General features: G+C 38.0%; 14 protein-coding genes, 2 long non-coding RNA genes and 2 other non-coding genes across 21 annotated transcripts; 10 read left to right on the top strand and 8 right to left on the bottom strand.

Moving 5' to 3' along the window:
• Positions 1–7,589: 7,589 nt before the first annotated feature.
• LOC103868140 (hsp70-Hsp90 organizing protein 3) lies at positions 7,590–10,262 on the bottom strand. Its single transcript, XM_009146246.3, has 6 exons — positions 9,331–10,262; positions 8,742–9,030; positions 8,577–8,662; positions 8,266–8,489; positions 8,057–8,183; positions 7,590–7,968 (listed from the first exon to the last, which is right to left on the bottom strand). Exons 1-6 carry the CDS (start codon positions 10,150–10,152, stop codon positions 7,855–7,857), a joined length of 1,662 nt encoding a protein of 553 aa, XP_009144494.1. The 5' UTR covers positions 10,153–10,262; the 3' UTR covers positions 7,590–7,854.
• Positions 10,263–10,387: 125 nt separating this feature from the next.
• TRNAN-GUU lies at positions 10,388–10,461 on the bottom strand. Its single transcript has one exon. It is a non-coding gene; the product is annotated as a tRNA-Asn (tRNA).
• Positions 10,390–11,485, bottom strand: LOC103868141 (auxin-responsive protein SAUR36-like). Its single transcript, XM_018659110.2, has one exon. The coding sequence runs from the start codon at positions 11,428–11,430 to the stop codon at positions 10,990–10,992; it is 441 nt and encodes a 146-aa protein (XP_018514626.1). The 5' UTR covers positions 11,431–11,485; the 3' UTR covers positions 10,390–10,989.
• Positions 11,486–14,020: 2,535 nt separating this feature from the next.
• On the top strand, positions 14,021–20,113 carry LOC117132080. The gene is made up of 2 exons (XR_004455571.1): positions 14,021–17,705; positions 18,336–20,113. It is a non-coding gene; the product is annotated as an uncharacterized LOC117132080 (long non-coding RNA).
• A 426-nt stretch (positions 20,114–20,539) lies between these two features.
• Positions 20,540–26,307, bottom strand: LOC117132079. Of its 3 annotated transcripts, XR_004455570.1 has the most exons (4): positions 21,880–26,307; positions 21,573–21,646; positions 21,091–21,472; positions 20,540–20,865 (listed from the first exon to the last, which is right to left on the bottom strand). It is a non-coding gene; the product is annotated as an uncharacterized LOC117132079 (long non-coding RNA). The 3 variants fall into 3 exon arrangements; XR_004455568.1 differs by having other exon boundaries at positions 21,091–21,646; XR_004455569.1 differs by having other exon boundaries at positions 21,091–22,493; positions 25,298–26,307.
• Positions 26,308–29,422: 3,115 nt separating this feature from the next.
• Positions 29,423–32,750, bottom strand: LOC103868142 (monocopper oxidase-like protein SKU5). The gene is made up of 8 exons (XM_009146247.3): positions 32,407–32,750; positions 31,647–31,756; positions 31,284–31,554; positions 31,060–31,198; positions 30,607–30,973; positions 30,175–30,540; positions 29,818–30,096; positions 29,423–29,732 (listed from the first exon to the last, which is right to left on the bottom strand). The coding sequence occupies exons 1-8, from the start codon at positions 32,536–32,538 to the stop codon at positions 29,636–29,638; spliced, it is 1,761 nt and encodes a 586-aa protein (XP_009144495.1). The 5' UTR covers positions 32,539–32,750; the 3' UTR covers positions 29,423–29,635.
• A 7,905-nt stretch (positions 32,751–40,655) lies between these two features.
• LOC103868263 (actin-like) lies at positions 40,656–42,934 on the bottom strand. Its single transcript, XM_033285229.1, is given in 6 exon segments — positions 40,656–40,856; positions 40,977–41,170; positions 41,173–41,227; positions 41,229–41,270; positions 41,272–41,567; positions 42,742–42,934. Coding segments are annotated over 6 exon segments (921 nt in total). The 3' UTR covers positions 40,656–40,715.
• A 14,457-nt stretch (positions 42,935–57,391) lies between these two features.
• On the top strand, positions 57,392–60,500 carry LOC103868264 (putative lipid-binding protein AIR1). The gene is made up of 2 exons (XM_033285228.1): positions 57,392–57,404; positions 57,508–60,500. Exons 1-2 carry the CDS (start codon positions 57,392–57,394, stop codon positions 57,873–57,875), a joined length of 381 nt encoding a protein of 126 aa, XP_033141119.1. The 3' UTR covers positions 57,876–60,500.
• A 17,293-nt stretch (positions 60,501–77,793) lies between these two features.
• Positions 77,794–79,772, top strand: LOC103868143 (putative lipid-binding protein AIR1). The gene has a single exon (XM_009146248.2). The coding sequence runs from the start codon at positions 79,161–79,163 to the stop codon at positions 79,494–79,496; it is 336 nt and encodes a 111-aa protein (XP_009144496.1). The 5' UTR covers positions 77,794–79,160; the 3' UTR covers positions 79,497–79,772.
• Positions 79,773–80,639: 867 nt separating this feature from the next.
• Positions 80,640–84,718, top strand: LOC117132059 (putative lipid-binding protein AIR1). Its single transcript, XM_033285494.1, has one exon. It carries the CDS (start codon positions 84,107–84,109, stop codon positions 84,440–84,442), a length of 336 nt encoding a protein of 111 aa, XP_033141385.1. The 5' UTR covers positions 80,640–84,106; the 3' UTR covers positions 84,443–84,718.
• Positions 84,719–89,404: 4,686 nt separating this feature from the next.
• Positions 89,405–91,697, bottom strand: LOC103868394. The gene has a single exon (XM_009146498.3). The coding sequence runs from the start codon at positions 91,058–91,060 to the stop codon at positions 89,438–89,440; it is 1,623 nt and encodes a 540-aa protein (XP_009144746.3). The 5' UTR covers positions 91,061–91,697; the 3' UTR covers positions 89,405–89,437.
• Positions 91,698–91,710: 13 nt separating this feature from the next.
• LOC117132058 (putative lipid-binding protein AIR1) lies at positions 91,711–99,761 on the top strand. Its single transcript, XM_033285492.1, has one exon. The coding sequence runs from the start codon at positions 94,937–94,939 to the stop codon at positions 95,270–95,272; it is 336 nt and encodes a 111-aa protein (XP_033141383.1). The 5' UTR covers positions 91,711–94,936; the 3' UTR covers positions 95,273–99,761.
• Positions 99,762–99,874: 113 nt separating this feature from the next.
• LOC103868144 (putative lipid-binding protein AIR1) lies at positions 99,875–104,462 on the top strand. The gene has a single exon (XM_033285722.1). The coding sequence runs from the start codon at positions 102,905–102,907 to the stop codon at positions 103,238–103,240; it is 336 nt and encodes a 111-aa protein (XP_033141613.1). The 5' UTR covers positions 99,875–102,904; the 3' UTR covers positions 103,241–104,462.
• Positions 104,463–104,514: 52 nt separating this feature from the next.
• On the top strand, positions 104,515–105,030 carry LOC103868266. The gene has a single exon (XM_018658879.1). The coding sequence runs from the start codon at positions 104,515–104,517 to the stop codon at positions 105,028–105,030; it is 516 nt and encodes a 171-aa protein (XP_018514395.1).
• A 4,472-nt stretch (positions 105,031–109,502) lies between these two features.
• On the top strand, positions 109,503–109,609 carry LOC117132236. Its single transcript, XR_004455796.1, has one exon. It is a non-coding gene; the product is annotated as a small nucleolar RNA R71 (small nucleolar RNA).
• A 7,530-nt stretch (positions 109,610–117,139) lies between these two features.
• On the top strand, positions 117,140–120,103 carry LOC103868146 (F-box protein CPR1). 2 transcript variants are annotated; one of them, XR_004455288.1, is made up of 3 exons: positions 117,140–119,421; positions 119,510–119,617; positions 119,714–120,103. XR_004455288.1 is itself a non-coding variant. In XM_009146250.3 (3 exons), the coding sequence occupies exons 1-2, from the start codon at positions 118,220–118,222 to the stop codon at positions 119,547–119,549; spliced, it is 1,242 nt and encodes a 413-aa protein (XP_009144498.1). In that variant the 5' UTR covers positions 117,141–118,219; the 3' UTR covers positions 119,550–119,576; positions 119,795–120,103. The 2 variants fall into 2 exon arrangements, 1 of the variants encoding a protein (XP_009144498.1); XM_009146250.3 differs by having other exon boundaries at positions 117,141–119,421; positions 119,510–119,576; positions 119,795–120,103.
• LOC103868147 (E3 ubiquitin-protein ligase UPL5) lies at positions 119,601–122,039 on the top strand. The gene is made up of 3 exons (XM_033285227.1): positions 119,601–119,657; positions 119,795–119,885; positions 121,693–122,039. Exons 1-3 carry the CDS (start codon positions 119,601–119,603, stop codon positions 122,037–122,039), a joined length of 495 nt encoding a protein of 164 aa, XP_033141118.1.
• A 724-nt stretch (positions 122,040–122,763) lies between these two features.
• LOC103868149 lies at positions 122,764–123,729 on the bottom strand. Its single transcript, XM_009146251.3, has 2 exons — positions 123,491–123,729; positions 122,764–123,264 (listed from the first exon to the last, which is right to left on the bottom strand). The coding sequence occupies exons 1-2, from the start codon at positions 123,503–123,505 to the stop codon at positions 122,998–123,000; spliced, it is 282 nt and encodes a 93-aa protein (XP_009144499.1). The 5' UTR covers positions 123,506–123,729; the 3' UTR covers positions 122,764–122,997.
• Positions 123,730–127,507: the final 3,778 nt, after the last annotated feature.

The following is a 127,507-nucleotide window of genomic DNA, read 5'->3' as shown; positions in this document are numbered from 1 at the left end:
ATAAAGAGTTTCGTTATGTTCACACGTTGCCAATAAGCATTTTATAAATCTAAATAGTCTTATATACAACATAGTTTCCTATTTTGATAGGAGTGAAGAACAAGTAATGTATTTACAATATACTATTGACATATATCACAAACTCCAATACCCCCCTCAAGTTGGTGATACGAAATCTCGGACACCTAACTTGGACATAAGCCTCTCAAATGCTGGTCTTGTAAGGGCCTTAGTAAACATATCAGCGATTTGTTCCTTTGTTGATATATGTATTGTTGTGATGAGACCTTCTTGCACAGCATCTCGAACTCGGTGACAGTCAGCTTCTATGTGTTTCGTTCTCTCGTGGACCACTGGATTTGCTGCGATATGAATGGCAGCTTGGTTATCACAGTAGAGAGGGACTGGATGAGAGTGATCAAAACCGAACGTCTTTATAAGTGCTTGAAGCCATTTAATCTCCCGAAGTGTATATGCCATGGCACGATACTCTGCCTCAGCTGAAGAGCACGATACTGTGTTTTGCTTCTTGGTCTTCCATGATATAGGAGAATCACCCAAGTAGACAATGTACGCAGACAGAGATCGTCGAGTAATGGGGCAAACTGCCCAGTCTGAATCCCAATAGGCTGTTAGCGTGAGTTCACTATCTGAACTGAGATGAATGCCTTGAGATGGAGAGCCCTTGAGATATCTTACAACCCGCAGGGCTGCTTCCCAATGAACCACTAAAGGTGCTTTCATGAATTGAGATAATATGTGGACTGCGTAGCTCAAATCAGGACGGGTTATTGTCATGTAGATGAACTGACCAACAAGACGACGGTATCTCTCTGGATTGTCAAATGGTGGGCTCACCGCAGAATTAAGTTTGTGATTTAGCTCGATAGGAACTGCTGAAGGTCTACATCCTAGTAGGCCAGCTTCGGAGACAATTTCAAGTACATATTTGCGCTATGAAAGACAAAACCCATCAGGACCACCACATACCTTGATTCCTAAGAAGTACTTCAGTTTTCCAAGGTCCTTCATATTGAAACAATCATTTAGATGAGTTTTGAAACGATCAATCACCCGCAGATCATTTCCAGCGAGAATGAAGTCATCCACATAGACAAGAATGTGTAAGATCGTTGCTCCCTTTTTGTATGAAAACAATGATGAATCTTCCTTACTTTCTGTGAACCCGAACTGGCGAAGTGCTGCAGAGAGTTTAGCGAACCAGCAGCGAGGTGCCTGTTTCAGACCATAAAGTGATTTCCGAAGACGACATAGCTTAGTTGTTTCAGAATACTTAAATCCTGGAGGAAGTTTTATATAAACCTCTTCCTCAAGATCGCCATGCAAAAATGCATTATGGACACCCATTTGATGAACCTCCCAAATTTTTGCAGCTGCTATACTTAGGAGATACCGAACTGTTGTTATTTTTGCAACTGGAGCAAATGTCACATTAAAATCAGTACCCTCTTTTTGCCGATTTCCACATACCACCAATCGAGCCTTGTAGCGTTCTAGTGTACCGTCAGCGTTCCATTTCAATTTGTACACCCATTTGCAATTTATAGCTCGCTTGCCTGGAGGTAGATCAGTAATATCCCATGTATGATTTGCCTCGAGAGCCTCAATCTCTTTCTGCATTGCTTCACACCATTCCTTAATACGAGCAGCATCTTTGAAATGCTTCGGTTCTATACTGTCGAGCACCACATCCATGAAAGCGATGTGATTTGCTGAAAAGCTAAAGTCAATTAAACACTCGGCAATGGGATAGAGGATCTTACCAGAAACCGTAGACGAGGAATTTGATAGATAGAAACCAGGTGTGAGAGCGTGAGAAGATAAGGAATGTACAAGAGAAGTAACATAATCTTTCAACAGAACTGATGGCTTCTTAGGCCGATGTCCACAACCCAAAAGTTCTTGTGCAGGAGCTGTATCTGAAGTAGATTCAAGGTATTCATCATCAGCAGATATGTCAGGAGCTGAAACCATGGTGGGTTCAACTGAAACTGGTGATGAATCAGCAGAAGGAGTGTCGGGGACTGTCTCAGTTAAAAAATTAGGCGTAAAAGAAGTCTGTACAGGTACAAACCAGTCAGTGTCGACTATCTCCAGAGAAGATGTATGTTTCTGTTGAGTATCGTGCTTCATGTCCATGTAAGGAAACATATCTTCCTGAAACTGGACATCGCGGCTGACGAAGAACTTTCCAGTCTCGATATCATATAGATGCCAACCCATGTTCCCATATGGAAAGCCTACAAATACACATCTCTTGCTGGGAGTGCCAAATTTGTCTTTGTCGCAAGATCGAACATGAGCGTAACACAAACAGCCAAACGTACGAAGTATTTTGTACTTTGGTCGAGATCCAAAGAGTAGCTCATATGGAGTATTTTCTTACAGAACAGAGGATGGCGTGCGATTGATCAGATGTGTGGCCGTCAGAATACACTCTCCCCAGAATTTAATTGACATGTTACTGTGAAACAAACACGCACGAGCGATGTTGAGAATGTGATGATGTTTACGCTCGACTCTACCGTTTTGTTGGGGAGTGTCAACACAAGACGTCTGATGCAGGATCTCGTGTTCTTGAAAGAAAGACGTGAGACATATAAATTAAGTCCCTTTGTCACTTCTAAAAGCTCTAACCGGTTTTTCAAACTGGCGATCAGACATTGCACAAAAGTTACGAATCAAGTTTGAGACTTCAGACTTAGCCGTCATGAGATATGTCCACACCGTCCTAGAATAATCATCGACCAAAATCAGAAAATAGATCGAACCAAAAGAAGAAGGAGTTCTGTAAGGATCCCATACATCCGCATGGACAATAGAAAAGCAATCCAAAATTTTATTATTACTATCATTAAAAATCTCTCGTGTTTGTTTAGCACAAAAACAAATATTACAACTCTTGATCTCTCCCAAAGCACTAGAGAATTGATCACATTCTGGTAAAGAAAGCAAAACACTAGCAGATGTATGTCCTAATCTACAATGCCACAAGACTCCAGACGAATTGACCACTTTCGAGACCTTGTGCGCACGAGCAGCGAAGACACCCGTAAAATAGTACACTCCCTCACGCTCTTCACCCGCTCCAATCAAAGTCCTTGAAAAACGATCCTGCAAGAAGCATAAAGTGTCAGTAAAGATGGCTACACAACATGTCTGCTTCAACAACTTAGCTACAGAGATCAGAGTACAATCAAAATCGGGTACAAACAAAGCATCATTGAGAAAATAGTCAGAATCAAGTGGTAAAAACCACGTTTCGTTGCTCGAGAGGTATTCCCATTAGGGAATTTGACAGGAGACGAGGAAATGTCCACCACATTTATCAGCAGAGACAAGTCTCCCGTCATATGATGTGAGGCTCATGTATCAATAATCACATCAACTTTTCTGAAGAGGTGTATGGTCGCTGTGCTTGGAGGAGTTGAATCAACTGCGAAATTTGACCGTTGTTAGCGTCAGTGGATCCAGCACGTGCACTGTTAACTCGACCACGCCCACGTCCTGTTCCTTTTACTCCACGACCTCCTCGTTGAACTGGTTTGTTGTCTCCGTACTCCAAACGGTTCCCACGGTTTCTTGGTTGTTGGTTTTGCTCGAAATACCAGTCAGGGTAACCATGCAAGAGGAAGCATTCGGACGCCACACAGCCTTATCAACGACAGTGAGTGCAAGAGAGACTGGAACGATTCCCATATCTCTGTCCAGAAGCTGCGGCAAACTTGAGGTGACTCTGTTTTCACAGAAAAACTGATCCCCTCTGTTTTGGAATTTTCCTGTGTCTGAGATATGTTTTGATTTTTCTCCTCTCTGACCACACGTGAGTAAACCTGATTCAGAGGAGGCAGTGGATCTTCACCGGTGATCGTAGACCATATGTTACTGAACCGCGGAAGGTCGAGACCGAAGAGGAACTTGTGAACTCGATCATCTTCTTGTTCCTTCAATATGTCTGCTGCAGCTGCGCATGTGCAGACCTTAGTTGTGTTGTAGTTCTGAAGTTCTTCCCACACAGCTTTGTCAAGAGTTCGTAATGTTCCAAAACTGGCTGGCTGTTTTGTCCGCAAGACGCAATCTCATCTTTCAATACTTGTTTTCTTACTCCATTACCAATTGAGAAACGAACTCGAAGGCTTTCCCATAGGGTCGCTGCTACAGACTCGTATGAGACGGTGGAACGGATCTTGGAGTCGATGAAGGTTCGAATCCACCCAATGATCATTGAATTAGCAGCAAGTCAGAAGCTGAGATCCGGCTCCAGTGTTGGTTTCGTGAGAGTTCCATCAATGAAACCCAACTTCTGTTTTGCTTGAAGTGAGTTTCTCATCTCTGTCGCCCATTCTGGATAGTTTTGTTCTTTCAAAACAACAAAAGAGGTCAACGCTCCGGGATTATCAGAGGGGTGGAGCAGGAACAGAGGATTTGTTGAGGCAGCAGCAGCTGTGATTGCTCCTATTGGTCCCGACATCTTTATGTTCTTCGTAGAGAGTAGAAGTTAGACAGAGCACGACGCCGGCTTAAACAGCGGAGGTGGCTCTCGTTAACGGCGGCGGCTGTATTTAGATTCTAGGTCAAAGGATCTTATACTCTGGTACTATAAAATCTTGTATATTTCCTTGTGTTGTTAAGCCACATTACGGTAAAAGTATATATACAACGTAGTTTTTTATTTTGATAGGAGTGATGAACAGTAACGTATCTATAAGATACTATTGACATATATCACAAACCCAATAGTTATCTATGATGTGAAGGCATTACTTCTTTTTACATAAAGTATGTAATTTTTAGCATATCGGGAATAGATGGGAAATTTTATCAATTGAGTAAACATGGGTTGGCTGCCTAAAATCCTCTGTAAACATACAAACCCTACTTATTCCCACCCAAAGTATTTAGTTCTTGATAAACCCACCCAAACTTATAATTTCTCTTTACATTCCCCCATAATCTTTTTAATCCCCCTCTCTAATCAGATTCTGAAATCAAGATTAGAGATAATTAATTGCGTTTTGTAAATAGCGATTGCCCATCCAACATTAAAAACAGACCCGACCAACCTAGATTTTAAATCAAAACTGAATTGGGGCTAAATAAAAAATTAGGATTTCTTCTATCTTCTTTGCTCACGACACAGAGCAAAAAGATCAAAATAGAGAGACAGGGTTCGTGTCTCTTCTTCACACGAGACAAGGACGACGAAGATGACAGAGAAAGAGAGATAGAAACGGGAGAAGAGAGTGCAGAGGAGAGAGAGAGAGGGACATAGATGAAAAGAGACGACCCGAGAATCATGGGCGAATTTTGAAACATTGAAGGAGCTGTTGTTGCTAGAGGATGAGATAGATGTGCATCGATAACTCTAAATGAATGTACTTTTGTGGCTTTTGTGTAAGATCTATTTTAGTTTGGTGGAACATGAATTTGTCTTTTTGAATTTTGTGAGATGAGATTGTGAGATCATTTTACATAGCAACATAAACAAATCGTGCTTAACAACTTTTAACCAATAACAAAAGACATCAAATACATTCATTTAGAGTTTTAAAGATACAACAAAAGACAAAAAAAAGTTGAACCAGTTTTCTGCACAGCCTTCGAGTTTTAACCAACAAAAAAAAAAAGCAATCAAAATGTTTTAACTAGTCTTGAACTTGCGTAGATTGAATAGGTTGTGTATGTCTGATCTCTTCATGGGCGTGAGAAAAAATGCCTTGCCACAATAATACATTCTCATACCATAACCAAACATCAACCGACCAAAGAAAAATAACAACCAGTCTTGATGATGAAGAGACGCCATCAAGAAACGTCCGTAGAAGAAGCTCATTCAATGGGAAAGAACCTTGAAGATGATAACATGGACGATTTTCTAACTGGTTTAGGGTATAAGGTTCGATCTTCCGTGGCTGAAGTTGCACAAAATCTTGAGCAGCTTGAACTGGTTCTGTCCAACGTTGATGTTCTTGGCTTTAATGCATTAAACAACACCATTCATTACAATCCCTCTGATCTCTCCGGCAGGGCAGAGACCAGGCTCTCCGAGCTTAACTACTTCCCACCTTCTCCGCATTCCAACCTGACCGTAATGTGCAACCTGAGACCAGAGGACGACGAGTGTTGCAGCACCAGCAGCAAGAGGATCCAACGAATCCGTACCTGGTGTGAATCACACCGCAGTGAGCAGCGAGTCAACTCGTCTCCTTCCACCTCTGTTTCGTCTCTCTCCATCTCTTTTGTTTCTACTTCATCTCTTACCATTTCTGTTTCGTCTTTCTCTCTTGTGTGCATCTCTTCTTCCTATCTCTCTCTCTCTCTCTCTCTCCAATTTTCGTTTCTGTGTAGGAGTCTCTGTGTCGTGAAGAAGAAACCTTGAGAAAAACCCCAAATTGATTTTGGGTTAATTTTAAAAAATCTGGGTCGGGTCGTATTTTAGTGAATTGGGTCAGTTTTGAACGGGTTTTTAATTGGACAATCACTAATCTTAAACGCGATTTTCCACCCTTACAATTTTGATTTAAAATTCGATCAGAGAGGGGGATCCGAGAAGGATTAAAAAGATTAGGGGGAGATGCGAAGAGAAATCATATGTTCGGGTGGGTTAATCAAGAGCTGAGTACTTTAGGGAGGAATAGATAGGGTTCCTATGTTTACAGGGGGTTTAGGCAGTCAACCCACTAAACATTGAGTGCTCTTTTAGTTATTATAAACAAATTTTCAAATTACTAGCTTTCTAGAAAGGTATAATAATTTGTATAAGGTGACGATTAGGTTATCGCCACATTTGCAAAACATGCAGTTATTTAAAATAATGTTTAGCAATATTGCTTCCCTTGTTAGAAAAGCATTTTAGTTCAATTAACGAGGGATAAACACAAATATTCGTTACTTGTCTTATACATGCTACTTGACCTGTATTTATCTCAATTTTTCAATCAAATCAAATATCAAATCGTTCAATTTTGCTATTTGTACATATAAAGCAAGTAACAAGTAAAAAAAAAAATTAACGACTCGTTTTAATAATACTTATAACTGAAAAATGATAAATAAACCATAAAAATGAAAATTCTAAACAGATATTTCTTTGTTATAAGAAGTAAGCAATATTTCGTATCAAAAAAAATATATTTTTTCCTTCTTCTTTTTTATATTAAATAGAAATATTACCAAGTTTTTACTTAGTCGAGTGACAACAACAAAATTCATAACCTTCTCAATATTATCCTCCAAATAATTTTTAGAATGGAAATATATCCAAATAATTCATAAATATTAGTAAGTAAAAAATAATCGAACAAGTCAAATAACTTGCAAATAACATATTTTTGAACAAGTATTCGAAAAAATAACATGGCTTTAGACAAGTATTCGAAAATGTTACCTATATTCGACAAGTAGTCTCGAAGAATACTTAAATCTGGTAGTGTTAAAAATCAAGATTACTAAGAAAATGCATCAAAAAACTGCCGTATAATGGCTAAATAGATCGTACAGAGTTCAGATCACCATAACGTGGAAAGCAATTGAAAGCTTAAAAGTGTTGAAACAATTAGAGCGGAACATAATTAAAAGCCTCTGTGCAAAGTTCATCAGGATACAATATTATAGGAGGAACAGCCTTATGGACTTAAAAGCTTGAACACACTCTGTAGAAAAGATTCGAAGGAAGTAAACACAAATAAGATAAAGAGAAAAAATAAGAGAACACAACTCGATAATAACTCACAAAACATGACCCAAAGCAGATCAGAAACTAAGTTAACCGATACAACACCGTAGGAACTTGGATATAAATTTGACTTTGAATCCGGTTTCAGCATAACCAATCTACCGAACCTGAACAATACCAGCACTAACCAGCTTCTGTATCTTGTTCATCACCATTGGGTTCTTCATATGCTCTTGTGCAGCTTTTGGATTCTCTTGGAAATCAACCAGTACCTGCGATATTCATTCCACAGAACTCTCAAACTCAGCCTGTGAGCTATGAATCTATTTCAGATACAATTTTCACTTCTGTTTATAATACCTGTCTCATCACCGGATCAGACAATATGTTCTGAACTTCTGGATCTTGCATCGCCTTTGCTTGTCTCTCCTTCAATTCTTCTGGTGTCAGGTCACCGCGGTTCGCTTTGTTGATCTGCTCCACACATCTGAGTGATAACATAGCAAACAATTTCAATACAACTCAGATTACATGACTTTAACAGTAGCAGACAAGCAACAGTTGCAAACCTTCTAACACCATCGAGCAACTCCTGGTTCTTAGGATCATGCTTCAGCCCTTCTTGATACGTCTCCATGGCTTTGTCGTACTCCTTCATGAAAAACTGAATAGCTCCTTTCCGAGTGTATCCTTTGGTGAAGCTAGAGTCAAGCTCAATGCATTTCTCAGCATCTTTCAATCCCTCTGGTAAAGCTCCTAGCTTGGTGTAACAAGCAGCTCTGTTGCTGTAAGCCTGCAGACCAGGAAAGAAAACACCCACTCAGATTCAAGTTTCCTTATACAAGGTGCTTAGCTCAAGACGAAACTGAAATGCTCTCACCCTCACGTCCTTTGGGTTTCTTTTGATTGCTTCTGAATAGTGCCTCACTGCCTCTGGATACTTTTGCTCTTTAAAGAATCCATTACCTGCATCCACGGAGTGATGTCAAATGCTTTATCCTTAATATCAAATAGCGAGGTTGGTTGTTAATCAAAGATCAGTTACCTTTGTCACGCTCCTCCTCGGCTATCTTAGGATCAAAGTACTCCTGTTGCTCCAGCTCTTTCTTAGCTTTCTCAGCATCGTTTAGTTTCTTCAACGTATCAGGATTACGATGTTCTGTAAGCGCTTTTTGAAAAGTCTCGATCGCAGGTTCAAAGTCCTTTGAGCATTTCGCCATCTTCACCAGCGCAGACCCTTTCCTAGTCAAAGCTTTTGCTATCATCTTGAAGTCGAAACGAAGCTCTCTGCCTCTCTCAACAGCCTTGTCACAGTCTTGAATGCACTCCTCATACTGACATTCGATTCGAAGCAATTAGCCCTCAAAACGCCAAACACAAACACATAAAACACGTCTACATCCAGATGAACTATAACAGAACAACTAAACACTTCAACCCAAAACATCTTAATCTCCAGCAAGAAGCAGAGATCCAACTCATCAAAACTCATCAAAATGCACAACAACTATCTACTTCATGAAACTTAGATTCCTTTCTTCCTCTAAAGATACGAGCTTAAAGCCAAATCCTCAGCAAAGAACACTTAACAGCAAGAAACAAAACTGAAATTGTAAAAAAGTTAAAGCAAGTACCTTTCCCATCTCAAGATAAACAGCAGCACGGTTCGTGAGATATGATATGTCTTCATCGTCAAGCTCCATCGCCTTACTATAATGCTCAATAGCTTTCTCAAACTCCTTCTTCTTGTAGGCAGCGTTTCCTTGCTCTTTCTCCTTCTTCGCCTCCTCCTTCCTCTCTTTCTTCTCCCTCTCCTCCTCCGTCAACTCCATAGGCTCCGGCTCAGGCTCAGGCTCAGCCTCATTCATCTCCGTGTCTTCTCCCTTAGACCCGCCAAACTTAACATTCAACAAAACACCCAACGCCTGCATCACTCTCTTATCCTTCATGTACAGATTAAGATTGTTAGGGTTCTTCTGAATCTCCTGCATCGTCTTCACGAAATCAGGCTGCTGCAAATAAACCCTAGTCCCCGGATCCGCCGTCAGCTTGGCCCACATCTCCTCCCCTTGGAACGCCTCAACGAACGGATTCGACGATGGCCCGCGGGGTCTTGACGCGTCGGCTAGCCCCGACTTCAACGTCTCGTTGCTCGGATCAACCTCTAAGCCTTTCCTATACGCATCGGCTGCTTCTTTGTACTGAGAAAGGCCCATGTACGCCGCGCCTAATCGGCTGTACCCTTTGGCCCAGTCCGGTTTGAGCTCTACGGTTTTCTGGGCGTCGGATAGTGCTTCGGCGTAGCGGTGGAGGGATGCGTAGGCGGCGGATCGGTTCGAGTAGAGGACGTGGTTGGTTGGGGACAGGTTGATTGCTTCGGTGAAGTGTGTGATTGCGGCGGCGTAATCGCCGGAGGAGAAGGCGGCGTTTCCTTTTGATTTTGCTTCTTCCGCCATTGAATGCTATTAGAGTGTTGTGTCGCATCTTCGATGATGGCGAAAGCTTAAAAAGAGAGAGGAGAACTAACTGAGTATGGTGGTGAGCGATTGGGAGAGACAACGAGAGGGTTCTCGAAATTTCGATTTGTCGAGAACGTTCCTAGTAAATAAAGAAGCCGTGGCATTGATCAAAAAAAAAAAAAAAAAAAAAAAAAAAGCCGTGGCAAGAAAAAATAATTAAAAATAAAATAACCGCTCCAGGGAGGGGTTGAACCTCCGACCTTGTGGTTAACAGCCACACGCTCTAACCAACTGAGCTACTGAAGCTTTTGAATATTTGTACGGCTTTTATTTATATAGCGCAATAATGTGCGTTAGTGAAGTGTTGAAGCTCAACATTGTTCTGAAGCGTCTTGAGGTAGGAAAGAGCGTCATAGTAAACACACTTGTTAGTTTGATATGGCCTATAAAATTATAGTTTTGATTCGTTTAACTCGTTAGTTACCTTATATATTTTACTATTGTAATAATTATCATAGTAGCATACACGTTTATTTTATTGTATAGTTTGAATCATTTGGCTGAGAATACCACATCTATACATCTGATTTCATACCGTTTTTATGGTTGATAACTATTAATAGATAAATCTCATATCATTGTGATATTGGATTACCAATCAAACTTTTCATATGTTTCAGTAAATGAAATTGCATTCACACTGATCTTGTATTAAGTATAGCTGTACGACTAGTGATATTCACACACACACACAAATAATTTGGAAGAAATGTCAAGTTATAGAATTTTGCAAGTCCTTTTCCTGCGACAATGATCCCATGCGGCGATCCTCATTTAAACTTTCTCAAAATCAGAAACCCGACACGTAATCGTGATTCGACCCGGTTGATCGAACCCATCAACCAGCTCCGCTTGTTCCAACAACTCTCCGAACAATGGGTGATTAAAGTAGATCAACGGCACCACAACCCGCCGCGTGTCACCGTCTGATTCACCGACGTGAACCACCAGATGTCTCTTCGGAACAACATTCATCGACAGAGACGCGTTCGGATCCTTACCCAGTCGGATCTTGCTATTACCCGAAATCTTCTCGCCACCGCATAATCTCTTGGCTCCACGGCTTAGACACCGTGCTAATGAGCGGATTCCGGTGATCGGATTTGTGATTCGGGTCCTGCATTGACGTTTATTCGTTTGAGTTCTTCTGCATCGAGTCCATTTGAAGATCTTGACAAATCTGTGTCCGATTTTGAAACCTATGACTCTCTCCATGCATGTTCAGTACCGATTAAACGAATGTGAAGAAAGTAAAGGCTTTTAGATAAAAAAATGAGATGGTTTATCTTATATCGTATTTCAAGAAATGGGGTTGATTAAGTTTTTGTTCTCTCTGTTTTTTTTTTTAAGTTGGAGAAGATTGTTTGGGTACGAGAAGGAAAGGAAACCTCTTATATAGGGGTTTGAGAGCTGTGACCGATGCGACGATGGTGGTCGAATGAGTGTGCGTGCCCTTTTTGATGTACACTGTAAACAAGAGATATGGTGAAAAGATCTTATTATTCTTCTTTGTCACAATCGTGACTTTTATACACAGCTTAGCCTACATAATGTGATAGCACCAAATCACAACAGAATCTATCGATATCTATCTACCCTTATCTTTACAACAGAACTCACACAATATACATTTACGTACGTCGGTTCGATCCTCCTTAACACTCTCCCTCAAGTTGGAGCGTGCAAATCACACACTCCAAACTTGGACAACAAGTAACAAAATGATGAAGTCCCCAATGCCTTTGTCAAGATATCCGCGAGTTGCTCATTAGTCCGAACATGAACGGTAGAGATGAGCTTGGCTTTAACCACGTCTCTCACACTGTGACAGTCTGTCTCTATATGCTTCGTCTGTTCATGGAACACAGGATTCACTGCGATATAGATGGCAGATTTACCATCACAAAACAACTCCATCTGGGTCTCATGCTTAACTCCAAGATCTTCCAAAAGTCTCTTCATCCACTTCAGCTCTTTCAATGCATCTGATATAGCACGGTACTCGGCCTCTACAGACGAATGAGACACTGTGTTTTGCTTCTTAGTTTTCCATGCGACAGGTGAGTTGCCAAGCACACCATATACGCCGACAATGATCTTCTCGTAAGCGGGCTTGAGTTGTAATCAGAGTCGCAATATGCATGTATCTTCAAATCACTGTCAGACCTCAGCATAATACCTTGGTCTGGGCTCCCCTTTAAGTATCGTAGAACTCGCATTACTGCCTCACAGTGTGCCTCTCTTGGCTCATGCATCACATGAGACAACACGTGAACTGCATACGATAAATCTGGCCTTGTTAGAGTTAAGTATACCAGACGACCCACTACTCTTCGGAACTTCACAGGATTAACACACAACAAACTCTTATCCGCCAGCAACCGATGGTTCATCTCCATTGGTGTAGTTGCCGGTTTACTACCAAGCATAGCATCCCAGCCTCATCTGCGATGTCTAGCGCATACTTACGCTGTGATAGAAACATTCCTTGAGGACTTCTCGCGATCTCTATACCAAGAAAATACTTGGCCTTCTCCAGATCTTTCATATGAAAGCAGTCACTCAAGTACTTTTTGAACTTTACCATCATATCCAGATTATTACCCGTGACGATCAAGTCATCTACATATATGAGAACTCGCACACTCTTATCTCCCTTGATGTAAGTGAACAACGAGTAATCCTCATATGATTGCACAATCCCGAATCCTGTAAGAGCTTTTGTCAGCTTCTCAAACCAACACATGGGAGCTTGTTTCAACCCATACAAGGATTTCTGCAGCCTGCATACTTTGTTTGGATTATCTGAATGAAACCCTGGAGGAAGCCTCATGAACACTTCTTCTTCCAAATCTCCATGTAGAAATGCATTATAGACATCCATCTGGTGTACTTCCCAATTCTTTGTGATGAGGACATTCAACCAGAGCCGGAACCAGACTTAACTGAACCTGATATCCAGGACATGATCAGCAACATAACCAAATCAGAGACAGTCCAAGAAGTGTCAGTACCAACCGTATTCAAGGGAGCTATCACTAGACAAAGAGCTAAGATACTTCAACATAAATTTAATGAGAGCATGATACTTGCTTCTGATCTTGGACAGGTTAAACTGGCTGGTGAATCAAGCTTGAAGAAAGATGAACTAAAGGGTGAAGAACCGGTTAAGGAGAAACAAGCATCAAGTGAGGATATGTGGCCATTCATCCCGGAGCAATGCCACACCAACCTGATGATCATTACCATGGAAGATCAACTTGCCTAGCAAGTCTCTTGGACGAATCTAGCAACTAGGCTAAGCTCTTTGTGTGTGCTCTTTTTCCCTTACTCTTGGTTTTGTCCCAAATGGGTTTTCCAGGGGAGGTTTTTAACGAGGCCACAACTTGCTTCACACTTATCCCAAGTGCTAAGTTCGATCCAAGGCTAAGAAGACTCATGACCTTATTTCATGTTTTACACTATAGTTTGTTTCCTTATTTGTATTTTCGTGACCTAAGTGGAGCCTGTTCCCTTGGTCCTATTTATATGTTTTTGCAAGCCCACTTTTGGGGCAGACTTTGAATAAACATAAACTTTTCTTTTAAAGAAAACCCTAGAGCTCTCAAGCTAGAACTCGCCTCCTTCTCTTTGCCTTGTGAGACCAGTACCTCCACGGCCTAGAGGAACCTTGTGTTGCATCACGAGCCTTCCATCTCTCGTGTGGTGCACTTCATTCCATCAAACAGTTCCAGTTCAGATCCTCTTGGTTGATTAGATCAGTCCATACGGATCACCCTTGTGTTAGATCGGCTCCTCCTCTCTTGCTTGGGAACATACAGCCTTTGATAGCTTAGGCTTGTATCACTTTGCCACAGCAACCTGTAAAAGAGTTTGAACCATGTCCATCTTGGCCACCGTTGCAAATGTTTCTTCATAATCTTCACCCTCTACTTGATGATTTCCACAGCAGCAAGTCTAGCTTTGTACCTCTCTATAGTCTCATCTGCATTATATTTAATAGTGAACACCCACTTGCTACCAATGGCTTTCTTCCCTGGTGGCATGTCAACTATATCCCATGTTCTACTTATTCAAGTGCATCCACAAAGCAAGGTCAATTTCAAGATACAAGAATCATTAACTTCGAAGTTGAAGATCGAAATGATGAGGAATTAAGAGATGTTCTTAAGGTGGAGTACTGAGCCAGAAGCATAAACAGAAGTAGAGACATGTCAAGCAAGCGAACGTGCATCAGATGATTTAAACGAGTATCAATAATCAAGAGACAGATCTCAGAGGTAGATCATTCCACCACTAAAACTCAGTGATTACAAATGTGGATATATGGGACATGAAGAAGAATCTGAAGAGATTATATGTATGATCGTTGAAGATGGAGGTACATAACCAAATAGCTATCAAGAAGCCATGAGTGATCCATATAGTGAAAAATGGAATGAAGCTGCCAAGGAAGAAATTGTTTCACTAAAGAAGAGTGGCACTTGGGTATTGATTGATAAACCAAAGGACCAAAAGACTATAGGCTGCAGGTAGATCTTCAAAAGGAAATCATGTATAGTTGGAGTAGAGGATCAAAGATTCAAGGCCAAACTAATAGCAAAAGGTTACTCGCAGAAGGAAATCATCGACTATAAGGAAATATTTGCTCAAGTAGTCAAGCATGTGTCTAGTAGATACATGTTGTCTGTTGTAGCTCATTTTAACTTAGAACTGCAACAGATAGACGTCAAAACGGCATTCTTACATGGAAACATTGAAAAATACACTGTGATGGATCAGCATGAAGGTTTTGTGGACAAACATCATCCTGAGAAAGTCTATATACTGAAATGATCACTTTTATGGGCTGAAGCCGTCACCTTAGCAATGGAATAAGCGCTTTGATGACTTCACGAAGATGAATCAATATCAAAGTAGATGATATCTTGATTGCCGCTAAAAATGTCAGTCATGTTTGGAGTTTGAAGATACTTCTAAACAGTGAATTTGATATGAAAGACCTCAAAGATGCAAAGAAAATTTTTGCATGAAAATTGAAATATATAGAAGTAAGGGGTGCTTATGGATATCTCAAGAAGGTTATCTCGGAAAGATACTAAGTAATTTCAGAATGGATCAGTGTAACTCTGTTGCAACGCTTGTGGGAGCACACTTCAAGCTGAAGACTACAACAAAACATGAAATCAGAGAACATGCAGATCAAATGGAAGGTATAACTTATCAAAGCGTAGTGGGAAGCATTATGTATGTTATGATAGGCACTCGTCCTGACTTAGCATATAAGGCTGGTCTTGTAAGTCGTTTTACGTGCAATCCAATTCAAGAGCATTGGAGAGCAGTCAAGTGGGTGTTAAGATACATTCAAGGATCGCTTGATACAAAACTGTGCTACAAGCGTAAAGGAGAGTTCATTGTTAAGGGTTACTGCAAATCTCAACTTCAACAAGTTGTAATCCTTTCAACAGCAGAAGCATAATACATATCTCTATCAGAAGCCATTAGAGAAGGGGTATGGTTGAAGGGTTTAGCTGAAGAACTAGGTTTTGGTCAAGAGACGGTAGAGATATTATGCAATTCTCCAAGCACCATTGCTCTCTCCAAGAATGTTGTGCTTCATGAGAGAATAAAGCATGTCGCACAGAAGTATCATTATGGTCGAGATCTTATAAGCAAAGGGATAGTAGCAGTTTTGAAGATTGCCACATCTTACAACCCCGCATATATATTTACTAAAATTTTACTGGTTTACAAGGTGAAGGAAGCATTGAAGATGCTTCGTATTGGTAAGGAATGAGCTGAGACTATCCTGAAAAGGATGTCGAGTCTGGTAGAGGATTCGTGTGTTCGGTTTAGAGCACAAGGAGATTGGTGTAGAGGTTGATATATGCTTCAAGTGGAGATTTGAAGGTTTATAGTCATCAGATCAGCCACAAGTAGAAGACTCAAGCTGAAAGGAAGTTAGTCTTTCGTAGAGTCTTAAGTGTCTTAGATATTCTGTTTGAGTCTAAGAATTTGTAACATATTAGTCGGTTAGTACATGTGTCGTCCCTTCACATGCTGAGTACTATTAAGCACGTGCAAATAACTGAATTATAAAGCTATAAGTCTGAGTCTTGAGCTGATTAGAGTTGACTTAGGGTTTTTGTTATCAGCCAAGATTGAGAAGGAAAGACACAAAGAACGATTGTACAAGGAACTCGGTTGAGAGCAAGATTAGTATGTTGCTGGTTCAATTCCATCTCCCGTGGGTGTGAGCTATAGAGGCATTTCCTCGTTAACAGAGGGGTGTGATGAACACCGGATCAATAGTTGCTTGTGTTTGTGTCGATTGACTCGAGTTCGGTAAATCAAGATTAGGTTTCTATCTTCACACCAAAATTATAGTGTCTCTAAGATATAATACTAGGTTTGTATTTATGCCGTTGATAATTCTCCGATACTTATTTTAACTAATTGAATGTAAGAGTTGTATCATATTAATATAATAGTTTTTTTTTTTGCATAATATGTTCGTTTATCAAAACTTATTGATAATGAACGAAGGGAAATTGCCACTAATACCACTTTTCTAATACCACTTTTCAACTTTACACTTTTCAAATTTACCCTTAAAATTTTAATAGGCAAAATACTATTGTACCCCTCATTTCATTAATTTAACCTAGATCTATTTCTTCTCCAAATGTCTGTCACGAGATGAAATTGAGACGAGCTCCAACGAGATCTCCGGCGAACTTGGCGATCTCCGGCGAACTCGGCGAACTCGGCGATCTCTGACGAACTCGACCGACGAACTCGACCGACAATCTACGGCGAATTCGGCTATCTTCAAGTTTGTTTGTTTGTTGTTATTTTGTTGTTATTTTGTCAATAGAGAGAGTATTGGCGTGAGGATGAGCTCTTATCGTTCATGAGCTATGCAGTTTAGTATCCGACTCCGTTCTAGACCTCTCCCGCGGTTTGCTCAAGCTCCAATCCACACTCGAAGGGTTTTTGATTCTTATCGGTTACGAACAGAAACATGGGGATTGGAAGTTCAGTTCGACCGAGAATCATCAGTTTGTGAGGGTATGTGACACAAATAGCCGTTCCTGATCATTTTAGCTTGATTTCTCATAATCGATCAATTTCTGGGAAAGAAGACGAAGCTTTTCTCATGAGGTTTTAAAAATTTCAAATTTATAAAACCTTATAAATATTTATCGATGAGGAACATAGTGTTATGTTTTATCGTTTTTTGATATATCTTGTTGATTCTTCAAGCTTTAAGTAATTTTGTGTTGAATATATTTTGACTCCTACTAACTTATATTTCTTTCTTCTCCAGATCTTTGTCCTGCGATCAAATTGGGAGTTGCTCCAAACGAAATCACCGGTGAACTTTGCGATCTCTGGCGAACTTGGTGAGATGTAGACGCGATCCAGCGAACAGAGGAAGAAGATTGTCGAAGGTGTCAAGATAATTTGAGAAGGAAGCATCAAAGAAGGTGATTTTTGTCTTCTACTTTTGTTTTTCTGAAAATGATTTGTTTAAGTAATTTCATGTTGAAAATTTCCAAACATGATCTTTTTTATATGATGTTTGACAAAGGTGTCGATATTGAAATTGAAATTATACTCTGTGATATTTATAAGCCCTTATAAATTTTATATTATAGAAAAGACATACTATTTCTATTAGTTTTGATGTTTGAATATATATTGGGATATAATTCATTGGGATTTCACTGTTGATAAAGAAAGAAGAGGTTCAATTAGTGTTATTCCTAAAGATATATCCTACAAAGAGTTGATTATGGTAGTTCTAGAAGATTTTACAATAGATAACAATATAAAGTTTAGCTACGTTTCACCATCAAAGTCTATCTTTGGTACAGAAGATGCTCTTCCAGTTTTTATTAGGAATGATTTCCAAGTAGTATCCTTTATGAGCAAACATAAATATAGTGGAAAACTTTCTTCAGCTTTGACTAACAATTTATGAAGTAAACTCTTTGGTTATGTTTTACTTATAAATTTTATTATTTACTTTGCCACAGTTACTAGTTACTAACAATTTATGAAGTAAACTCTTTGGTTATGTTTTATTCTCTGACAATTTTTTTGCTTTTTAATAGGAATTAAGCTTGGTTAGGTTGGCGTTGAATGCCCTGCAAGGTGTTCTTCTCTTATTAGCATACAGAAGCTCTCTTATGGATTATGCTCTGAGCCAGCTGATAGGAAAACCCACAAAAGTCTGAGCTTGTGGCATCGGTTATCAAGCACTGACGCCTTAGGAGAGATTCTTTGAAACATAGGCTATTTTGGTTCTTTGGTCTTTCTTCTCCATAACTTCGTAGACCCATTTCATGAACTTCAAGTTGGAAGTTGAGGGACAGGGGGGAGCTGTAAAGTAGGTGAAAATGAAGAAGCCAATAACAAGAGCCACTATACTCTTGTTAATCAGGCTTTTGCTATTGCTGTGAGAAAGGTCCTAGAAGGCTATATATGTGGTATGTATACATTATGTGCATCTGCAGAACTGAGGCGTTCATCTAACATTGTAGTTTTGTAAACCCTTTATAAATTTTTATAAACCATTATAAATTCAGAAACCCCAAGTATCTCTCAATGCTCAATCATCTCAATGCTCAATTATTACCTTTTTATAAGGCCTTATAAAAGAAACTGTAAAAGAATGATGTTCTTTAATAAGCAAAGAAATGATGTAAAGTTGGTTAATTTGGTGATTTATAAACTCTTATAAATAGATTTATAAACCTTGTAAATTAATTTATGAACACTTATAAATAAATGTAAAAACTCTTATAAATAGCTTATAATTTCTTGTAAATAGTTTTATAAACCCTTTTAAATAGTTTTATAAATATTTATATATGTTTTAAAAACTTTATAGATGGTTGATACAAGGTTTTATAAGCTCTTATAAAATTTATAAGTGATTTTATAAAGGTAACCCACTTGAGGTATTTATTACAATTTTTATATTTATAAAGCGTTATAAAAGAAACCGTAAAACACAATATATATATATATATATATGTATTTAGCCTTATGTTTTTATGTTTTCATAGGGAAACACAATTTTCAAGAAGATTGGAGTTGCAGAAAGAGAGAGAAGACACGTGCTTTTATATGTAATATATATGTTCTTGACACATATAAAAGAAACAAGACACATGTCTTTCGGTAATATATATGTGTAACACGTGTTCTTATAAGTGATTGTAAGCTGTAAATCATTTGTACTTTACATTTACTCTAGTTTCTTTTTTCAGAAAATTAGTAACGAGCATCTTCATGTATTTATATCACCGATTTTACTTTTTAAACTTTTTAAACTTATAATAGCTTTATGAATATTTACTTCTAAATGTAAAGATTTATAAAATCTTATAAAAGATTTATAAACTCTTGCAAAAGATTTATAAACTCTTGAAAAATATTTATAAAATCTTATAAATATTTATATATGTTTTAAAAACTTTATAGATGCTTGATAAAAGGTTTTATAAGCTCTTATAAAATTTATAAGTGATTTTATAAAGGTAACCCGCTTGAGGTATTTATTACAATTTTTATATTTATAAGGCCTTATAAAAGAAATCGTACAACAATATATATATATTTAGCCTTATGTTTTATGTTTTCAGAGGGAAACACAATTTTCAAGAAGATTGGAATTGCAGAAAGAGAGAGAAGACACGTGTTTTTATATGTAATATATATGTTCTTGACACATATAAGAGAAACAAGACACATGTCTTTCTGTAATATATATGTGTAACACGTGTTCTTATAAGTGATTGTAAGCTGTAAATCATTTGTACTTTACATTTACTCTAGTTTCTTTTTTCAGAAAATTAGTAACGAGCATCTTCATGTATTTATATCACCAATTTTACTTTTTAAACTTATAATAGCTTTATGAATATTTTACTTCTAAATGTAAAGATTTATAAAATCTTATAAATGATTTTTAAGACTTTATAAATGAAATTACCTTTCTAAATATTTATAAATGATTTTATAAAACCTTATAAATATTTGGTATATTCTTAAAAGTTATTTTATAAAAGTTTATAAATCATTTGTAGGAATATATATAAACTATTGATAAAGGTTTATAAATAATTTCTGAATTTTCATAAATGATTTATAAACATTTATAAATTATTTATTATCTTTATAAAGCCTTATAAGTATTTTATTATGATGATATAATTTGATATGATTTTTCTGCCCCTTCTTTATAAAAACAATTATATCATTTCTCAGATTTTCTTAGCAAACAGAGGTACATCATTAACATCATCCACAATCAACTAAAGGATATATATATAGACTTGGTAAGATTCAATCATGATTCATGAGCAAATCTACACTCAAGAACAATTCAACATCCATAAATATTCTATAATTCACCACAAAACAGTTAAGTCAAAAAGAAAGAGAAGCAAAAGATTCTCACTGCAGGAGGCAGGCCGAGCAGGACGATGGACGTAAAGCAAGCAAATCTTCTTGCTGGAGAAGTTTCTTGCCGCCCATAACACCGTCGTTTTGCTCCTCTCCACGTCTTCCGCCACAACCACAAAGATCGTCTGATCCACATCTAAAGCCGCCTCCGGAGACTTCTCCAACACTGAACTGTTAAGAAACGCAGAACCCAAAACAAAACTTTCAGATTCTGCCAACTTTCTTATTGTGAATCGACCATTCACCAACAAGTAAAATAATCCTCTTCCAAAAACATACAACTATTGCTTCAACGAACAAAAGAATATCACACACTATAGCAAGCAAAGGCTTATCCTTTTCAATCTTAACTTTTGTAAAACGAAAATAAGTAAAGAGTGGAAAAAAAAGCATTACATTATTGAACACCAAGGACAGTTGCTGTGAGAAACCTCGAGTTAGGTCGATGCCTTACATTAGGCTTCTCAAGATAAGCTCGGACGCCATCTTTTTCAGCTTGTCTCATCAACTCTGCTGCTTCTCTCAACAGAACCGAAGCTATTCAATTTTCAGTTTCCAGATCCATCAGCAGAAGCAGGCTGTTAAAGTAACCAAACACTCAAAATCTGATATAGAGTGCCTGAAAATTTTCTGCCACGAAACTTGTGGAAAAGCTATGGTCTTTGTATGTGAGAGAGAAAGCAAGTAAAAAAGTAAATGGAACAAAATCAACAACTGAGAAACAGAGGTTTCACAATCAAGGAATCAGAGGAGATTAGTTCGCTAAAGGGAACAGATTCTGCAATTTAAGACACAAGAAAAAACAAAAAAAAAATCTCAATGATTGTTCAATAAGATTTAATAGAAAAACAAAAGTCAATGATGAAAATGGTGATTACCATTGTACATCGAAGCAAATGTGTGCTGACAGGGTTGTGGCTCTCATATAAGCTTGAACACAGTTTCTCAGGAACTGAACATATCAATTACATTACAAAATAACTTAGATTTACAAAGGGTTATAAAGGATCTTAAGTTGTCAAAAACTCAATGTTTTCACAATCAAAACTGTTTATCTTAGATCGACCTATACAGATTAGAAGTCTAAAGCAACCTTGTTTGATTTTTTGACTAGAGTAACCACAAAATCGAAATTTCGCAAAATTAATCGACACAAACAAAAAAAAGGAAAAATTAGATGCATACCAGTTGGGAATCTTGTACAGAAGTAGGAGTCGACAGTGTGAACCGCAGAGAACCAGTGGAATGAGAGAGAGATGGTGGATCTCCGGTGAATCGGAGGTAGAGAGGAAGAAAAAAGATCGCGAGAGAGAGACGGTGGATCTCCGGTGAATCGGAGGCAGAGAAGAAGAAAAAAGATCGAGAGAAAGAGAGAGGAAAAGAAGATGATCGCGAGAGAGAGAGAGAGATAAAGTTAGGGTTAGTATGGTCTTTTGGTCATTAATGAAAAGTGTATTTGTGAAAATGTCCCCATACTAGTGGTATACTTGAAATGTGGTACCAAAGAAAGTGTAGAAGTAAAATTTCCCATGAACGAATTGGTTTATATGATTTATTTTAACCACACACAAAATATGCAAGTTGTAGAAAATAATACAAATCATATAAAAAGGTGCACATACGTAATATATCTATTTTCGACTTTCGTAGAATAAAATGATATTTTTCACGAAAACAGCCAAATTGGGTAATAATGTGAATATGTGATGAACCTTACCTAATGTTTTATTTAAAAAACATTAAATCAAGTAACGTGATGAAGGCAAGGCGACTCGAGCCTAACCAAAGTGCTAGCGACCCTGTCATTGTAGAACAAAGACAAATAAGAACAGCTAAAGAAAGTCAGTCCTAGATTTGTATGCGGGCAAGAAGACAATATAAACAAATAAATATATGCATCTTCCAAATTCTAGAAATTTTGTTATTAATCCACTAATCACGGATCTTATGTTTTGCTTCCACAATCTTTTTTGTTTGATCCTTCTTTTCTTGATATCAAACGGTACAATAACTAACCAGCAATTAACCAGTTAATTATTAGATACCACGGACAAATTATTTGATACAGTATAGTTTACCATATATATACCATTGAGCTTCGGGGTCCTTGCAAAATAGATAGTAATACAATACTATCAAACTAGGTTAAGAGTCTTTTTAACCTTTTGTGTAATGCACATAATATATATATATATATATATATTATTTTAAGTATTATTTGTTCTTTCATATATTATGAAATAACAAATATATATTAAATAATTAAAAATTAGTAACTATTACATATATAAATAAATTAGTCCTAACACATAAATAAATTTTATTAAGCCAAACAATCATTTTTTCTATTTTATATTAGTATATAATTAATTTAAATGATACAAACATAGAAACATAGATGTATAGTTTATTAACTAGAAGTCAAGTGTTAAAAACATCTTATATGATAATATCATACATAAATATTATAAAACTGGTGAGTATATGCTAATTGACAAGCCTGGTAGTCACAAGGTTTGGTTTCAAGTGGTTTATTTTGCTCAAACTAGTGATTGTCATCGTAAACATTAAAATTTGACTTGAAGCTTTTTTATAAACTTATTTTTGGGAGAACCTTCGTTTGACTACTACTGGTCTGTGCTTAAGATGAGACAATTGTGCGTGTGAGTAATGCTTCTGCGTTTGCTATGGTATCTGGTGATTTGATTTAATCAGATCAGATAAACTGATTCCAACAGATGACCTGACTGGTATGTTATGTATCACTTCCACTTTAAACTGAGAATCAACAATGGACTAAAGCATCATATGATTAGGGCCATTAAATATAGCTTTGACGCTTTTCTAGGACAGAGAATAGGCTTTCTTTTAACAAACAAGTATTGCACGAAAAATTAATGCTGTTGAGCAGAAATTGTAAATTTTAAAAATATTTTATTTAAAATATGCAACAAATTCATTAAAATTGAAAAGAAGTAATTAAATTGGAACGAACCAATGCTTCATTTTATATATATTATAAAATAAGAAAAATTTGAAAATGAAACAAAATTTATCCGATCTAAATATTTTTTTTTCCTATCAAATTTTGATTTTATAAAAGATTACGGGCCAAGCCCAATGGCCGAAGCCCACATACAGAGGCCCACATTACTAATCGGCCAACCAAACAAACCAGAGAAAACCCTAAGCCCAAATTGGCTTAACAGGCCCAAGCCCACCTACTCGAACCCAGCACCGACCGACTCTGGGAAACGCGTGCGTCGAGGAGGCAGAAGCGCGCCACGTGTGGAGATCTTGACCGTCAGTGCGCCACGCGTCACTCCGCCTCAACCCGACCGTCTCCGCCTTACCAAACCGCCGTACCCAACCGCTGAAAACCCTCGATTCGGCGGAGCTCTGAATCCCTTCGAGCCTCCACCGCAACCACATCTCTTCTTCACCACACTGAGACCCTGTCGGAGAGCATCCTCCCCCTGTTGAGAGCTCATCCGACGGCGACGCTACAAACCCTAAAAATCATAACCCGAAGAAACCTCTTCCGCTCCATGACCAGAGCCCATACTCGAGCAGACAACCACCCTCGAGACGCTGAAGCCGGCGACGTAAGACTGACGGAGTATTAACCTCCTGGGGACTTGAGCTGACGACGACGAAGTTATAGTACCTTCCGCCTCCCAGCGACTAGAACCGGCGGCGGCGGAGCTAACTAAGCCTCCACCTCCCGGGACAAAAAAACACAAACATCTTTACCTCTCCGCTCCTTTAGACCTTCGCGTCTTCACACCAGTGACAGAACCACCACCTCGGGTGACTGACCAGAGCTCAGGCAAGGCGGAAGCCGTTAGAAACGAGGGTGAAATACAATCGGGGACTTTTTACTGAAGGATGACGGTCTCCGGCGACGGCACGCACGCTCACGCGCCGGCCGTTCGCCGGAGATCTACTTTCTCTCTCTTTCGCTACTTTTTCTCTCTTTCGCTACTTTCTGTCTCCGATCTAAATATTTTCTGTGCCAAACTTTTTTATACCCATAATATTATATTTTTCTAGAAAACAAAAAAACTAAAAACATTTCTAGGCCTTGAGAGCATTGAATGCATCTACAAGTCTGAGCTTCATTTTGGTGGCATAGCCAAGTGGTAAGGTCTATGGACAGAAAAAATATAATATGGCGAATTGAACCTATATGTAGTATTTAACATTTTACCAAAAAAAAAAACCTATATGTAGTAAAGATGTTCTAGTATTTGTATATGTAACCCCATTTCTCACTTTAAAATTTAGATTCTCGGGGAAATTTGGGGCATACTCTAGATCGTATCTCACGAGATTTTGTGCAATATATTATCGATATCTTTTATTTTTAATATTAGGAAAATTCAGTTACCAATTTGAAAGCCCAAGATATTATGTGGGTGTTGCACACGTTAATATGATTAGTTGATTGAATCCTTTGAACCGTGATTTTAGTTAAATCGAATAATCTAGTTTCTCTATATTCTGTTTTGCATTTATTATAGGGACAATGAAGTGGATATACAAAACGCATGCCCGTTATAAAATAATGGGAACGAAGTGACAGTGGAGGCTCAAAGCTTACCTCAAACGAAATGAAGAGACGAAATTACCCTTTTTCTCAGATCCACCCACTGACTGAGCTAAATCCACTGACACACGCAGCTGGGTCCACTGACACACACAACATAATCAACAGTTGTTTTGACAGCTTTTTCTTTACAACTTTTTTAAAGATGATCACATTTTTTTTGAACACTCAACTTTTTTTCTTATTCAATACTTTAGTATTTATTAATATATTAATATATGACTTATTTTGATTATTATACTTTATACAATTATATATAAATGTGAAAATGTATTTGTATATAGAGTTATGATCAAAACAATATGCTATATAATATTAAAATATATGTATCGCTACATACTTTGTTAGACGTTAATAATACATATGGTACAAAATATATTTAATGCTACATCGTTAGTTAGCCGTTAATAACAAATAATGTAACAAACTAACAAATCGTGTGGCTGGTAATAAATATTGTAACAACTAGCAAATCAATTATCCAAAACAATGTATCATCTAACAAGTCACTTCTTAGCAGCTAACAAATTGTATACCTGGTAATAAATAATGTAACAACTAACAAATCATTTACCCAAAACAATGTATCATCTAACAAGTCATATATCCAAATCATGTAACATCTACCAAACGATGTAACAGTTACACGTTTTGTTTAGCCGTTATAGAATAGTATTCATGACCGTTATAGAAACATAGTCATGAGTTTAAAATTCTCCAGTTTTTCTTTTGATATTAAATTATTACCAAGTCATCTTCTTAAACACGAACAATTTTATTTTAGAACATTCACAGGAAAAAAAAAGAAAATTATTAAGATTGAAAAAGCAATTATCATGATTTATAAAAAAAAACAAATTGATTATAAAATACAGAAAATCAATGGAAGAAAAGAAAGAGAGTTGGAGAAAGTTGAGTTTACGAGAGGAAACAAAAAGCTAGAGTGAAGGAGAAGAGAAGAGAAAAGTAGAAAACTGAAAAATCATTAAAAAGATATATAAATCAAAAGACATCTCTTGGTAACTGCATTGTTAAGTCTACGGAAGGTCTTTTTAAGCAAGTGGCAGTGACTCTGACACATCTCCCTGTAGACCTGCGCATAGAGGAGTAGGGGCAATTACGGAACGGAAAAATCTTTTTTTTTTTTTTGAACGGAACGAAAAGGAAAAATCTTGTTTATGAGATATGGTAGATGTTTAATAAGGGGGTCTAAAATGATTAGAAACACATATTATCTCTTTATTATATGTATCAAATAGCGAATCTTATCTTTATTTGAAATAAATAATGTGGATTAAAGACCGATTTGTTAGAATTATGAATATCTATAAAATCTAGAATTTCGATCTTAAAAATTGAGTACGCCAAAAATGAAATGAGTTAAAGAATATACTTGGAATATAATATTTGGCATCCAAGCGATAGAGAAATTAAGTGGTTGTTTAAATTAAATACAGTTTAAAATAAAATATTTTATACAACTTTATTTATAAATACACTAATTGATAATTGGGAATATACTGTAATACTGAAGGGTTTAAAATTGATTTACATATTTTGGGTTGATTAAAGTGCTAATACAATTCTAAACTATATTTTGTCAGCTTCATAAATTAAAATTTGAAATAAAACCATAGGTAGTTAGGATGAACTCAAATATAATTTGTACATTGATTTAAAATTCTGTGAAGTATACGTTATATATCAATGTATAGTGTTTTTATAGTTTAGAATGAAAGGTGCTATGGTATAGGATTTGTTCAGAGTTTGAACCTCGAAACCTTTACTTTTAGGCTATGTTCGAAAACGCGGACGAGTAGCCGATTAAACGTAGTCGGAACCTCACTGTGGCGATTATGTGCTGTTCGGAAGGACTACGTGGTGGTTTAAGTTTCAACCGCTTAAACCATGAAAATCAATAAATCAACGAGTAATTTCACATAAATCGTATGTCATGTGTTAAATCTATAAGTTTTGGATGATATCTTGAAGAAATTGGTGAAAAGACAATAAGTGGCGTCTGTTTTTAGATTTAATTTTCGCAGGTACAAACGAAGAAGAAGAAGGTTAAAATACAAAAGTACCCCTCATTAATACATATTGTAAAACAAAATGAAATTCAGATAACGTTGGGCTTCGAACATGGGCATCAGTTATTCAAAAGAGCACTAAACCACTACACCAACTCTATATTTTAGGAATTCTACAACAAATATATATTACGTAGATAGAATTTGATGAAAACTCATGAAAAAAATCCCCGAGTACTCCTCGATTAATCTCTGATTTTCCGCTAACTCGCTAGGCCTGGACTGTCCGCCCGACTTACTCCTAGCGTAGTTTCGAACATGGCCTTTTTAGGGTAAAAAGTTTGATTATTAACATTATTTCATTTGGGTGAAAAATAATTAATCAGATTGGATTGATATTAAAGACGAAATGGACGAAATGGGTTTACTTGAGATTGGCTTAATACTACTCTGAAATGGGCTGTTAATTTGGGCTTGACAATTTGATAAGTCACCAAAAATTCTTGTTATTTGTTTAATTAATATAGTCGAAAATCATTTAAAAAGGAAATAAAAGCAGTGGCAATCTATTGTAAATAACTTGAAATCTTAAGAGTATAATCCTAGTAGGGATTCTATGTTAATAGTATAGATGTCACCATATTTTTAATATTGATTTGTGGTGAACACCTACACAATCATTTTTAAATAATGTCTAGGTGATTTGATTTAACTATGACTATAACAACAATTATGTTTTAAGTATTTGGCTTCGAATGGTAACAACGGATTGAGCGGTGCGGGACAAGCGGTACAACTGCGGTGCGGTTTTAACAGTTATAAAAACATATAGATATATGGTATATGTAGATATTTTTGTTACTGTTAAGGCTTCGAATGGTAACCATTGTCCCGCCCCGCCCCGCAGTTAACAGTAACAAAAATCTCTACGGCTTCGAATGGTAACCATTATCCCGCCCCGTCCCGCAGTTAACAGTAACAAAAATCTCTACATATACTATATATCTATACATTTTTATAACTGTTAGAACTGCACCGCAGTTGAACCGCTTATCCCGCACCGCTCAAACCGCAGTCACCATTCAGAGTCTACATATACTATACATCTATACATTTTTATAACTGTTAGAACCGCACCGCAGTTGAACCGCTTGTCCCGCACAACTCAAACCGCAGTCACCATTCAGAGCCTAAGTACAGTGCGGCGCGGGGCGGTTAGAAACATTCGGAGCCTTAAATAACTAAACAATAGACATCTCGAATGTAATATCTCAAATTTCAAGTTCTTGTTTTCTACAAATACTAATTTTGTAAACATAAGTATTCATCATTTTTATCTACTCAATGTATATCTAACTAGGGAAATTGCCTAAAATACCAACAAATATATATAACAACAATGGTCCTATACATTTTCAGAGCACAACAATATTTTAGCATTGGCCTTATATATATATATAGTTACAGTCTGTCAAGTTATACTGGTTGCATGTTTTTCCTTTGTCATTTACAAAAGTCACCAGAAATCTATCGTTGTAGAGAAAATTTGGTTTTATATCAATTTTCAAAACTGGCAAAAAAAAGAGCAAATAAAAAAGCAGGGACAAAGATAGAAAAGGAAAGCAAATTACAGAAAGGATCCAGCTGGAACTTGTCAGAGAGACAAAAGCTGAAATCCAACCTAAAAGATACACTATATTCGTTCCACCTCACTCCTCATCTTCATCTTATCATAAATATTATTTTCCATTTTCTTCAATATATTTTAATTTTAATAAAATAAAAAATAAAAACCTTTAGTTACATTTCCTCTGTTCTACTTGAAATTTATGTAATTAAAAAGGTTAAAAATATTTAAATGTTTGGATTTTGAGCAAATCGATTAGAAAGCTGATCATTGTTACTAATCGGTGTCTAAAACGATTTTAAAAACCGACTAATTCGCCCAAACACCAACTGGTATACTCAACATTGTGAATTTGTGGTTTAAACAGCCGCTTAATCGATTACAATGGCCAAACTTTGGGGTTCAAATTGGTTAAAACTATGAAGCTTTGGTAAAAAAAAAATACTAATAAAAAACCACCAAAGCTTATAACAGTTTCAACTTTCAATGAATAATCTTCTATTCTTCTCAAATAATGAAGAGACTCCCGGAAAAAGAATAGAACAACAGATAAAAGAAATAAAAAAACAAGTCAGAAATCCAATAACGCCCAAATAGAACTGTGGAAACGTAGAGAACAAGAATCATATCTCAACAAAGCCCTAGAAAAATACAAGCAAACCCTCAAGTTACATTTCAATACAGAACCATAATCATCACCAAAGCCATTACCACCATTGAAAGACTCGTGAATCCAATGCTCCTAGTGGCTGATGATGATATCTTCTGTGGCCTGGAAACAAGAACAAAAATAAAAGAATAAAATCAAAAACATACACTTTTACAAAGTAGAAAACATGTTGTTGAAGTGATGTTACTTTTGTAATTTCTGTAGAGCACCACAGTAAAGGACATTAGCAGGGGCCCCGAACTCGGTTTTGTTGTTTTCGTCAGGGTTAACAACTCTAACATACGTTTCTTGTCCGAGATACCAAGAATCAAGATTCTCTGTTCTTAGATTCCAAGCTCCAGGGTTGTCCAAAGATATCAAGATCGCTGACCATGCCCCTGGATACACCTGAATAGTTGAGCGTGCAATACCATCCCATTTGTTGTAAGTTCCTCTACTGTTCTCTGTCCACTCTCCGTAGTCCATTCTGCAACCAAAACAATCTGAATAAGACAAAGGTTTGCAGTCACAAAATGAAGAAGAAACAGCTAACAAAGTAACTCACCCGACGGCGAAAAAGGCGTAGCCACTCATGTGATAGCTTTGCATCTTAGTGTCATTGTTCTGAAGAATGACTTCCATGAAACCGCGGTAAGTGCCATTGATGATCGAAGTCTCCATCCTAGGTGGTCCGGTTAAAGGTCTCTTAGGGAAATCAAGCTTATAAACTCCTTTGACCTTATGCTTATCAGCTAGTCTTATAGGCGTAGAAGGATTCACAAACGATACCCCACTAAGTGTTGTCCTTCTTTTGCCATTGATCTTCACAGGCGGCATGTTCCTCAGAACATAGACATCGGTTACATTGATGGAACCGTATTTAAACGAGCCTTGCGGGTTAGGACGTGCTCCACTTGCTGATACATTCCATCTGCAATAACAACAACATTAGTTCACACTTGATGAAACTACAAGAGTCTTCTTGATTACAACAAACCTGATGGATCTTGCTTGATTCATGGAGAATGTTTTGTCGAATTCGTCTTGTGGTCCAGGGGGCAAGTGACCTTTTGCCTTTCCTTTAGAGTTGGTATAGTGCAAGATTCCAACTCCAGTGACTCTTCTCCATATGGTTTCATTAACAATCCGAGCACTGGCGACGATGTAGTAATCAGAGCTTGCGTTTTGGTCCATAGTAACCAAGAAGGAGTAAGACTGTCCAACATGAATGTCCAAGCTGGTGTAGTTTTGTTGAACTGTGTAGGATCCTTCGGATTCAGCAAGAACCAAGTTGTGGCCTTGGATCCTAAAGTTCAAACTCGTGGAGATTCCCACATTCGACACTCGAAGTCTATAAGTCTTTCCTGTGGTTGTCACAAAGGTATAACACTCTTAAAAACTCCAAAACAAAGACTGTTTGATCCAAGAAAGCTAGTAGTAGTACACTCACCAGGATGGACTGTGATGGTTTCGTAATCGATTCCATCAGGAACAAGAGTCTTATTGTACTGGTAAGGTCCTTTTCCGTTAATAAGAACTCCATCAGGCATTCCAAGATCTTTACCATCATCTAAAGCCTTCCTCAAAGCCTACATTTTTCATAAACAAGTGTTATTGCTTGACCTGCAAGGTAAAAAATATAATGGCGGGCGAAAGAAAAAAAGAAGTACTAACCGTGTGGTTCCTTGTGTACCAATCACCAATGGCAATAGTGATATCACCTTCTGGAGTAGAGAAAGGGACTGGAATAACTGATCTAGGATTGACAATGAAGGAGCCAAACCCACCAGAAGCTCTTTGGAAATGGAGAGATGGGAAGTAGAAGAAGCTACCAATCTGGTCCTTAACTTGAAACTCATAAGTCCAGTTCCACTTTGGTGGGATTGGACAGTTAGTTCCTGCAAGTCCGTCTTGCCAAGAAACACGTCTCTGTTGGATTCCAGACCTGTTAAAAAAACATCAAAACATATTTTGCAATCACAACACTTTTAATATTCCTCAAGAGTCAATACAAAAAGATTTTAGTGAATCTCTTACCAGTGGAGAAGAAGTCCCTCGTCTAATTTGTTTCTCACATTCACGACCAAGTTCTCATTGGTCGTGACATTGATTGTAGGACCAGGGAACTTTCCATTTATAGCAATTACCTGACAATAGAATCAAAGGAAAAGTTAGAACTCTTGAGAGTGTTTTTAGATCTTCTGTTTCACTTTTTGTTGGATTTGGGCTTAGAAAGACTGAATCTTTTTTCATTCATTCAGGTGGAATTTCAGTAAAACTTTGGATAAATTAAAAAGAACAGTTTTTGGTAAAGTAAAAGTGAAATGGGTTTCTTAAGGATGAATTTGAAGTGTTTCCCTGAAGAAAGAAGATTGGAACTTTTGAAAAATCTGGATTTTTAGGCATAACCACAAACAAAGTTACAAACTTTATCAAAATTTGACAAAAACAAACATCCCAGTTACTTGGTGAAGAGGAATAATAGTAAACCTCTAAAATTAAAATCTCAAATCTATAATTTATTTAGCTCACTGTAACTACAGTAAATCTAAAACTAAGATTTACAAAATTAAAATCGATTATGAAAAATGTAGATAAATCCACAAGTAAATCCCAGAAAGACAAACTTTGGTTGAAAGAACCAACTTCTTGTGCAATGAATATATTACTAAAAGTTAGATCTTCAGCTCACTAGAATTACAATAAATCTCAAGAGTTAAGGGTTTTGCAACAACAAAAAAAGGTCCAAGCTTTGATCAAATGAGCAGATATCAAAAGATCTAGATAAAAACAAAACCTGTTGAGGAACACCAAGTGGAGAAGCGGTAATGTAGGAGACTTCGAAGTTGTAGAAAGCGTATGGATCTGCAGCGAAGCAGAAACTAAAGTTCACCAAGAACATAAGAAGCAGGATCTTGAACAAATCCATTCTTTTTTCTTTGCTTTTCTTGAACAGAAACGAATACAATGATGTTTAGTTGTTGAGTTTAAATTTCTCTGTCTGTGAATTTACATTATCAGATTGGAGAAAAGGAAGGATTGAGTGGGAGAAACTATAAGCTATAAAGGAAAGAGACGACCCAGAGAGATAGAGACAGAGAGAACGGCTACAATTCTAGTTGCCTAATTAGTTGTTATTCATATTATTTTGTCGCAATTATTTTACCAGGAAAAAGCCGCACAACGCGCCTATAAATCTGAGAAAATAATAAATCAAATGGTTAATTAGCCTTTTCTTTTGTTTGAAGTATTATTAGTTTAGAATCTTATATTCGAATTGTATTCTTAATATTTTATATAATAACTAAACTACTGAATTAATAGATTTATTTCCTTTTGACACCCCTAGTGAATTAATAGATACCTTACCCCTCATTATAGAGTTCTAATCTTCTTTTGTCGGTAACCATAACTTTATAAATCGTTAAAATATTTAAGAGAATTTAGAAGAAAAATTAGTTGACAGATGAAAAGAAAACAAGCCAACGGATATAATGATAATAGTGATAGCAAGAAAGAATGGCATCTGGTTGACAATTTTAATATTCTTTTTTTTTCCACCGAAAATGTTTTTCTTTCTTTATTCATCAAAATGAGCTGTAAATTTGCATCACATAGACCACAATTTTCCTACAAATATTACGACGACGCGTATATTGATGACTGTAAATTTACATTGGCCGTGGGAAAATTATTGATAAGAAATAATGATGCATTGTACGTAGTAATAGTAATACACTCATAAACAATGTTATTTTTAAATTTTATCACAGAAAAAACATTATTAACTACACTATAATCTATAATATCTTATTCATCAAAATATCTTTATAATATTGATATTAATTGCAGAATGCATTGAGCTCAACATATATACATTCAATTATTTTTTAGTTTATGTAGAAAATGTTAAATTAACATTCTTTAACAGAACAGAGAAAAAATTATATATAAGAACCACATAAAAAAAATTTGATTTGATAATTGAAGTGCATTATGTACGCAATAATCACATGTTGCTCGCGTGCTAGCTTGTTTAAATAACCAATTAATAATAATTAGGTTAAGATCTGCGCCTTGCGCGGGATGAATATTATATATAAAAATTATTTTATATAATTTAATAGTTTAAGTAATTTATAATATTTTTAAAAATTAAGTTGTCAATACTTTTTTAAAATTTTTATCAAAAAAAAATTGTTCAAAGTACTTTCAAAATTAAGATATTTATGTATTTTCTTATATGACATATAATTTAATTTAAAATGATATATATATATATACACATATATATATATATATATATATAAATATATATTTATTTATTTTTAATACTTATTAAATGAGACTTTCAACTTATATGATTTTTTAATTATTTGTATCATGTCATAACAAAAATTTTAAACCATAGATCACATAATTTGAATGTGAAACTTTTAAAGGTTTTAGTAATTTATACTCGTTTTTAAAAATTCAAAATATAACATATAAAGAAAACTTTTAATTTTTATTAAATGGTTACTATGGTTTTTTAATTTATTTTAATAGTTTAAAATTAAACAAATATAATGTAAGACAAACTTATTTTTATCAAATATTTATTATTCAAAATCATTAATTGTCATATATACTTTAGCCATATTAGATAATTCCGTAATTATATTTATGGATGAAGCACATTAATAATGTATTTATGGTTAGTTTAATAAAAAGTTTATTATATATTTAGATGAACCAATATATTTTTCTAAGGATTCTAAAAATCATTCTAGTAATGACATGTGGTTACAAAAAATGTTATAATGTTTCTCAAATAATACATAGGGGATAACTTTACCGTTACATTCCCTTACTGAGTTAATACTTTTAGTGGGGGAAATAAAAATAAAATAATTTAAGCTAAGAATTGTATTTGACCGTTTGACCTGTGGCCCTCTCCAAAGGGATAAGCTTTTATTTATGAGAGGTGCAACGCAGCGGTGAGCCAGTCTGGAATTGCCATGTGGCTGCCAGCCAAAACAAACGAGATCCTTCCTAGTTTTGAATCTTGTTTTTCCTGGTGATGTAGAAAATACTACAAATTATATGTTTTAGTTATGAACTAGATTTTGATCAATTTTCTTTTTCAGTACTAAAACATTTTAGTTTGTATAAGCTTTTTATCAATAAGTTAATATAATTTGGTGTTATGTATTATTTGACTCTATAATACTTATGTTTATATGGTTTATAATATTATTATTACTATAAAATATTTATGGTATGTAATATATTTTATCGTGTATGTTGTTAGTTTGTCATGAGTTTATTATAGTTATTTATTTGGTGTAAAACTTAGATAGCTAAATATTTCAAAAACATCACATGACTAAACCTAAATTTAGTTTCATCATTTTATAAATTTTGAATTTTGTCATCATTTTATAAATTTTGAATTTTTTAACAAGGATTATTTTGAAAATAATATTATGTAACACTAGTATGTTACATATTTCTCTAAATTTGAAATATATATATATATATATATATATATATATAATTATATCAAATTAGACCTACATAATAGAGAAAGAAAATTTTGGGATATTGTTAAAAACCACAAAAATTTTTTTTTTTAAATAAACTAAAATATAATGTACTTGCAAAATAACTTTTTAGTAAATATTGTATTTTGGGATAGTGAGTTAGTGGGAAAGTTAGCCACTCGATATATAGGACCATATCGAGTGATGCAACATGTTGGAGAAGTAGCCTATCGATTAGAGCTACCATCATATATGGCACTTCACCCAGTTTTCCATGTTTCAGTGTTAAAAAGGCATATACGAGATCCTACCGATGTAGAGCCGAAACGAGTAGAAAACCTTCGTTCCAACCTCACTTACCCTGAAGGACCATTTCGAATCGGAGAAAGACGAATAAGAAAACTGAAAAATCGAGAGATTCCTCGAGTACAAATATTTTGGGGAAAACAATGCCGAGTAGTTGTGACATGGGAAGATGAAGAGAGGTTTTGGAAGATGATGAAGATCAGATGGGTGAAACATCAAACCACTAAGAATTCGGGACGAATTCTATTGAGAGGGGGAGAATGTAATAACCCTCTTTAAAAAGTAAAACGCAGACAAGAAAAAATCATGTAACAGCCGAGAAAATTACTCAAGTAAATGGAAGTCGGATTGATCTTTTCCCGTGGATGGTTGTGGATCCAAGATACATAAGAAAAGTTTAGAAAGTCTTAGAATAGTTTTCTATCTGAAGAAATAAAAATTTATTATAGGGCCTTAAGATAGGAATGACCTTAGAATTATTTTAGAAGTATTTTGGTTTAAGAAATCTAGGTTATTGTCAAGGAGAAACATTCCCGCCAGCTCGGATCAGCTTTTAACACGTTCGGAATTTAAATACGGCCCATTTGGGCCCATCTACGATATGTTAAGCATATCCGGAAGCTTCTGGAGGATGCAACTGCTTGTCTACCTCTTTAAGCAGCTAGACATGTGTTACTCCTTTACTGGAGAAGCCTCCAAGCAGCTCTTGTTTATGTCCTATTGGTTGAATTAGTGGCTGGCCACAAAACTTGTTTTAATTGGACAGATTTGTGGCTGCACATCAATCTCTCTCTAATTGGTTGCATGGGACATGCAGGATAGCTCCTGCTTGTAACCCACGACCTATACCTTCTCCTGAGCTCATTCTCCATCCCTGTAAATAGCAGACACCCCCTTAGTAATTTCTCATGCTTAGAACCCTAACCATAGCAGCTCGAAAAAGTCGAAACCCTAAGGTAAACGTTTTTGTCTTTAGCTTTCTTTTTATTTAGCTTTTGTTTTTCTTTTCTCTATTTTCTTAATTAGAACTTAGATAGCCTTTCTTACCCTACCCTTCCCGTACTTGGATTTCTAAAGCTCTAGATTTTTTCCGATAGAAGTTAAAGCGAAGCCGACCGCGAGATAGAAGCGTTTCCAGTCCGAAAGTTTCATCTAAGTGTTGAGGCGAGTCTCGGTTATGAGTTATGATTGTTGTGTGTGCGGTTAGCGCCTGCAAAACAAGAGTATTGGTTGATGCATTGCTAGGTTGCGCGTTTAGATATATAATGATATGATAAGGATTGCTGTTTGTGAAAGATATAGAGTTATATCGTCGGGCCTTGGCTCGAGGGGTATAACATGATTGTGATACATTGATGTTGTGTTGCATATACTTATGTCATTGCATTGTATTGTTTGGGCCTCGGCTCAGATATATAACATGTTTGATCATATCTTAACGGAGAAACCCAAAAATCCACAGAATTGATCCGTGAGGGTCCGACACTCGGGTGGAGTGTCGTGAGAGTCATTGGTATCCAGTCGAGGCCCGTGCCTTTTCTGGGGCCTTACCAAAATTCGTTCCGGGCAGGACGCGAAGACACGTGTGATAGGGCTAGCTACCCTCGACCGTGTAGCTGCATGACGATGCGGCAAGCGTGTTATCCGGGCCATCGGTTTTTTTAGACTTTGTGTTTAGAGTCAATGGGCGCAAGAAGGGATGTGTTATGGATTTCGTATCGAGATAGGAACTAATGGCGAGAGGCAGTGTGGGAATTGAAATTCACATTATCGATTTCCGTTTAAATAAGGGAAAGTATGAGAACCCTAATTTCCCAGAGGTCCCGGGTATCTACTAATACCACACGCCAAGCAATCAGAACACGAAATAAAGACGATAAAAGATAAGAAATCGAAAAGAGAGCAAAGTTGATCTTATTCTGAATTCGTGTTTGAGCGTTACAACAAGGTAAGAGCTTGGACTACGAGAGTTGTCGGCGAGATTCCTAGTTCTAAAACCCTAAAGCTGCTAAACCTAATTGAGTCCCAACTCGAATAATAAAAACGGAAAATTGCCTAAATTGCTCTAAGTACTAAGTTTGCTGTGTATTGCGTCTCCTCCTCTGCCTCTCGCCTAGGACTCCTTATATACTTGCTTTTAGGTTGGTTTGCGACTTTCCCTTTCTGCCCTTAAACCGTCATAACTCAAAAATGGAGATATTCTGTTTTTTCCGATCTTAGTGATTATCTTCGGAAATTTTACAGTTATCCACGGAAACTTAACATTTATCTTGCCTTATGAACCAAGCATAAACCGTCATAAGACTTATGGGTTTTCGGTTAAGAAATCGCAAGTGGGCTTCGAGCTGCGTTTTAGGTCTCTTTGGGCCGTTCTTTGACTCAAAACGTTTATTACGGTTTCTTTGATAAAAAATGAACTTCCCGCGGTTTTTATCGTAAAGTTTGACTGATGACTTCGAGTGACGATAAACAAAGAACAGTTTAGCCATGGCTCATGGGAGATAGCATTGAAGAGTAGACGAGAATGCATGGATTCATGTCATATCGACGTTTTGGGAGAGCTCGGTCGCTGCGTGACGACCAAGCCGTGTACGTGCTTGATCGCTACGTAGCGACCGAGCCGTGTGCGTGTTCGGTCGCTACGTAGCGATCGGGCTTGACGAGAGTTCGGTCGCTACGTAGCGACCAGCCGTGTTCGTGCTTGTTTGCTACGTCGCGACCAAGCCGTGTGTGTGCCCGGTCGCTACGTAGCGACCGAGCCATGTGCGCTCGGTCTCTACGTAGCGACCGAGCTTTAGCTTGTGCGTGGCCAATTTGGATACGTGTCTGTTGTTTCGGACAATTGGTACTTAGTGGTTTGATTGAGATTTAGAATAAGATTTTACCGCAAGCCTCTTCGTAAAGGTTCTTTTTACGAAGAATAACTTTCGTAAAAAATGTTTACGCTGATTTTTACGGAGATTTGGACATCAATTTCGTCGTATCCGTTTTTGACTCCAACAGGCAGTCCTCGACGATCTATAATGATCTAATCACTCGTGAAGAGTGGATGCTTGTTTACATGATTGCTTTATTTTTGCATTGCATATTTTTTTAATATAATTGATCTTTGTTGCTTAATGTTTGATGCATAATGGGGAGATAAATAATTGTTACGAAACCCGACTCACTGAGAAAAATAGTTATTCATTAGACTCTTTGTTTTGCAGGTAACCCGTAGTAGGTTTCATTTGGGATCGGAGGAGCACAAAGCTGTTGGTGTAGATTTGCTACATTTTGCAAACATGTACGTTTTGTAATATGTAAGATATGGTTTTGAACATCGGACGAGTATGTATAAAGTTTTGATGTGGTTAAACTTAAAGTATAAATGAATAAGAAAAGGTTTGTGAAATTCTTGGATTCCATATGATACTAGTCCTAGTCCGGGACGAACTAACTAACGGTTTAAAACTCGGGTTGCAAAGCCTTAACTTGAAATAGCTAGGAAACCCGATCTTGGACATATGACCTTGGGATTTTAGATCTGATTCGGGAACCTCGGGTCAAATGTTTGGGCACGTGGTAGTAGTATCTTCGATCTGGTTAGAGTTATTTAGTTCGTCGTGCATGTTCTTGTTTGATTAGTGTATGGCAAACTAATTAACTTTTACTTATTCTGGATCGGAGGTGTTACATGGACAAACTCTTCTTTATACATCTCTTTGATCATCAGTTACATAGCAAACTCTCGCATTAATAAACCAATTCGTAACCTAAAGTTTGTCAAGAGCAGAGAACCACTCAAATCAATGGAAGACCAAAGATTGAGCCTGCAGCGACATGATTATCCTTGTTACCTTGTTTTTTGAAAGTCGCAAGCATGATTTGCTCTAATTATGTTGTATATCTGCTAAAAGCATGAGATGATTAAGCCTGAAATACATGTGGAAACAAAATCAACAAACAAAATATAATTCTTGATTATATCCCATAACGTAGATATATGAATAAAATGTTGATAATCAATACATGAATAAACTAAAACAAAATAAAAACATAACTGGAATCAAATTAATCTCCCATAAACGGAAATTTTTGGAAAAGAAGTTTCTCCTGCGAACGTAGGCTTTTGAATTATGATTTTGATAATCAATAAAAGTAACAAATTGAAACAAAATCAACAAAAAAAAACGAAATCTAAATCATCTCCCATAAAAGAAGCGTTGTATAAAATTTTTGATAATCAATACATGAACAAATTTGAACAAAATCGTAGACAAAATCATTTCCCATAAACTAAAGCTTTAGAAAAAGTCTGATCATTATGAGTTTATAACACCAATATCATTGGTATATCTGGAAATCTTATTATGATTGAGACCAGAAACTTGCTGATCAGTGGACCTCTAAGCATATCCGACTCACTAAGTTTCTGGAACAGCACACGGGTTGCAGGCAGAGGCGCTATTAGACCGACCCTGAACACTGATCCAAACCATGAAACACCTACTTAGATGTCTTCTCAATTTTGCTCTGTCATGTAATGTAAGCTTTTTTGTTTTGGGCTTCTTTTATGATTTGGTAACTCCAATGTTAATTAGAATTTTAGGTTCCCTAGTTCAGCTTTTATGGTTTGTGTTGGTTTCTCTTTATCGTGTCGTGTCTCCATAGTTCGCCACTTTAATTGATAGAAGTGTACAAACGTAAAAAATATAAAACAGAGAAAACTTGAAACATAAGAGAGAAAAATGTTTTATTATTTACTAAAAAGGGAGTTGAACTAAATAAGAAGAACATAAATCCTTCAAGGTGGCTGAGTAATCCAGCTCCAGATGAATTTGTGAAGTTGATTGTAAAGCTAGTGTACCAAGCAGCTATCTACAGTATCTGGAAGGAGAGAAATGCAAGAGTGCATAATCAGAGTTTCAGATCAGCGCAGGCTGTGATACTCGAGATCAAGCAAACAGTACAAGCCCGCTTAGACCCTTTGTCAAGGGCTCATACCTCTCGGAGAACTGATATGACGTTGTTGGGGACTTGGTTTAGCAGATTCTAACAGTTGGTTTCTTTTGAAGAGCAGTAGAAGAAGAAGTGTTTGGTCGAAGATTAGAAAGGAGCAGCAGTATTTTTGGTCGTGGAGTACAGGTTTGTCTTTTTTTAGAAGCCCGTGTGTGGGCAAATTACTTTTAGTAGAAGTTGCAGTGTAATTTCCGTTTCTGAGTAAATAAATAAATGATTTTAAGAAAAATAAAATAAAATAAATAAATCCTTCAAAATGTGTTTGGCCAGAATTTTAAAATACAACGTACAAAAAACAAAATAAAAAGAGCAGCTTAACGCTTCTTTCTGAAAAATGATAACTTTGAGCTAAAAAGCACTTCCTGTGAATAACAGATGGGCATGACTCGTCGTACTGTTCCTTTGCGATCCACATCTACACGCATTAAGCCAAAACATTAGAGTTTCGTTAAGCTGCAGGGTCTAGGGACTGATAAGTATTCAGTTTAGTTGGTTTAGGGAAATGAGATGATAGGGTCATAGGGACCGTGTGTACCTGCTGGAAAGTACTGAGTGAAGCCAAGATGGACCCTCCAATCCAGACAGAGTATTTTCTCTCAGGAGGAGCAACAACTTTGATCTACATGCTGCTTGGAGCCCAAGCAGTGATATCGTAGCTCATTTTGTTAGCGATCCCAGAGAAAATGTGTTTCCCACCACTGATCACAGTGTTACCGTACACGTCCTTCTGATGTATACATCACACTTCATTAGGGAGTTATAATTTGTTTCACGTATAGGATTCTCCATCCATACCAATCATAGGCGGCTGATAAAGAACCTCGGTCCTCAGGACAACGGAACCGCTCAGAACCAATGGTGATCACTTGCCCATCAGGTAACTCGTATTTCTTCTCAACAGCTGAGCTAGTTTTGGCTTTCTCAAGATCCTTCTTCAAGACCAATGTAGCAAAGCTTCTTTTATATGTCTGAGACAATTTCACGCTCTGATGTGGTTGTGGTCCACGCTCAGTTAGGATCTTCATGAATGCATTAGTGAGGTCAAGACCCCCAAGATCAAGACACAGGATAGCATGTGGAAAGGCATAACCTTCATAGATAGGAACAGTGCAGCTCAGACCATCTCCTGTTGCACATTAGGGTGAGGTTTATTAAGCGAGCATTGACATTTAAAAGCCAATAAACACCAACTAACAACTTTATAAGAGTAGGCTTCAGGATACATACCCGTATACTCGGATTGTTAACATAACACGTTGCATAGCCTGATTTTCTTTGTCATAGGTTTTCTTGATGCCACATACTTCAACAAAAATGTGTGTACCAAATATTGGTAACAAATGTCGAATAAAGATGCAACATTATTGACCTGATAAATAAATTCTTTTGAAACAAAAATAACTATCCGGCAAAATTATGATAGTAATAGCTAGAGCCATGATCTGTTCATATCTCCGAAACCTGATTTTTTCAGTCGGAATCATGACAGTTACTTCTTCTTAGCTTGTAGATGGTTCCTTACTTCTACAGGTGTTTCAAAGAGTTGAGTCTCTCAGCCCCAATAAATCTGTGGACCAAAGTCTGACTGAAAAAACAAAAACCGCCAGTCTGTTAGTTTGATTGCTTAAGTGAATCGAAATTGATAAATTAATTAGAATAACGGGGTTGAATGAGAGTAACCTTCTCATCGAGGAAAACCATGTCGACACCTATAAGCTCTCCCGCTTTCTTCACATTCCTCACCTACAAAAAAAGAAGAAGACGCCCCAAAACGGTTTCCTGGCAACAACCAGCATTAAAATCGAAAAAAAAATACAGTTGAGTAGTCGCTATTAGTGGACGATCTGGTTCTAGGATTTTTTGGGAGATGATGATTCGAATAATTTTGTGATTTCACCTTAGATTCAGTCGATGGGGAAGGTAAGAAATCTGAACTGATAAAGTGAGATGATTGATTTCTGGCCATGATCAATTAAATTACTTTTTTTTTGACGCTAATCACCATATTTCATTAAATTGGTTCGAAAAGGTTAGTTTGAGCTAACTCCGGTGGAACCAAAATGTTTACATGGGAGAACTCAGAACTTTTCATACGAGCTCCTTTTGCAAGGAGGTCAGCCCGAGAATTTAAGTCGCGAATAATAAGAAAGTGAAACGAACATATACAAAGAACGAAGGTGGGAGAATTCATCCCATTCCGAAGCCAAATATGGCCAAAGATGGCCAAAGTTCTTCTTCTTCGATCAGCTTAACCATTTGCAGGCAGTATGATTCGAAATGCATTTTGTTGTAACTCATACGGAGAGCGTAACTCATTGCCCACAGCAAGGTTCGGAACTCTGCATGAAGAGGGGATGGGACTTGCCTACTCCCTAAGGAACCCGAGAACGTGCTCCCATCTTCCATCTCCAAGATAAGACCGCCACCAAAAGTAGACTGACTGGTTGCCCAAGATGCATCCACTTGACATCTCGGTTTGTGCAACCTATTCATCTCGTTTTGTTCTATCGACTGTGGTTGCTCCCTCTCCTTTGCAACTTTTGTGACTTCTTGTGCTACTAGTCATTCCTCTCCTTCTTGAGTCGTCTTATGTAAGGAGTCCATGGGCGGTAAATCTACACCATTGAACCATTTATCGTTCCTTTATTTCCATACATACCACATAATCCAAGGGAACTTTACTAGCCGTTGCTTCGAGACACTCCTTGCCGGAGCTCGAAACAGGAGAAAGTCAAAGTTTTCATAGATTGATGAACTTAGGAACTGTCCCGGAGCTGATGGGAGGTCCGACAGAGCCCATGTCTGAAGCGCAGGAGGACACTCAAAAAGTAAATGGTTAATGAACTCATCATCCCCTCCACATCTAGGACACGATCAGGTGGTTGACAAGAGAACCGCACACAAAACCCCTTATCGTATTTGCGACCTTCCAGCTGCTCGAGTTGAAATAAGCCAATTTGTCATATTTCTATCAATGAGTTTGGCTATTTTTGAAGATGGCATCGGATTTCCCCATGTCAATGTTGTTTTTCTCTCGATAGATAATATATACTTGTCTACAACATGTACGTTGATATACCATGATTTTCACCTGTTTTTATACATGGAATATAAAGGTTTTAAGATGTATTAGTCATGTTTTAGAGTTTTTTCAAAGCAAATACAAGTTTATTCACCTGATGGAAGGAAATGATACTTTTGGGACATTTTGGAATACTTTTACGCAAGGAAAATCGATCGACTCTTGAAGAGAACCATCGGTCGATCATAATCACTTACCATCGATCGACAAACTTACATGTGCATCGTTCGATGCCCAGTCACACGAATGAAATCGCAAATTAAAAGATTTCATTTCCCAGAAGATCTATTATTTGCAACTTAAGTCCCTAGCCGCCTGTTAGGCTATATGTACTAGGGTTTTGTATCATTTCTAAGAGACACTTGCAAAAAGACATAGTTTGGAAAAGGAGCATTTTGGCTACCATTAGGAGATCTTAGGATTGGAGAGATAGATCTGAGACTGCAAAACAGAGAAGATCTTGAACTCCTTTATTTCTATTACTCTATCTATTTGTGTTCTATGTTTCATTTGAGTTTATTTCACACCATCATGACTTTGTCTCTCATGAATATGTTTGAGTAAACCAATTGTTAGATTTAGGTTTCTCACCATGGTTGAAATTATGTACTGCTAATATGACTATATAAAAGGTATTTTGATTGTTCTTTCATTGCTTGTGAACTTAATGCTAAAATTGAGATTGATCACCTTCATTTTAGATCTTAGGATTAATTGAGTCCAACTAACCCTTTCCCCTCAATTCCTGAACCCACTTGCGTGATCTAACCAACTCAGGCGCAACGACAGTTGGTCTGAGAAGGTTAGAGAACAAGTTAAACTCATTCGCAAAACTCGCTAGAATAACCATCGATCGACGCAACTATCGTTCTGTCGGTCGATGTATCGGTCGATGTACATCGAGTCACATCGATCGACACTCTCTCGAAATCAAAATACGACAGTTGAGATCCGAGATCTAGCGAAGAATACCTATCCGGTTAAATCATTGTTTAGTTCAAAACCCATCAAACCCTTTAGTCTAAACTAAGTGCATACATTTCATACCTGAGAATTACCTAAATCTAGCTGTTTTCCCATTCTTGAAACCACTTCAATTCAATCTATTGAATCACTATTGTTTTCGATTTATCATTTACTGCTTTTAAAACTATTAAAACCTTTTAGTCTATCTTCATTTCTAATTATTTAAGTCTGTTGAGTAATCCTAGAGTCTCTGTGGATTCGATCCCTAAGTACTACATCTGAACCTCTTTTGATGAGAGTAACACTCTTTAGGGTAATTTTAGTGATATCAAATTTGGCGCCGTTGCCGGGGACTCTTTCTTATTACCATTAGATTTAATTTAGAATTTAGTATAGACTTGTTACGAAAAACTTGCTAAAATTTTCTTTCTTAATCTGTTACGCAGACACGAAGAATGGAGAACACATAGCGCGACCAACCATCGATCGACGGAGACACGTTTCCATCGAGCGACGTTAAGTCAGAAAAATCGACCGATACGGAGCTGCCGACATCGATCGATACCGCCCAGCCGGAAGCAGGTAAGTTTTCTCTTACCAAACCCGCTAATGAGAAAGTAGTCCAAACTGAACTAAATGGTCAAATGAGCAATGAAGCTAGCCAAACTAAACAGGGGACTGAAATCCCTGTTAAGAAAAATTCCACCTTAGCTAAAGGTGAAGATATAAAATTGTCCATACAAGACTACCTTGATCCTGGTAAGACCTATTCCAATAGGTCCGCTATCAAAATACCAGGAGACGATACCAAGAAATCTAAGTTTAACGCAGATTACTGCCGTATGGTTCGTCAAAACCCATTCCGTGGATCCCTCCCAGAACACCCACAAGATCACATTGAAACTTTAGAAGAATTAATACCAGATGAATATGATCGTTGCAAACTATTCTCATTCTCCCTAGAAGGAGAAGCCCTCAGGTGGTTAAACTGTTTAGCGACAGGATCACTCACTTGTTGGAAAGAGATTAGAAGTGCCTTCCTAAGAGAATTTTTCACTGATGAACGTTACTGGGAAGTAAGAAAGCAAATTTCTACATTTCGCCAAGGTCCACACGAATCGTTTAAAAACGCCTGGGGAAGATTCAGAGGCTATGAACTTGAATGTCCCCATCATGCTTATTCAGAACCACAACTTCTAAGCATCTTTTATGGAGGTGTTAACTTGAGCTATAAAACCACACTCGATACAGCGAGTGATGGAAATTTCATCACTAGGAGTCCCGAAGAGGCTAGATGTCTTATCAAGAATATGACAACGGGAAGATCCTACGAAAAGATGGATGAAGAGATAGGAAAATTCACAAGTCTAAAAGAAAATTCTGATTTGATAGAAATTAAGAATTCTATTAAATCCCTTCATTCCTTTCTTCAAAACAAACACCGATCTGATATAGCCCAGATCGACGACAACGCTTTGTCTGACACTGATGATTATTTGGATGAAGGAACGAACTGTTCCAATCTCTACTCTGTGCTTATGACACTGCTGTAAAATCACGTACCGGAAGAGAGAGGTTCAATATCAGACAAGCTCTTACTGGCAACCGTAAGACAAAATCAGAGTTTTACGAAAAAATAAATATGGTTTACGGAGAATTAATGGAGAAAGCAGATTCTTTGGGAGAACTAATCAGAAAATTAGAAGGTCAAGTAGCTGAGATTGCAACTGCCATAAAAAGAGATGCCGGATGTCTTCCCGGGAAAACTGATTTAAACCCGAGACGTCAAGTCAGTGCCGTAATATTGTGCAGCGGGAAAAACCTCGCAGCAGATACGAGGAATAACACAGATGTTGGAAAACCTAACGACGCCGACAAGACCGGAAAAAGCAACTCTCATTTTATTCTTCTTAACGATCTTGACCCAAATCCATCTCAAGAGAACCGGAAAACCACCGCTGAAAAGGCTAAGGAAAAGGCAATAGACTTAGAACTAGAAGAAGATACGGAGATTGAGGACGAAATCGATCGACAGTACGGAACTGACGTCGATCGACCTAAAACACCTTCCATCGATCGACAACCTGAAAAACCCGTCGATCGATGGTCTACTCAACCCGAACCCATAATTGAAAGAGTCTATAGAACTTTACCCCATTTTCCTCCTAAAACGCAAACTAAGAAATCATTAGAAAACGCGATCTGCAAGAAATCCTTAGACAAAATTTCTGTTGAGATGTCCCTTAGTGATGCTATAAAGATAGCACCTTCGATTAAGAAGTATATAAAGGACATGCCATCTCCAAACTACCCAATTGCAGAACATAGCGTGATGATGATTTCAGAAGAAGTAAGTGCTATGATTAAAGGAGAAACTCCAACAAAGAGATCAGATCCTGGTAGTTTCGTCCTAGATTGTAAAATAGAAAACACACGCTTTCCTAGATCATTATGTGACCTCGGCTCTAGCGTGAACCTTATGCCTTACTCTGTTGCAGTGACGTTAGGATATAAAGAGTTTATGCCAACTCCGATCACCCTGGTTTTAGCTGATTGATCTATTAGGGTACCCGAAGGAATTCTCGAAGATGTTCCCATAAAGATTAACGATTGCATCGTGCCTACGGATTTTGTTGTGTTGAAATACAGACAAGAACCCAAAGACCCCCTCATTCTGGGTCGGCCATTCCTAGCTACAGCTGGAGCAATCATTGACGTCAAAGAAGGACGAATTAATTTGAACATAGGGGATATCTCGATGACTTTTGATATGGAAAACTGATTAAGCGACCCCTAATAGATGACCAGGCCTTCTACGTGAAAAAATTTCTGAGGATGAAAGAGACTCTTTCATAAACATGTGTTCAGACAACCCCTTAGAAGACACCCTTAACCACGAGGAAAATGAAATTTTCAGCATATCAGATAGGACAGACGATTACATGCGACTAATGGACGCTAGCATCGAAGTTGTAAAGGTAGAAGAAAATGACGACTCCGAAATTGTCATCGATCGTTACCTTCAAGATACCGTCGATCGACAACCTCCCTCGCAATTAAATTGGTCTAAAGATAAAGCACCAAAGATAGAATTAAAACCTCTACCCAGCGGTCTTAAGTACGCTTACCTTTATGACCAGTCCTACCCTGTTATCGTCAACGCCAATCTCACTAGTGGAGAACTTGCTTTATTGCTGAATAAATTACGCAAGTACAGGAAAGCGATCGGGTATTCTCTCGATGACATTCCTGGAATCTCTCCCGATCTTTGGATGCATCGGATCAACTTGGAAGATGACGCTAAAACGTCAATAGAGCAGCAAAGGAGATTGAATCCGAATCTAAAGAAAGTAGTTAAAAAGGAAATTATAAAACTCCTTGATGCTGGAGTTATTTACCCTATTTCGGATAGCAAATGGGTAAGCCCCGTACATGTTGTACCCAAAAAGGGAGGTATCACTGTAGTGAAGAATGAAAAGGACGATCTCATTCCGACTCGCACCGTTACTAGTCATCGGATGTGTATTGATTATAGGAAATTGAATGCCGCTACTAGGAAAGACCATTTTCCCCTTCCCTTTATTGATCAGATGCTGGAGAGATTACCTAATCACCAGTATTACTGTTTTCTTGATGGATATTCCAGATTTTTCCAAATTCCTATACACCCGGATGATCAAGAAAAGACAACGTTTACATGCCCCTATGGAACTTTCGCATATTGTAGAATGCCATTTGGTCTATGTAACACCCCGCCACTTTCCAACGTTGCATGATGTCAATCTTTACAGATATGATCGAGGACTTCATGGAGGTATTCATGGATGACTTTTCAGTCTATGGATCAGATTTTAAGAGTTGCCTCGACAATTTATGCAAAGTATTGGAAAGATGCGAAGAAAAGAACCTTGTCCTAAACTGGGAAAAATGTCATTTCATGGTTAACGATGGAATAGTATTAGGACATAGGGTTTCCGCCACTGGAATAGAGGTCGATATAGCTAATATTGAAGTAATGACCAGTTTACCTCCACCCAAAACTGTTAAAGACGTGCGAAGTTTTCTCGGACACGCCAGATTTTACACGAGATTTATACTGGACTTGAGCAAAATCGCTAGACCTTTAAATAACCTATTATGCAAGGATATTAAATTTGATTTTACCCCTGAATGCATGAAAGCTTTTGAAGATTTAAAGAAATCCCTTATCACTGCCTCCGTCGTACAAGCCCCCGACTGGAATCTTCCTTTCGAAATCATGTGCGATGCGAGCGACTTCGCAATTGGAGCAGTTTTAGGCCAAAGGAAAGATAAAAAGCTACATGCCATTTACTACGCCAGCCGCACGCTTGATGAAGCGCAACGGAATTACGCAACAACAGAAAATGAACTATTAGCTGTAGTTTACGCTTTTGAAATACTTGATTGGCTCACGAGTGATTGTTCACACTGATCACGCTGCCATCAAATATTTAATGAAAAAGAAAGATGCTAAACCTCGACTCATACGCTAGATTCTACTACTCCAAGAGTTTGTCATTGAGATTAAGGATAAGAGAGGAGTAGATAATGGAGTCGTTGACCATCTTTCCCGGATAAGAATAGAGGATGATGTCCCTATAGACGATTTCTTCCCCACAGAGAATGTTGCACACACAGATACATCTTTCGTCGGTCAAATATCTCTCACATCTGAAGATCTATCGATCGATGAGAGAGATGTCATATCGGTCGATTCACGTAGTGATACATCGATCGATGACGAGACTGATGTAATTTCTCAACTCTCCAATAACCAAGATCACGAACCCCCGTCTATTAAAATCAACTTCAATTTACAAGTTAATGTTTCCGGTGATGAGATTAATCTCACACCTGAGGAATTATCACAACGGGAGGTAGACGCGATTGGTAGAAAATCGGATAACCGACCCTGGTATGCCGACATAGTTAACTATTTGGCAGCTGAGGTTGAGCCAGACGAACACAATGGGATATATGAGGAAGAAAATTTTCAGAGAAGTAAGACGCTATCATTGGGATGAACCTTACCTCTATAAGCATTGTTCTGATGGTATATACAGACGATGCGTATCTGAAATTCCGGACACTATTTACCAATGTCACGGAGCTGATTATGCAGGACATTTCGCTACCTTTAAAACGATTTCGAAAATTCTTCAAGCAGGATTTTGGTGGCCGACCACTTTTCGCGATGTCCACGCATTTATAACCCAATGTGACAGATGCCAAAGACGTGGAAAAATCAGCAAAAGACACGAAATGAAACAAAAGTTCATTCTTGAAGTTGAAGTCTTTGATTGCTGGGGTATCTATTTTATGGGATCCTTCCCGTCTTCATATGGAAACAAATATATACTAGTCGCTGTAGACTACGTATCCAAATGGGTCGAAACAGTAGCTTCTCCTACCAATGACGCATATGTGGTTATTAAACTCTTCAAGAGTATAATCTTTCCAAGATTTGGAGTTCCAAGAGTAGTCATTAGTAACGGTGGAACTCATTTCATTAACAAAATCTTTGAGAGATTGCTTAAAAAGAATGGTGTTCATCATAGAGTAGCTACACCTTACCACCCACAAACTAGTGGACAAGTAGAAGTCTCTAACCGGCAAATTAAGGAAATCTTAGAGAAAACCGTAGGAACCTCCAGAAAAGATTGGTCTAGGAAACTAGATAATGCACTTTGGGCCTACAGGACCGCCTACAAAACGCCGTTAGGAACCACACCATTCCACCTCCTTTATGGCAAATCATGTCATTTACCAGTCGAACTGGAACACAAAGCAGCTTGGGCTACCAAACTTTTGAACTTTGATATCAAACCAGCTGCAGAAAGGAGACTCATCCAGTTTAATGAGCTCGATGAAATCAGACATTTAGCTTTCGAAAATTCGAAAATTTATAAAGAAAGGACTAAAGCTTATCACGATAAAAAGATCATATCCCAGCACTTTGAACCGGATGATCAAGTCCTCCTTTATAACTCTAGATTAACTTTATTTCCTGGAAAGCTAAAATCCCGTTGGTCTGGACCCTTCACCTTAACGAACGTTCAACCCTCCAGCGCTATCACCTTACAAAATGATAAGGGCCAGGAATTTACAGTTTACGGCCAACGAGTTAAGCATTATTGGGCAAAACCACCAGCAAAAGCGCCCATAGTGCTGTATGAATCTGATAATTAGTTTAATCAGGAAGTCGAGCTAAAGACTTAAAAATTAAGCGCTGAATGGGAGGCAACCCATTTTATTTCAAAAAAAAAAAAATTAAATTAATTAATTAATTATATTTAATAGTAATTAATAGTAATTTCCGTATTTCTTCTTATTAGCATTATTTTAGGAAATTTAGAAATAAAGATTTGTCTTTAAGAAGAGGACATCGATCGACAAGGCATTACTGCCATCGATCGATGCGGGCATATCGATGGTTAAAATACTTATTTCACTCGATATCGGCCCATTCCTCTTCCTCATTCACAACCGAAACCGAAAACAAAAACAACCCTTTTCTCTCTCGATTCTTGACGGATTTCGTCCGTTTTTCGCCTAAATCCACTCGATTTTTCACTCTGAAACTGTTAAATCCACTCCCGAAATCATCATTCAAGGTATGCACTCGAAATTTTCAATTTTTCAAAAAATTAGGGTTTTCATTTTGAGTTGGACTAGAACGCTTGATTTAGTGTGATTGAGAGATGTTTTTGTAGTTCATATTGCTTATCTAGAGTTCGGTTTGTGATTTCTATGCCTTTTGATTCGTATAAACGCGATTTAGAGTTGAGTGATGTTGCAGGTTTCGCGATTCGACATCGGTCGATATGAACTCGTTCGCATCGACCGATGCTCTCTTGTCCGATTGTTCCGACACGACAATATCGATCGATGTTCTGTATAACCCATCGATCGATACTACCTTTTATCGACAATGCTAACTTTCTTTTCTTCTTGGTTTCAGATGAGCAGTTCAGAAACAAACGCACGAAACAGAGAACTCAGGTCGAAAAGGAGGTTCAACGAGACTAGCAGCTCCTCCAACCCACAGCGTCCTCCATGGCCTCGCACCAAAAACACACCCTTCGATGTCCCGGGCTATGATGATCCTAAGGCAACGATCAACAGCAACGAGTGTCGTCAGCGTCCCATGTCCGACAACTGGGACGACTACAACAGCCTCTTCTACAATGCTTGGCTGGGAGTCTCTATCGAGCCCACCAAATTCCTCGACCGACGCATCCTAAAGAAGCTCGGGATCTAGGGCGATATTCATGACATGATCACACAGCTCAGACTCGGTACCATGCCCTCTCGCGCTTACGACCCCTACCCCGATCTCGTCCACCAGTTCATGGCCACTGTCGAGGTCACCTACAGGACTTCATCAGCGAGGGTAGCGGGAGACGGTACTTTGACCTTCTTCGCCAAAGGGACACGCTACAGGATCACTATCACCGAGCTCTACGGTTTCGATGAGAGCATCGCCTCCTACATGGTCCCACCTTTCCCACACCTCGAGTGATTCTGGGACATCGTCGGCACATGAGTTTGGGACACAAACCGGGCCGTGCTATCAGACATCCGCCATCCTGCACTTCGCTACTTCCTACGGCTCCTTGCAAACACACTGGTTTGCAAGATGGAGCCCAACAAGGTCAGGATAAAGGAGCTCACATTACTTTTCTGCGCAATGAATGGCGTGGTGGATTTGGTTGAGTTGGGCGAGGACGGCGAAGTAAGCCAGCCAAACCTTGGAGCTGTCTTTGCCGCGCACTTGGTGGAGTTGAAGAAGAAGCCCTTCACCAGCAAGGGTAAGAAGAAGAAGGAGACAGTTGGGAGTCTTCTGACCCCGATTTTCCAGCACCTCGGCATCCGCCTCGACCCTCGCTCTGCCGACCGCGACCACGCCTTCCTCGATGAGCAGCACTTGGTGCACTCGCTATGGCTCGAGGAAGGGAAACTCTGGCGTTTCAGGATCCGCGATGAGCATCGTCTTCTACCCCTACCGGATAGGAGGATCACTGATTTCGGGAACAGCGTGGAGCAGCTTCGATGCATGCCAGACGAGGCATTCCTCCGCAACCCCCAGAACATGTCACGCCGACCTCCCAGCATTCACCGTACCAGAGCTGAGGACGCACAGGCACCGCCTCTCCCCGACTTCCCGAACATACCGGACATCCCTATGCACGACCAGGGAGACTTTCAAAGGTTCGTGGTGGACGCTGTTCAGGCCATCTGGGCTAGAGTGTCTTGTCGGAGCAGGAGAGGTACAGGAGCGCAGGCACCAGCACCAGAAGCAGCACGCAGAGACCCTTCCCCAGAGGAGGATGAGGCGATTGATGAGGACACCGACTAGTCCTCATATCTCAATCTCTTATCTTCCTATTATGAACTTGTTTATTTATTTTCTGAACTTGTAGGATTTATGTTTTTAAACTTATATTTTATCGTCTGAGGATGCTTATTATTATTTCTTATGCTTGGTTGTCTAACAGAGCTAACATTGGGCAAGGAACTTCAAGTTTGACTCCAAGCACACGCAAAATTTATGTGCTTCGCCAGCGATCGATATGGAGAGGATTACATCGACCGATTCTGGGCGTGTAACATCGATCGATATTGAGCGGATTACATCGATCGATGTGTAGTATGGATAGGTACTTCATTTTCACTCTAACATTCTCAAACATCTAACTTGATTTTAACCTACCCTTGGGCACTTTTCACCGAGTCGGTGCAATTTAAGTCTAGGGGTGGTAGTTACTAACACCACTTTCTTGAGTTTTTTATCAAAACTTTTTTTTAAAAATAATTTTATTGAGTCAAGAAGGGGATTATGAACTAATGATTTCTACTTGAATGTCTAACCACTTTCTAGCAGCATCCTAGATTTACTGATTGCAGATAATACTATAGATGCTAAAGTGGATCAACCAGTCAACTATACACACTTGCTAGCTTGTTAGAAAGAACCAAAGCTAACCTCCAACACTAACCTGACTTTACTGCTTGTCTTGGGGCTTGGTATACATGGGATCAGATTCTTCAGACAAGTCTGGAAGGTAAAGCCTTGTGTAGAATTATATATCACATTCCTCTCTCTAATTTCGACCCTAGATTAGTTAAAAAAAAAGATTTATTGTTTAATTAGGATGAGTCTGAACAGGACTTGGTGGCTAAAACCATTAAGGCTTGATTCATGAAAGACTCCAATAAAAGAGTTCGAAACGAGACTTGGAGGCAGCAATCTTCAAGGCTCGCTTTCGTAAAGAACTCTTGGATATAGGTCAAAAAGAAGTGAACAGAGCTTGGTGGCAACCACCATTAAGTTTTCATTCATGGAAGCATGTCCAATCTTGGTCACTGATCCTGCAATGGAAGCAGACTTTGACTCAAGAGAGAAATTAGAGAGAGAGAGATTAGGAACTAACTTTTACCTGCAGTTCCAGATACTTGTCTGAAATCCTTGCATCCTGTGATCGATACCCCCAAGGTAAAGCTTATACTTTTTACATTGAGAAATGAGGTTGGTTGAGGAGATTGATAATAAGATTAGTTAAGATTGTTGGCTAGATGATTTGGTTGCTAAGCTAGGATATTGCATAATGTATATCTGTAAGAAGAAACTTTAGATGTGGAATGCAATATTATAGAGGTGATAATTTCAAAGTTTCAAATTTGTGAGTCCCTGATGTTTTCAACCCTCTTCCAGAGAGACTGTCCGTTGGTTGGACTTGAGGACAAGTCCAAAGATAAGTCTGGGGGAGTTGATATACCATGATTTTCACCCGTTTTTATACATGGTATATAAAAGTTTTAAGATGTATTAATCATGTTTTAGAGTCTTTTCAAAGCAAATACAGGTTTATTCACCTGATGGAAGGAAATGATACTTTTGGGATATTTTGGAATGCTTTTACGCAAGGAAAATCGATCGACGCTTGAAGAGCAACATCGGTCGATCATAATCACTTACCATCATTCGACAAACATACATGTGCATCGATCAATGCCCAGTCACACGAATGAAATCGCATATTAAAAGATTTCATTTCCCAGAAGATCTATTATTTGCAACTTAAGTCCCTAGCCGCCTGTTAGGCTATATGTACTAGGGTTTTGTATCATTTCTAAGAGACACTTGCAAAAAGACCTAGTTTGGAAAATGAGCATTTTGGCTACCATTAAGAGAGCTTAGGATTGGAGAGATAGATATGAGACTGCAAAACAGAGAAGTTCTTGAACTCCTTTATTTCTATTACTCTATTTATTTGTGTTTTATGTTTCATTTGAGTTTATTTCACACCATCATGACTTTGTCTCTCATGAATATGTTTGAGTAAACCAATTGTTAGATTTAGGTTTCTCACCATGGTTGAAATTATTTACTGCTAATATGACTATATAAAAGGTGTTTTGATTGTTCTTTCATTGCTTGTGAATTTAATGCTAAAATTGAGATTGATCACCTTCATTTTAGATCTTAGGATTAATTGAGTCCAACTAACCGTTTCTCCTCAATTCCTGAACCCACTTGCGTGATCTAACCAACTCAGGCGCAACGACAGTTGGTCTGAGAAGGTTAGAGAACAAGTTAAACCCATTCGCAAAGCTCGCTAGAATAACCATCGATCGACGCAACTATCGTTCTGTCGGTCGATCGTTACAAAGGTGTATCGGTCGATGTACATCGAGTCACATCGATCGACACTCTCTCGAGATCAAAATACGACAGTTGAGATCCGAGATCTAGCAAAGAATACCTATCCGGTTAAATCATTGTTTAGTTCAAAAACCATCAAACCCTTTAGTCTTAACTAAGTGCATACATTTCATACCTGAGAATTACCTGAATCTAGCTGTTTTCCCATTCTTGAAACCACTTCAATTCAATCTATTGAATCACTATTGTTTTCGATTTATCATTTACTGCTTTTAAAACTATTAAAACCTTTTAGTCTATTTTCATTTCTAATTATTTAAGTCTGTTGAGTAATCCTAGAGTCTCTGTGGATTCGATCCCTAAGTACTAACACTCTTTAGGGTAATTTGAGTGATATCATACGTATAAGAAAGAATTGAGGTAATCAAAATGAAAATCATTTATGAGCAGAATAATATGATTTCAGGTTGCTATATATTTGTTGTCTAATAGTACTTCATTGTCCCAGATTCTAGTTCACTGTTCAATCTCTTGTGGATAGTCTATTCAAGAAACATAGGCTCTGAATGACAAAATGTAGCACTAGTAAAAAAATAAAAATAGATACATAGATATATGTTATGATTTTTGTTACTATTAAATATGGTGCAGTTGGAAACATTCGAAGTCATATTCTTATTCGATTCATAAACACATGCTTATGTGAACTAGAAACACAGACGCTTGTGTAAATCAGAAACTCATGGATATGGGGTTACACATTTTCTGAAATATCGCTTAGTAAAACTTGCACATCCTCTTTTATGATTTATGTTTCTTGGTTTCCTTTAGGTGACATCTCCCATACTCTATTCCTTGCCTTCGTTGCCTGGAGCCCAATCGCGATAAAGTTCAAAACATTAATTATAATTTATAAGAGAATGATGAAGATAAGTAACTAGAGAATGAAAAGTATACCTCTTGCTCCCAATTGGTGAAAAAAGTGACAAGAGCAAGAACCACCGTTTGGAAAAAGCAGCCTAACAATATACCAAACCAAAGTCCTTTCCCTCTCAATTTCGCAACAAAACATAAGACTGAACCCACAGGTATACCAACAAAACATAAGACTGAACCCACAGGTATTCCAACCAGATAATATGATCCTATGCTTGCATATCCTGCTATACTTTACCACCCTGCTCCTCTCGCAATCCCTAAGGATATGATGAATTGCAGCGTACATTAGTATGACATACAACATACAACCTCTAGGTTCACTAACCAATAGGATTGTGTTATTTTATATTCGATATCTTTTTAAAAAAGAAACAAAATATTTTAAAATTATACTCCCTCTGTTTTTTATTATAAGTAGTTTTAGATGAATGAACAAATATTAAGAAACTTATTAATTTGTCCAAAAGTAGCATTTGATATATAAATTAGGTGTAGTTAAACCAAACATAAAATAAGTATATATTATTTGATTGGTAACACTACACCTAATAAAAGAAAAAGTTACATAAAATTATGAAAACTACTTATATTTTGAAACAAAAAATTTTTACTTAAACTACTTACAATAAAAAACAGAGGGAGTATTATGTTTTTAAAATAAAAAGTAAAAAATAAATAAATAAAAATAATAGTAGTTGCAGAAAAAAATATTTTCTTAAAAAATATTTTTAACGTCGTCAACAAAACAATAAATCTTAAACCCAAAATCCTAAACTGTAAAACTTAAACCCTAAACCTTTGGTTAAATCATAAACCCTTGGGTAAACCCTAAACCCTTGAATAAATCCTAAACTCTAAATCAGAAAAAACTAAACACTAAAACACTCAAGGGTTTAGGATTTTGGGTTTAGGGTTTAGCGTTTTATGTTTTTGGTTTAGAGTTTAGGATTTATCCAACGGTTTAGGGTTTACCCAAGGGTTTAGGGTTTAGTATTTAGGGTTTAGTGTTTTGCTGATGACGTTAAAAATATATTTTTTGAAAAATTCGTCTTTTTGTAACTACTATTATTTTTATCTTTTTTATTTTAAAAACATAATATAACTTGATAATATTTAGTTTCCTTTTTAAAAAGATATCAAATACGAAATCCTATTGGTTAGGCGGCGAACCCAAGAATAACTCTTATTTTAGGGTTCCAAGGAAAACTACTTTTTGGTAATACAAAATAGTAAAATGCAATACATTACAATAATGTCTTTTTGAACTGATACAATAATGTGTCTTTCTGGTGTATTTTTAATACTCAAACAATTTAGTTTAGTTATCCACTATAACCCCATAATTTATCTCCACCCTTCTCAAAGAATATAAAGACACTACTACTTCCTGAGATTTTGTTTCAGTTTTTCTGGTACACAAACAAGTGGCTCCAAGAACCTCTCTTGCACTCTTCCTTTTCCTTAACCTCCTCTTCTTCACTTACACTTCTGCTCAAGGCACTTGTCCTAGAAATTCCCTTCAGATCGGTGCTTGCACAAATATGCTCAATGCAATTGACTTAACATTAGGAAACCCACCGCCACCAGTACCGCGGTGCTGCTCGCTAATTGCAGGCTTCGCTGACCTTGAGGCTGCAGTCTGTCTCTGTACCGTGCTCGACGTTAACGTTCTTAGCATCAACGTTCACCTTCCCATCGATATCAGTGCACTTTTCAATGCTTGTAGCAGATTTGCTCCACCAAGTTTCTTATGCCCGTAAGTTGAATACGTATGAAATATCTGAAGACATACCGAAAAAAATCAAGGTTGAACGTGTTGCCTGTCGTCTTTTGCTTTTTAACTGGTGATTTCTTTTGTATTTGTAACTTCCTTCGATTGAATAAAATGATGAGTGTAACGTTCTCATGCAATAATGGGTTTGTGTGTGTAATCGCCATGTTCGTTGCCCTTTTACTTCATTGTTCTTCCTTACCTTCGTTTGTAAAACGTTTCGTTCGAATTTTATTAATAAAAGCTTCAAATCGGTGTTGTTGTCTATGTCGGGCTTATATGTGTATCGAAAAAAGCAAGGTAAAATGATACGATCTCACTGAAAACAACACAGTTACACTGTGTAACGTTCTCATGCAATAATGGGTTTGTTTGTGTAATCGGCACGTTCGTTCCCCTTTCACTTTATTGTTCTTCCTTACCTTCGTTTGTACAACGTTTCTTTCGAATTTGATTAACAAAAGCTTCAATCGGTGTTGTTGTTCTGTCGGGCTTATACGTTTATCGAAAACAGCAAAGTAAAATGATAAAATCTCACGGAAAACAACAAGTTTTAGTATTTTGTTGTAAGCATTAATTAATCGCATTGGCTTAATTTTTAGTAACGAAATGGAAACAAAACATCTCCAGCTTAATTGAGCTGAATACATTTTGGCTCTAATCTGATCAGAACTATCTCCAAACCAAAATTGTTGTCATAAAAGTGAAGAAATATGTAGTCGCTACTACATTAATTTAATATACTCTTATCAAACTACATAATAGTACAGTTAATATTCATATTTGTTAGATAACTACAAACTTGTTGTATTAGTAACTAAAGAATAGAATCGCGATGTTATAAAAGAAATATATATTTATATATATCTATGCAAGAAATATTTGTTCTGGCAGTTGTGCATCAGTTTTGTGAAGAAATAGAACAGACGTCTCGCTCCAGTACTGTTGGTGATCTAAAAAAAGCTAAAAAAATATCATGGTTCGATTCTAAGTCTATATCCATGTCGTATAAGAATATCTAGTTAAAAATTACAGGTCACTAAGAGCATTTTTAACTATCGCATTATATAAATTATAATTACTGATTATAAAATTAGACATGAATATTCGTTTAGAAATTTAGCTAGGGCGGCTATATATGGAGAGTGCGACTAACCGATGATCTCGTCACTTATTCTTCTGGCAAAGAATTTGATCTATTCTTTGGTTTGGGGTTCTATGGCTATCAAGGTTTGTGATTTAATTTTACCAAAAAAGGTTTGTGCTTTAATTGAGATCTCTATGGTTTGAATTAGTTCTTTTTGAAAATTAAGGACCAGATAAAGCGAATATAAAGGTTTTAAGGATCAATATCATATCAGGTTTCTACGGGTTTGAGCATTTCACTAAGGGTTCTAAACCGGATCTGTGTCCTCTTCTCGTTGTCTTTGATCTCTCTTTCAAAGGTGTCTTAGAGTGGAACATAATGGAAATGTGATCTCTCATATGCCTATATGATAGTCTTAAATGCTTTGATCTCTTTTATATTGTAGTTTGAAAGTATCAACTAGACATGGACTGTCTCTTGAGCTCGTCATGAGCCGTCTCTTGAGCTCGTCATGAGCCGTCTCTTGAGCTCGGCATGGACCATGGAACTTTTTGGGCCCATTGTCGCCTTATGGGCTTAAAGGACACTCGTTCGGGTTCTCAGAACACTAATACAAGAAGTGGCGCTTATTGGACTAGGAGTTTATTGGACTAGGAGTTTCATAAAATTTTAGGATTTTGTCAAATCCTCCCTTATTGAATAAGGTATTTATAAAAACTTCTATAAATCCAAGGTTATTGGATATAACATTTGTAGAAATCCTATCAAATTTCTCCTTATTCGAAAATATGGATTTGGTTAATGAGATTCATCAAAAGTTATTTTGGATTTAAAAAATACATATTTTACCCTTCAAACTCAATAAGAAGAATACCATCTAAAGAGATGGTATTTGAAAAAAAAAAACAACCAGAAGAAAATGATTGACGTAACCTTCTTGACTATGTTTGCTCTCATTATGGCCATGGATGTTCTGGCTTCGTCGGTCGAATTTCTATCAAATCTCTCCTTATTCGAAAATATGGATTTGGTTAATGAGATTCATCAAAAGTTATTTTGGATTTAAAAAATACATATTTTACCCTTCAAATTCAATAAGAAGAATACCATCTAAAGAGATGGTATTTGAAAAAAAAAACAACCAGAAGAAAATGATTGACATAACCTTCTTGACTATGTTTGCTCTCGTTATGGCCATGGATGTTCTGGCTTCGTCAGTCGAATAAGACTGTTTTCTCTCATTTTTATCCTCAGATTATTCAAAACCACTCTTCTTTTTCGTTTGCTCCTCTATCCTTCCATGGAAGAAGCAGCTTGAGTTTCTTTTTTCTTTTTTTGGTCTGAGCATGGCTGCAATACGGACACACTACAGAAGAATTGAAATTGACGGTAACAAAGAGAAAAACACCTCTCGACATACCACAATCTGTTCCTATACTTCCAGCGGAAGCTCCTCGAGATGAAGTTTCTTCTGCTCTGTCTTGAGTCTTCATCTTTGTAAAACTGAAACAAACAATCTCAAAGAAGCCAACATGTTGTGTTAGAACAACTGATGTAGAGAACTTGTTAATCAAGACAAATGATTTTGATTATTTCTCTACAAACATAGAATGCAAAGATTTATTGTTCTTTGAAAAGAAAGTGCTTTTTATCTGCACACAGTGAAAGATAGTATAACTTTTGGGGTCCTATAAAGTTCATATATCTTCTAGGACATAAACACGAACACTCTGATCGATTTTTACATCAATGAAGTGATCATAGAGAGTTTACACTTCCATCTTAACATCATAGAAGCTGTATACTTTGTCTCTCCTCTAGGAAAGATCTCTTTGCTTTTGTTTATGTGCAACACTGGGTACGATATAACAAAGTTTTCATCGATCTGAAACTCTAGAGTCTTTGGTTAAAGACCCGACCTTTGTTCACGTTCTATGTCTACGGATCTGGAGGTTAACATCGTTCATCAGCACTGTCTAGAGGTTATATGTATTTTTAATATAAACCTAATAAATTAATTACATATTTTTGTAAGTGTGAAGTTTTTCTCTTTGTCATCTTCAAGGTGCAATTCTGCAACCGTAATGGAGACATGTTCACTCTTCTTTCGGTGTATGGGCATCTCTACTACGAGAGAGAAGAAATAAATGGTGCTGAAAAATAATATGAATGGTTAATTTTATGATTAAAATATCAAAATACAGATCTTACCAAATCCTACCAAACCCCCCTTTTGAATGCCCATCGAAATCCTGGAATTCAGGTAAACCCCTTGAATTCCAGCAAAACTTAAAATCTTCAAATCCCTGATACAATAAGCTCCCCGAAGTCTATTCATGAAAAGGCATGGTTTGTGTTTGAACTGTCGTTTCATTATTGCTCTCGTTGAAACTTACTAATATATTATTGACAACTTACGGATATTGTATAATAAGTCCATCCATATAGCATGGATATATATAACAAATGCTAAATGAAGCCATGAATGCTTCTTCATGTGAGATTATGCTTAGACTAAATAATGATATGTCTGCCAATGAAACAGAATTCGTTGAAAGATAATGTATGTTCAAGTCATGAGCAACCTATCATGAAGGAATAAAGAACTATTATTCCATTCTAATCACTCTTACAGATTGGTACAGTAGGTTGAGGATGCGACGTAGAACACAAATATAATTTTTTAAGAAACTATTTGTCCCTGTAATTAGATAATAAAGCCACATAAATTTACAGTGTTTAGTCTATGATAAATCATTATAAATATTTAACATAACTGTGGAAACCGAAATTTGCACTATCGATTTTCCATAAAATAAGGAAAGATAGAAAACCTAAATTTCCCAGAGGTTCCGGATTATCTGCGTAAACACATGAAAAACGAAAGAGACAAAGCTAACATAATATTGTAAGTAGATTGCACAGAGGTGTATAATTGATTGGTAAAGAACAAGGTTACAAGATTCACGAGAGATAAGACAGACATGGGTTTCGCTAGCTGAGTTTATCTAAGAACAAGAACGAAAAAAAAGTCTAACTCAAAATTAGGCCGCCAAAATCCTAAGTTTTTCTAAGCTAGCAGAGTTCTCCTAGGTCTAAAAAATCTCTCTGTTGCGTGCTCGGCTCAGGCTCCTCTATATATTCCTCTTAAGTCGGTTTTCGCGGAATTATTCCTTTTCTTTTCGATCTTCGTCATTATCTTGGAAATTTTACATTTATCTTCTGATTTCGCGAGATTTATCTTCTTCTGCAAATAAAAATGCGCCGTCATAGCATCATTGGGCTTGGCTTTGTTTAGGAAATTGTGAGTGGGCAACCGCGTTCTGGGCCTCTTTGGGCCGTTTTCCGACTTAAGCATTTTTTTACAATTTCTTCGAAAGAACGTTTATTGACGCGACATCGGTTTTCCAAAGGAGTTCATATTTCTTTTATAGTTAGACGAGTATGGTGTCAAGTTAACCGTCATCGTTTATATGAAAACCATGAACTGTATTCGGGAAGACGAATTCTCACGGTTCTTATTATAAAGCTCCAATGGAAACTTAGATCGATACGAAACAAGAGCGAGTTCAATACAGTCTTGGGAGAGGAGCATTATGGACAGGATGAGAACAACAAAATCGTCCCAGCTCGGCGGATGGTCGAGCTGGTCGCGCATTCGATCCAACTCGGCCATCCGTCAAGCTGGACTGTTTGTTTTTTGGTTCCGGGGTTCGTCTCTCTTTGAAACTTATCCTCGAGAGATTTTACCGAGAGTGTGTAGAGAAGGTTTCCGCGAGGAAATATGATTTTAGACGTTCATTCCGAGATAACCGTTTTTGACCCCAACATTTAGGCCCCCAGCTCGTAAGCTTCGAGTTCGAATCATGCGGGCGAGTGATGGTGTTAATCGGAATTTGCGGTTAAAACTGCTTTTTCCCGAAAGATTTCTCCTGATTATTTTAATGCGGAAAAAGTTATTTCAACTCTTGATTTCCTATAAGTAGTGACCTTTCTTCTTCATTCTTTCCACATTCTCTCAATTTTACAAGTCCCCTTTGTGTTTTCTCTCAAAAACTTTTCTCCACCAAGATGTCTTCTTCCAGCAATGTCTAGAAGAATGGTGATGTCGAGATGAGCGACGCCGCCGGTGCAAGTCTGTCGGTTCTTCCTGCCGCCGGGGAGGTTCAAATCGAGGCCCCAACTTCCGAGTCCCTCCCCGTGTGTGACGCCGTCCCTGCCGGTGAGGCGGTCGCCAAGAACGTGCTGGCGTCCGATGCTGAAGTCCAGCTGTCGGGCTCCTCCACGACTCCGGTTCGTGTTGTCGATGCCGAACCGGCTCCGGAGTCGATGCCTCCTCCAGCGAAGAGATCGATCGTCGTAGGACTCTCTGCTCCAAGCGCTGCTCTGGCTGTTGTGCCCAAAAGTCGCAAGAGGCTGAGTGCTAACCCGGATGCGGCTAAGAAGGGGAAATGCGTTGAGGCAGGCCCTTTGCCTACAAGAGTGTCTGGTTCGGGTTCGGGTTCTCTCTTTCTTAACACGTATGAGTCGATTTTTTTTTTATCACCTCTTTTGTCTTTCAGTTCGTCTTGTTGATTGACAGGATGATCAGCGAGTGTGGGTCGGAGGTTGAGCGTCTTGCTAAGGAGTTTGAGGAGTCGCGAGAAAATTCATCGCAGATTGAAGGGAAGTTGAAGGTGATCGAGGACGCTCACTCCCTCGAGGCGGCTCGGTTCAAGTCTCGGATCGGCGAGCTTGAGGGGGATCTTGGGAAGACTGCGATTTCCTTGCTCAGAGCAAACGAGGCGAAGACGGCTAAGTCCTCGGAGCTGCGCCGGCTGAAGCGCAAGATCAAGAGCGGGGAGAAATCTGCGATTGGAGAGGCCAGGGAGGCCATGCGTGCCAAGTTCAAGATCCGCCTATCGAGGAACTCCGATTTTCTTGATTCCTTGGCGGCCATTTACGTTAGGGATTTGTCCTCGGCAGGAATCGAGGGAGGGACGAACGAGGTCGGTGAAGCGCCTCAGTCTCCATGAGTCGAAGGGGCCATGCTTCCCGTTCGTAGGGCAGAGCTGGTAGGTGTGGAAGAAGACTTTGATTTGATCCTCGCAAACCTGAAGTCCGAGTGTGTTCTTTCCTCCTGCTCATGTGAGCCCATTGGTCAGGATCTCTTTTCCGAGGACACATGAGGAAGCGTGGCTCCGAACCCGGAAGGGGTGGTTCGCGAAGATGAGGCTCCGCATGCAGAGGATGATTGAGTTTGCAGTCTCGGGTGGGACTTTTGTTTTATGTTTTTTATTCTGGCCAAATGTGGCCGTGTTTTTATCTTGGGACTGGCCGCTTGTGGCTTTAAATCCCCGTCGCTTCTGCGACTTTTAAATGAAACTTAGTTTTTGCGTTTTTAAGATCTTATGGAGTATTTATATAGGTATAGAGGGAAGACTACGAGTTGTCATCTCGTAGGCTAACTCTGGGTGTACTGCCATATCTGTGACCTGTTTCGAGAGTTTCCCGTAGTGCGAAGACTCGTGAAATTTCTGAAGATGCACGAATACTAGTCAAGAGACAAATTTTGGAATCTCATATCAGGGTGTTTGATACTATGCCTAGAGATGTTAGAGACCAGTGTGATGGGTTTAGGGTAAGACCTAGGTCTAATCACAGCTTTAGGGGGCGCAATAACAACTTCGACTTATGTTTCCCGTATCGGTTTCGACCTGATTCCGTCCCGCTTTAAAGTCCGCGATATGCTCTCGGCTTACGTGACTTGTATGGTAGGAATCAAGCATCTCTTCGAGGACAATTTTTAAGTCTCCCGAAAGTGGTGACCAAAATGTTGATTTTTTTATATAGCGCTATTACCCTTGTGTTGGGTGTACGAGAGCTATCTCTATGCGACAGCTTAGTCTGTTTAGGACGTTGAGAGTTTGTTGTGATCAGCAACAAACTTATTGGTAGATATTACCGTTTTAGATTCTTCGCGAAGGATATGTATTAAGAAGGGATGTGCCTTTTATAGTCTTGATCGGACTGTTTTTAAAGTAAGTGTTTCCTTTCAGAAAGTTCTTGACGAAAAAGAGTCCTTCTGGCACTAGCGACGTCTCACTTTGTCGAAGGCTGAACTTTTACGTCGTGTTCTAATGACATTCGGATTTTGGGATGTTTTCCGCCGTGTTAAAAATTAATTTCAAAATTTCGAATCTGGAAACGGATATTTATTTTTGGGAGTATACGAGAATACGTATCTATCTATCTCTCCCGCCACTCCCGCCCCCCCCCCATTTTTAATGAAGGGGGACGGCTGAGCTCGTCGTATGACGAATTGCCTACGTACCCTCTTTAGGGATCAAGCCGTCTCGTAGTTCAGTGCAAAGTGCTACTTAGTGGTAGTATTTCTTGAGGTGCATCGCGTTCCAAGTTTTCGGAATTGACGTCCTGCATATTTGTGATTTCGTACGCGCCTGGTCGGACTACTTTTATGATTTTGTAAGATATTTCCCAGTGGTTCCGAGTTTCCCTTGCATCCGCCGATTGTATTTTATTTTGGAAATTAGCGCTGTAGTACTTTGCTGCCGCCTGTTCATAGTTTTGAATGTGTCGGAGGGCTTCGTCCCGTCGTTCCTTGACTAGATCGAGCTCATCCAGCAACATTAGATTGTTCAAATCTTCTCGTTCCGGGAGTAATCTTCTGTACTCCGGGGAATTCGTCTTCTGTTAGGGTCATACATTCGCTTCGTTAGACGAGAGAGAATGGAGTTTCTCCCATTGCTCGTCTCGGAGTCGTACGATGTGACCATAAGACTCCTTTGAGTTCTTCGGCCCATATATCCTTTTTGGGGTCCAGTCGTTTCTTAAGCCCATCGAGGATGGTCTTGTTAATCGTTTCGGCTTGGACGTGCATTGTGGGTATCTAGGAGTCGATTTGGTTAGTCGTATCTTCCATTTTTTTGCAGAAGGCGTCGAACCTGGTCGAAATAAATTGGGATCCTTTGTCTGTTACGATTTTGTATGGGACGCCATGTCTGCAGACGATGTTTCTCCACACGAATCGGCTTCTACCCATTTTGAGAAAAAATCCGTCAAAACTAACAAGAATCGTTTTGGCTTTGACATGTGCAAGGGTCCGACTATGTCCATCGACCATCGCATGAATGGATATGGTGCCGAGATCGATGATAGAACTTCTGTCGTCTGATGGATGGTAGGAGCATGCCTCGGGCACTTTTCGCATTTTTCGTGTGAAGTTCTCGCATTCTTTGATCACTGTCGGCCAATAGTGTCCGTGGCGTTTGATTTTGATCGCGAGTGATCTTCCGCCCGAATGGTTTCCGTATGATCCAGAGTGGACTTCTTCCATTATCCTTCGTGCTTTCTCCCCTTATATGCAGGTCATGAGTGGCCCGAAAAATCTTCACTTGTAGAGTTCTCCTTCCACCAAGATGTATTGCGTGGATTGGATCTTAATCTTTCGGGCCGCCCATTTTTCCGCTTGGAGTTTTCCGTCGGTGATGTATGCAAGGATTGTTTCTGTCCTAGGTTTGTCAAATCCATACGCGGATTGTTCTAGATCCTTCGTTGCCTGGACATCGACTTCGTCTGGATCGCCGTCGGGTGACTCGATTAAGTTTATTATGACGGGTGGCCCGATGCTAGGGTGCTCTATGAATTCTACAGGAATCACCCTGCTTAGACATGGATCCGAGCTAGATGCTAAGGCGGCTAGGGAGTCAGCCTGTGTGTTTTCGGTAAGAGGAATCCGGGTTAGAGCAAATTGGTCGAAACTTTGAGCCAAGTTTTGAATGAGTTTTAAGTAAGCATCCATTCTCTCGTCCCTCGCTTCGTATTCCCCGCTGTATTGACTTGAAACTAGTTGGGAATCGCAGTAGGCGTGAATATTAAGTATTTTAGGCCGTGTACCAATCATAAACCCGCGATTAGGGCTTCATACTCGACTTCATTGTTCGAAGCGTGGAAAATTAGTCGGAATGATTGTTCCAGTACTTCTCCTGTTGGCGACGTGAGTCTGACTCTGACTCCGGAGCCTTGTTTGGAAGAGGATTCGTCGACGTGGAGGGTCCAGGTCGAATCGGGATCCTGGTTAGTCGTGCACCCTGTAGGGAGTTCTACTAGGAAGTCGGCGAGCACCTGCGACATCGCGCAAGATTTTGCTCGGTACTCGATATCGTACTCGCTCAGCTCGATTGCCCATTTTACTAACCTTCCAGATTGACTATGGCTATGCAGGATTGTCCGTAGTGGGAACGATGTGACTACTACGACTGTATGGACTGGAAATACGGCCTTAGCTTTCGTCCTAACATTACGACTGCAAGCGCGAGTTTCTCCATCATCGGATAACGTGTTTCTGCGTCGAGTAAAGTTTTGCTTACGTAAAAGATGGGTTTTTGTTCGCTATGTTCTTCTCGGATGAGGACGCCGCTTACAGCCGTGACTGATACGGCGATGTACATGAAAAATGGTTCTCCTTCTATGGGTTTTGTGAGCACCGGGGGAGTGGCCAAGTAATGTTTCAGCTGTTGGAAAGATTTTTCGCTCTCTTCGGTCCACTCGAAATTCTTATTCCCTTTAAGGTGTCGTAGAAAGGCAAACACTTATCTGTTGATCGCGAGATAAAGCGGTTGAGCGCTGCGACTCTCCCGGTTAATCTTTGTACCTCCCGCTTTGTTTTCGGGGATAACATTTTGATAAGCGCGGTGATCTGTTTAGGGTTGGCCTCGATCCCGCGGAAGGTGATGAGGTACCCCAGGAATTCTCTAGATTCTACTGCGAACCAACACTTAGCGGGGTTAAGTTTCATATTGTGCATGTTTAGCCTCTCGAAGCAATCTTCGAGGGATTTGACGAGCATGTCATCAATGTACACCTCCATTGTCTTTCCGCATTGTTTGGAGAACATACGGTTGACGATTCATTGATAAGTTGCGCCAGCATTCTTAAGACCGAACAACATCACCCTATAGCAGTAGGTTCCGCGGTTGGTTATGAATGCGATTTTTCCTGGTCGTCGGGGTTCATCATGATCTGATTGTACCCGGAGAACATGTCCATGAAGGATAAGAGTTTGTTCCCTGCCGTCACTTCGACCAAGTGTGGTAGTGGGAAATTATCTTTTGGACATGCCTTATTGAGGTTTGTGAAATCGACGCATACTCGCCACTTTCCGTTTTTATTTTTTACAACGAGTGGGTTAGCGAGCCAGTCAGGATACCTAACTTCCATTATGGATCCGACTCTGAGAAGTTTTTCAACTTCTTCGTTGACCGCTCCAGCACGCTCGGGTCCCAACTTTCGTCTCTTTTGCTTGATAGGTTTGAAAGTCGGGTCGACGTTGAGGTCGTGGCCCACGCGAACGTGTTCAAGTTCTTTTTCAGACAAGCAATAAGCTCAATTTTCAAGGACTCGATCAGGTTCGCACCGATTTTGATACATCAGTCTGGGAATGCCTCGTCTACGCATACCGAGACAACGAGCTCGCAGGTTGGTTCCCACTTTCCCTCCAAGACATCAGCTGCTCCTGATTGCCAAAAGACTTCGGTTTCGCCTTGTTCTGGGGCGTTGCCCATGGCGGATGATTTCTTTTTCTTTTTAGGTGTTACCTCCGCTAAGGGTTCTTTCGCTTTAATTCTGCGGCGAAGCATACTCGCGAGATTTTCCTATCTCCCCAGATAGTCTCGATTTCGCGAGGGGTTGGGAATTTGAGACACATGTGGTATGTTGACGGGACTGCTTGCATTGAATTCAGCCATGGAGTTCCTTTGATCGCATTATATGATGCAGGTCGATCGAAGACCAAGAACGCCACGATTTTTGTCATGCTGTCGGCTTTAACCGAGAGGTTGATTATGCCAAGAGTCATGGGTGCCTCCCCCGAAAGTCCTACTACTGGATTCGGATCATCCGCGATTTTGGATGGGCAGATTCCCATTCTCTCGATATCGGCTGAGCTTCCGGTGTCGACCAATATCCTTGTGATATCGATATTCTGGATTGTTATCTCAATAACAAGGAGATCGTTGAGAAGTTTGACCGGATCAGTCGTTGCTCTCTCCTTGAAGGAGATAACATCGCTGCCTGTTCAATCAGACATACCGTGGCTCAAACGTTTGGTGGTTTTTGAGTTAGATAATCCGACGCCCCCCTCCTTCTAGCGTCAATTTGTGGGAACCAAAATTCACACTGTTGATTTCCTTAAAATAAGGAAAGGTAGAATACTTAAATTTCCCAGAGGTCCCGGATTATCTGCGTAAACACACGAAAAACGAAAGAGACAAAGCTAACAGAATATTGTAAGTAAATTGCACAAAGGCGTATTATTGATTGGTAAAAGAACAAGGTTATAAGATTCACGAGAGATAAAACATACAAGGGTTTCGCTAGCTAAGTTTATCTTAGAACAAGAACGAAAAAAAAGTCTAAGTCAAAATTAGGCCGCCAAAATCCTAAGTTTTTCTAAGCTAGCAGAGTTCTCCTAGGTCTAAAAAATCTCTCTGTTGCGTGCTCAGCTCAGGCTCCTCTATATATCCCTACTAAGTCGGTTTTCGTGGAAATATTTCTTTTCTTTTCGATCTTCGTCATTATCTTGTCACTCTGAAGCAAAGTAAAACCTAGCTCTTTTATGGCTCCGGTTGGTGCCGGAGGCTTCCTCCTCCAACCATAATTTTCTTTCTCATTTTTTCCCCTCCATCTGTTTAACCCTAGTCGATAAGGAAGTTTTTTTTTGCTTATTGAGAACTTATGTGAAGAACTGTGTGAGGTCGATGGTGACAGCAACATGCATTTTATGGCGCAGCACAGCAGCAAGACTCATAGTGTGATGGACGCGGAAGGGCTCGCTTTTAGGGCTGAAGTGAGCCGTCACATTTGGTTTTTGGTTTTCAGATCTCTGGAGTGTCATTCACATCAATGGCGCCTTAACCGGTAACATGCTTCCTCCACCATATATTTACCTACGTCTTTGGTGGTGGGAGCTTCCGGAGGAGAGGTATGATGTTCGGTGGAATGTGGTTCGTTCCGCATCCTAACAAATTAATTGGGTCTTCTTTTATGAATGGTGGTATGAGATTCGAACCTCTTGAAACTAAGAATTTTTTCTGGGCCGGTCTGTACCTGTTTTCAAGGTCCAACTTTTGTTTCATTTCAGACTCATTGGTTAAGGGATTAAGGTTTAGGGTTCGAGATTTTAATAAGCGGTTATATTGGGTCTAATCTAGGAACACACTTTTGGTGTCAAGTTGTCGATACATGATTATCACTCTAATCTTGTTGGCTACCAACAACTATGTAGAAAATTGATAGTCTTAATTAGGTCTAGTCCATCGCTAGATTTTGTCTTTGTAACTGTGTGGTGCAAGAGACATTTCATTGCTTCCGATTTTGGCTGAATGAATTGGTTCTCGTTTATGTTTTTGTTAAGTGTACACTTCAGGTCAATAAGGTAACATAGGTAGCCCTTGATTCTACTAAGTTTTACTATATCGATCCTATCTGTGTGATGGTGGTCGAAACCTCTTTTAAAGTATACGACAGCGTACCATGATTTGGTGAATATACATTGATGTTTTGAGCCAAGGAAAACTTCATGAACATTAAATCCAGGTGCATCTCTGTCCATAACATTGATTCCTCTCAAACTCCAGGTGCATCTCTCTCCATAACGTTGATTCTCCCATAACGTGGATTACATCTGCATTACACTTACACTTATAATAAATAGCCTTTTTCGGAGGAAACACACCATTTTGGCTCTAGCGAAAAATTAGGCCATTCGGTTTCTGAGTGTCGTGACTTTGGGTTGGGCTTCCGACGGCGCCGTCATTGGTGTTCCGATGGTAGATGATTGTGATTTGGCTTTCCATGGAATGGCTCCGGTCACTCCAGGAGTAGCGGTGGGTTCTGTGACTGGTCCAGGAGGGACGAAAGGCTCGTGGGTTGGAGCGGTTCAGGATCAAAAAGTTCTAAAGAAATATGATGTAGAGGTGAATATGAAGGATGGTGTTGGGTCGGTAATCGTTCCGGAGGAGATTACGAAGGATGTGTTCTCCATTATTGGGTGATTTCCTCATCGGAAAATTCACACACTTCCCTAAAGTTCACTCTATTGTCAATAAGATTTGGGCTCTAAATGATAAAGCTAAGATGATTGATGTGTATGAGGTTGACTCACCACAATGAAGTTTAGGGTTATGAACCAGGTGGATGGAAACATGATTCTTTGGAGAGGTATCTGGAATCCTGCGGGTATTCTGGTGGTTATGACAAAGTCGTCTCCGGTGGCAAAGAAGGAGAAGCCTCCGGCGAAATCAATTCCAATGTAGGTTCATATGAAAAATGTGCCTTTGAATAGATTCTCGTGGCAAGGGATCAGCTTCGTGGCTAGTCCTGTTGGTAGTCCGGTGAGGCTCCACCTGGAAACAACTCAGTATTTGAATATGGATGTAGCGAAGATCTTTGTGAAAGCAGATTTAACTAAGGATCTTCCGAAAAAGATGAACTTCAACATTCAGGGTCAAGACATTTTGGTGGAATACACCTACCTGGGGCTACCTTCGAAGGGTATCAAATGCGGTAAGTGGGGACACACTCCAAAAATGTGCCTTGCTAACAAATGCGAGCGAAGTGAAGTGCAGACAGATGATGAAGGTATGTGACTGGAAGAAAGTGAGAGGGTGAAAGAAAAATCAGTGGGGGTGGTAGACCACAACCTGGATATCACTCAAGACATGGTGGCTTCGAACCAAAATGGGGTCTTGGAAGATGAAAATGAGATGGTCGAGCGACAAATTAGGGAGGTCCAGAGAAGTGAGAACTCTGAGCAAGTCCTAGAGGAAGTAGTTGTGGAGGGAGATGAGTTATTTATGAAAAATGGGTAGGATTCAGTAACTTTAGAGACTGAAGTAGAGGCAGAAGAAATTCATAAGGATGAGAAGGAAATTGAATGGTTGGATGTCTCGCCTGGGATATCAAGTCGATCTCCTTCAAAAAGAAGCAAATAGTTGGAATCAGCTCAAACTCCTATCCTCACCAACTCTCGATTCTCGGTGCTTAGTGAAGAAGAGGAGGGGGAAGTAATTGAAAATGAGAAGGAAGATTCTGATCTGAGTAAAGGAGATTTCAGCTCTCCTGCGGAGGCAGATGCAAAAGCGAAGGCAGTTGTGATACCACGCCAGTCTCTTCCTAGAGATTCAAAACTAAAGCATACGGTCTTGGGTGATAAGTCCGTTCAGAAAGCGCAAGATGTCGGTCCCAGCGGTCTGAATAAAATGAAATCTCGTCATCATCAATAATGTCTGGATTTTTTTTTTTTTTGGAATATAAGGGGCTTCAACAAATTGTCAAAACAAAGTGTGGTTAAAGATTGGGTGAGGAAGTATGGCTTTCAAATTGGTTGTCTGATTGAAACCCGGGTAAAGAAAATAAAGCTAGGAGAATATTGGATACAGTTTTCCCAAACTAGTCTTCTATCACTAATTATGATCTTCATCGTCTGGGAAGATTCTGGATAGTTTGGAGCCCGAAGGTGAGAGTCACTCCATGTTTCCAAAGCGCTCAGATGATTACATGTTCTATTCTTTTGGATGGTATGGTAGAGGAGATTTTCTGCTCATTTTTTTACGGTCACAACTTGGCAGAGGAGAGGAAAGAACTTTGGAGAGACACCAAAGCTCACCAAGACTCACCTCGTATTCAAAAGTCGCCATGGATTGTCTTTGGTGACTTTAATGAGATTCTGAATGGTGTCTAGCATTCAGAACACAATGCCTCTTTCGATTCTTTGGGTATGAGAGATTTCCAAGACGTGGTCAACTACTTCTCCCTCATGGACATGTCTTATCAGGGGCCGAGATTCACATAGTGTAATAAAAGCGATAATGGTGTTATCTGCAAGAAACTTGATCGCACCTTGATGAATGAAGTTTGGTTTCGACTGTTTCTTTGACGCTGGAGGGTGGTCATACCATCAGAGATGTATGATATCAATTCAAAACGAGCGTATGAAGCCTAAGAAGCCTTTCAAGTTTATCAATACAGTTGCGGACATGCCTGAGTTTCTACCGATGGTTAACGAATTCTGGTCGGAGACTTAGCCTTTGTTCAACTCTACTTCTGCTCTTTTCAAGCTTTCAAAAAATATTAAAGGCTCTAAAGCCTGCGATTAAGAAACTGGTAAAGAGAAAGTAGGAGATATATAAAAAAATACAAAGGAGGTCTTCTCAAAGCTCTGTGAACGCCAGACCAAGACGATGCAAGATCCTACCCAGCTTAATATGGAGGCTGAGTCCGTATTTCTGAACAGATGGTCTTTCCTCTCGAGATTGGAGGAGAAAGTTCTGAGTCAAAAAGCTAAGATTCATTGGTTAGGAGTTTGAGATGGTAACAATAAAAACTTTCATAAGGCTGCAACAATCAGAGAGGTTCAAAATTCTATCAGAGACATTAAAAGAGCTGATGGCTCAATAGCAAATAAAAAAAGATATTAAAAAGGAAGCAATGGAGCATTTCACCAATTTCCAATCTCACACACCCCATGATTACAGAGGTGTAAGATTGGATGAGCTAAAAACTCTTCTGAATTATGATTGTGCGGAGGAAGACAAGAACATGCTAATTGGTGAGGTTCCAGGGGAAGAGATAAGGAGGGTTCTCTTTGGAATGGCAGCAGACAAGTCTACCGGCCCAGATGGTTACACCAGTGAGTTCTTCAAAGCTATTTGGGCTATCACCGGTGGGGACTTTGTTATTGCAGTGAAGTCTTTCTTTGATAAAGGGTTTCTCCCAAAAGGGATCAACTCAACAATATTGGCGCTTATCCCCAAGAAAGTTGAAGCCATTTCAATGAAAGACTACAAACCCATCTCCTGCTGCAACGTGATCTACAAGGTTATTTCAAAAATCTTGGCTAATCGTTTGAAAAGGTTGCTCCCTTCATTCATATCTTCGAACAAATCGGCATTTGTCAAGGATAGGCTGCTTATGGAAAATATTCTATTGGCATTTGAGCTTGTTTAAAACTATCACAAGGACACTGTCTCTGCACGATGTGCGGTTAAAATAGATATTTCGAAGGCTTTTGACTCAGTATAGTGGCCCTTTCTGCTCTCTGTTCTTTCAGCAATGAACCATCCAGAGAAATTCATCATATGGATCAAGAAATGCATAGAGCTGGCCTCCTTCTCCGTTCAAATTAATGTGGAGTTACCATGGTAGTTTAATAGCAAGAGGGGACTTCGTCAACTGCTCTCTCTCTCGCCATATCTATTTGTGATATGTATGCAAGTGCTGTCTGAGCTCCTAGATAAAGCCGCAAAAGAGAAGCGTATTGGCTTCCATCCATACTGTCAAGACCTGAGCCTCACTCACCTCTGTTTCGCTGATGGTGTTCTAGTTTTCTCAGACAGAAAGAAAGCTCTATTTAAGGCATCCTGAAAGTATTTCAAGATTACGCGACAGTTTCTGCTCTGAATATCAGCCTAGAGAAGTCTACTCTCTACATGGCGGGTGTTACTCAGGATGATAGCATCGCAATCCTGGATCAGTTCCCATTTGAAACAGGTTCTCTCCCGGTCAGATATCTATGCCTTCCATTGATGTAAAAAAAATGTCACTAAATGATTATGCTCCCCTGCTTTCGAGAATAAGATCGAAGATCAGCTCCTGGACAGCTCGACACCTTTCTTTTTCTGGTAGACTGCAGCTGATTGTCTCGGTAATAGATAGCTTGACAAACTTTTGGAGGTCAGCTTTCAGGCTTCCAAACCAGTGTATTCAGGAAATCAACAGCATCTCGTCAGCCTTCCTCTGGTGAGGTCATGTTATGTCCACTCAGAAAGCTAAGATAGCTTGGTCAGATGTTTGCACACCAAAGGATGAAGGAGGGTTAGGGCTGAGATCTCTGGAGGAAGCTAACAAAGTCTCCTGTTTAAAATTGATATGGTGCATTCTCTCTGCTAGGACTGCTTTGGGGGGTCAATGGATTCACAAGTATCTTATCAGAAAAGGTTCTTTCTGGAGTGTGAAAGACACAAGCTCTTTAGGTTCTTGGATGTGGAAGAAAATTCTAAAGCTTCAACCCTTAGCCTCGCAACTTACAAAAGTTAACATCCGAAATGGTTCAGTGACATCATTCTGGAATGATCACTGGTCTTCCTTGGGTAAGCTACTTGATCTAACAGGAGAAAGAGGTTGCATTGATCTCGGTATCCCGATAAACGCCACAGTGGAAAGGGCTGTTAAGGCTTATCCATGTAGAAAACACAGAACCTCTGTCTTGATGCAAATTGAGCAGGAAATTATGGGACTACGTCGCCCCGGCCTTGTCCAGGAGGACGATATTTGTCTTTGGAAGAGGGAGAATGGTGATTTTCATCCGGTTTTCTCCACTTCTCAGACATGGCACCTCACTCGATCTCAGTCACCAAAGATTCCATGGCATAGAGGAGTTTGGTGTCCTGAAGCTACTCCTAAGTACTCTTTCATTACATGGTTTGCAATGCATAACAGATTGTCGACCGGAGACCGGATCCTCAGGTGGAACCCTCAAGCTGTTTCTTCTTGCTGGCTATGTAACTCGTCTGTAGAAACTAGAGACCACTTGTTCTTTGAGTGTTCCTATTCTGCGGAAGTCTGGAGAGGAACCACAAAAGACTTGGCCGGTCCTGGCTGTTCGAATCAATGGACTCTTCTGATTCAAAAGCTGGCGACAGGGCTGCATGGGAGAACCTTGAGCTTTTTGTTCAGATACTCGTTTCAAGCAGTGGCCTATGCTATATGGTTTGAGAGGAATGCTCTTCGAGTTGCGGAGCCTCCAAAGCCCCCTAATCTGATAATTCTCTATCTGGACAAGTTGGTTCGGAACAGAATATCATCTTTGAGAAGAACAGTGGGGAGTAAGCACGAGAAGGCCATGGCAATCTGGTTTGGGAGGAGATAAACTTCGGTTTCTTTCAAATTCCATTCTAAAATCCAAAAACTTTGTCCCTTTTGTAGATAAAAAATAGCATTAGCTTGTACAAAGGTTTTTGAAGTGAATAAATTTAAAATTCTTTCAAAAAAAAAAATAGCTTCTCTTCGAATAAAATTTACAACATACAATACCATGACAGATGGTTTTACTTGCAGTACAGATTTTCAGATAGTTTTTATATTGATCAATCTGCAGAAGCTACAATATCAGAAATAAAATCCTAATATGATATTAAAATAATTGATGAGAGTAGGAAATATGTTCGTAAAGATTTAGTATTTTATAATTTTATGAGAATAAAAATGCAAAATGCAAAGATATAAATAGGGAAATTGTTTTTTAGGCCAAAAAATGATAACTATGTCCTATTAGGCTAAAAATATTTGTACCATTTTTTTCCTCTAATATCATTTAGTATTTTCCAAAATAAATCAAATAAATAGTTTTACAAACAAAAAAAATTCAAAAAATAGTAACTACTGATGAAATTACCTATTTCAATTTATTGGTATTTTTTTTAGTTTTAAAAATGTATAAATCATAATTTCATATTTTGTTCTACAAAAAGTAGAATTGACATTTTACACAGTAGAAAATGTAATCTACTTTTTCATTGAATATAATATGTTTAGAATACATGATCTACGTAAATAATAGTAATCTAAAAAAGTTTGGAAAACACATTCCATGCTTAACCTATCGCTCTAAAATCTGTAGAATCTGGAATCTACACATTACTATAAATCTAAAACCTGTAGAAATCAGAATCTACACATTGCTATAAATCTAAAACAAGTAGAAATCGATTTCAAACATGTTTACTTCGTTCTACATATAGTAGAATACAAATTCTACGGATAATGATAATCAGTTCCAAAAATATGGGAAGAGAATATTTGGACATATTCAGTTTTCTTATATTTATTAAATCGATTTTATTAAAAGAAAAAAGAAAATCGTGATTAATAAAATTAAATTTTAAATTAAAAAAAAAAACTAAAACATCGATTTGGAAACTTCTTCTCACGCGATCTTCTTCTCCCCTTTGTTCTTCAAGGAGAAGAGGAAAATGAGTTTGATTGATTAGAAATTGAGGTTTAAGAGTTCAGCTCGTGTTTGTTCGGTTCAAATCAAGTGGGAATCAAACCGGATTTAACCGATGAAAACTAGGAAATCGATTTGGAAGACTTACATGGGCACGGGATCGATCGATCCTGAAGATGCGACCGATCGAAGTGGGATCGAGCTTTTGCGATCGGCTGACCTGGGCTTTGTCGATCAGCATATGCTCCGCATATTTTTGTTGTTCTAGATATATTTCTCAAGAACAACCGATTCAGATCGAACGGTTTCTTACAGGATCGATCGACCCCTTTGAGAAAAAGAATTCGAACTTTAGGCTTTTTTTGGGGATTTTTAATAATTTTTAAAATTATTTTAGTTAAATATTATATTTTAATATTTAATAATTGTTTTATTAATTGTAATTTCAAATTTTTAATTGAAATTAAGGGCAATATTGCCATTTTGAAATTATTTAGACTAATAGGACATAAAGTATATGAGATTAGCCTAATAGGACATAGTTATCAATTTTTGGCCTAAAAAACAATTTTCCCATAAATAGAATTTACTTAGCTTTCTAAAATTCTATGGAATGTAAATTTGTAAACCGTGGTATTGAGTAGCATTTTTAACGTTAAAACCCTTCAACTAACTGTGATATGTATGCAAGTTCTGTCTGAGCTCCTAGATAAACCTCCAAACTAACTTTAATTAATGAATTAAACCTTATCAGGTCATAATTACCATTACTACTGGCAAATCTTTAGTTTGGGAGTTTCTACATTAAAGAAACATAGTTGAGACCATTAAAAATCGAAAAAGAAAAAAAAATATAATAAAATTTATCTAAAGATTTTATTATTACATTTTTATTAGATAAGATATAATTTCTATTATATTTTCTTGTTTTTTTTTATATTTTTAACCTTTTAATAATTTTATTACAGGTAAATCTCTATTACATTTTTATTAGATAAGACATAATTTTTATTATATTTTTATACATTTTTAACCTTTTAATAGTTTTATTACAGGTAAATCTTTAGATAATTTTTATTATCTTTTCTGGGTTTTTACATTTTTAATTGATACATATATGATGTTGATGTTAGAAACCTATCAAACTCATATATTTACAAAAAAAAATTAAAAGTGCTAATTTTGAAAATGTAGGTTACTAATTTTTAGATAACATTATAAAACTTTTAATTTTTTGATTTTTTTGGATTTTTAACAGTAAAACCCCTAATATAGAAACCCCTAAACTAAAAATTTACCGGTAGTAATGGTAATTATGACCTATTAGATTCATTAAATAAAGTTAGTTTGAAGTTTTTTTTGTTAAATAAATAGTTTGGAAATTTTTTCCCAAAATAAACTTAGCCAAAGGGTTTTAAAGATAAAAATCTTATTGCAGTAATAGAGACAGTTTCAAATATATATATATATATTCAGTTTTTTCATCTTGGGTATCTTTTAATACACTGCAATAAAATCATATATGATGAACTCCTGTGAAATTACGTATGTCATCAAAAATATGTTTGAACGTTAAACAACAAACAAAACGATTATCTCCTTTCATTTTGTCACGGCTCCCACTGCTATTTATATTAGTCTGTATCATCTTTGAACCTGCCTATTCCACCTAAAAATTTGTAGATTTTGTAAATAAAGTTTGTACTATTTATTTCCAAACTTAAAATTATAAAACAGTCAAAATTTATAAATTGTAAATAATACTCTTGATTAAATTGAGACGCTTCAGATTTGCTTCCCGGAGTTCAACATCACTTATGTTCCACGAGCGCGAAATCAGTTTTCAGATATTTTAGCTAAGACTGCTAGATCTTTCCATAGGAAGTTATATTTTATTGGTTGTTCAATTCCGGTCTGGTTACTCAGACCACCTCAAGCTTGAATAATATAATAGCTTTTGAACGTCAAAAAAAAAAAAAAAACGTGGAGACAGGGTGTAGTGTAGTGGCTAACAAACTTATAGTAGTAGTTTAGTCTTTGTACAATATTCTTTTTTATGACTCTCCTATAGAAAATTCTATAAATATCCACTAAAACGCCATAATTTATCTCCACCCTTCTCAAAGAATATAAACACACTACTACTTGAGATTTTGTTTCAGATTTTTCTGGTACACAAACAAATGGCTCCAAGAACCTCTCTTGCACTCTTCCTTTTCCTTAACCTCCTCTTCTTCACTTACACTACTGCTCAAGGCACTTGTCCTAGAAATGCCCTTCAGATCGGTGCTTGCACTAATGTGCTCAATGCAATTGACTTAACATTAGGAAACCCACCGCCACCAGTACCGCCGTGCTGCTCGCTCATTGCAGGCTTGGCTGACCTTGAGGCTGCAGTCTGTCTCTGTACCGCGCTGGACGTTAACGTTCTTGGCAACAACGTTCACCTTCCCATCGATATCAGCGTACTTTTAAATGCTTGTAGCAGATTTGCTCCACCAAGTTTCCAATGCCCGTAAGTTGAATACGTATGAGATATCTGAAGACATACCGAAAAAATAAAGGTTGAACTTGTTGCCTGTAGTCTTTTGCTTTTAAACTGGTGATTTCTTTTGTATTTGTAACTTTCTTCGATTGAATAAAATGATGAGTGTAACGTTCTCATGCAATAATGGGTTTGTGTGTGTAATCGCCATGTTCGTTGCCCTTTTACTTCATTGTTCTACCTTACCTTCGTTTGTAAAACGTTTCGTTCGAATTTGATTAATAAAAGCTTCAATCGGTGTTATTGTCTATATCGGGCTTATATGTGAATCGAAAAAAGCAAGGTAAAGTTATACGATCTCACTGAACACAACACGGTTTAGTAATTCCGTTGTAAGCATTAATTAATGGCATGTGCTTAATTTTTGGTAACAAAATGGAAACAAAATACTCCTTCTGTTTCATAAAGTTACATATTATATAGAAAAAAAATTTGTTTCAAAATGATCTATTTTCTGGATTTTCAATGCATGTTTTATTATCTAATTGCAAACTTAAAAAAATTTAATTGTACTTATTAGAGTTTTATTGACTTAAAATTATGGGAAAAAATAATCACAAAAATTATGAAAATTAATGTGTTTTATTAACATGTATAAAAAATCTAAAATATGTAACATTTTAAAACGGAGGAGAGTATCTCGAGCTTAATTGAGCTGAATACATTTTGGCTCTACTTTGATCGAACTATCTCCAAACCAAAATTGTTGTCATAAAAGGGAAGAAATATATGTAGTCGCTATTACATTACTTTAATACACTTTTATCAAACTACATAATAGTACAGTTAATATTACTATTTTCTAGATAACTACAAACTTGTTGTACTGGTACTAAAGGACGAAATCGTGATGTTATAAAAGAAATATGTATGCAAGAATTTTTTTTTTTGGCAAATGTGCATCAGTTTTGTGAAGAAATAGAACAATGGTCTCGCTCCAGTACCGTTGACGATCTAAAAAGGTTAAAAGGATATCATGGTTTGATTCTAACTCTATATCCATGTGGTATAAGAATACCAAGTTAAAAATTATGTGTCACTAAGAGCATTTTTAACTATCTTATTATATAAATTATAATTATTGATTATAAGATGATACTTGAATATTTGTTTAGAAATATAGCTAGGGCGCGAATGGAGTGTGCGATGTAACCGATGATCTCATCACTTATTTTTATGGCAAAGAATTTGATATATTCTTTAGTTTTGGGGTTCCATGGCTATCAAGGTTTGTGATTTGAGATGAGCTATGGTTTGGACTAGTTCTTGTTGAAGATTAAAAACCAGATAAAGCGAATATATGGGTTTCAAGTATCATAATATCAGGTTTCTACGGGTTTGACTGGCATTTCACTGAGGTTTCTAAGCCGGATTCGTGTCCGTGTCCTCTTCTCTAGTCTTTGATCTCTCTTTTAAAGGTCTTAAGAGTGGAACATAATGGAAACGTGATCTCTGATGAGGTTCATATGTCTATATGATAGTATTAAATGTTTCGACCTCCTTTATATTGTAGTTTCAAAGTATCAGCTCGGCATGGACCCATTGACGGTTTAGAGGGAGTGCCAACAGTGCATTTGCACAGGACCCACTCTACTTTTAACAAATTTCTTTTACTAGTTAAAGCCTTAAAATTTTGAAAACTTGTAAAAAAACCATAAAATTTAATACTATACATAAATCCTCCCAAAATATATATTTCGGCTCAGGCCCATTTTCAAAGTGAGCCGGCCCTGATGGACCGTCTCTTGAGCTCGCCATGGACCGTCTCTTGCGCTCGGCATTGGGCATGGAACTTGGTGGGCCCATTGTCGCCTTATGGGTTTCAAGGACACTCGTTCGGGTTCTCGGAACACTAATACAGGAAGTCTATTCATGAAAAGGCATGGTTTGTTTTGGAACTGTCGATGTATTATTGCTCTCGTTGAAACTTAATAATATATATTATTGACAACATACGGATATTAATTGTATGATAAGTCCGTCCATATGGCATGGATATATATAACAAATGAAAAATGAAGCCATGAATGTTTCTTCATGTGAGATTATGCTTAGACTAAATAATGATACTAGTCTGCCAATGAAATAGAATTCGTCGAAAGATAATATATGTCCATGTCGTGAACAACCTATCATGAAGGAATAAAGAACAATTATTCCATTCTAATCACTCTTACAGATTGAGATTGGTATAGTAGGTTGAGGGTGCGACGTAGCACATATATAATTTTAACGAAATTATTTATCCCTGTAATTATATAATGAAGCCAAAAAATTTAAAGTGTTAGTCTATGATAAATCATTATAAATATTTAATATAATTTTATTACATATTTATTGATAAATGAAATAAGTAAAGGCAATCATTATGAAAACTTCATGAACAAAAATATTTCAATTTAATTTTCTCTTTTTCTCTTTTGAATATTTTTTTAATCAGCCAGAATTGTATATTCTCTATTTGAACGATATTTCTCTCTTTTTTTGTCGCTCTGTGTAGACAAAAAGCAAAGTAAAAAACTAGTTCCGTTCTGGCTCTGGTTGGTGCCGGAGGTTTCCTCCTCCAACCATAATTTTCTTTCTCATTTTTCTTTCTATCCATCTGCTTAACCCTAGTCCATAAGCAAGTTTTTTATGCTTGTCGAGATTTTATATGAAGAATTGTGTGAGGTCGATGGTGACAGCAACATGCATTTTATGGCGCAGCAACAAGACTCATAGTGTGATGGATGCGGAAGGGCTGGCTTTTAGGGCTGAAGTGAGCCGTCAGATTTGGTTTTTGGTTTTTGGTTTTTAGAGATCTGGCACGTCATTCAAGTCAACGGCGCCTGAACCGGTAACATGCTTCCTCCACCATATATGTACCTTCGTCTTTGGCAGTGGGAGCTTCCGGAAGAGAGGTATGACGTCTGGTGAAAAGTGGTTCGTTCTGCATCCTCATAATGTAATTGGGTCTTCTGTTCTGAACGGTGGTACGAGCTTCAAATCTCTTGAAATTATTTTTGGACTGGTATGTACCTGTTTTCAAGGCCCAACTTTTGTTTCATTTCAGACTCATTGGTCCCGTCTTGTTGGCTATTGGTTTGAGATTTTAATAAGCGGTTATATTGGATCTAATCTAGGAACACACCTTTGGTGTCAAGTTGTCAATACATGAATATCACTCTAATCTTTTTGGCTACAATCAACTATGTAGAAAATTATAGTCTTAATTAGGTCTAGTCCATCGATAGATTTTGTCTTTGTAACTGTGAGGTGCAGGAGACATTTTATTACTTACGATTTTGGCTGAATGAATTGGTTCTCGTTTATGTCTTTTGTTAAGTGCACACTTCAGGGCAATTAGGTATCGTAGGAAGCCCTTGAATTCTTCTAAGTATTACTATTTTGATCCTATTTGTGTGATGGTGGTCGAAACCTCTTGTAAAGTATATGATAGCATACCATGATTTAGTGAATATACATTGATGTTTGAGCCAAAGAAAAATTCATGAACAATAACTCCATGTGCAGCTCTGTTCATAACATTGATTCCTCTCCCATGACTCCAGGTGCAGCTCTCTCTTCATAATATTGATTCTCCCATAACATGGATGACATCTGAATTACACTTACACTCATAATAAGTAGATTCTTTTCGAATAAAATTTGCAACATACAATACCAAGACAGATGGTTCTACTTTTCATATAGTTTTTATATTGATTAATCTGCAGAAGCTACAATATCAGAAATAAAACCCTAAATATTATATGAAAATAATTGATGAGAGTAGGAAATATGTTCGTAACGATTTAGTATATTAGAATTTTATGAGAACAAAAATTTAAAATGCATAGATATAAATAAATAGAATTAACTTAGCTTTCTTAAATTCTATGGAACGTAAATTTGTAAACTGTGGTATTGAGTAATATATAGCCAGTTTCAAGTATAGTATATATGTGGTCAGTTTCTTCATTTTTCTTGAATAGTCATGATATTTTAAACCAAGATATGGTCGATCTTGTGTATCTTTTGATACACTGCAATAAAATCATATATAATGAACTCATGTGAAATTACGTATGTCATCAAAAATATGTTTGTCACGGCTCCCACTGCTATTGATATTAGTCTGTATCATCTTTGAACCTGCGGCTTCACATAAACATTTGTAGATTTTGTAAATTAAGATTGTACTATTTATTTCTAAACTTCAAATTATAAAACAGTCAAAAGTTATAAATCGTAAATAATATTCTTGATTATATGTTTTGTTTAAACGTGGAGACAGGGTAGAGTGGCTAACAAACTTATAATAGTAGTTTACTCTACTCTATAATTTGTACAATATTCCTTTTTATGATTTGCCAACTAATTCAGACAATAACTGTTGCGTCTACTTATTATAGTCGACTCATAAATTTGAAAAAAAAAAAAAAGTCAACCAATCTCTTGTAGAAACCAATTTATGACTCTCCTATACAAAATTCTATAAATATCCACTAAAACGCCATAATTTATCTCCACTCTTCTCAAAGAATATAAACACACTACTACTTCCTGAGATTTTGTTTCAGAGTTTTTCTGGTACACAAACAAATGGCTCCAAGAACCTCTCTTGCACTCTTCCTTTTCCTTAACCTCCTCTTCTTCACTTACACTACTGCTCAAGGCACTTGTCCTAGAAATGCCCTTCAGATCGGTGCTTGCACTAATGTGCTCAATGCAATTGACTTAACATTAGGAAACCCACCGCCACCAGTACCGCCGTGCTGCTCGCTCATTGCAGGCTTGGCTGACCTTGAGGCTGCAGTCTGTCTCTGTACCGCGCTCGACGTTAACGTTCTTGGCATCAACGTTCACCTTCCCATCGATATCAGCGTACTTTTAAATGCTTGTAGCAGATTTGCTCCACCAAGTTTCCAATGCCCGTAAGTTGAATACGTATGAGATATCTGAAGACATACCGAAAAAATAAAGGTTGAACTTGTTGCCTGTAGTCTTTTGCTTTTAAACTGGTGATTTCTTTTGTATTTGTAACTTTCTTCGATTGAATAAAATGATGAGTGTAACGTTCTCATGCAATAATGGGTTTGTGTGTGTAATCGCCATGTTCGTTGCCCTTTTACTTCATTGTTCTACCTTACCTTCGTTTGTAAAACGTTTCGTTCGAATTTGATTAATAAAAGCTTCAATCGGTGTTATTGTCTATATCGGGCTTATATGTGAATCGAAAAAAGCAAGGTAAAGTTATACGATCTCACTGAACACAACACGGTTTAGTAATTCCGTTGTAAGCATTAATTAATGGCATGTGCTTAATTTTTGGTAACAAAATGGAAACAAAATACTCCTTCTGTTTCATAAAGTTACATATTATATAGAAAAAAAATTTGTTTCAAAATGATCTATTTTCTGGATTTTCAATGCATGTTTTATTATCTAATTGCAAACTTAAAAAAAATTAATTGTACTTATTAGAGTTTTATTGACTTAAAATTATGGGAAAAAATAATCACAAAAATTATGAAAATTAATGTGTTTTATTAACATGTGTAAAAAATCTAAAATATGTAACATTTTAAAACGGAGGAGAGTATCTCGAGCTTAATTGAGCTGAATACATTTTGGCTCTACTTTGATCGAACTATCTCCAAACCAAAATTGTTGTCATAAAAGGGAAGAAATATATGTAGTCGCTATTTTTTTTTTTGGTAGGAATATGGGAGAGTGACTCCCAATTTATTTAAAAAAGAAACCCAAACTTCAGCTTACAAGACGAGTTTGTCGTGGCCACAACGGTCCAGCAACATCCTCATGAACTAAAACAGCGACCTCAATCGGGGCCACAACAAAACTATGAAAACCAAACGGAAGAGTAAATGCAAGGTTAGCCAAACCATCAGCTAAGCGGTTTGCTTCCCTATATACATGAACAAATCGGACTAGCCAGTCCCTTGTCAAGAAGCCATGGCACAAGCGTACCAGGAAAGACAGCGGATGAGTGTCCCCAATCCCTATCGTAAGAAACTCCATCACCATCATAGAGTCGACCTCTACCTCCAGCCTTCTCACCCCTTTCTCCCAAGCAACCACTAAACCATAGTACACACCCCATAACTCCGCTAATGGTGCCGTACAGCTACCTATATTAATCGCAAAACCGCCACACCACTCGCCTTCTCCGTTTCGCAGTGCTCCCCCTGCAGCCGCCGGCCCCGGGTTCCCATGTGATGCCCCGTCCGTGTTCAGTTTCATCCACCCCACACAAGGTGGCTTCCATCCCACCATTATCTCAACCATATGTCTCTCCTTTATGTGAGCATTCTCTGTTCTATTTGCTATTATAACTCCCTTAGCCAAGTCACGTAAGAACTTGACTCTATCTCTCCACAGTCGGGTATCACCAAATACATTTCCACATCTCCACTTCCATCCCCACCATAGAGTCAAAGCGAATATAGTAGCCCACGGAACACCACCACCTGCATTGTTATCACATAGGTTCTTATATAACCATTCCAGTAATGGCATTCTGAAGAAAGCCTCCCTTTTCATTCGCGGAACAAATCTCTCCCATATACCTTTTATCGCAGGACAATCACGTAACACATGTATTATAGTCTCAATTCCTCCTCTGCAAACCTGGCATAAGTCAGTCCCACTCAGGTGCCTTCGATGTCTCTCTGCATTTGTCATGATTGCTTGGTTTTCCACTAGCCAGAGGAACATTCGAACTCTCTCAGGTGCTACAACACGCCACATAGATCGAAAGAAACTCCCCATCTGCGGTCTTGGATTTTCATCTCTTGTAAGCAAGGTGTATGCAGACTTCACCGTAAACTGCCCATTTGGAGTCTGCCCCCATGCCAAACGATCCTTTGCTCCAGTAACAGTATCCACTACTACTGCCATAAGCTCTAGTCTTCTCTCAGCTGTTACAAACGGGGTAATTCTATCAAAATCCCAACCTCCACCTTCCCCCCACATATCTCTAACTGTTATATCTTCATATCCTTCTGGAAGCCCTGCAATCACTTCAGTCATGAGTGGTTGGCCTGCTATCCAACTATCCGTCCAGAACCTGATATTCCTCCCATTACCAGTGATCCAACTATGGCCCACAAGAACCACTTCTCTTATCCCCATTACCACACTTTTCCATGTTGACGAGCTAGAGCTACTCCCTACCATCCAATCTGTGTCATGTATGTCCCCCACCCCGTACTTACTTCGTAAAACATTGGCCCATAAGCTCTCAGTATCGTGTAACAGACGCCATCCCACTTTAGCTAACAAGGCTTTGTTCATATCTCTCGACACCCTGATCCCCAAACCTCCAGACGCCTTCGGTTTGCATATTTTATCCCAAGAGACTAAGTGTTGTCCACTTCCCCACACAAAGCTCCTCGCTAGGCTATCAAGCTTCTCCAGTATACCCACTGGCATGCTAATCGTACTCATCGTATGCACCGGGATTGATGACAGGACCGACTTTGTCAATGTTACCCTTCCTGCGAGGCTTAATGTTTGTTTCTTCCATCCTGCTAGCCGTGAAGCTACTTTCTCCAGTACCTCTCCAAAAGTATCTTTATTAATTCTTTTCTGTAGTATCGGCATCCCCAAGTATTTTCCCAGCTCCTTTGTTGATGCAATACCACTTTCTCTGCTTATTCTCTCTTCTCTTCCTCTAGAGACATTATTAGAAAAGAAAATCTTTGATTTCTGGAGGCTTACTTTCTGACCAGAGGCTTTACAAAACTTCTCCAACACTTTCCTGATCACTCGAATCTGCGTCACCGATGCCTCTGCAAACAGGATTAGATCATCTGCGAAGCAAATGTGAGATAGCTGTGGACCACCTCTCGACAATCTTATCGGTTTCCATCTTTTATCCTCCACTGCTTTCTCAATCAGTTGACATAATCTCTCCATGCATAAGACAAACAAGTACGGGGACAGTGGATCACCTTGTCGCAGTCCTCTTGATGGCTTAAACGGCTCAGATTTTTCCCCATTCCACAAAATACACATTGATGGTCCAGACACACATTACATAATCCTCTTGACCCAATTCTCAGACAAACCAGCAGCCCTTAGTGTATCTTCTAGAAAATCCCAACGCAGCCTATCATAGGCTTTCTCCAAATCCAGTTTCAACAGCATCCAACCCTTGCGGCCTTGCTTCTTTTTCATCGAATGAACAGCTTCCTGAACCACAACAATGTTATCCGCACTCAATCTGCCCGGGATGAAACTAGACTGAGCAGGACCAATCAGTTTAGGCATAATACTCTTCAGTCTCCCTACCATGGCCTTCGTGATAGTTTTAAACAACACATTGCAGAGACTTATAGGTCGAAACTGAGTAATATACTCAGGTTTCGTCACTTTCGGAATTAGCACCACGAGTGCATCATTAGTATTCTCCGGCAACTTCCCCGTCTCAAAGAAAAGAAGGACAAACCTGATCACAGATGCACCAACAGTCTCCCAGCACTTCTGATAGAAAACTGGTTGAAACCCATCCGGACCTGGTGCCTTGAAGCTGCCCATAGCTCTCACCGCCTTCTCTACTTCCTCCGGAGAAAACGTTTTGTCAAGATCCATTCTCTCTTGTCTTGTAAGCCCCACAAATCTCCTCTCCATTAGCATTTGTGTGTCTGTATCCACGTCTTCCAGAGAATATAGTTTTCTGAAATAATCCACTGCTAGCTTCTCAAGTTCTTTTGCATCTGATACCCACTGAATTTCATCTTTCTTTAGCATCTCCACTCGATTTCGCTTTCTCCTAATAATTGTCGACATATGAAAGAACTTGGTATTTCTATCTCCATGCACACACCACTTCTCCCGCGACTTTTGGAGCCAGAGCACTTCTTCTTGCTCGAGGACGATCTCCAGTTCTTTTAGTAGCTCTCCCTCCTTTACCAAGATATCATCAGAGAGGTCTTGCTCAATTTTATCTTGTGTCTCTGTAATCTGCCTCAACAAATCCTCTTTCCTTCTTTGGATATTTCCAAAAACTTCTCTGTTCCACTTTCGGAGTGTCACTTCCAACCTCTGCAAAGCCTCTCTTGTATCAATATCACGATCCCATGAAGCTGTTAGCAAGTCTTGAAACTCATTGTGTTGTAGCCATGCCGCCTCAAAACGAAATGGACGTCGACGTGCATCACTCTTAACCTCCGGTGTGAGCTGTAGATACAAAGGAGCGTGGTCTGATGCTAAGAAAGGTAAATGCCTCACACTTGCCTCCTGCCACCTGAGTCTAGACTGGGCACAACATAGTATTCTATCCAGCCTCTTCGCTACAAATGTGCTTTCAGTTTTCCCTCTTTTCCATGTGAACTGGTTGCCATGAAAGCCCATATCAATCAGTGACATATCATTTATCCAATCACCAAACTTTAGAGAATCCTCAGACAATCTCCCATTCCCACCACTCCTTTCATCTATCCTCACTATTGTATTAAAGTCTCCCCCAACGAACACCGGTCCCTCCGCATTACGCAAAACTTCTTCTAAAGCAGCCCATAAACCACTTCTACGGCTTGGTGAAGGGGCCGCATACACAACAACCAGATTAATCACCTCTGCTCCGTTCCCTATTCGAGCATGTATAAACTGATCCGACGACTTGACCACCTCAAGCTCTCCTATCTCCTCCCTCCATAACAGCCATAAACCTCCACTCTGGCCACACGCATCCACCCGAAACGAGTTCTCAAACCCTAGACCACGACAAATCCGGCCTGCCGCTTCTCCACCAGCATGAGTTTCAAAAACAGCAAGTATATCTGTCTTGAACTTCTTCACCAAATATCTAATCGATCTTCTAAATTGGGGTTTATTTGCCCCCCGGCAATTCCACAGAATGCACTTCATCAGATCTTTATAATCAATAGATAGAATCACCGGGGCAAAATGTTATGCCTCCACACTCTCCAGGACTTCTCGTCCTTGGCTCGCACTAGCTTCTGCCTCATTCAATTTCAGATTCTCCATCTCTGAAAATTGCACCTGAGTGTTGTTTTTATCGTACACATGCCCAGCATTCTTCTCATTTCTGTCTAGCTCCCCATCTCCTGCGAAAACACCACCTGGTCGGCCGACATTTTCCTTCTCTACTCGTAGTCTCTTCCCTCTCGCCGACAAGCCACTCTCCCCACTTATTGGGCCAAACACCAAACCCCGCATAGGCCCAATATTTCTCAGTTTGGTCTTATGAGGATTCAGGCCTCTCATGTTGCTAATCTTCTTATCTTTTGGACCCAATCGAGCAGGCTGTCGGTTCCCTCTGTTCCCATTCTTTCCAAACGAGAATTCCTTCCCAGCCTCTTTGCTCGCTCCTTCAGAAACTATATTAGTAGTATTCTCATTTTCTTTATTCTCTTCTCTATTCCCACTCTCCTCCACTTGTTCCTCCATATCCTCCTCCACATTCAACCCTCCAAACCTATTTGAAACCCTTATGTCCTCCGACATATTCTCTTGACGAACCCCTCGACTTTTACTACCGATCAACGTCTTGTTTCCTACCATCTCCCTACTTTCATTACTCCGCAGTGTAACTCCTCTCTGCCCATTCTGAGTTAGCCCTTTCCTCGCCTGTCTCACTAGGGTAAAATCTGTATCCATACCTGCAACCTCCGTACTCTTTTGTGTCCTGTCCACTGGAACAACCGCATTTATAGGAGTTTCCTCCAGTACCTTACGTGGGCATGAATGGGCTAGATGTCCATACATACCACATGACGAGCAGATCGTCGAGATTCCTTCATATGATACGCAGTACCTCTCACCATTAATCATCACTGTCCCTTTCAATGGCTTATTCAGGTTAACCTCCACACAAATTCTCGCAAATCTAGCTCTTTCGACTTTTAACGTGGTGCAGTCAACCTTGATCGGTTTTCCTAACCCCTTGGCAATCCCCATCAGTATCGTTTTATGATAAAAATTAACTGGGATATGTGCTAAACGAACCCAAACCGGTGTCGTAACTATCTCGTCCCTCAGCGGATCAAACTCGGGCGTCCATGCTTGCACCATAAGGTAACTCCCAAAAGCCCTCCATGGGCCACCTGATAGCGCATTCATATACTCCTCCTCTACTCCAAAACGAACCATGAAAAAATTCTTCGGGAGATCCATCACAAACATTGATCCCGCAGGTTTCCATAGCTCCTTCAACCTTCTCGTTAAGCTCAATAATGGGATACTCCTCCCCAAGACCTTAACAATCATACATCTCTTCCATAAACCATTCATAGCACTCAAAACCTCCTGTCCAATCGTTATCACCGGTTCTCCATCCTCACCATTAGGGAACTCTAGTTTCAGATTTGCTTCCACAAAAGTCTCGTCCACAATTTCCTCCGGTACAGGCATCCCTCCTTCATTGCACCCTAATACCTTCTTCACCCAAGAGCCTGGAGCATCCGGTAGATCTCCGGGCGGTCTCCCATGCTCCCCGATCTCCTCCATATTCTCATCCTGCACTTCCTCACCCAAAACCCTAAAATCACCCCCCAAAGCCCTAGCCGTCATATTGTAGTCGCTATTACATTACTTTAATACACTTTTATCAAACTACATAATAGTACAGTTAATATTACTATTTTCTAGATAACTACAAACTTGTTGTACTGGTACTAAAGGACGAAATCGTGATGTTATAGAAGAAATATGTATTTATATATATGTATGCAAGAATTTTTTTTTTGGCAAATGTGCATCAGTTTTGTGAAGAAATAGAACAATGGTCTCGCTCCAGTACCGTTGACGATCTAAAAAGGTTAAAAGGATATCATGGTTTGATTCTAACTCTATATCCATGTGGTATAAGAATACCAAGTTAAAAATTATGTGTCACTAAGAGCATTTTTAACTATCTTATTATATAAATTATAATTATTGATTATAAGATGATACTTGAATATTTGTTTAGAAATATAGCTAGGGCGCGAATGGAGTGTGCGATGTAACCGATGATCTCATCACTTATTTTTATGGCAAAGAATTTGATCTATTCTTTAGTTTTGGGGTTCCATGGCTATCAAGGTTTGTGATTTGAGATGAGCTATGGTTTGGACTAGTTCTTGTTGAAGATTAAAAACCAGATAAAGCGAATATATGGGTTTCAAGTATCATAATATCAGGTTTCTACGGGTTTGACTGGCATTTCACTGAGGTTTCTAAGCCGGATCCGTGTCCGTGTCCTCTTCTCTAGTCTTTGATCTCTCTTTTAAAGGTCTTAAGAGTGGAACATAATGGAAACGTGTCTATATGATAGTATTAAATGCTTCGACCTCTTTTATATTGTAGTTTCAAAGTATCAGCTCGGCATGGACCCATTGCCGGTTTAGAGGGAGTGCCAACAGTGCATTTGCACAGGGTCCACTCTACTTTTAACAAATTTCTTTTACTAGTTAGGGCCTTAAAATTTTGAAAACTTGTAAAAAAACCATAAAATTTAATACTATACATAAATCCTCCCAAGATATATATTTCGGCTCAGGGCCCATTATCAAAGTGAGCCGGCCCTGATGGACCGTCTCTTGAGCTCGCCATGGACCGTCTCTTGCGCTCGGCATTGGGCATGGAACTTGGTGGGCCCATTGTCGCCTTATGGGTTTCAAGGACACTCGTTCGATCGGGTTCTCGGAATACTAATACAGGAAGTCTATTCATGAAAAGGCATGGTTTGTTTTGGAACTGTCGATGTATTATTGCTCTCGTTGAAACTTAATAATATATATTATTGACAACATACGGATATTGTATGATAAGTCCGTCCATATGGCATGGATATATATAACAAATGAAAAATGAAGCCATGAATGTTTCTTCATGTGAGATTATGCTTAGACTAAATAATGATACTAGTCTGCCAATGAAATAGAATTCGTTGAAAGATAATATATGTTCATGTCGTGAACAACCTATCATGAAGGAATAAAGAACAATTTATCCATTCTAATCACTCTTACAGATTTGATATTGGTATAGTAGGTTGAGGGTGCGACGTAGCACATATATAATTTTAACGAAATTATTTATCCCTGTAATTATATAATGAAGCCGCATAAATTTAAAGTGTTAGTCTATGATAAATCATTATAAATATTTAATATAATGTTATTACATATTTATTGATAAATGAAATAAGTAAAGGCAATCATTATAAAAATTTCATGAACAAAAATATTTCAATTTAATTTTCTCTTTTTCTCTTTTGAATATTTTTTAATCAGCCAGAATTATCTCTTCTGTATTTGAACGATATTTCTCTTTTTTTTGTCGCTCTGTGTAGACAAAAAGCAAAGTAAAAAGTTAGCTCCGTTCTGGCTCTGGTTGGTGCCGGAGGTTTCCTCCTCCAACCATAATTTTCTCTCATTTTTCTTTCTATCCATCTGCTTAACCCTAGTCCATAAGCAAGTTTTTTATGCTTGTCGAGATCTTATATGAAGAATTGTGTGAGGTCGATGGTGACAGCAACATGCATTTTATGGCGCAGCAACAAGATTCAGTGTGATGGATGCGGAAGGGCTGGCTTTTAGGGCTGAAGTGACCCGTCAGATTTGGTTTTTGGTTTTCAGAGATCTGGCACGTCATTCACGTCAACGGTGCCTGAACCGGTAACATGCTTCCTCCACCATATATTTACCTTCGTCTTTGGCGGTGGGAGCTTCCGGAAGAGAGGTATGACGTCTGGTGAAAAGTGGTTCGTTCTGCATCCTATAATGTAATTGGGTCTTCTGTTCTGAACGGTGGTACGAGCTTCGAATCTCTTGAAATTACTTTTGGACCAGTATGTACCTATTTTCAAGGCCTAACTTTCGTTTCATTTCAGACTCATTGGTCCCGTCTTGTTGGCAATGGGTTCGAGATTTTAATAAGCGGTTATATTAGATCTAATCTAGGAACACACCTTTGGTGTCAAGTTTTCAATACATGAATATCACTCTAATATTGTTGGCTACAATCAACTATGTAGAAAATTATAGTCTTAATTAGGTCTAGTCCATCGATAGATTTTGTCTTTGTAACTGTGAGGTGCATGAGACATTTTATTACTTACGATTTTGGCTGAATGAATTGGTTCTCGTTTATGTCTTTTGTTAAGTGCACACTTCAGGGCAATTAGGTATCGTAGGAAGCCCTTGAATTCTTCTAAATATTACTATTTTGATCCTATTTGTGTGATGGTGGTCGAAACCTCTTGTAAAGTATATGATAGCATACCATGATTTAGTGAATATACATTGATGTTTGAGCCAAAGAAAAATTCATGAACAATAACTCCATGTGCAGCTCTGTTCATAACATTGATTCCTCTCCCATAACTCCAGGTGCAGCTCCCTCTTCATAATATTGATTCTCCCATAACATGGATTACATCTGAATTACACTTACACTCATAATAAGTAGATTCTTTTCGAATAAAATTTGCAACATACAATACCAAGACAGATGGTTCTACTTTTCATATAGTTTTTATATTGATTAATCTGCAGAAGCTACAATATCAGAAATAAAACCCTAAATATTATATGAAAATAATTGAGGAGAGTAGGAAATATGTTCGTAACGATTTAGTATATATTAGAATTTTATGAGAACAAAAATTTAAAATGCATAGATATAAATAAATAGAATTAACTTAGCTTTCTTAAATTCTATGGAACGTAAATATGTAAACTGTGGTATTGAGTAATATAGCCAGTTTCAAATATAGTATATATGTGGTCAGTTTCTTCATTTTTCTTGAATAGTCATGATATTTTAAACCAAGATATGGTCGATCTTGTGTATCTTTTGATACACTGCAATAAAATCATATATAATGAACTCATGTGAAATTACGTATGTCATCAAAAATATGTTTGAACGTTAAACAACAAACAAAACGATTATATCTTTTCATTTTGTCACGGCTCCCACTGCTATTGATATTAGTCTGTATCATCTTTGAACCTGCGGCTTCCACATAAACATTTGTAGATTTTGTAAATTAAGATTGTACTATTTATTTCTAAACTTCAAATTATAAAACAGTCAAAAGTTATAAATCGTAAATAATATTCTTGATTATATGTTTTGTTTAAACGTGGAGACAGGGTAGAGTGGCTAACAAACTTATAATAGTAGTTTACTCTACTCTATAATTTGTACAATATTCCTTTTTATGATTTGCCAACTAATTAGACAATAACTATTGCGTCTACTTATTATAGTCGACTCATAAATATGAAAAAAAAAAGTCAACTAATCTCTTGTAGAAACCAATTTATGACTCTCCCACAGAAAATTCTATAAATATCCACTATAACCCCCATAATTTATCTCCACCCTTCTCAAAGAATATAAACACACTACTACTTCCTGAGATTTTGTTTCAGAGTTTTTCTGGTACACAAACAAATGGCTCCAAGAACCTCTCTTGCACTCTTCCTTTTCTTTAACCTCCTCTTCTTCACTTACACTACTGCTCAAGGCACTTGTCCTAGAAATGCCCTTCAGATCGGTGCTTGCACTAATGTGCTCAATGCAATTGACTTAACATTAGGAAACCCACCGCCACCAGTACCGCCGTGCTGCTCGCTCATTGCAGGCTTGGCTGACCTTGAGGCTGCAGTCTGTCTCTGTACCGCGCTCGACGTTAACGTTCTTGGCATCAACGTTCACCTTCCCATCGATATCAGTGTACTTTTAAATGCTTGTAGCAGATTTGCTCCACCAAGTTTCCAATGCCCGTAAGTTGAATACGTATGAGATATCTGAAGACATACCGAAAAAATAAAGGTTGAACTTGTTGCCTGTCGTCTTTTGCTTTTTAACTGGTGATTTCTTTTGTATTTGTAACTTCCTTCGATTGAATAAAATGACGAGTGTAACGTTCTCATGCAATAATGGGTTTGTGTGTGTAATCGCCATGTTCGTTGCCCTTTTACTTCATTGTTCTTCCTTACCTTCGTTTGTAAAACTTTTCGTTCGAATTTGATTAATAAAAGCTTCAATCGGTGTTGTTATCTATATCGGGCTTATATGTGTATCGAAAAAAGCAAGGTAAAATGATACGATCTCACTGAAAACAACACGGTTTAGTAATTCTGTTGTAAGCATTAATTAATGGCATGTGCTTAATTTTTGGTAACGAAATGGAAACAAAATACTCGTTCTGTTTCATAAAATTCCATATTATAGAAAAAAAATTTGTTTCAAAATGATCTAATTTTTGGATTTTCAATTCATGTTTTATTATCTAATTGCAAACTTCAAAAAACTTAAAATTATGGGAAAAATAATCACAAAAATTATGAAAATTAAAGTGTTTTATTAACATGTGTGAAAAGTCTAAAATATATAACATTTTGAAACGGGGGAGAGTATTTCTAGCTTAATTGAGCTGAATACATTTTGGCTCTACTCTGATCGAACTATCTCCAAACCAAAATTGTTGTCATAAAAGGGAAGAAATATATGTAGTCACTACTACATTACTTTAATACACTTTTATCAAACTACATAATAGTGCAGTTATTATTACTATAGATAACTACAAACTTGTTGTACTGGTAACTAAAAGACGAAATCGTGATGTTATAAAAGAAATATGTATTTATATATATGTATGCAAGAAATATTTTTTTTTTGGCAAATGTGCATCAGTTTTGTGAAGAAATAGAACAGTGGTCTCGCTCATGTGCCATTGACGATCTAAAAAGGTTAAAAGGATATCATGGTTTGATTCTAACTCTGTATCCATATGGTATAAGAATACCAAGTTATATAAAAATTATGTGTTGCTAAGAGCATTTTTAACTATCTTATTATATAAACTAGGTGCTGAGACCCCGCGCAAGCGCGGAGCTGGTTACTTTGGATATTGGTGGGGGGGGGGGGGGAGGGTATGATTTACGGGATGTTGGTGTTGTTTAAGATTTGTGCAAATTAAAGAATAAAATTTATCGGAAGTAAGACAACAAAATTGATCCTAGCTTTTGACGATTAACTCAAGTTAGAGACACCTCCCAAAATGGAAGGAAAATTCAAAAAGTATAATTAAGGTGAAATATAGAGAATATAAAAAAGCCCTAAACATGAAACAGAGAGCTAAACATGAAACAGAGAGCGTGGAACAACGGAAAGAGAAAGAGAAGAAGATGAAGAAGCTTAAAAAGACAGATATTATGATAGCGTAGCACCAACTTATTTGGAGATCCATATCAAGTTATCAACTTTGTATATATCCGTTGTTTGAATAAATACTCAAAGTTTCAAACTACTTGCATTACAAAATTATTTTATTTTTTCAAAATACACATTGTTTGCTAGTACTTGTTAGGGAGCTCAAGGACCGTAGTAGCATATTTTAAAGCTACACTAATTTTTATCGCTAAGATCACACATTGTCTACATCCTCAACGTTAGGACTTAGGATATTCCAAGTAACACTTCTCCTCGTCTTCCTCGTCACGGGTTCCATCTTCATCTTGTAAACTCCAAGTAACCATCTTCCAAAACGCAGCACTCCACTTCTCTTCCCTCTTTAGGCTTAGGGGTGGTTTGTGACAAAATCCAGCCGTTGGATTGAAACAGAGCTCTTATATTGGCTTTGTGGTTTATAAGAGTTTCAAGAATGGGGAAACTGGAAGCATCGTGGCGAGTGGCTCCCCTTCTAAGGAGATCTGCCTTTGTGTGAAATAGTTTAACAAAACATAAAGATTAAAATAGTTTAACAAAACATAAACGAAAGTTGACGTTTTTATATTATGAAAAAGTAATTGTGGGTTTAAAATGTTTGGGCTCAAATTATGTTGGGCTTTATGTCTAAAACATGATTTGAACTTAAAAACTAAAAATAAAAAAAACGTTAGGTTATCTTTCTTTTTTTTTCTCCGTCGTCGGGACAGCATGACCTGTGGGATCCCTGGCATGATTAGAGCTTAAGTTTGTGAGATTGGGGAGCGATAATAGTGTGATGTGTTATTGAAGAGGAGTTTACTTACATCAGTTAGGCTTCGTCCGCATCATTCCATTGTCGTCAGTCCTCGGGTGCTTCGTCGTCGTCGTCGGAATCTGCAAAAGAAAAGGTTTTAATTTGTTAAGTAAGATGTCTTTTATTTCTTTTAGATTCGGTTGCTAAAAACATAATTCATTCAGTTTTCCTGTTTTGTTTGGAGATTGCAGAGATGAAACCGTAGATCACAAAATCCTGTAAGAAAAACAGAGAAAAATCATTAGTTGTTCATAAAAAAACTTATAGACAAAACCAAAACAAAAAGATGAAGACATGTTTCATATATGAACAAAGAATAAGCAAAGAAGAGTTAAAGTGATAAAAAATAAATTAGAAACAATCATCACCAGTTCATCAAGGAGGAGAATGGTGATGCCCATAAACTCTCCATTCTTGTTAATGTTCCTGAAATCCTAGAATCGGATGAGCCGACCAACACTAACGCCGGAGGGAGTTGAAGGTGGAGTAGGGAACGACGGCTGAAGCGGCTGGAGCAGCTGGATAAGTCATTTTTGTGACAGATGTGAGAAAGTAAAGCGATTGAAAAACTGAGAAAGAAAAGTTTGAGACAAGATGGAGCTTTTACCTCGAGGGATTCTATATATATGAGAGCTCTGAAGGCGTTAGAGGAGAAACTAAGCGTTTGGTAGGCGCAAAACGTGCGTAGAGCCTTAAAGATTGACCATAATAGTTGATTGCCGGAAGGGGAATCGCAAACGACGAAGGAGATGGTGAAGATGGCGACTTCCCTAATCTTCTTAGCTTTGTCAGTATCACCACTTTGGTATGATTTACGGGATGTTGGTGTTGTTTAAGATTTGTGCAAATTAAAGAATAAAATTTATCGGAAGTAAGACAACAAAATTGATCCTAGCTTTTGACGATTAACTCAAGTTAGAGACACCTCCCAAAATGGAAGGAAAATTCAAAAAGTATAATTAAGGTGAAATATAGAGAATATAAAAAAGCCCTAAACATGAAACAGAGAGCTAAACATGAAACAGAGAGCGTGGAACAACGGAAAGAGAAAGAGAAGAAGATGAAGAAGCTTAAAAAGACAGATATTATGATAGCGTAGCACCAACTTATTTGGAGATCCATATCAAGTTATCAACTTTGTATATATCCGTTGTTTGAATAAATACTCAAAGTTTCAAACTACTTGCATTACAAAATTATTTTATTTTTTCAAAATACACATTGTTTGCTAGTACTTGTTAGGGAGCTCAAGGACCGTAGTAGCATATTTTAAAGCTACACTAATTTTCATCGCTAAGATCACACATTGTCTACATCCTCAACGTTAGGACTTAGGATATTCCAAGTAACACTTCTCCTCGTCTTCCTCGTCACGGGTTCCATCTTCATCTTGTAAACTCCAAGTAACCATCTTCCAAAACGCAGCACTCCACTTCTCTTCCCTCTTTAGGCTTAGGGGTGGTTTGTGACAAAATCCAGCCGTTGGATTGAAACAGAGCTCTTATATTGGCTTTGTGGTTTATAAGAGTTTCAAGAATGGGGAAACTGGAAGCATCGTGGCGAGTGGCTCCCCTTCTAAGGAGATCTGCCTTTGTGTGAAATAGTTTAACAAAACATAAAGATTAAAATAGTTTAACAAAACATAAACGAAAGTTGACGTTTTTATATTATGAAAAAGTAATTGTGGGTTTAAAATGTTTGGGCTCAAATTATGTTGGGCTTTATGTCTAAAACATGATTTGAACTTAAAAACTAAAAATAAAAAAAACGTTAGGTTATCTTTCTTTTTTTTTCTCCGTCGTCGGGACAGCATGACCTGTGGGATCCCTGGCATGATTAGAGCTTAAGTTTGTGAGATTGGGGAGCGATAATAGTGTGATGTGTTATTGAAGAGGAGTTTACTTACATCAGTTAGGCTTCGTCCGCATCATTCCATTGTCGTCAGTCCTCGGGTGCTTCGTCGTCGTCGTCGGAATCTGCAAAAGAAAAGGTTTTAATTTGTTAAGTAAGATGTCTTTTATTTCTTTTAGATTCGGTTGCTAAAAACATAATTCATTCAGTTTTCCTGTTTTGTTTGGAGATTGCAGAGATGAAACCGTAGATCACAAAATCCTGTAAGAAAAACAGAGAAAAATCATTAGTTGTTCATAAAAAAACTTATAGACAAAACCAAAACAAAAAGATGAAGACATGTTTCATATATGAACAAAGAATAAGCAAAGAAGAGTTAAAGTGATAAAAAATAAATTAGAAACAATCATCACCAGTTCATCAAGGAGGAGAATGGTGATGCCCATAAACTCTCCATTCTTGTTAATGCTGAAGCGGCTGGAGCAGCTGGAAAGTCCAGATGTGAGAAAGTAAAGCGATTGAAAAACTGAGAAAGAAAAGTTTGAGACAAGATGGAGCTTTTACCTCGAGGGATTCTATATATATGAGAGCTCTGAAGGCGTTAGAGGAGAAACTAAGCGTTTGGTAGGCGCAAAACGTGCGTAGAGCCTTAAAGATTGACCATAATAGTTGATTGCCGGAAGGGGAATCGCAAACGACGAAGGAGATGGTGAAGATGGCGACTTCCCTAATCTTCTTAGCTTTGTCAGTATCACCACTTTGGACAGATACAAAGCCTAATAAACAGAAAATCAATAAGCCCAAAGCCCATTTTTTTTCGAAGTCCATTCGTTACCCATCACTTAAAAAAAAAAAAAAGAGGTGGAGACCACAATGTTATATTAGTTTTCCACCTTTCTAATATATATTAGTTTCGACCGTCAATGTACAAAGTATCCTTTAGTGCAATGGTATAGTTGTGGGTGCTTATATCTCAATAACCCTGGTTCGAGCCACATATTTGACATTTTTTCATACTTTTAAAAAGTGGAACCCACAAACCGCTGACGTGTCGCATCAGGAGGAGAGAAACTCTCCTATTATATAATAGATTATAATTATTGATTATAAGTTAATACTTGAATATTCGTTTAGAAATATAGCTAGGGCGCGAATGGAGAGTGCGACGTAACCGATGATCTCCTCACTTATTCTTATGGCAAAGAATTTGATCTATTCTTTGGTTTTGTGGTTCCATGGCTATTAAGGTTTGTGATTTGAGATGAGCTATGGTTTGGATTAGTTCTTGTTGAAGATTGAAAACCAGATAAAGCAAATATATGGGTTTCAAGTATCATAATATCAGGTTTCTACTGGTTTGATTGGCATTTCACTGAGGTTTCGAAGCCGGATCTGTGTCCGTGTCCTCTTCTCGTAGTCTTTGATCTCTCTTTCAAAGGTCTTAGAGTGGAACATAATGGAAACGTGATCTCTGATGAGGTTCATATGCCTATATGATAGTATTAAATGCTTTGACCTCTTTTATATTGTAGTTTCAAAGTATCAGCTCGGCATGGACAGTCTCTTGAGCTGGTCATGGATCGTCTCTTGCTGTCGGCATTGGCCATGGAACTTCGTGGGCCCATTGTCGCCTTATGGGTTTCAAGGACACTCGTTCGGGTTCTCGGAACATTAATACAAGAAGTCTATTCATGAAAAGGCATAGTTTGTTTTGAAACTGTCGATGTATTATTGCTCTCGTTGAAACTTACTAATATATATTATTGACAAACATACGGATATTGTATGATAAGTCCGTCCATATGGCATGGATATATATAACAAATGCAAAATGAACCATGAATGTTTCTTCATGTGAGATTATGCTTAGACTAAATAATGATACTAGTCTGCCAATGAAATAGAATTCGTTGAAAGATAATATATGTTCATGCCGTGAACAACCTATCATGAAGGAATAAAGAACAATTATTCCATTCTAATCACTCTTACAGATTGAGATTGGTATAGTAGGTTGAGGGTGCGACGTAGCACATATATAATTTTAACGAAATTATTTATCCCTGTAATTATATAATGAAGCCGCATGAATTTAAATTGTTTAGTCTATGAGAAATCATTATAAATATTTAATATAATTTTCTGACGTATTTATTGATAAATGAAATAAGTAAAGACAATCATTATGAAAACTTCATGAACAAAAATATCTCAATTTAATTTTTTCTTTTTCTCTTTTGAATATTTTTTAATCAGCCAAAATTTCATCTTCTGTATTTGAACGATATTTTTCTTTTTTCTGTCGCTCCGTGTAGACAAAAAGCAAAGTAAAAAGCTAGCTCTGTTCTGGCTCTGGTTGGTGCCGGAGGTTTCCTCCTCCAACCATAATTTTCTTTCTCATTATTCTTTTTATCCATCTGCTTAACCCTAGTCTATAAACAAGTTTTTTATGTTTGTCGAGATCTTATATGAAGAATTGTTTGAGGTCGATGGTGACAGCAACATGCATTTTATGGCGCAGCAACAAGACTCATAGTGTGATGGATGCGGAAGGGCTGGCTTTTAGGGCTGAAGTGAGCCGTCAGATTTGGTTTTTGGTTTTTGGTTTTCAGAGATTTGGCACGTCATTCACGTCAACGGCGCCTGAACCGGTAACATGTTTCCTCCACCATATATTTACCTTCGTCTTTGGCGGTGCGAGCTTCCGGAAGAGAGGTTTGACGTCTGGTGGAAAGTGGTTCGTTCTGCATCCTAATAATGTAATTGGATCTGCTGTTCTGAACGGTGGTACGAGCTTCGGAACGTAAATTTGTAAACTGTGGTATTGAGTAATATAGCCAGTTTCAAATATAGTATATATGTGGTCAGTTTCTTCAATTTTCTTGAATAGTCATGATATTTTAAACCAAGATATGGTCGATCTTGTGTATCTCTTAATACACTGCAATAAAATCATATATAATGAACTCATGTGAAATTACGTATGTCATCAAAAATATGTTTGAACGTTAAACAACAAACAAAACGATTATATCTTTTCATTTTGTCACGGCTCCCACTGCTATTGATATTAGTCTGTATCATCTTTGAACCTGCCGCTTCCACATAAACATTTGTAGATTTTGTAAATTAAGATTGTACTATTTATTTCTAAACTTCAAATTATAAAACAGTCAAAAGTTATAAATCGTAAATAATATTCTTGATTATATGTTTTGTTTAAACGTGGAGACAGGGTAGAATGGCTAACAAACTTATAATAGTAGTTTACTCTACTCTATAATTTGTACAATATTCCTTTTTATGATTTGCCAACTAATTAGACAATAACTATTGCGTCTACTTATTATAGTCGACTCATAAATATGAAAAAAAATAGTCAACTAATCTCTTGTAGAAACCAATTTATGACTCTCCTACAGAAAATTCTATAAATATCCGCTATAACTCCCATAATTTATCTCCACCCTTCTCAAAGAATATAAACACACTACTACTTCCTGAGATTTTGTTTCAGAGTTTTTCTGGTACACAAACAAATGGCTCCAAGAACCTCTCTTGCACTCTTCCTTTTCCTTAACCTCCTCTTCTTCACTTACACTACTGCTCAAGGCACTTGTCCTAGAAATGCCCTTCAGATCGGTGCTTGCACTAATGTGCTCAATGCAATTGACTTAACATTAGGAAACCCACCGCCACCAGTACCGCCGTGCTGCTCGCTCATTGCAGGCTTGGCTGACCTTGAGGCTGCAGTCTGTCTCTGTACCGCGCTCGACGTTAACGTTCTTGGCATCAACGTTCACCTTCCCATCGATATCAGTGTACTTTTAAATGCTTGTAGCAGATTTGCTCCACCAAGTTTCCAATGCCCGTAAGTTGAATACGTATGAGATATCTGAAGATATACCGAAAAAATAAAGGTTGAACGTGTTGCCTGTCGTCTTTTGCTTTTTCAACTGGTGATTTCTTTTGTATTTGTAACTTCCTTCGATTGAATAAAATGATGAGTGTAACGTTCTCATGCAATAATGGGTTTGTGTGTGTAAATTACTTCATTGCCATGTTCGTTGCCCTTTTACTTCATTGTTCTTCCTTACCTTCGTTTGTAAAACGGTTCGTTCGAATTTGATTAATAAAAGCTTCAATCGGTGTTGTTAAAAATGACATCAGTTGTTATAACTGATACTAAATTATCTATATTTTGTATCATTTACAAATAAATGATCGAAAAATGTATCATTTAATTTTGTGATACAATTTAAGTGATACAATTCACATATTTTTTTGTAGTATCTATATCGGGATTATATGTATATCGAAAAAAGCAAGGTAAAATGATACGATCTCACTGAAAACAACACGGTTTATGTTATAAATCATATTGTGGATGTTCATAACCGGCCCGATCCATAACCGGCCGATACTTAGAGAGAGAGTCGGCGGCCATGAGAGAGAGAGAGAGTCGGTGCCTAGAGAGAGAGAGTCGGCCAACCCTACTTTCCTTTTCCTTATTGGTTTATGATTTGTACTCTTTCCATATTTGTATTTATTTTTTAGTCTTTTCATTATTCTATGACGATGTAATTCCCTATATATAAATGGCTTCTTATGATTCAGATTTATAAGAAGAAGATTCTATTCTCTGAAGTTTCACATCACGTTATCAGCACGATTACTTTGAAATTCTAAGCTAAACAATTCGATCCCAAAACCCGACGATCTAAACCCTAGCCGGCTTCAACCCTAATCCCGATCGAGAAAACCTTTTCACCCCGTATCCAAGGCATTCCCGATCCCGTGTTCAGCAAGGACAGCTCGCGTCCTGGTCTTAGCTTGGACAGCTCGCATCCGACGATCCTTAGCAAGCTCCTGTACGTGATCCGATACTCAGCTCGATACTCAGCTTGTTCGCGTTCCCGATCTCAGCTTCAATCCGTTCGCGACCCGATCAACACAAGGACAGTTCGCGACCCGTTCCAGCTCGTGAGCAGCAATGTTCCAGCTCGTTCGCGACCTCCTCTCATTGGTGGTCCATTCAACCCGACTTGAGGTTAAGGTAATCCTTAAACCCTAATCGAAACCCTAAGATGTCGAAAATCAACAACTTGGATTTTGCTGCCCTAAATCTCCTTGGAGATAATTACTTGCAATGACTCTTGATGCTAAGATCATCCTGAAATTCAAGGGACTCGGTGAATGTATCACCGAGGACAATAATGCTAGTGAGAAAGATAGATACAAAGCCATCTTGATCATTCGCCATCATCTAACTGAGAGTCTCAAAGATCAGTATCTGACCATTGAGAATCCATTAGACCTTTGGACAGAATTGACAGCAAGATATGATCACCAGAGAACAGTGATCTTACCAAAGGTTAGGTATGATTGGAGGAATCTCAGAATCCATGACGATAAGTCTGTGGATGAGTATAACTCAGCCCTATTTAAGATTGTTTCTAAATTGAAACTGTGTGGTGAGGATATAACGGATAAGAATATGCTTGAGAAAACCTTTTCCACCTTCCACACAAGCAATGTGTTGTTACAACAACACTACCGTGAGAAGGGCTTCACGACTTATGCTAATCCGATCTCTTGTCTATTGCTCGCTGATAAAAACAATGAATTGTTGATGAGAAACAGTGAAATGAGACCTCCTGTGTGACACCCCCGATCGTAGATAACCGGAAATGACACGGTCGATGTTCCCTGATGGTCGACCCGAGGTTCTCGAAATAAATCTGATCGCCTTAGACAAACAACCAAAGAACACAGACGCTCCTATCGGATATTACTCTAGGCTTTTCAACCCGATAAAGCAATATTCGATAGTTAGTTCGTCCCGGACAAGAACTAATATCATATGAGAACTCGTGATTTATAAACATCTTTTATACATTATTTATTTACTTTAAACATCTTACAAAGTGTTATAGTTTTATCCTATGGCCTATTGCCCAATAACGTTTTAAGTAAATATACATCAAAAGGTACATTGCAAGGACAACAAAATACTACCGCTGGTTGGCCGTTCCTTCCGTCCAAAAAGTAAAGTGTCTCCCGCCTAAGGGTTACCTGCACACACGAATGAGTCATGAGCAACTAGTTTACTCAGTGAATCTATAATCACAACACAATCAATAATAAACCAAACAATTATCAAATACATATACATGATCATGCAAGTATTAGTACTATACTTTAGTATACCAATCATCATTGTGAATTCTTATTTTAAACATCACTTCCTCAACACCCGCCCGTTACCAAACTCATATAATACAATATATATACTAGGCCCGAGAAACCACTAAGGCTAACCGAGACTAGTGAGTTAGCATCACCATCATTGTCGAATGTCCGGTATGAACAATCCGACACTGCATCGTCATGCAGTACACGGTCTCCAGGGAGCTACCCCATCATCGTGTCTTCATGACCTTGTTCCGTTCGCAGGACCAAGTCACGGTAATGCGGGGGCTTTAGGGATAGCGAATATAACAAGATTTCACATGATTTTACTTCCATAATTATTCCAAAACTAATCCATAATTAATCCTTAATAAATCATAATTAATTCTTAATTAATCACAGATTAATCCTTAATTAAACCAAGATTAATCCTTAGTTAAACCAAGATTAATCTTTAATTAAACCAAGATTAATCTTTAATTAAACCAAGATTAATCTTTAATTAAACCAAGATTAATCCTTAATCAAAACCATGATTATTTCATAGTTAAGATTAGTACTTGAGAACAAGTACTAAAATTAGGATTAACCTCACTTAAAATTATTCTTTAAGTTTGAAACTAGCTTGGACAATACTTGAGTTCCTCTTGAACAAAGCTGAATGGACCAAGAGACTGAATGGATAGGATGGGACAAGCAAAGCTCCACACCTGAGCTGATCAAAACAGGGCAAGGTAGACGGTCTAGGTGTGGAACATGCTATTTAATGGTGGAGTTAAGAGTGTTTAGGGGCTACCATTTCATTGAAGAAGATGCAGGATATCACACAAAATGGCAAGAGAGGGTAGATCCATTGATGTCCACAGCCTCTACTCGTTTTTGCTCTATCTGGTGCGACTGTTCTGATGACGGAACAGGCAACTGATTGTTCTGTGTTCCACTTTCCTTTTGGTACCCACTCCTTTGCTCGATCTTCCCAGTGGCTCATGTTTCTTTGATTTCATCCCCTTCTAAATCACCTTATTTTGGTTCTTTTTCCTTTCTATTTTTTTTTTTTTACAAGACTGATATGGTGATGTGACGAAGAAGGAGGTCATACATGATGGTTCTGAGTGCCACTGGTGGTTCTGATTTCGCAACCATTCTGGTTCTCCACCCCTGCTCTTGCGCAGTTTATTGGTTATGGAGCGGTTGCTCCCTTAATCCGCTTGTTCTCCTTTCTGATAGAATTTCTGCAACAGTAACGAGTAGGAGGCTGCGTTGATCCTTTTCTCTCCGACCGTTTTGCACATATCTGCACATATGAAACTGAAAAACAAATGCATGAAGGTGGAATAAAGGCTAAGGTATAGGGTGTGAACTAGCTAAAGATGAGCTAACCACTCAAGATCAGCAAGATGGATAAAAAGGACAAGAAGTCCTGAGTGTGTTCTCGTTTCCCTGATCTAACGCCCATAACAAGAAGAATTTCAGTCAAGATTAGGTTCAAGTAAGGTGGAGTTAAGTCTACCCAGTGTAACCTGATCGGCTGAGAACTTCTGAAGAATCAAGTGAGATGTGTCAGGGTGTTCCAGGTCCACATGTGTGTCTTTCGCCACTGCTAAGGTCACTGAATAAGATAACTAAAGCACGAGGTGGTCAGTGATCAACACAGAATAAGGTCCTAATTTCCACAAAGTTTTGACTGACTCAATAAAAACTGACTAAAATTGACCCAAAAGAAAAACAAAAGAAAGAAACGAGTTAGTAAACGACGAAAACCCTCCCCCAGACTTACTTCACAATGTCCCTGGTGTGAAAATAAATCAGAGAGAAGGAGAAAACAAGAATAAATATTTTATTTTTTGGTCGAGATACTTACCTGGGTGAAGCAGGCGCTCCATAAAAATTCTGGGTGTTCTATCGTCAGATGATCGCCTGGAACAACCGCTCTTTTCAGGGGGTAGGTTGTTCCGTTTCCGCAACCCATAATTTTTGAAGTATCTCGAATTTTTCTGCTTTTTGACCTGAAACTCAATAAACTAAAACGAAAAATAAGTAAACAAAAACAAAACCAAGTTATATTTACACTTACCAGTGGGTTGCCTCCCACCAAGCGCTTGGTTTAAGTCTCTAGCTTGACTTGGTGACTGGGATCAGTCGGGTTGAGCAGGAGGGCCTGTTCCAAAACAAGCTCCACAATCAGACATGTTCAGCTTCAAAACCCTGCTCAACAACCCTTTCACAGCAGCTTGTCCTTTCTCCTTCAACTCATCTGTGAGAATGACTCTGACTTTAGAGAACGGTTTGGAGGTACCCTTGCACTTTACCTCATACTCAATGGAGTTCTCACCACACTTGAGAGGTATCAAAATCATTGTAGGATCTCCCTTGACCCTTTTCTTCTGGACTTTCTGTTTCACCCTTGAATTCTCTCTGAATTTAGTAGGATCAGTGCTAGTGCTAGGATCTTCATCAGAGAACAGCCTGCTCTCATCCTTATCACCATGCTCCTTCTCTGGAATAACCTTCAGCTTTTCTACATCAAACACTGAGATGCAAGAGGCGTGTGATGAGGAAGATCTGGTGGGTACAGCGTTGTAGAAAACTTTTTTGTTGATGTTGGAGAAGCAGACTCTCTTGTTGGACATATCGATGGTTGCTCTAACAGTAGCTATGAATGTCCTTCCAAATATCAAAGGCATCTCATGATCCTTGTTCATCTCAACAACTTGAAACTCAGCAGGAACAATGCATTCCCCTACTTGAACATGAAGGCTGCGGATGGTTCCATATGGGACTGCTCTGGAAGAGTTTGCAAAGGTCAGGGTCAGCTGAGAACGCTCAACATCAGCAATACCCAAATCGTCTACAATAGCCTTTGAGACGAGATTTACACAAGAACCAGAGTCACAAAGAGCATCCTTGAAGGTTGTTCCTGCGATAGAACATGGGAAAACAAATTTTCCAGGATCATCAACCTTAGGCAATACCTTCAGTGCTGGTGTAGACAGTGCTTTGGTATAGAGGACCTTGATCTCCTCTTGAGTCTCTCTACAGTTTTTAAAGAACTTGAGCAATGGACGAATCTGCAGAGCATCTTCGAATGCAAATTCTTTAGGAAGCCTTCTCACCATCTTGTTAAAACCTATCAGCTGCTCTTCACTAAAGGGATTCATCAGATGTCTAGGTGGAATTGGATAGGGAACCTTGGAAACATAGACTCGAGATGGTGGAGTCTCAGCAGATTCGTCGGGAGCAGTTACTGCAGAGCTAGCAGGCTGTTCTGTGTTCTCTTCTGCGCCTAGAACAGTCTCAGCGAACGGCTGCTCTATTGCATTACAGTGCTCAGTCTTAGGATTTTTATCAGGTTTTCCAGGGAGCATCTCTTGTTGCCTCTTGACACTCTCAACTGTTTGAGCAAGCTGAACATCGATCTTTCTTATATGGATTGCAAGATTGTCATACTTGTTATTCAGCTCAGTGAACATGTTGCACATCCTGGTATCAATTTCTGTGGTTACCTGATTCAACACCTTGGCCTGAACCTGCTGACCCTGCAACAGTTGTTGCATCATCATACCCAGACCCTTCAACTCATCTGGTTGACTGTTCTCAGTAGCTAGAACAACTTGCTGATTGTTCTGCGGTTGTCGCTGGTTCTGGTTCTGAATCTGCCCGACCGTATCTTGATCCATGTTGAAGACGTGCCCTTGGTTGTTTTTCAGTAGCTGATCAACTTTGGCAGTCAGCTCATCTATTTTTTGGGTGTCGGAACTGTTCCCTTTCTTGGAGCAATCACTCTCCTCTTTCTTATTAGCTGAGCTCGCAGCCATGTTCTCAATCAGCTTAAACGCTCCATCAGTGGTTTGAGTCATGAAGTCTCCATTGCTCGCAGAGTTTAGAGCACCTTGGTATTTCCAGTCCACTCCATCATAGAAAATGTCCAGGAGGTAATCATCATCAAATCCATGGTGAGGACATTTTCTGCGATAGTCATTGAAGCGCTCCCATGTGTCGCAGAAAGGCTCATCAGTGAGCTGTCTGAAGGAGGTGATCTTGTTCCTCAATGCAGCTGTTCTTGCCTTAGAGTAGAAATGGCTGAGAAACGCTGATCGGACCTGTTCCCATGAAGTGAGAGAGCCGATAGGGAGAGAGTTCAACCACCGTGCAGCTTTTCCATCAAGAGAGAATGGGAATAGCATGCACCTGATGTAGTCTGGTTGAACACCATTCGCTCGAGTCAAACTGCAGACTTTTTCGAAGCTCTCAATATGATCCTTTGGAATTTCTGTAGAGAGACCAGAGAACACCTTTCTCTGTACTAGACCGATCAAAGCAGGCTTGATCTCGAAGTCCTGCCTGGTACAGGGTGGAGGAACAATGGCAGAGCGCGTAGTAGGAATGTTACGCGGAAGGTTTCTCTGCCCGATTAGAACAGTCTGCGCCTGTTGTTCCTGCTGCGTGAGGGCAGCCTGTTCAGCAGCATCCTGCTGAGCTTGGATGGTCTGCTGCATTTGTTGCATCTGCTGCTGCATGAGTGCCATAGCCGCAGCGAGATCATTCTAATTGGCGTGATCACCCATAGTGGTGTCGGTTTGCCTTAGCTGTTGACGATTTGTTCTTTCTAACCTTGCTAGCTCCTGGTTGGTAAATGTAACTAACTCTCCTTGTGCGTTTCTCCGAGTATGTCTACTGGTCATGCACCTGGAACATTAGCTGCAACAAAAAGGATAAGGCAAGTTAGAGGTCTTATACTAAATAAATAACCGAAAAACAAATGTAAAAAGATGGTCCCCGGCAATGGCGCCAATTTGATATTATGTGTATACGCACACCAAATAACCTAATGTGCACACTACCACAATCGAATGGTATGTCGATGTAGCACTTTAGGATCGAATCCACAGAGACCAAATCTTACACTTTATCTTTATGGGATCAGAATCAAGCTAAAACAATATGGGGGTTTTAAAGTTTGATTGTAACGTAAAAAGCAAGTAACATATTGGTTTTAAGTTTCAGATTAATGAGAAACCAACCTAGGGTTTAACGGGCGCTTACAATCATGAGCCAAACAATTATTCAAGTTTGATTAATGGACTAGTCTAGAACTAGGAACACAATACTAGATCAACCCACTGTCGTGGTGTTTCACCTTTCAACGATCAGCCTCAATACCTAAGCTCTCGCTTGGATCAAGGCGTGATGATGAACATTAAGATCAAGTCCAATCGGTTCACAAAACACCCTAATATCTACTTTCGCTGGTTAGGGATGCTATGCTCATTCATAACAGATCAAGCAACCTATTACACGGTTAATGAATAGGTTAAACCTAGGATCTAACAATAACTGGTCAGTTTAATGCAAGCAATAAGAGCAGTTATGAATGAAGACAATCAATGGATACTTATCTATGTTTAGCTCACGATCTAACACCCCAACACCCTAGGCTAGCTAGATCGACTACTCAGTCATAACAAGAGAGAACACAGAAATCAGTTCTGAATAAGACTTCATGTAAATAAAAGAGATAGAAAGAGGGTTCAGGATAATCTTCTCTATGGTGAGAGAGATGGAGCCTTCTTCCTTTACAATCCAAAAGCACAAAAGTCTCCAATGGTTTTCTTCTGTCAAGAATAGCGTAGAATGATAAAGAGAAACAGAATATATGATATATCAAAGCCATAGGCGGCTGTGAGAGAAAATAGGGATAATTAGGACAAATCCCGTAATGATTGTAGTTTCCTTAAAAATCTCTGCCGCGAGAACAGTCACTCGGGTTGCTCCGCTTGGCTGTTCCGCTTGGTCGGAGCAGTCGTCAGACTGTTCTGCGTGAAAAACTCCAAATTGTACTCTTTTCCTCCAGCTGGTCCATCTGCCATCCAATGCAACTCCAGACCTGTGATGACTCGAAAAGGACTAGGAAGACTCGATAAAGACTTTAAAACCAATTGAAAAGCATATATACAAGATGTATAAAACACCATATATCAGTTGGGTTCAGAACATCAACAATCCGACAGTTTGGTTCAAGCTAAACAACTTAAATCAAATCAGTTCAAGCTCGGTTCCTTTCATACCAGATCAGATCAGTTCAGTTATATTCAGTTAACAACATTTCAAGACAAGATCAGACTGAGTTTAGTTTCGTTTAACTCCAATTAATCCATAATATCTTAGCAAACTGTTTTAGGAGATGGATTCAAACCAAAACTAAACAAGAACTGAACTGTATCATAACTTAAACAACTGATCCGACCAAGATCTAAGGTAGCCATGAACTGTTATGATCAGATACTGACCTAGGTAAGGAGACCAAAGCTTACCAAGACGAACTAAAGGACTAGATGGCGTCAGCTGATCCTCTTCTCCAAGGTAAGCTTGCAGCTGAACTGAGCAAAGAGAAAGATCAAGGCCTGATCATGATCTGAACTGAACTAGGTCTAGGGTTTTATTTAAGGATCTCACCTTCTGATCTTTCTCACATCAACTGACTGAGCTAGGGCTGAAGATCAAATCACCAACAATTTTTTTCTTGATTTAATTTCCTGATTTTCTCACTGATTTTCTCTTCTTCTTTCTCTCTTTCTCTTTGAAAATTTTGTGGATTTTTCTGAGGTTTCAGAACGTGGTAAAGCAGCTGGAGGAGAGGTTTATATATTTCAGATGGTCTTTGGATGAGTTTCCAGCTGAGGTACCGAAGAAGGGTAAGAGGAGACAGCTAGCAAGCTGCTTCAACATCTGCACCGTGCTATCATTTCCCTCCCATGAAGCAGTTTCCAGCCAATCATAATAATTAAGAGAGGAAGCAAGCACACAAGCAGCTTGTGATTGTCATGTGACATGTACTGAAGAAGCTAGGTAAACAAGCATGTGCAAGTCATGGGACAGAATAATTGAACAAACCGGCTGGTGGAGGACATAACTCAGTTCAAAAATTATTTTGGAAGTTTGTTGACAGTTTTAAATCATTTTTCAACCAAATATTCCTTGTCTTTGGCTCTCGTCTTATTCTCGGAAAATCTCGTCCAGCTTAATAAAAATTCGACCAAAATATTTAAGACTCGACCAAACTATCAAGTGAAGGTCTTTCGACCACAAGACAGTCCCGTCGAGAAATTAATCTACCGGGTCGATTTTTATTTTTATTAATCATGGTCGAACCAACTATATACTGGTCGAGCGGGATTTTTCTCGACAAAAAATTTATTGGCTCGTGAGGGTTATTACACTCTTCCCCCTTTAAAAGAATTCGTCTCCGAATTCTCAAAATACAAGTGTACACCCTTTACTGGACGACTGGAGTATCTGAGAAGAGTTCTAGAATCAGCTCGGAACTTATCTTCATCCTTCCATGTTATAACAACTCTCTGTCACTTTTTCCAAAATACTTGAACTTGCGAAATTTTCCTATTCTTCTATTTGTTGATACGATGTTCGCCTATTCGCAAAGGACCTTCAAGATAGGTGAGATTAGGTTGCAAGTTCTCTGGTCGCTGCAGCTCGACCATATTCGGATTTGGTATATGCTTATGCGGTATCGATACATATAATACCGGATGCATAGGCATATCGGGTGGAAGTTCTAGTCTATAGGCTACTTCTCCAACTCTAGCAACAATTCGGTATGGTGTCTTTGCTATTGCAGCAGATTCGGGTTCTAAGGTTATACTAAAAGGGTTATTCCTAGACGGCGGCAATCCCTCTAATGCCTTAAATACGTCCTCATATTCTCTGACTATTGGTATTTCTTCCATGTTCTGCTCTTTCTCGTCTTCAACTGGTCCAGCAACCAAGGTCACTAAGTATACTCCTTCATCCTTCTCCAAAAGGTTTTCAATTCTCAATGCTGATACTAATGACGCTTCAACACTTGGTACTATGCCGTGGTAAGCTAAAGGGGGTTGGGTATCTCTCTCGAAAATAATATTCCCTCGACCACAATCAAGGTGAGCTCGGTAACTTGAAAGCCAATCCATCTCTAAGATTACCTCATACCTCTCTAATGGGAGAACTAACAAATGAGCCAGGAAAACCATATCTTGGATAATGATTGGAACTCTTAGATTGCAGCCTTCAGTTTCAAGTACTTGATCTCCGGGAGTTAGAACGGAAACGGATAAATTCACCTTAGTGAATTCTCCATCGAATCTAGATGCTACTTCGGGAGCTACAAAACTATGTGTTGCTCCCGAATCGAAAAGATGTGGGCGGATATTTCACCCACAAGCAAAATTGTTGACAATAATTGACTTTACCATCAATTACCTACTCAATAACTTTTATACTATTTTTTTTATATCACCAATTTACCAATTATTTAAAAATTATGCAACACTCAATTGGATAGGAAAACAAACCTGAAATCGGACCCTGAGGTGGTCCGGATGGTCCTGGTAACTCTAAAGTGTAAGCCCTACCAGCAGTGGCTTGACGCTTAGCAGGAGGTAAGGGTAAAGGTGGTTTAACTGGTACAACGGGTTGAGCTCTCGAAACAACAGGCTGAGCAATATGAGTGTGTGGACATGATGTCGCGTAATGTCCTCGCTCTCCACACGTGAAACAAGTAATGTGAGATGGTACAGCCGATTGGAACGGTACCACGTTCGGACAATCTCGCCTAACATGGCCCAGCTGACCACAAGTGAAACAAGTCGGGGTTCTAGGTCTAGGACCTCCAGAATGACCTCCCTGAAAAGCTATCCGTCGAACCAGAGTCTACAATAAGATTCAAACGTCGATCGACAATAAGATTCAAATGTCGATCGACAAACATCCCATTTCGTCGACCAACAGCAAAGCACGTAAGCTCCGACTTGGTTCCCAGCCTACTTATAGCCCAAGTCCCACAACAATTACAAAAATATCCATGGCCGATTTTAACCTAATATTTATGTGCTCTGCCATTGTCTTGGGCAACACACGCTTTTCATACTTTCATATTTTCACAGCAAACATATTTAGGGTTTTAGTAGTTTGGAGAAAAGATCCAAGACTCCTTCAGATCTTTATATTGGAAGTCCAATTTTTCTACTCTATTTTATTTATGCATTTTATTCAGATTATTATTATGCTTTGCTTTGCTATGTCAAGTAATTTCAATTGTTAGATTTAGAGTTTAAGTAAAGTTATGAGGGATTATCTCAAACTATAGAACTGCTACGGTGATAGACATCCTTCAAGTAATTGCTTGTAATGCTTGTGTTCTAGAGTAGCTAACTAGAACTCTGATTTTAAGATTGTGGACAACTACGACAGTAGGTTCTGCACTATGTGGGAACCAAAATTCACACCGTCGATTTTTGTAATCGGAGGAAAGCCAAAAACCATTACTTTCCTTGAGGTCTCGGATTTCTGCTAAGCCTACGACAAGTAATAAAGATATGAAAAACAGACGAGAATAATTTGAATGAAACAAAAAGAGAGCAAAGAAAGTCTTATTTTGAATCTGCATATGTGCGGTTACCACAGGTAAAAGCCTCGGCCGTAAGAGCTGCCGGCGAGTTCATAGTTCTAACCACCTAAGACTTGAAAACCTAGTTGAGTCGCAGCTCGATAACAAATTTTACTTGCTCACTCCCACAAGAATTTCTCAAGGTAGAAAAATCTTTATCTCCCATTTTCTTCTTTTGTGGTTTTTTTATCATGTCTTCAAACCAGAGAGCTTCGGACAGTGCGTTTCCTTCTAGTTTCTACCTTGAGAGTCTTCGTACCCAGGAAGGCGAAATTGTCTTGAAGCCCGAGTTCGTGGCACAATCTGTCAATCCTACAGAGGCTGTTGCGTATTGGCTCTCTACGTGCGATATGAAGCCTCCCCCACACAAATCATGGTATCCTATCAATATTCGTGCCAATAAGGTGAATGTCGGTCCGAGAAACAGTTGCTACCTGTTCCTTAACATCGTTTGAGACTTCTGTTGTGTCCCGAATTTGGTCGAATTTTGAATTCGGTGGAATTTTGAATTCTGCAGGCGGGGGAACATGCTGATACTCCTCCCAATGGATACTTCAAATGCTCTGAGACGCATTTGTTGCGTTGTCGCCTGTGGTTTCCCATTCCGGAGATCATGGTCCAAACTTTGGATCGATTCGGCATGTCGATAAGCCAGATTTCCCTTAGTTCCTTACAACACCTCATTGGGATTCCGGTTTTGAGCTATGAGCGGGGAATGACCCTCAATGTCGATTATTTTGAAGCTTTGCTGATGCTAAAGAAGAACGGCGGATTACTCAAATATAGTTTAACTCTGAGACCGCTTATGTCGGTAGTTAAGGGATTTGCTTCCAACTCGCACGAGTGGCAGAAGAGCTATTTTCGTCCATATAGACAGTGCATCTGTTGCGGGGAGCTGCATTCCCATATTTAGCAGTAGATGGGGTCTAAACTCGTGATCACTTTCTTAGTTTTGCAGTGACCAACCCTCTCCCCCCCCACCCCCCGTTTCCCAAGGATTTGCGCACATTTATAAATCTTCTCTGGGGCGGCCCGTACTTTTGGGGTTACTTTTCCCTCAAACGAGTTCTTTCTCGAACTCAGCCTGAGTTGCCGGCTGAAGAAGATTTAGATCCAAGTATGGACGGGTATTCCTTACGACATCCTGGTTGAGAGGGAGAGAGAGAGGTCTCCTAAAAACAAACATGTCACTGTCAACGAAGGTGATGCTGCCGCTGATGGGTTGGAGCTTCCCATAGACGAATGGTATCGCAACTGCCTTAACAACCAAGCTAGTGGAAGTGGTGTCTATCAAGTTAACCCGCAAGGGTTTGATGCTCTCGGCCCCGATCTTGATGCTTTCTTTTCTTCGATCGGGACTGACTTTGATCCGCTCCTGGCTGATGGTGAGGCTGCTGAGTCGTCACAGTTCAAGAAAGCCTCGCGGATGTGCAACAGGGTTAGTTTTCATACTTGGCCAGCTTTCGTTTTTTTTTTTGCTAAATTTTTATTAACTCTGAAAATTTGTAGGGCCTTCATCTGCTGAACAAAGCACTCAACGCGAGTTGCGCAGAAGTGTGTACAGCTCAATTCAGGCCGAAAGGGCCGAGATGGAGGTTGCTCATTTAAAGGACGAGGTTGTGACGAACTCTGCAACCTTTGTACATCGATTCTTTTTACTGAAACTCAAAATTTGGCTTTAACACTAAATCCACGATCGGTAGAACATGAAACATAGGTCTTCCACATGCAAGGGGATCAGTTAACAAATGAAACAAACAAAAAGTAACATGAAAAAAGTGTAAGATCTTAATTTTTTTTTTAAACATATTAAAGAGTTTAGCTTTGATTATTTTATCCAAATTATTCAAAATCAGCATAAAACAGGACCTGAACAAGAACCGAATTTCACCCGATTAAATATCATCGTGTCCCAATATCCGAAGCAAACCAAAAATGAAATAACCAAGCTGGAACCAATTCCAAATTCACAAATAACCAGTTGATATATCTTTTGAACAAAAACTACTATCAAACCGGAACTGAAACGGAAAAAAAAAACTAGAACCAAATTGAAAACAAAAACCCCAGATCTGTTCATATTTGTGAACAATAGACGGGTTATTAAACTTTTCAACAAACAAATAATCCCACGTTTTGAAAGCGCGGATCAAAATCTAATAAATATTTTTTTTATCGACTTTATATTAAAACCCATAAACGGGTGGAAGTTTACAAGCGGATTCAAGTACAAAGGGCCAAAGCCAAGATTATAAATTAATTTAAAGCCCTAAAAGGAAGAAATATATAAGGTTGAATGCTGATCATACACGTGTTTTCTTTTTCTTCCACGCATTCAATTCTAAGTGCTTCACTGACATCACACCGTCTTCGTTCATCACCAAGCAGAGCAACTACAAAACAACGCCATCCAGCTTGAAGGTTTTCTTCCATGGCTTTCTCGATCTCCGCTAGACGCCTTTTGCTTGTCGCCGGGACTGAGGATAGGATCTACGACCATCGGAGGAATAAGTTCTCAGATCGCCAGTTCTGATACATTCCTTGGATCACCACCTAACAAGGCGAAGAGAATCCAGTTCTTTATGATCAGTTCCAGCTAATCCGCATCACTTGGCTTCCAGACAAGAGGAGACTTTACTCACGGCCGAATATAATCAACAAGTAAAGATTTATAACTCTTAGTTAGAAAGAAGACGCAAACCGATAAGGTAAGAAGATCCAATCAGATCGCAGGTATGATTGTCTTCTGGACAAGGCTTTTAGAAGGCATGATTAGGATGCAGAAAGATAGAAACAAAAAGATAAAACCGAACATTAGTCAGAGGTAAAACCAAACGAGTCGGACATATAATCTGATAAAACGGAATCTACAAGATCGGATTAAAGACCAAAAAACAAAAGAAAAAGTTGGGTGGCGACCGAAAACCGCCGGTGACCAGATCAGAAATTTCTCTAGAGTTGAAACCGGAGAGAAGTTAGAGCTTACACTTTCTTTTTATTTTATTTTCGGATTTAAATTAATAAAAATTTACAATAGAATCAAAGAAAGAAAGAAGGCATATGTCAGCCTTTTGATTAGAAACATTATCATCGACACATGTAGACCTCACGGACGCTCTCCTCCAACCACTCACTCAACACACACTTTTTTCCTTGCTTCCTCACCAAAAGTAAAAGTCTCAAATATCCAGCTTCCCCAGATGCGCAATCCAAATCATCAGACATGACGACGATTCCAATGGATATCGTGAACGACCTCTTCCTCCGTCTCCCAGCGAAGAGCTTGGTCCGCTTCCGAGCTCTCTCCAAGCCCTGCTACCACCTAATCAACAGCCCCGACTTCATCTCATCCCATCTCACCCGCGTCCTCCAAACCAACGACCACCTCATGATCCTCCTCCGCGGCGCTCTCCATCTCTACACAGTGGATCTCGATTCGCCAGACACCCTCTCCGACGTCGAGCACCCGATGAAACGCGGCGGCCCGACCGAAGTCTTCGGTTCTTGCAACGGTTTAATCGGGTTATCGAATTCCCCAACCGATTTAGCCTTATTTAACCCGTCTACTCGTCAGATCCACCGGCTACCTCCTTCTCCTGTAGATCTCCCCGAGGGCTCCAGCACCCGCGGCTACGTGTTTTACGGGTTAGGGTACGATTCTGTGAACGATGATTATAAAGTTGTGAGGATGGTTCAGTTTAAGCGTGACCCAGATGACGAACTTGGTTCTAGTTTCCCTTACGAGGTTAAAGTTTTCAGCTTTAAGATGAATTCATGGAAGAGGATCGAATCGGTTTTGCCTCCGATTCAGCTCTTGTTTTACTTCTATTACCATTTGCTCTATCGTCGTGGCTACGGTGTTCTTGCTGGTAATAGTCTTCACTGGGTGTTACCTCGACGGCCTGGTTTGATTGCGTTCAACATCATTGTGAGGTTTGATCTCGCCTTGGAGGTTTTCGACTTTGTGAGGTTTCCGGAACCTGTTGCTAACGGTGATGTTGATATTCAGATGGATATTGGTGTGTTGGATGGGTGTCTTTGTCTCATGTGTAACTATGATCACAAGTATGTTGATGTTTGGATGATGAAAGAGTATAATGTGAGAGGTTCTTGGTGCAAGGTTTTCACGGTTCACAAACCTAAAAGTGTTAAAATGTTTTCGTTTATGAGACCTTTGGTTTATTCCAAGGATAGGGATAAGGTCCTTTTGGAGATTAATAATACGAAGCTGGTGTGGTTTGATCTTGAGACTAGGAAGCTTAGTACTCTTAGGATTAAGGATTGTCCTAGCTCGTATAGTGCGGAACTTGTTGTGAGTAGCCTTGTTTTGGGATGTAAAGGAGATCTTGATAACATTAAGCACAGGAAAGAACAACGAGATAAAGAAGCTAGAGAATCTAAAATGTTGCAGAACAGTAAAAAGAGGTGGGAGGTTCTCTTCTTTTTCTTTAAGATATGATATGAGTGACTTTGTATTGGTATGCTCAATATCTTCTATTGTTGTTCATCTCAGGGATGATTTCCTGTCAAAGGGATTCAAACTGGTCTTATAAGCAAAAGCAAGAGAACAGACAGAGAAGGTAAGTGTCATTGTGCTATTGTTAATGGTGTTTTCTCTTCTCTTTTTCATATCCGGGTGCACAGAAGAGTTAAAAGACACTGTTTGATAAGTATTTTGATTGCGTAGAACATTCCCAAGAAAATGTTAGGAAAATAACTTTGGGATATGGCCATTGATCCAATGTTTTTATTAAGAATTTTTTTATCTGCAAACCGCTATCATGGTTTGAATTTTCAGGGCTGGGAGAAACCGGAAGGAAGAATAGCTTTGGATACCACAGGAGATAGTAGTAATCAACAACTTAACAATAGCGTGTACCAAAGGCTTGGTAATAAACAACCTTAACAATAGTTTAAATCTGAAAAGAGAAGATACTTCAGTATGTATTGGAAGTGTACTAGTTCTAAGATATGTAACTTAATATGTTGTTGCTTTCTGTAAATAGAGTGAAATCATAAAATCATAGTATGTAACTCTTTTAAAGCTTGTTACGACTTATGGACGATGCATAAATTACGATGTGAAGAAGATTTTATAAACCTGTCACATAAAAACTTGCATTTATAAGACAACAAATTGTGGTTTTTCACACAAATTAAAAACGTATTAATATTTCTATTTTCCTTGCAGGAAATCGACTCCTTTTGATATTTTATTCTACGTTTTGATATTGAATTATATATATTTTTTAAAAACTTGAATTAGATATTTTGTTTCGTTATCTATAACAGAAAAATGGTTAGTGAAACGAGATTCCATTTAAGGTAGAGAGTAGTAAAATATAGGGTAAATTTTCTAAATAGTTTTTTCTGATTTTTATTTCCAAAATAGCATTCCAAAGTCTAAATGATCAAAATAAGTTTTATTAACAGATTAAAGGACGTTTCTATCTTCATTCATAATTTTAATTAATTAGTTAGTTAATATATAAAAATAAATAAATATTAATAATGATAAAATAATAAAATTAAAATGTTTCTTTTTCAAAATGTTGTTTTCAAAATGTTTTTTCCCGAAAAAAAATTGAATATTTTTTCACAACTTTTTCTTATTCACAATTTTATTTCAAAACTTGTATTTATGAGATTTTATTAAGAATCAATTTTTTCTTTTAAAAAAGTTTTTAAAGTTTCCAGAATATGTATGATTTTTTATGGATTTAAGTTTAGAAAAAAAATTCCTAAATGTGTTATATCTTCTTAAATTTGTAAAGAAAATAATTCAAATTCATAAATTTTCAAAAATGTGTAATTAGTCTTCTTGGGTGTAACTTGTGTATATTTTAAGAAGGTTTCCAAAATGTGTATGTCATTTTCTTTGTTGACTATATGCATATTTAGAAAAATATCATTCAGTATATAACACCTTTCAAGAATTACGTTAATAGTTTTTAAATATGCATAATATCTGTTATAGGATGTTAGATATTAAATTTATAAATGTATATCAATTTTTTTTAAAACCGTTATACATATTATTATTTTTTACGTCGAACGGCCATTCTATTACTCAGGCTTGAGGTGGTCTGGGTAACCAGACCAGAATAGAAAATATTTAAGAATATTATGGAAGATTTTGTTAAATATATATATATATATATATATATATATAATTTTAATTCAATAAGATATTCATAAATATATACTTATGAATGTCTTCCTAAATACACATTTAAAAATGTATTTTAAATACAAATTATGAAAGTTTTCTAAATTTTATGAAGATATTATATATATTTATCAATATCTTCTTATATTTTAAGAAGATTTTATATTTATCAGAAATGTCTCTCCCTAAACTCAAATTTAGAAAGATATTATAGACATTTATGAACTTCTTTCTAAATTCAAATTCAGAAAGATATTATGCATATTTATTAAGTTTTATTTTTATTTTTAAGAACATTTGTTTCATAAATTCAAAAGAAAAATTTCCAAAAAAAAATTTCAATCTTTCAAAAAAATACTTATTTAAATATTTATTTATTTAAATATTTTTATTTTTAGTATATCTACCCTCTTCACTCGATCTGCTAATGATTTCTGAAGATTCTCTCCAAATCCAGGTTAGCTTATAAGACTTGCATGTCAACACTTTGTTCCCCAATGATATTAAAGTTTTGGTCTTACATTCAGCATCCGAGGTGGATCCATTGCATCTGGATTACTTCGAGTTCACTGGTCGTGTGATTGCTTTAGCTTTGATGCACAAAGTTCAAGTAGGGGTGCTATTCGACCGTGTTTTCTTCCTGCAGTTGACCGGAAAGAAAATTGGTTTGGAAGATATCAAGAACACGGATCGGATCATGTACAACAGCTGCAAACAGATTCTAGAGATGGATCCAGAGTGTTTCGATTCAGACGCAGGTCTTGGTCTAACATTTGTGTCTGAAACCGAGGTGCTGGGAAAAAGGGAAACAAAAGAGCTGCTTAAAGATGGAAAGTCCATTGCCGTTACAGGGAACAATACGTCAATCTACTAATCAAACATCGATTCGCCACATCAGTCACTGAGCAAGTAAATAAGTTTTCTCAGGGCTTCTCGGATATCCTTGCAGATACTGCATGCTTTTTCAAGCGATTACACGTAGAGGACTTCGATTGCATGCTTGGCGGAGGAGATAACCTGATAAGCATAGATGATTGGAAAGCTCATACAGAGTTCAGTGGATTCAAAAAGACTGAACGCATGGCTGGTTCTGGAAGGTAATAACGTAAAAACCTTAACGTTTTTAATAGCTTTGGAACTGAGTTTTTTGAATCTGTTTTTCTCTTTTGTGCGTAGATTTTGAAGAAAATGACAGAGGAAGAACGGAGGAGTGTACTCTTCTTTTGGACATCGACTAGGTTTATACCAGTGGAAGGGTTTAGAGGGTTATCATCAAAGCTTTATATATACAGATTGCATGAAGCTAAGGATCATCTTCCGACGTCGCCTACTTGCTTTTACCGTCTCTGTTTGCCAAAATACCCCAAGATTGGTCTCATGGAAAAACGACTTGGACTAATCGCTCAAGATCATGTCAGCTCCAGTTTCGGTCAATGGTAATTCACTTATCAAAGAATGTAATATATCTGATCTTTAGGTTGGTAGACTGGTGCGTTTGGTGTATATATTTAGCTGTAGTCATACTCTGTTTATGACCGGGATAATAAGGTTAAACCTTTCTTAATTATTGTTTCTATAACTTATGAAAAGGAGGAGAATCAACTTTTGAACAGACAGATTTAACTCTCATTAAGACATCTCAGTTATCTTCATGATGACACGAGATTAAAAAGATAAATCCATAATACCATTACAGTAATCATACTAGCACCTGAACTGTCTTATTACTATGTGATACTCATCATCACCTTATATCTCGTAAGATAATAGGATTTAACAAAAACAAAGAAAAAAAAACAAGAAATGTTCCCTTGGGTTCAACAGGAAGCTTATTACGCTGTCTTGACTTCAACAGTCTTCTCCTCTTCTCCAGCTTGCTTAACATCTTTCTCCTCCACAGCTCCCGGAATTTCAACCGGTTTCTCCTCTTTAACCGGAGCTATCTCGGTTTTTTCAGTCTCTTTCTCTACCTTTGGTACTTCTTCTTCTTCTTTAATTTCTACTTCAACCGCAATGGCTGAGTCATCTGTCGTATGAACTGTTTCCTTAGGCATCTCGGTCATCGTCTTCTCTTCTGTGTTTGGTACTGTTTTCTCAACCTGCAGTATTAAAATTGATAGAGCTTAGGCATACTTCATGATCAGCAGGGTTGGCCCTAAGCTACAGCTCATGCTTTAGACGTCCAAATACATAGGACAAAGACATGGTGATCAGCCTTTATACATGATATGTTATTGATCAACAACTAATATTGTGATGGAGTATTTACAAATTCTACAATAAAAGTATTGAGCTATCAAGAAAAATAAAAACAAGGAAGATTACCTCAACACCAGCCATTTGGGGACTGAAAAAGAATAATATGAACAATATGGAAAGAAGAAGCCTGTAATGTATTTAGGGAATTAGGAAGAGTTGTGGGTGAGTTAAGTGTAGAGAATGGGGCTATTTATAGAAGAGAGCTTTTTTAAAAAAATGAAAAAATGATAAAATTGATGAGCATATTTGATTGATGATGCCTGATGTGTCATATTTACAGGTAAGAACATCACTAAAATGTCTAAACTATCTTATGATGCTTAAAGTGTGTTTATGTGTTGCGTGGAGAACACATCAAATTTAACCTGTCTTAATCTTTAACATCCTCATTAATAATCAACTGTTGTATAAACATCACATTTGATCAATACAAGATATCCACATGGCATAGCTTCTGCGTTAGGGAAAGTTGGTTAACCACTTGGTGGTGTGGTAGTACACTTGGGGACTTATGTATTAATCACACTTATCCGTCACTATTTTGTTTTCCTTTTCAGCTTTCATTGATTCCTTTTCTCTTTACTTTTCAAGTTCAATTCTCTCACGTCATCTCTTTTATCATCTCTTTATTCCATCTTAGTTCTTTCAACCATTGCTTCCTATGCTCCAATGTGTTTTCTTGATATTCAAACAAATCTGTACACCAACAACGAATCATTCGATTCTTTTCTTGCTTTAGTATTTTACTACCGAGGCTTTTTATTATTCCCTGGTTTTACTACCAATATATATTGTCTTTTTTGTAACACACGGTCTTGTTTTTTTTTTAACACTGTTTAGATTCAGACCATAAAAAAAACAGAGCTTAAACAACCAACTTTGTAAAAAGCTAAATAAAATTTAAAGATATCACCCCTATGCAGGGCCGTCTAATAGCACGCGCAAGTGGTGCGATCGAACAGGGTTCAAGTATAAAAATAAAAAACGTTAAAGAATTTTTCAACAATATATATATAAACTATAGTTTAAAATTTCAAAATGTGATATAGTATTGACTAGTTTAGAGTTTATAATTTATAAAAAAATTGTTAAACATATATAAATAGAACTATTAATTTCTAAAACTATTTATTATATTTTAAATATATTATTAATACTTTTCGAACATGGTCCAAAAAGAAATTGAGAAGGCCCTGCCCCTATGTGACATAAACAACTTAAAGGAGCATATAGATAAAATCTGCCAAAGATTAAGATAGTACCAACCCATGTTCGAAATTGCGCTAGGCGTGAGTCGGGCGGTCGACTAATGTCTAGCGAGTAGCATAAAAATCAGAGATTAATCGTAGATTAATCGGGGATTAGTTTTTGTTGTTTTAATAATATATAGTGATATATATATGTTTTGTAAGAGAAACCAATAAGTAGCAAGGCAGTCCAGTGGTGTTTGTCTGTCTCTCTTGGTTGAAAAGTTGCGGGTTCAATAGTATAACTGTGCATGCGTTTTTTTTAATATTTTTTTATCATTAATGTTGGCGAATTGACGACAATACCCCTGTCTTCTTCCCTTCAATATTTTTTTCTGCAACCCTAGATCCGCCTTCAACATGTACTCTTCGCATTTCTCATCATCTTTCTTGTTTTATATACAGTTAATAACTGAAATATAGCAATTCTATCAAGAAAACGTTGATTTCTAACCCGAAAAGTAAAAAAAAAAACTGTTTTTTCAGAAGACCGAGTTTTTAGCCGAATAACACCAAATCGACGCGGTTGCTTGCCGCCGAGTGTGTATCCGCCGTAAAATCGGCCGAGTTGTCCGCATTTTCGAACATGGAAATAAACAAAAAATAAACAAAAAATAAAAAAATAAAAAAAAATAAAAAAAAAGTAAAATTTTTTAAAGTGTTTTGGTTTTGTTTTAAAATCATCTGTTATTTAACAAATAATTTCTACAAAAACATTTCTCAAATCATGTTTTATTGAATATGACATTTATCTAAAATCACCATAAATCACTTGTAATCCAATGTTATTTGCAAAATTGACTCAAATCTCAAAGTCAAACAAAATCGGCCAATTCATACGTCAACATGAGTTAACGGTCCCGATCAGTATATAAACACGTTACATGTGCAAAAATAAACATTAACTAGTATAAAATTTAATTTTCCATACATGAACTTACAAAATTGGGTTTTAACATACATTGCCTGATTTCCGTTAATCAAACTTTACGAAATAAGAGTTGTGTTTATGTATTGATCGGAAACATTGACCCCTGTTGATGTATGAATTGACCAATTTCATGTTATCGGTTAACGAATTTACATGTGCGAAAACATACATCAACTAATAAAAATTTAAAAAGGCTTCCGACCTTCATAAATATATATTAGTTTTAGCCAGTATCCTTTAGTTTAGTGGTATAAATGTTGATGTTTGTATTTCAATAACCCAGGTTCATGAATTTTTGAAATCTAGTTTTAACATACGTTGACATAATCTCCCCTACTCAAACATTACCGAAGATAAATTGTATGTCACGTGTTGATTAAGTGAGATTTTTTATTCTATTATGTGGTAATTAAACCGTATTACGTAGTAATTGACTAAGAAAAATAAATTATTTATGCCAAATGTTTTCGTTCTCGTGTAAATCATTAGTTAGATTCTCTTTAAGTTTTTTGTTTTTCGTCATTTTCGGCAAAAAACCTAACACGGAGAAGACAACATAAGAAAAAACCGAACATAAAGAAACGGCAATGTCTAACTTATCGAACAAAAGAGGAATTAGGATAGGATAAGCTACACATTCTCGTTTTTTCTCTATTCAATTTTGTTCTTTGTTGTCTTCTCTGTATAATTTTTTTGCCAAAAAAGTCAAAGAACAAAGAGTTAAAGAGAAAAGCTAACTAATGAGTTACACGAGAACAAAATCATTCGGTTTATATGATTTATTTTTCTCAGTCAGTTACCACGTAATACGGTTTAATTAGAATGAAATCATTTGGCCTAAATGATTTATCTTTCTCAGTCAATTATTACATAATATGGTTTATTTACCACATAATACAATAAAAACATCACTTAATCAACACGTGACATATAATTTATCTACGGTAATGTTGGACTAGTATAAAATTAGATCAATGTATGTTAAAACCAAAATTTGAAACTTCATGTATTGAATTTAAATTTTATATTAGGTGATGTATGTTTTCACACATGTAAAGTGTCTATGTATTGATGGGGACTGTTGACCCCTGTTGATGTAGGAATTGACCAATTTCATGTTACCGGTTAACGAAAACTCTTATCATGTAACGTTTGACTAACTAAAATTAGGTCAATGTATGTTAAACCCCAATTTTATAATTTTATGTATGAAAAATTAAATTATATACTAATTGATGTATGATTTTTTTGAAAATTCCATTTGCCCTATTCATCCCAAAAATTTAGATTATTTACAAAAATGCCACTAATTTTTTTCTTTTCGAAAATGGCTTTTTTACTCTCTCAACCTCATCATCTTCAATTATTTACAAGATTGCCATTGCCATCAATACACCAACCACCATGAACAACAAATTTGAAGCTCTTAATGCACCTAAAATCGAATTACACTCATTCTTTCTTATTTCTTATGAACGAAAAACAACATCTCTTTCATTTTCTCTCTATATTCATCAAAAAAACTAAGATTTTGATTCTAATTTTTTTTTTATGGTTCATAGAGCCATTCAAGCTTACGATTCTTGATAGGTCGCTTTCGTTTAGATTCTATGTGCTTGGCGAAGACTTCTGTGTGCTAAAAAAGTTATCTCAGTAATTTAAGGTATGAAATCGAGATTTTTTTCCAGATCTGTTCGCCAAAAAGACTTTTGGGTAAGTCTTCTGGTTATAGAAGACTTCTAGGTAAGTCTGCTGGCTGTAGAAGATTTACATGAAAGTTTTCTAAGTTTTCTGGCTAATGCAGAAGTTAGTTTTGAAGTTGACTTTTATATGTGCTTTTAGAGAAGACTTATATTGAAGTCTTCCAATTTTCTTTGTTAAAAAAAAACCTCGAGAATACTATGT

The sequence above is a fragment of the Brassica rapa genome, chromosome A02, assembly GCF_000309985.2.
Source record: "Brassica rapa cultivar Chiifu-401-42 chromosome A02, CAAS_Brap_v3.01, whole genome shotgun sequence".
In the NCBI taxonomy this organism is placed as follows: Eukaryota; Viridiplantae; Streptophyta; class Magnoliopsida; order Brassicales; family Brassicaceae; genus Brassica; species Brassica rapa.
The sequence above is the reverse complement of the archived record's forward strand: the minus strand, read 5'-3'. Positions and strand labels throughout refer to the sequence as shown.

Excerpts from the sequence above, each read along its gene's own strand:
- LOC103868140 (XM_009146246.3), bottom strand. The coding sequence starts at position 10,152 with ATGGCGGAAGAAGCAAAATCAAAAGGAAACGCCGCCTTCTCCTCCGGC. Across the intron at positions 9,031-9,330 it reads TTTATCTTGAGATGGGAAAG|TATGAGGAGTGCATTCAAGA; the intron begins GTACTTGCTTTA and ends ATCGAATGTCAG. Across the intron at positions 8,184-8,265 it reads TTGCTCGATGGTGTTAGAAG|ATGTGTGGAGCAGATCAACA; the intron begins GTTTGCAACTGT and ends GTTATCACTCAG.
- LOC103868141 (XM_018659110.2), bottom strand. The coding sequence starts at position 11,430 with ATGGAGAGAGTCATAGGTTTCAAAATCGGACACAGATTTGTCAAGATC.
- LOC103868142 (XM_009146247.3), bottom strand. The coding sequence starts at position 32,538 with ATGGATTTGTTCAAGATCCTGCTTCTTATGTTCTTGGTGAACTTTAGT. Across the intron at positions 31,757-32,406 it reads CACTTGGTGTTCCTCAACAG|GTAATTGCTATAAATGGAAA; the intron begins GTTTTGTTTTTA and ends TTCTATTGTCAG. Across the intron at positions 30,541-30,606 it reads AATCAAGCAAGATCCATCAG|ATGGAATGTATCAGCAAGTG; the intron begins GTTTGTTGTAAT and ends TTGTTATTGCAG.
- LOC103868143 (XM_009146248.2), top strand. The coding sequence starts at position 79,161 with ATGGCTCCAAGAACCTCTCTTGCACTCTTCCTTTTCCTTAACCTCCTC.
- LOC117132059 (XM_033285494.1), top strand. The coding sequence starts at position 84,107 with ATGGCTCCAAGAACCTCTCTTGCACTCTTCCTTTTCCTTAACCTCCTC.
- LOC103868394 (XM_009146498.3), bottom strand. The coding sequence starts at position 91,060 with ATGACGGCTAGGGCTTTGGGGGGTGATTTTAGGGTTTTGGGTGAGGAA.
- LOC117132058 (XM_033285492.1), top strand. The coding sequence starts at position 94,937 with ATGGCTCCAAGAACCTCTCTTGCACTCTTCCTTTTCTTTAACCTCCTC.
- LOC103868144 (XM_033285722.1), top strand. The coding sequence starts at position 102,905 with ATGGCTCCAAGAACCTCTCTTGCACTCTTCCTTTTCCTTAACCTCCTC.
- LOC103868266 (XM_018658879.1), top strand. The coding sequence starts at position 104,515 with ATGACTCTTGATGCTAAGATCATCCTGAAATTCAAGGGACTCGGTGAA.
- LOC103868146 (XM_009146250.3), top strand. The coding sequence starts at position 118,220 with ATGACGACGATTCCAATGGATATCGTGAACGACCTCTTCCTCCGTCTC. Across the intron at positions 119,422-119,509 it reads TTGCAGAACAGTAAAAAGAG|GGATGATTTCCTGTCAAAGG; the intron begins GTGGGAGGTTCT and ends TGTTCATCTCAG.
- LOC103868147 (XM_033285227.1), top strand. The coding sequence starts at position 119,601 with ATGGTGTTTTCTCTTCTCTTTTTCATATCCGGGTGCACAGAAGAGTTA. Across the intron at positions 119,658-119,794 it reads CAGAAGAGTTAAAAGACACT|GGCTGGGAGAAACCGGAAGG; the intron begins GTTTGATAAGTA and ends TTGAATTTTCAG. Across the intron at positions 119,886-121,692 it reads TAGCGTGTACCAAAGGCTTG|CATCCGAGGTGGATCCATTG; the intron begins GTAATAAACAAC and ends TCTTACATTCAG.